The sequence below is a fragment of the Liolophura sinensis genome, chromosome 7 (assembly GCF_032854445.1).
Source record: "Liolophura sinensis isolate JHLJ2023 chromosome 7, CUHK_Ljap_v2, whole genome shotgun sequence".
In the NCBI taxonomy this organism is placed as follows: Eukaryota; Metazoa; Mollusca; class Polyplacophora; order Chitonida; family Chitonidae; genus Liolophura; species Liolophura sinensis.
In genome coordinates, this window is record NC_088301.1 from 908,967 (window position 1) to 1,031,042 (window position 122,076).

Sequence of the window (122,076 nt, forward strand, 5' to 3'; positions counted from 1 at the left end):
TATGGTCATATCATTTCCCTCACGTTACGGTCACACCATTTCCCTCACGTTATGGTCATACCATTTCCCTCACCTTATGGTCATACCATTTCCCTCACCTTATGGTCATGCCATTTCCCTCACGTTATGGTCATACCATTTCCCTCACGTCATTATAGGCTAATCTCGGCTACAATTTTGCTATCAATATGCTTAAGTCTAGGAGAAAAGATCACGTGGCCTTTTGACAGAGGCCAATCCCCTTAAATAAAGTAAGAGTTAAGTTAAATTAAGAATTAATTATCATGACTTAATGCCTATTCGTCAATATTGAAGCTATATCGTGGCGATCGTTAAATTAGTTCAATTCTTTTTGCATAAATTTGTTTAACGGAAAGATTATACTGAAATTTCCCGGTCCAATAAGCGATTTGACAACAAAGGTCAAAAGGCCATGGCATTGTATAAACCCAATTGGCTAATTGTTTAGCCCACGTGGTTTCCGAAGCTGTGATGTTGAGACAACAGGTCCCCGTATAACATACATTCGCCAACCAAATCTACACTGCCCAAATAATCATTCGCCATGCAATGGTTGAAAACTGTGAAAAATGAAATTCATGAAATGAAAATACAAGCTAATGCGCATCCCGCTATATATAGGCCTGTGTATAGGACACTTCCGTATATACGAACAGTATAGGGCACTTCCGTATATACGAACAGTGTAGGCTTAAATGTATGTGTACTGCCAAGACCACGCCTTTTTCTGTGATGTAAAGCTTTCACTTTTATCACATAAATCACATTGGAACATAAATATCCCATAAATATCGTAAATGAAGCTGTGGATATAATACGGTTAGTTATTTGTCATTCTGTCTTAGAACGTCTGTTCCAATAGCCCACTCACACTTGTCACTCCGAACACGTCACAGTCGTCTTGCCGCACCACATTCTCATACCCCACACGATCAAGGCTCATCTGACAACAAGAACGCCACTTTATTTCCAACTTTCAAGCCATATCAATTAATTCTTGTTACGGGCAAACGTTTCCAGTTACAAATATGGGTTTACTTCTCATCTCACCATTAATTCTTGTTACAAGCAAACGTTTCCAGTTACAAATCTGGATTTACTTCTCATCTCACAGGGAGGCGAGAGAGAGGGTCAGTCGTTCAACCATTCCCTCTTACGGTGCATGAGATTACAGTCTGATTACACTAAAATAAACACGAAACTTTGTCTTCTGACTTCAAAAAAAATCTGAAAAGAAAACTATAAACAGCATTTTTTTATTACTATTACTTATTTACTTATTTATTTTTCCAGCAACCTGCGGATGGTCGGGGGTTTCCCTCGAGTTCTGACCGGTTTATTAGTGAAATATTCTTCAGCACGGTGTAAAACACCAATGGAATAAATAACAAATAAACGTTATTTATTTGCTTTTGATCGTTCTGTAACGACATTACTCATACGATGTGACCTCGATATACGATATATATATATATATATATATATATATATATATATATATATATATATATATATATATATATATATATATATATATATATATATATATATATATAACAAGGATTAAGCCAGTCATTATCAAGGTCATACAATCTGCATCAACATAGCCGGCAGTTGGTGTGTCCCGAATGTGAAAGTAGCTCAGAAACACGTGCTGGTGATGGTACGGAAACGCCTGTCGACACCACTTTGTCACGAAAGGTCACAGTTGGTGGTTTATTCTACAACAAAGGTCGTGATTCGCTACTTTCTCCGGATCACTTCGCGCGAAATCGGAGAAGTTGGTTGGGCGAAGGTCAGTGTTCACCCACGTTGACAGTTTCCAAATGCTCCGTGCAGAGAGATTTGTACTTGTAAGTGTAGTACTTTGCTATTATCTTTATCACGACCCTCTTACTCTGTAAACATCTGATTTATGTTTTTGAAGATCATGTTGAGTTTTGTGAAGTTATACATGAAACATAAGGCCTACGTGAAAAATCTTAGGACTAGAATGTAAAATCGAGATGGTATGACGCTGGCATGTTTTATAACTTCGCATACATCTATAGCGCTCAGTTTACCTTTTTTATATACTGGTATTATTGTACCTATAATCATTTTTCATAATCATGCTTAATTGTAATGTTCTCAAAATAAAATATAAAAGCATTAATGTGTTGCATTTTTCCCTTTTATATCGGTCGTCAGAATTCTGTGCGCGAAGGTTTTAAACTAAATGATGCAAACGATATTTTGATGTTCGTAAAACTGTCCTAGTTTAGTATACCGATCACAAAATATCTGCTTACAAAATCATATTTTTATATTACATCAAAATGTACCACGTGACACTTCCAAAAGGGTCAAGAAAATAGGATAAACCTACGAACATCTTCGGGTATCAGCACATTTGTCAACGAGATAAATTTCAAAAGCCGCATTTCTAAGAAAGTATTTCTCTGATACCGAAAAACGTAAGGCGAGCTGAGGTAAACCATAGTGGTGACAACAGTGCGATATCAGGCATCACGTCAAACCAGTTCAATTTTGTTTTAATCCATCACGATCATACTTAACCTACGGAAATGAACGTACTCATCAACACCATGGTTGAAGTGAAACTTAGTGATTTCAAAGAAAATAGCAGAATAAACACACTTTTTCTTTCATATCGTCATACATGAAAGACATATCTGCATGAGTATAACGGCCGTATTGTTACAGTTATAAGTCAGGAGATTGTCGTAAGCACCGTGACCGCTTCGATGGGTTGTCGTGACCTTCCTATTTCTCAGTCTTGATGTAGACCCGCAAATATACCTACTCAGGCGCATGGCAGTTCTAATTTCCTTCTCATGCCATTCCTGTAATTCAAGTTAATTTCAATCCAGCTGACCTGTTCCTCTGTACCAGGATTCTACATACTGATACACTAACATGCAGATCTTGAGGAAAACACTTCGATTCGTCCAAATGCAGCTATAACCCGATTACCGGGAATCCAATCCAGCTGACCTGTTTGACTTTTTGGGGGTAAAATTACAAGCGATTTACTCGGAATTTATTAAATTTCTGGTTAAAACAATTTTAAAACGTTTATACACCAATAGTTTCCCTCACACATTGTTACAGGGCGTTAATGGAAGTCCTATATTTTTGGGAAAAAATTTATTTTTTTACAGTTACTTGTCTGAAGAACATGTCGGTTGTGATCAATGGTGCAGTCTACAGGAACGGACTGACGTATTTTTTGTAGGAACTGGTACATGTTGATTCGGAGACATCGTGGGCTACATGGAAGGCGCAAAACATACTATGTAGGGAGGCTGTTCATATTAATTATGGTTCAAAATTGTGTGTATCTGTAGAAGAAATTAACCAAAAATGCCAGGAAGCTGGGGTCGATTCCACAAAACCCTTTCTGACTTAAGCCAAAATAAAAAAGAAATCTGTACGATGTTTAATTTTCGGTACGGGATGTTGTAATTTGGACACATTTGTCTTAAGATAACATTGATGAGGTTACAAAATTTTCATTTCTAAAACACAAAAATAGGCTTTTACACCCCATTTTAAAGTTTACCTTAAGTGTTTATTTTCAAAGTGTTTATGCTATAAATTTATTTGGCTGAAACTGAAGATTCTTATCATAAGGACTGCTTCCAATTTAACATATTTAGAGCAGGTTTCGTCATCTTAAAAGAATCAAAAGAAAAATTGTTGTCTAATATTATATTGTACGATATAAAAGACTACAGCATAAGACGAGTACAAGCCGAGCAGTGACGACAGTGCGCTAGTTGACAAATGGTCAAATGGTGAAATAAGTGAAATCTTCCATCTTGTCATTTTACCTTAGTTAGGCTTTATTTCAACTCTTCATGTAAATGTTTAAATAGTAGAAACACTGAAAAAATAATCTGTTAAATTTAACATAAAGTCTGTTGTCCGAGTGATGCTAGAATGTATTCTGCTATTGCAGTAGATTGTTCTGTTAAATATAACACACGTAGTCAATAAGTGTAACATAAAGAATCTATCAAACTAACAGATTATACAGTTGAATATTACAGAATATTGTGTTGTAGCAACAGAATACGTTCAACCATCACTGACAACATATTTTTATTAGAATTAACAGATTGATTTTTGAGTGAACTTATACAACCTATAGCACCATGACTTAAGCAGTATTAAATAAACAAAAAATGCACTGAATTAATAACAATTCATTAGAAGTCACTGATCTAGAATTACTCAAAGTGTGACAAACGATAACATGAAAACAATGGAAGTGGACAAAGCCTAGGGGATGCTTTGTCCACCAGCATAATCCTAGGTTATGTAGGTATACAAAATACAACAATATAAAGATATGTCTCAAACAAAGTAGGTTATATTATGATAACACAGCACACGGTGGCTTTAACACGACATAGCGCCTGCTCCATCCATATTGTAAATGATGGCAGCAGATAACTTAACTTGTTCTTTTTAAGGTTTCTAAGACTGTATACATTTTGCTGTAAACTATACAGAGCTAAGAGGATGCCTTGTGTGTACAGTGTGAAGTTGTGACATGTGTTACATGTAAGTATATAGGCTGGGAGAATTAAGCCTTATTGCACCAGGCTGGCCCGACGGTTCTGGCCACAGTGGCTGTCCCGGCGGTGCTGTATGAGAGGCTGGCCAAGTCCAGAGTACCTCAACCAGTCAACGCGAAGAAATCGGTGGTCACATGACAGAGGGAGTCGACCAGTGCGGGGCCGGGTGGTCCCAAGCCGGCGGTTCATTGCTCCTAATCAGAACGGAGACGTTAATGACGTTTGAGATGTTTCGTCAGCTGAACATGCAGTGAACAGCCCTTCTGCGCATGCGGAGGTTCTGAGAAAATATCGTACGAAAATTAAAATACGATGTAAACGAGAGTTGCTGTGTTGAAAGGATTTGGATGCGAGTCTTCGTGGACGACGGACAGATTTGGAGTATAGGAGCACTGTTACCTATGAAAGTAGACCACTGTCTAGCGCTATATATACACGAAAAATAGACTACAGCCTAGTGCTGGATATGCACCAAAAGTAGACCAATACCTATAGTGCTGAATATCCACGAAAGGTAGACCACTTCCTAGTGCTGGATATCCACCAAAAGTAGACCACAACCTTGTGCTGGATATCCACCAAAAGTAGACCGCTACCTAGTGCTGGATATCCACCAAAAGTAGACTAATACCTAGTGCTGAATATCCTAGAAAAGTAGACCACTATCTAGTGCTGGATATCTACTGTTAAAGATCGAGGTAAGTGAATTTATTACATTTTTTCTGTGCATAACTAGGCAAAAGTGACATTCTTATTTTGGATTCCATTCATTATCTTTTTTCTAATTTTTATCTTTATATAACCTTTATAGACGGAAGTTTTTTTAAGAATTAAAGTGGAAGGGTCAGGAATGGATTATGGCGTTTTTACAATTCTGTTTTCATTAATGATCAGAGGGCATGAAGCATGAACAATGAAAAAACAGCCTTTTATGGTTTACTACAGCTATGTGAATGTCGGATTTGACGAACTAGATTACAAAGAAAGATATATAATAGACTAAGTTAAAGCTTTGTAGCTAATGCTTTTCCTTTATTTAAAACTCTGTACACCTTTACTGTCTAGCTGTATCTGTTATCTGTATATTCATTTATAAGTATTTAGGTTGTTTATTTCTCTTCGGCAATGATTATTTCAACATTCCCGTGGAGCGGGATGCTTATTTGGTGTAAAACGTAAAATTATTTGTGGACGAAGGTTAAATCCATTAGAAGGAATTGTATTTAAGGAATACAATTCCTTTAGGTATTAACAGTTTAAAGATCATAAATTTATGACTAAACCAACGTATATACTGAAGATTTGGCTTTTTTAGACCCTGTCAGATGCTCTTGACGAGTTTGCATTTTATATGATTATGCAGGTTATCGTGCACCAATGGTCGTAGGTCTGTGTCTAAAACCTGTGTCTAAAACTAGAGTGAGAGGTTAATACGAGTCTTAATACGAGAACACTGTGTGGTTGAGACGTTTAGTGCTAATAAGAGAACTCTGTGTAGCTGAGGCGTCAGTACTAATACGAGAACACCGTGTAGCTGAGACGTTAGTGCTCATACGAGAACACCGTGTAGCTGAGGCGTCAGTACTAATACGAGAACACCGTGTAGCTGAGACGTTAGTGCTCATACGAAAACACCGTGGAGCTGAGACGTTAGTGCTCATACGAGAACACCGTGTAGCTGAGACGAGAACACCGTGTAGCTGAGACGTTAGTGCTCATACGAGAACACCGTGTAGCTGAGACGTTAGTGCTCATACGAGAACACCGTGTAGCTGAGACGTTAGTGCTCATACGAGAACACTGTGTAGCTGAGACGTCATTGCTAATACGAGAACACTGTGTAGTTGAGACGTTTAGTGCTAATACGAAAACACTGTGCAGCTGAGACGTCATTGCTAATACGAGAACACTGTGTAGTTGAGACGTTTAGTGCTGAAAAGAGAGTATAACCGTAACGGGTCTTTCTAACATTAGGGCGTTTTTCTCTCATTAGCTCCCATCAATGGCTGCTGTTAGATCACGACAGAGTTGTAAACTATCGCCTAGCAATATTATGAGACGGAGTTACAGGGAAGATCGTTATCAGTGTGGAGATCTAGATGCTGGCAGCGGAGGGAGAGATGTACATGTACAGTGGGAGCCCAGCTTTCGGGTCTTGTCACCCCAGCCGTGTCACGCCGCCAGTTAATAACACACGATCTAACGTGGCAATGATGGAGCTGTTTTCACCATGTGAACAAGAACATTTTCGCATTTCTTAGTCAACTCTGTATTGGGCGTGGAAGTTTGTTTTAATGATAGAGGTGGTAATCGCAGGGGTAGGGGTCACTATTACCAGTCAGGTTGTCACTTTGCCCATGGATGACGGGGTGACGCACGAAACTCAGTTTTAAAATTTCTTTTCGCCTTAAAAGTTTGCCATTAAATTATTTAGATCTTGTCTTCTGCACTCGGGGCACCTGCTTCCAAACTGATACTTCGAGATAAAAATGTAACGCTTCGGGCTATACATACAGCGCTGGCCATACGCGCCATCGAGTATAGGATGACTTGTCCAACTTCCAAGAAAGTATTTTCAGTTCTGATGGACAAAGCAGGTACGTGAGATTCGGTGTGATATATTGTGCAATTTTGTGAAAAGACAGCCTCATTGTTTAGAGGAGAACACCGGAAAATTGTCTACTTCAGAATAAAACCTTTTTATATAGATCTGATTCAAGAGACACTCGTAACCACACAGGCACGTAACTACCATCCATGGCAACCATGCAGCTCTGGCGACATTACGTCACTGTGGAAGTTGTACGTGCTCGTAATGTTAAAACGACTGTCCATCATTAATTATAGTGCGCGTCATCTGAAAGACAATTTCATACAGATTCCAGATATGGTTTTGTATTTTTTTCATTATTATTACCGTACTATTTTTTTTTTTGGGGGGGGGGGCACATTTTGGACCATTTTTATATTAAATAGTACAGCATCTCTATCTGCGTTTAATGTGCAGATATGACAGGGTATGTTTGAAGACTGGAACGAATCTGTCAGGTCACTTTGATTCAGCCTGTTCAATATATGGTCCAAAAAGTGCACAGTACAAGCGCATGGACCGGGGCTGATTTTGGTCCTAATGATGCACTGTATGCACGATCCGTGTGGGTAGTCTGTGTATTCTCTGAACAGACTGGCCTGTATCTTTTGGTAGTTTCCCAGTTATCTATAAAACGGTTTAATCTGACCGTTAACGCACGTAATGCTGACGCCAGGCGATTGACGACGGGTCGTTTAAATTGCACTGTGTAATGTATCGTCATGAGATTGTAACTGTTGATGAAAGTTTACACCAAATAACATTTACTAATTGCCGTCACCACACCCCGGCGCGGTCAATCTAGGTAGACACTAAACACATGCTGGTGCCAACGCCGAGGCCAAAAGACGTACCCAATGTTTGCCAAAGAAGAAACAAACCCAACGCTAAAATATAAAGAAAGATGAACTATAAAGTTATCTCCTGTTTAAGGACTATTTACTTATCAGCGCTACAGCGGTGATCAGCCGGATATCATCGGCTTGTTGATAGCATCCAGGCGGTCTGATATGCCCAGTTTCGGCCAATCACAAGTTATCTTCGTCTAAATATCATCTGGTAATGCGTATAAACAATTACATGCCAGATAACCGAAATAATCCAGTAGGGTGATAACCCATCGCTGGAGAAGAGCACAGGAACCTGTAACGTAAGTAATATTCCTAACGTGTGTATAAGTAAGAATTCTAACCAATTTCTGCTTTTACGTTCAAGGAATTTCTGTTCATTACAGGTCGTCAGGTTTAACTCAATATGACAAAGGATACTTTTGGATATTTTTTTTCTTCGAAACAATAATCCGTTAATTTTAACAGAAAGTCTGTTGTCTGGGTGATGTTAGAATATATTCTGTTGTTGTAACATAAACTGTGTTATATTCAACGGAATATCCTGTTAGTCTAATAGAATCTTTATGTTGATTTAACAGAATATTTGTGGATTTAACAGAATAATTTGCTCAAATAACACAATACTTTCTGGCATCATTCAGACAACAGACTTTCTGTTAAATTTAGCAGATTTTTTTTGAGATACGCTTTCCATCGAGTATCATATTTATCCCATATAGAATGTGATACCAGGGATATATATGTATTATGTGATGTTTCTAAATAAATATCTTCAAAATAAAGGTGTAGATGGTGTGAGCTTGGTTATATAGATATTTATTTATTTATGTGATTGATTTTTAAACTATTCTCATTGCATGACATGCAGGCAATAATGAACAACAGTTTCACCTCATATCAACAAGAAACGAACATCGATTTTCACCACCTGCCAGTCACATGTTCCAAGTTAATGGACACACGTATGCAGACTCAGGAGAGTTGTTCACTTCCATTATATACACATAAACAACACTTATAAGGACAAATAGTCCCTTATTAAATTTGAAAATAAAACATGGACAGACTTTCTTTTAACAGATTAATTTTTTGAGTGTACTTGCACTCATGTGTCTACGTATAGCCTGTTTTAGACAGTCCCTTTCTCAGCTTAATGACATATATAATAGTTATGATTAAATTTTGAGTAAAAGAGCACTTAGGCAGAGCTGTCTTAGTAATGAACTGATTTCTGTATAGGAAAGGACGTTCGCGGCTATTTACCCTAGTCCTCAGCCACCTTACTCCCCACACGTCACTTAGCGACCGTGTCACTAACCTATGATGTGTTACACCACAGGTGCCCTTTGGCCTCTTAGAGATATTACTACTCACTTTCCCGCAGCCCCTTTCACTCATCTGTCCCTCCGCAGACACTTTAGCCGACGACTGAGTTTTATGTTTACGTCTTGCTGTCGTTACAACAGGTCAGGGCTATATTTTGGGACGATAGTTAAAACTCTACCGCTTGGTAAAGATAGACGCCTTCTTCTTCCGCCTTTCATCTTCTCATATGTGATATCGCTCATCTTTTCCCTTAAACAAACGTGTCAAATCCGCCATAACACACAGTACCCACACATCTCACCTCTCTCCCATGTTGTCTTACTTTTATACAGAGTTACCGTGCACTGGCGCTTGAAATTCTGATAAACTCATTGATGTTGTATCATTTTAAGGAAAGTCAATGAAAATGTTTCATTTAATTTTTCTGTCTAAAATCAAACAAAGCAATTAGTCCTCATTAAAGGTAAAGTCAATGGAAGAAATATGCATGATTGAAGCTAATTATCTCTGAGCAAGGCGATACACACGAAGGAAAAGAAAAACGGTAATTTCAACTATACTCGAGTCTCAAATTTTTGTGAATGTAGCATAAGGATGATATCTGAATTCCAATCAAATGCTTAATCAAAGCGGAATAAGTGCCCTCACATTTCAAGTGGCGGAAAGCTTTTCGGGTGTGTGTGTGTGGGGGGGGGGGGGGGGGAGGGGGCATTGCGTGATTACGAATGAGCTAAGGGGCGGAACTCTTCAGTGATCAAGGATAATCCACTCGCTTCGGACCACACACGGGAAACAGCCGCCCTGAGCCGTAATTTGGGAAATCGGTGGTCTGTGGTAAGCATCAAACAAGGCTTTACCCTAGACATGAACATGTCTCCTCAGCTCCTTCAGTCAGTTTTTATGTTTAAACATTAGTTAGACTTAATCACGACATTAAGCACTGATTAAGTCGTGAACAAAAATGTTATTTTAGAATCACTGCATAGAAAATGTAGTTTCTAGCTCTTGTTTCTATGTTATAACTAAATGTATTGTCCGTGGAAGGGCTGGAAAACAAAGATATTTTAGTTCGTGAATGTTTTCCAATACTAAAGGAACGATGGTAACGGTTTATACTGAGTCTGTGATGTTTCTATCTTGAAAGTAGCGTTATTGTATTATACATTCATCAATACAGGTAACAAAGTAAAAAATGTCAAATACTTAAAACAAAGCTTTCATATGAAAAGTTGTCTGGTCTGCAAGTCTGTTCAGATATGCTTTATCTTTCCTTACACATATCAAGATTGACCAACACTGAGTCATGCAGGTCTATGAAGGATTCATGCATGTTATAAAGCATTCATCCTTGTCTATGGAGGATTCATACATGTCTATAAAAGATTTATCCATGTCTGTAAATTATTTATCCATGTTTTTGAAGTATTCATCCATGTTAATAAATGATTTAACCATGTCTATAAGGGATTCATCTATCTCTATAAAGGATTTATCTATGTCTATAAAGGACTTATCCATGGCTATAAAGGACTTATCCATGACTATAAAGCATCTATCTGTGTCTGTAAAGGATTCATCTATATCTACAAATTATATACTCTGTACCAGTAGCATCCGCCCACTAGTGTTAAGACCATGCTTGCATATATGGCGATACAGGTATAGAAGTTTTTGTGTGATCTCTACTGTATGTGCTAAGTGAACGCATCATAATGCCACAGTGCTGTGCTAATTGAACGCATTTTAATGTCACAGTACTGTGCTAAGCAAACGCATGATAATGTCACAGTACTGTGCTAGGTGGACGCATTTTAATGTCACAGTACTGTGCTAAGCAAACGCATGATAATGACACAGTACTGTGCTGAGTGGACGCATGATAATGTCACAGAACTGTGCCGAGTGAACGCATGATAATGACAAGGTACTGTACTGAGTGACAGTATGATAATGTCACATTGCTGTGCTAAGTGCACGTATGATAATGTCGCAGTACTGTGCTAAATGAACGCATGCTGATTTCACAGTACTATGCTAAGGGAATCCATCGCAAATAAACATCCATGGCTTTCCAGTCTACATGAGCATAGAATTATCGGCTGTAATGTATTTAGCACCTCTCAGAACTCGATCCTCACAAACCGATTTTTGAAAGTCTTGAGTATAGATTACAAGCGATGTGCGTTTAGTTTGCTTCCTAAACTCCAGATCCAGTGAATGTTTGATCGTTTAAAAAACATGCTGACGCAACACTTTGGAGAGTTAAACTCGCGCTTTAAACAGAGACGCGTATTGTTCCTTAAAGTCGATGTAATTAGTCTTTCGGTGAATGAATTCTGCAGGGAGTAATTTGTTTTGAGTTGTCGTCGAGACAGTTGTCTCTTTGTGGCGAGAGCCTCTCTTTGATAAGTGACATGCGCAACAAGATGGTTAATTAGTCAATCACGGCGTGTCAGGAGGACGAAATGGAGAACCAGTTGACGTGAATGCACGCTTTTCATAAGCCCTTTAAAAATGGCCCAAAAAATCCCCATTTACGAGGAAGCAAAGTGTATATTTGTAATTGGGTTACGCAGTGTTCAGCGCTGTGATCCTTGGCTTGAAATGCTGTTTTTACACTCATAATTAAAGTCTTCTGAGACAGCTGTATGGTGAGTGTACATGTTGGTATGTGTAATAATTTATAGCAGTTCACCACGAGACTACTCCGTGTATCTGTGAGATTTAACCCACCATAGTATACTAGTTATTGTAAAAGACATTTTGTAATGAATTCCTCAAAATACTATGTTGTTTTGTATGACAGTTTGGGACAAAAGAAGTCATCCTTGTATTATTTTATATGTGTCTTTATACACATTTTTTTTTTCTCAAAAATTCAATATAGAATTGTGTAAAACCACAAAAGGCAGTCTCACTCAGCATAAGGTTCAGCGGCCAATCGAATGAGGTTCAACCAGTCTTGCTTCAGCTGAATCCACTTTATTCCAACAATAAAATAGCACCCTGCCTGATCGGAATAAAACGCCATGTACTACCCTAGGCCGTGTGTATTACATCACACTGGGCCGTGAATCACAGCACGTCTCCGAAAAACTTACAACATCATTTTTTATTTCCCCAAAACACTTGCCAATTTTTGAGCTATCTTTCATCGAGCTGAGGGTCATAAGGTATCGTTTAATTTGAGTAAACACGTAAGCGGAGCCCGTCAACATGGATGAGGAACGGACGGGCTGGGCTGGTGTTACAAACCAGCTCACTGTTTGAGGAGACTCATACTTTGATAGGGTCACCTTCTACCGTCATCTGTCACATCCTTCATCTTATCACGTCACTGCTCACGTGCTCGCTTAGAAACAAGTTTATGATTACCAGGGGACAGATTAACGAGTGGTGGGGTCCGTAAAACAGCTAATACATATAATAAAGTAGATAAACTATTTTAAAAACTATTTATGGGAGATGTATATGAACATGTATGGTTTTAATATGAGTCGGAGGAGACCGGTTACAGCCAGAAGAACATCCGAACACACCCGAGAACAACGATTTGAATAAACCGTCAGACCAAAACTGATCTTGAAAAGAGGATAAAACCTGCCACTAATATCACACAGCTTAAGAAAGACAAAAGTGAAGTGTGAAATTCTGTGTTTGATTAGATATATGACAATATTTGTAACATTTAGCTCATGACAGATTGGACATTTTTATTGGATGGCTGTCATGTAAATTAAAATTTTTGTGTTAGATTTTCTTACTTTAAGATGTTGACAGGCAGATTTAGGAATGTGGGATAGCTTATTATTGTGACTATAAATGTTGTCTGGTGGACTTTCATAGTTTGGTGAGAAGAGAGGTAGTTCAGTGAGTGGTGTGGTGGTTCAGTAAGAAGACAGGTAGTTCAGTGAGTGGTGTGGTGGTTCAGTAAGAAGAGAGGTAGGTCAGTGACGTGAGTGTCAGCTCAGTATGCAGAGTGGTGGTTCAGTGAGGGGAGTGGTAGTTCAGTAAGAAGACATGTAGTTCAGTGAGTGGTGTTGTGGTTCAGTAAGAACAGAGGTAGGTCAGTGACGTGAGTGTCAGCTCAGTATGCAGAGTGGTGGTTCAGTGAGGGGAGTGGTAGTTCAGTAAGAAGACATGTAGTTCAGTGAGTGGTGTTGTGGTTCAGTAAGAACAGAGGTAGTTTAGTGACGTGAGTGTCAGCTCAGTATGCAGAGTGGTGGTTCAATGAGGGGAGGCAGCTCAGTTTGAAGAGTGGTAGTTCAATGACGGGAGTGGCAGCTCATTGATGGGGGCGGTAGTTCAGTGAGAGGAATGGCAGTTCATGGAGAGGAGTGACAGATCAGTGAGTGGAGAGGTAGTTCCGTGAAAGGAGAGGCAGCTCAGTTTGAAGTGTGGTAGTTCAGTGAGGGGAGTGGTGGTTCAGTGAGAGGAATGGCAGTTCATGGGGAGGAGTGACAGATCAGTGAGAGGGGCCGCAGCTCAGTAAGAAAAATGGCAGCTCACTGAGGGAAGTGGTAGTTCAGTGAGAGGAATGGCAGTTTACACAGAGAAGTCCGTGGGTAGAAACACCTATTAGGTCTGGTTACTACCAGTCCTCGTGTAGGAATACTACCCAGTGAGTTTGGTTACAAGCAGCCAATGTTTAGGAACTCTACCCTCTGGATTTGGTTACCTTCTGTCTATGTGTAGGAATACTACCCACTGGGTTTGGTTACCGTCAGTCTGTGTGTATAAATACTACCACTGTGTTTGGTTACCATCAATCCGTGTGTAGAAATATTACCCACTGGGTTTGGTTACCATTAGTCCGTGTGTAGGAATACTGCCCACTGGATTTGGTTACCATCAGTCTGTGTGTAGGAATACTACCCACTGACTTTGTTTATCATCAGTCCGTGTGTATGAATACTACTGGGTTTGGTTACCATCACTCCGTGTGTAGGGATACTACCCACTGTAGTGGTAGTTTGGTTACCATGAGTCCTGTGTAGAAATACTACCCACTGCCTTTGTTTACCATCAGTCCGTGTGTAGAAATACTACCCACTGGGTTTGGTTACCAGCAGCCCGTGTGTAGGAACACTGCTCACTGTATTTGGTGACCATGAGTCCGTGTGTAGAAATACTACCCACTGGGTTTGGTTACCATCAGTCCGTGTGTAGGAATACTGCCCATTGGGTTTGGTTATCATTTGTCCATATGTAGAAATACTACCCACTTAGTTTGGTTACCATAAGTCTGTGTGTAGGAATACTGCCCATTGGGTTTGGTTATCATTTATCCATATGTAGAAATACTACCCACTTAGTTTGGTTACCATAAGTCTGTGTGTGGGAATACTACCCACTGGGTTTGGTTACCATCAGTCCGTGTGTAGGAATACTGCCCATTGGGTTTGGTTATCATTTGTCCATATGTAGAAATACTACCCACTTGGTTTGGTTACCATAAGTCTGTGTGTAGGAATAGTAACTCAATCCCGAGAAAACCATTTGACTGGTTACATTTGGCTTGTTTTGAAATTTTTGTCACTGTTTTTGGTTATCAGTAGTCTACATACGGATTTGGTTTGATTACCATCAATTTGTATGTAAGACTATATCTATCATTTTGGTTATCAAAAGTCTATAGTGGGGAATTCCTCTCTTTGGTTACTGTCATCATCAGTCTGTGTGCAAACGTTTGACCACTAGTACCACTAGTTTATACAATGTATACTGGCCTACTTTTCAGTGGGTTTTCATCATTCTGTATACAGCCTTTCAGCCACTGTTCTGCACCACTGGTATACATACAGGGGTGCTATAAAGCCATTGCGTTTAGTTTTTATCTGCCTTCATGATTTTGTTCCTTGTCCTGCTACTGATTGGTTATCACTAATCCTTATACAGGGGGCCTTGTCATCGATTTATCAGACACAACATTCATTTATGGGCGGATTAGGACGGTACAGCCTATAGCTATAACTCTTGTTTTCTAGCATAGTGGTGTACAAAAGCCCATAGCGGGAGCTGGATTTGATCGCGCGACGTCGTCCTTTTACATCACTCGTTGTAGCCTATATCCTTCAGTTTGGCTAAGAAAGGACCGTCTCACTATATTATGTGGTACAACGAACTCTAGACTGATACACACGTAAACGTCTACGTCTCAATCGATGTCTGTAACTTGCAGCACAAACATGTTTTTTCGTCAGTGTGTATTATGTTGCATTAGTTGCCATTTGCTAATCTCATCTTCCTCGCCGGAACAAGACCACCATTATGTGTTACATGATGAGTACTGTTTTTTCCCCTCCCTTTTCGTGGGTCACGTGACAAATCAGCGCGTGCGGCGCATCACAGTACACATGACACCCTTGCGAGCATTAATCGCATCAGACACGGACTGATATCAAGAGCCATTAGAAACTCATACAGTCAAGACAAAAGTGTTGTGTTTCCCAGGAGAAGTAAAGTAATGGTTTAGCCGTCTGATGTAAAGTCCATAAATATTTGACATCCAGTCCGCTTTACAACATGACCTTTCTTCATAGATTAACTAGGCATCGGCCTCTGTGTACTATTTACACGCACATGCAAGTAGATCGTTCAATTTTAGAACCAATGAAAGACAGTATCCACGAAATGTAACATAATTAGCCGAGAAATATATGAAGCATGGGCGATACGAATAGCATTAGTGAAATCACCGCCCCCAAACCGCTTCTTGGCTCACCCCGCCTCTGAGTGGGTGGGGCTTTTAGGGATGGAGAAAAAGACTTATAGCCCCATTTAAGCCACTTACGGACAAACAAGCATGGCTTTCTCCGGCACATCTCGTTTTTATAGCTGCTACTCCACATCCGATATCGGGTACACATTTTTTCTTCTTTGCTATGCAGAGTTTGTGTATACTAAAAATGCAATTTCAAACCAAGTGTTACGGTATATTACCTCAGTATAAACGGAATGGAGGATGTTTGAAGCTGAGGGTATAACCCCGTGTATTCGCGTCTATCTCCTGCTTACGTATACTGGATAAAAGAAAAAACACAAAAATGATTTATTGTGAAATGAAAATCTATGAAGTAATGTAATAACCATGCGTGCAGGACGGCCCAGATATCTCCAGGCAATCTTGGAGAACATTCAGTTCAGGCCTTATTTCGCTTTTAGGCATTGGATACACTACGATTAGAAAAATATTAGTCCAGTTTAGAAGCCTTTTCGAAATGAAGATAGCTCGGTGAAATTTCAGACTATCAAGGTATTTGTGTATACCTTTTCTTCTATTTAATTCTGAGGGCTTATTTTTCGTTTATTTACTGTTTGAAGTATATTTATCTATATCTTACGTAACTGTATATAGGCCTAGGAGAAAAGATAGAGTGGTTTGTTTAGCTGTTACGGCGAGTGTGACAAGATGAGGCATGTGGAAGTAATTTCTGATGTGTAGAAGCTATACTTGTATGTATATACGAGCTGTGAGGTCTCAAATTAATCTGCATCAAAGTCTCTATAAGGACGTAGAGATACGTATATAATATATAGACCTACAGGAGAATGAGAATTTCTTTATATTTCTATTCATTTGTGAAGGTGCCTGTGCTCTAGTTTTGCTGATGGAGTATTCGTAACATCTGGCAGCAAGTCAGTTTCCTATTCTTAACCCACTTATCTGCGAAAAGCAATTCTAACAGACGAATTCTGTTCGTCTGTCTGTCTGTCTGTCTGTCTGTTTGTAACTGTTTGTTCGTCCGTCAGTCTGTTCGTCTACCTGTCTGTCTGTCTGTTTGTGGCTGTCTATTCGTCTGTCCGTCCGTCAGTCTGTCCATCTGTCTCTGTGTAGGTCACTGTGTCTGTTCATTCGTCTTCTCATCTGTCAGTCAGTCTTGCTCTGTTTGTCCGTCCGTCAGTCTGTCGCCCTGTAGGTAGTTCTCTCTGTCCGCCCAGCAGTCTGTTCGTCTGCCCGTCAGTGTCTGTTCGTCTGTCTCTTTGTAGTTCGCTTTGTCTGTCCGTCCATCAGTCAGTTCGTCTGTCTCTCTGCAGATGGCTCTGTCTGTCCGTCCGTCAGTCTCCTCGTCTTTCCGTCTGTCAGTCTGTTCGTCTGTGCGTTCGTCGGTCTGATCGTCTGTCTCCCTGTACGTGGCTCTGTCTGTCCGTCTGTCAGTCTGTTCGTCTGTCCGTCCGTCAGTCTGTTCGACTGTCAGTCCCATATTTTAACATGTGCTGTCCACCTAAAGATTGCCCCCAGACAATTTTCTCAAAAAATGAAAATTGTATTCTTAAGGGAATTATTTTTACCGAAATGTTATTTTCAACGGTCAGAAATTCCGCCCAGATTTATCAACCCGTGACGTCTCGCGGGATAGATACTTTTTCTGCAGACTGTATACACCATTACATGGCTATTTCCATAAGAACGCTGTTCTTCCACATTCTCAAGAAAATTCCAGCGATCTCAACTCCTGCAATGACGAGTATCTAGATAGTGACAAGAACAATATAATTCTATCACATGAAAAATACACAGCCATACCAATTCGATCCTTATTCGTAGCTACCACGGCAGTCGTCATTAACGACAAGCAAAAAGGCAGCGGCGATCCGCGGAGAGGGTGGACATATCGTCAGGAAGAAATAAATTTCTGTTAGGGCTAATTTCAAAATTTGACCGGTTTCTCGGCATCTAGGTTCTCGTAAACTTATACACGGTCGGATCTTAAGCATGGTTGTCATAGAGCCGGTGGTTTCCCACTGGCGATCCAGGCCGGATGTATGAGAGGACGTCCACCGGTGATAATGAATCGCCTCTTTATTTTCCGGGATTCATCGATCCCCACCGCCCGGTCCAACCGGCTGTATGAGAACATGATCCACCGCTGGAACCAACCGGCTGTATGAGAACGTGATCCACCGCCGGATCCAAACGGCTGTATGAGAACTTGGTCCACCGCCGGATCCAATCGACTGTATGAGAACGTGGTCCACCGCTGGACCTAACGGGCTGCGTGAGGACATGGTCCACTGCCACATTCAACTGAATGTATGAGAACGTGGTTCACCGCTGGATCCAACCGGCTGTATGAGAACATGGTCCACCGCTGTACCAAACCGGTTGTATGAGAACATCGTCCACCGCTGGATCTAGCCGGCTGTATGAGAACATGTCCACCGCTGGGCCTAACGGGCTGGGTGAGGACATGGTCAATACAATCCAACTGATTGTATGAGAACTTGTTTCACCGCTGGAACCAACCGGCTGTATGAGAACGTGGTCCACCGCCGGACCGAACCGGCTGTTTCAGAACATGATCCACTGCCGGATGCAAGCGGATGTATGAGAACGTGGTCCACCGCCGGACCTAACCGGCTGTATGAGAACGTGGTCCACTGCAAGACCTAACCGGCTGTATGCAACGTCATGTGAACGTTTGAGTCGCAAGGCCACCGGGCACTGGTGGTCATCCGCCGTATGTGTGAGAACCAGGATTTACGAACACATCAAGACAATTAAGTGATGCATTTTAATTTATATGATAAACATGAGTTTGTATTGTAGACATTTTGTGACAACCGGTTGAGGGTGGCCATTACAACTAGATATTAAGTTCCTGAAACAATTATCATAGCGTGCTATGTGCATGTTTTGTGCACATTATGGTCAGGAATATTTTGTTTACACAAAGGTGGTCAGGAATATTTTGTTTACACAAAGGCGGTCAGGAATATTTTGTTTACATCATAGCAGTCAGGAATATTTTTTTTACACTAAGGCGGTCAAGAAAATTTTTTTTTTACACAAAGGCGGTCAGGAATATTTTGTTTACACAAAGGCGGTCAAGAATATTTTGTTTACACTAAGGCGGTCAGAAATATTTTGTTTACACAAAGGCGGTTAGGATATTTTGTTTACACAAAGGCGGTTAGGATATTTTGTTTACACAAAGACGGTCAGGAATATTTTGTTTACACTAAGGCGGTCAGGAATATTTTGTTTACACTAAGGCGGTCAGAAATACTTTGTTTACACTAAGGCGGTCAGGAATATTTTGTTTACACCATAGCAGTCACGAATATTTTTTTACACTAAGGCGGTCAAGAAAATTTTTTTTTACACAAAGGCGGTCAGGAATATTTTGTTTACACTAAGGCGGTCAGGAATATTTTGTTTACACTAAGGCGGTCAGGAATATTTTGCTTACACAAAGGCGGTCAGGAATATTTTGTTTACACTAAGGCGGTCAGAAATACTTTGTTTACACTAAGGCGGTCAGGAATATTTTGTTTACACCATAGCAGTCACGAATATTTTTTTACACTAAGGCGGTCAAGAAAATTTTTTTTACACAAAGGCGGTCAGGAATATTTTGTTTACACTAAGGCGGTCAGGAATATTTTGTTTACACTAAGGCGGTCAGAAATATTTTGTTTACACTAAGGCGGTCAGGCATATTTTGTTTACACAAAGACGGTCAGGAATATTTTGTTTACACAAAAACGGTCAGGAATATTTTGTTTACACTAAGGCGGTCAGGAATATTTTGTTTACACTAAGGCGGTCAGGAATATTTTGTTTACACTAAGGCGGTCAGGCATATTTTGTTTACACTAAGGCGGTCAGGCATATTTTGTTTACACAAAGGCGGTCAGGAATACTTTGTTTACACAAAAACGGTCAGGAATATTTTGTTTACACAAAGGCGGTCAGGAATATTTTGTTTACACAAAGGTGGTCAGGAATATTTTGTTTACACTAAGGCGGTCAAGAAAATTTTTTTTTACACAAAAACGGTCAGGAATATTTTGTTTACACTAAGGCGGTAAGGCCTTTGGGTTCAGAAATTCTAGTCTGGAGAACAACATCGCCCTTCGCTATAGGCATAGTATATACAGGACACCTGACACATCCCATGACGCAAAGCCACATGCCGACAAATTACCGAGACATCGGTTGACACGAGAGTGACGCTTAAGTCAATGAGCCAGTGGTTTTTCCTGTTTGTTTCAATGTTGTGTGCTGATCTGAATCACTCGGAAGTCCGTAACTAACGAACAGAAAATTCAAGGCATTGAAGCAGCTGATAAATGCATCTCTTTGTGTCCTGTTCTCGTAAAGCACATGACATCTGGACTTGTTTTTGTTGGATTGATGACGTATTTAAATATGTTGTCGGTATCAAGGTCAAGCATTGTATTTAAAGAGCCACCAATGAATACGTCGCCTATGATCGTCAACTCACCTGTATCCGGTTCTGCCGGAAAATGCCTGGATCAGGAGAGTCGGCGCGAGCGGTTCCGAATCGCTTTCGAGTGCCTCGCTCTAATATAATTTCGCCACACCCACAGTACATTCTCACAACACGCTGTGGTCGGACGAAACGGAAGTATCAGTGTTTAGGGACATAGTATAGAGGTCTTAAGTTGATTTCTCGAAGGTGGTATTTTCATTAATATAATATTTGCCACAAGTGCGTATAGAACATATATATATATATATATACTTGATTCGGAATAACCAAGTTCTTTGCCTGGATGTGCCAGTTGTTTGTAAGTACACATCTAGCTATTTCTTTGGGTTCTATATATGAGCGTGGCAGGAGACGGGAAGAAGGGGGTGGGCGACAGCTCCAACTAATACAAACAACGAACACCATACCGAGCTTATAATGATTTACATCCTGGGATAAAATGTTTGACTTTTTTCTCAGTTGTGAAGTTCTTTTTTCGTGTTGCTCATCAGAATTATAATGTTTTCGTTCTTTCATTTGCATGACATACCCAATTAAGTATGAACTGAGGCAAACCTTTCCTGGTTAACATAAAAAAAAACTCACCAAGAACAAGGCTGCCAACAAGACGTTCTATTTATTAACTGCTGTGACGTTTGGCATTATTTGACAATGTTTGGCCTCCTAGCGGTTTGCCTGGCTGTGACTATAAGTTGCCCATGGTTTGAAAATATCTGGACTATAGATAGTGTTACCGTATAAGCATCACGTTCCACATCATATGATTATTATATTGTGTTTGCTGATGTTTGAAATATTTTTATAATGTTTCAGGAGGCTTTGACTATAGTTATGATTAACATAACATCAATAGTTAAGTAATAGCTATTAATAGTTTGTGAACGTTTGCAAATACAGTTATAATTAACCGGTGCTCGACAGTTCTCATGATAGGTTCGGAAATATGTAAACTATAGTTACTCATGATTCACGTTGAAGGTTTACGTGTAGCAATACGTCAGAGAATGTCATAATTCAGTTTAGATTAAAAAGTGTTTAATTAAGTATGGAAATGCTTTAATCGCAATATGATTAATATAATGCTAAGACTGAAAGTTCTCCGCTATAGAGTTCGGAAACGTTTGACGATAAAATAATGGTTATATATGCCTTACCATATCGTTAAGTTTACATTTCTACATTATGTTCATTTTGCACGTGAGTAATTATAAATATACTAACTAATGTATTTTAATAAATGTAGAATTCAGATGGATTACCATCTAGATCTACTCCTAAATGTTAAAGTACAGTTAAGCACAATAAAAGTTTTAAAATACTGAGCTATGTTGTTGCATGGGGATGGCAAACATACTCATGCTCACAAAACCTTTGTGAATATTATCTTGAAACAGAGTTAGTCACTAGCCGTGGATATACTTTACTTCCCTCCTGTTCTTCATAGGGAAGTTTATTTTATGAGTTTTCAAGGAAAGATACGCCTACTGAATACAAATATCGCCATATATCGTCTGTTTCACATCAGGAATTTATATGACTCAGTTCTTTCTTTGAAACTTCCTGAATGAAATTCCGGGATTTTCAAGTTTATTCTTTATTCCTCATTATCTCAAAATTCCTTTTCTCAGGTTTGTCTGACAAAGGTGTTTCGAGGATGACCGCTGTGACGGATACACAGATGGAAAGACTGCCGCTTAAGTTGGAATCCAGATGTAGTGAGGAGAGTTATGAAGATGATGTGTTTCTGTCGAAACGCTCCATGGATGAACTTGCCGAAGGGTCGGACGACGACACACCAATTAGACCTATTGCTTTCCCCAAGCATGGAATGTTTTCAGATCTGACCGATAGGTCTTACGTCAGCGACACAGAAAGCGTAGATGGCGACGATTTATGCGATAACGTATTCATCGACACGCACACTGATGACGTCAGCTTACGCCATCAAGGTTACATCTGTCTCCAATCGACGTCAACATCACCGTCGCCACCGTCGTCGGCGTTTACGCTAGGAAGCACGTCATCTTACAACATGAATGTTATCAGTTTAACAAGAACATCAGCCGACAGCCAGAGCTCTCCTCTGGACCTGAGGCGTAAACAACTTCATCGTTCCCATGGCGAAGAAGTGATTGTCACTCACGGAAACCCTCTAAAAAAAGTGGCGCGGAGAATGTTCACAAATTGTCGCGAAAGATGGCGTCAACAAAATGTAAATGGTGCGTTTGCTGAGCTGCGGAAACTTGTTCCAACACATCCACCGGACAAGAAACTGAGCAAGAACGAAATCCTCAGACTGGCAATAAAATATATAAATTTGCTGTCGAACGTCGTAGACTTCCAGAAAAAGACATCTGGGTGTCTGTCAGAGGAAGAAGCCATGGACATGGGAGAGAGGTATCCACGCCCTGCATCTCACCTTCTCGTCAAGTCCCCGGATGTTAGTCGTACTTCTGGCAGCCATTCCCCGGGATCTAGTTTCTACGACGACAACAGTGGGGAAGAGTCAGTGTAGTGAGAAGTAAATAAACCCAGTGCTTGTTGACTGATCATGTCACCATTTGGAACAGGCTGAGAAGATGTCCGGGATATGAAATTTCTGCAAAAAACTATTGCCTTCATCACGTGACGAAGGCTGGTCTGACCAGTGTGAATCAAGTCTTCTCAATCATTAATATCTATTTTTCATTCAACAAAAGACTTAAACATGAGACTTTTTCTTCTACTAACGCTTATCATATTTATTTAAAAACTTATTTTCACACTCGCCTAAGAGAAAGAGAGTAGGCTAGAGTGAATATATGTATTTGACAAAGGGCGAGTACATGCCCATACATGCCCATATAGGACTATGTGTATTTGACAAAGGGCGAGTACATGCCCATACATGCCCATATAGGACTATGTGTATTTGACAAAGGGCGAGTACATGCCCATACATGCCCATATATGACTATGTTTTTCCTCACGATGGTAAAATATTCACGGAAGCCATGAACTCTCCGTTCAGTGATTCATCGCCATGATGGGTTGTCCCTTATTACAATTAGGCCTACACAATAATATTTTACCGTACTAAATACTGTGTAATTAACCAACAATGTTGATCTCACTTCCACATGTGCGTTCTGTCCTTCCATCACTACAGAGCTTATGTCTTGTTTCATCCTACTTTAGTTTGTCATCATTAATCATAATCCATGCATTTTAGGATTAACGCCAACGTTTTAACTGTGAATCATATGTCCATTAGGATTAACGCTAACGTTTTAACTGTGAATCATATGTCCATTAGGATTAACGCTAACGTTTTAACTGTGAATCATATGTCCATTAGGATTAACGCTAACGTTTTAACTGTGAATCATATGTCCATTAGGATTAACGCTAACGTTTTAACTGTGAATCATATGTCCATTAGGATTAACGCTAACGTTTTAACTGTGAATCATATGTCCATTAGGATTAACGCTAACGTTTTAACTGTGAATCATATGTCCATTAGGATTAACGCTAACGTTTTAACTGTGAATCATATGTCCATCATACGTTGTCCTTGTGAAGGGTTTCATCAGTACTTTTTTTCATCTCTGATGTAGCCTTTTTTCGATTCAAACATATCCAGAAAGATGCAAAAAATACTGTTCCAACTTCAAAATTGTAGTTGACTAACGAATAGAAAGGTGGAGACGTTTTCCCGCACTAATGACAATCATGGCTACCAAGCCGCATAAGGGGCTAGAGGGCGTGGTATTCAATTTGTTTTTCTCAATACATATACTGAGGTCTGGCTCATGCATAGTTTAATAAAATCAATTTTGTTAATCTAAGGGTTGAAAAGTAAAAATCCTTTCAGTCCATTCTTTCGGTGTGTTTGTTGGCCTGTTGGACACCACATCTCAATTAACATGGGCCATTCTCTTGACTAAAAGCCTGAGTGCAAGACCAAAACATTGGCGCTCTTCTTTTTTACGGGAGGTCGCAGCTTTAATGCGAATTTGAGCATGTTTGTTGAGTTGTTACTTGCAGAAAGCCACTATAACAGTTGCTAAGGTGCTCTATTTGGTCCATGAAAAACATTTGTTTCAACTCCCAAAACTCGAAGCTACCGCCAAAACTCGAGGCAACCCTGAGAACTCGATGCAACCCCAAAACTCGAAGAAACCCTAAAAGTGGAAGCAACCCCAAAACTCGAAGAAACCCTAAAAGTGGAAGCAACCCCAAAACTCGAGAAACCCTAAAAGTGGAAGCAACCCCAAAACTCGAAGAAACCCTAAAAGTGGAAGCAACCCCAAAACTCGAAGAAACCCTAAAAGTGGAAGCAACCCCAAAACTCGAGAAACCCTAAAAGTGGGAGCAACCCCAAAACTCGAAGAAACCCTAAAAGTGGGAGCAACCCCAAAACTCGAAGAAACCCTAAAAGGGGAAGCAACCCCAAAACTCGTAGCAACCCCAAATGTCCACAAAACTCGTAAAACGCCAAAATTTGATTCCATCGAATTTTGGAATAGATACAACATAATTAAGTCGAAATGAGAAGGTTGACGTCGAGGTGAGGTTGCATAGAGTTTTTGGTGATTTATATATTTGCTTATTTATTTATTGATCTATTTATTTATTTGATTGTTGTTTAACGCCATATTCAAGAATTTTTCATTTCATAGACTAAGCATTGCTGTGTAAAGTTCATTTGTAGTTGTACTGACAGGAGAAACAATGATTCGCCGCGCAATTCATAGACTAAGCATTGCTGTGTAAAGTTCAGGTGTAGTTGTACTAGGCAAACAAAGAGACATCACACACTTGCGTTGTTGTGAACACTGCGAGACTAAATTTTTACAAATTTAAGTACAAATCGCACTTACTGAACATAGTTTAAACTAACCGGGCGTGTGTAAGTTACAATCAAACAGATTCCCGGGAGCTTGATGGTTTGTGGTTTTGCGTAACCCCGGGAATTTTCTCCGTCAGGATGTTCACATCCCCCGGACGGGGGTCTGTGTCCGCTCTGTACAGTACAGTAGTAGAGTGGTAAGTGTGTTCAAACATACACTAAGGCTAGGTTGTAGTGAGACAGGTCATACACTGTCGTCATGCGCAAGGTATCCACAGAAAATTGCACCCACCGTCCATGGTGGAAGTTTCGTTCTTGACTTTATAACGTCACAATATTTCTTCCCCAGCAGAACCATAAAGTACAAATGCATACAATAAGATGTAATAAAGAATATGTTAGTAAGCATTTATATGATCATATACAAATAGTGAAAAGACTGTGAGGCGGGAATAAAGTAAAGGTGAACTTGAGTTAAACGTATACAATGTATAGGTAAAGAAAAGAAATGACGAGAATCAAACTGGTCAGGGAGTAAAAATAGCCAGAGCAAAAATATGCATTTATAGACCATTTGCCATTTGCTGCCAACGTCAAAGCACGAAACTCATCGTCAGTTGCCAAGCAACAACAAATCTTTTTCCCTATGGACGATGTGAAGGGCTAAACTCTGGACAGTCAAACTGAAAGAAAAGGTGGGTAAACTAACTCCAAAATCTGAGTAAAAAAACTGAATCATATGACCATGTTAAATGAGTCGTGCACGACTCCTGTGAGTTTTCCGACTAAGCATATGAGTCAAAATATAACCAGATGAGTCTCTTGACTCCGCTGATGAGGTGATATGACTCAGTTTTCTGAGTCGAATTAGCTCCATTGCATTACTCAGATTTTTGAGTTAGCTGACCCAAACTTTTTTATCAGTGCAGAATCACTTTAACCTAACTGTGAATACGGGTATACATAACATGGTCTGTTTACTTGTTTCAATGGTATTTTACAACGGTGGTCAGTATTATAGTGGGAGGAAACCGGACAGAGCCCGGGCGAAACCACGACCATCCGCAGGCTGCTGCCAGATTTCCCCAAGTAGAGGACTGAAGAGGAAGCAAGCAGGAGCTGGTGAGAGCTTCCTTGGTAATTTACTGAGCTAACATTCTTACCATTCGGCCACAAGGTCCTCATGGGTTATTATAATTTACATGAGTTTTGTATTGGTTATACACAACTTGTATACTGCACGAAGATCGAGTCTAGAAGATTTAATGTGTCTATTTATTCCTCTTAATCACCATTAACATACCATATTCAATCTCATACTGTTGAACCAGTATAAGGCAATCTTAACTGTAACTGTACAGTCAGGCCAGTTACACTGTTCTCAGCGTTAAAATCTTTTGGGGTTAATTATTCTTTGTAGCTAAGTAGGCGAGAATTTTAACCACTACAACATCCTAGCGTGGCTTCAGCTAGGCTGTGGCTTTACGTCAAGAGGATTGTCGAGTACAGTACCTTCCAGCAAAGAGGGTTGGTTTCCTCTTATCTCTATACAGTTTCCTCCATCTTACAACAGTAACAGCAATCAAACACAACATTATTTGAGGCAGAAGAAAAAATACCCGCAAATATAAGAGGCCTGGTCGAAATCGTAAAGACTTCCTTTCATGATGCAGTATATAAGGAAAGTCAAAAATCCAGTCTTGAGCGTTTTGCTGAGGCTGCAAGTCCGGAGGTTTGTCAGGTATACCTGGTGAGGGTTCGGAGGTTTGTCAAGTATATTTGGTGAGGGTCCGTAGGTTTGTCAAGTATACCTGGTGAGGGTTCGAAGGTTTGTCAGGTAAACCTGGTGAGGGTCTGGAGGTTTGTCAGGTACACCTGGTGAGCTCCGGAGGTTTGTCAGGTATACCTAGTGAGGGGCGCTTGCTGAGGCTGTAAGTCTGGAGGTTTGTCAGGTATACCTGGTGAGAGGTGCTAATTTACTACGAGCACTTCTCCACTTAATAACCGGACATCCGTCTTCAAAAATATGAACATTATCAAGTACTGTATTTCAACTTCAATCAGTCAAATATCAGATCATATTTGAAAGGCAAAGAAATCACTGAAATGAAGTATATATAAAATGAAAGGATACTAAATAATTTCCGGAAAAATAGTTTGATTTATTTCTTGAATTTATTTTGAATTTTTCCAACCAAACAAAGTAGTTATCAAACACCAGATTCTACGGTCGTCAGTAGTGACCCAGAAGGTATCAGTGGCGTCGCGTGCTCTATAATTCAGTTCTTCCAACAGTTTCCTTGATTGAAATAGTCCATTTTATCGGCTTTTTATAATTTCAGCCCTTCCTAAAACCTGTCGCAGTCTGCCAGTACGTATTCCATGTTAAATGTTCATATGATCTCAATCTGAGCGCACTGCTTGTTTCCTCGCAAATGACAAAATATCTGGGTGTAGATGTGGCCATATGGAGTTAACTATATGGACTAACGGGTTTGCCGTTTAACATAAATAAAATTACACTTTAATGTATTCCAAAGTACTGGTACACTAACCGATAAAAACAACCATACATACTTTAATCTTAAGAGGAAATATAGCAGCAGTCCCGTATGGCTGTATGTTTATAGCTGGGAAAAATTACACTGTATAGAGGGACAAGAAAAAGCGATTTCGGGGTCAGTAAAAATAAGCCTCTATTCTATCATTAAATATGTTAGACGAATAAACAAGGACCAAAAAGGGAAGCTCTGAACCAAAAATAATGTACAAATTATGCGCTAACAACATGAACCTGTGAAATGTGTAAAGTATGTAATCAATCCCCTTTCATGAAGTGGACAGATTAACACATAATTCACGAATAGTCAGATTAAAAAATAATGCTTTAATTTTTATCTGTCATAAACTCATTGCAATAGTATGAACCGTCTATCACTAATAGGGAAAAGAGCAATCCAGTTCAAGTCTTTATATCAGAGGAATAGCATTAACATTATGTAAAAAGCCCGGGTCCATAGCGTATTTGGCAAACCAGTCACATACAACCATCCGCCCCTCCCCATTAAGCGTATCCCTATCTCCACAAGAGCATCTTTCTCCTCAGCGTATCAACTAATTTCTCCTGGCTCACTGAAGCACATAGAGCACCCCATAAACCAATCAGCGGGCACAATGAAGCTTGACTGGCCGTTATCAGTCGCCAAACATCTGCCAGACTGAAACTCGTGCATATTCATGGCTATGCCAGGAAGCGGCCGAGGGAAAAAACGTCAGCCTGGGATTATGAGTGATTTCTGGTTTACATTTTTTCTCGCTGGATCACTGAAAACAAAGTATAACCGTAGAAGGCATCGTTTCGGTGAGGCGTGAAGGAAAAAGGGACACCCCACAAGAGAGGAAAAGAGAAACCAAGTGGTGTGATCGACTGCATTTAAAGAGGTTAAGCCGGAGATATGGGGTAACAAAAATCCATCAGCGCAAATTCAGTCGAAGATTAGCTATTATTTTAGATCAGCTGAAGTAAGTGCATTTTACAAAGTGTCGGCCTCTGGTATCCACGTTGCCGTTCAAAATCGGCAATAAAGTTCCTGAACTCCTCGAGCGGGTCGTACTATACCTTTAAAAACTTTAAAATCATTTGCACGCTATAAACAGTACAAGCGCGAGTCTTATATTTACTGAAAGGTGATAATTTGAATTATTTTCGGTAAATACGGAAGATTTCAGCTAATGGGGATATTTGGCCAAAAATCTTTAGAATAACTTGCTGAAGTTCAAAAAACGGTGTTGATGATCCTGACTTTTGCATGTTCGTTCCTTTGTCAGCCTTACCAAAAGCTTGAAATTGTCAACATAGTGTACACGTATCTCGTACTTTTGCTCAGTAAACTTGTGATATACATGCAGTGATTTACACCTTAACCAGTACATGTATTTATGTAGTTACTTATTTATTTTACTGGAGTTTTACGCCGCACTCAGAAATATTTCACTTATACGACGGCAGCCTGCATTACTGTGCAGAGCCCAGCGGAAATTCACGACCATCTGCAGTTTGCTGACAGACATTCCCACATAGGCCGGGAGAGGAAGCCTGCATGAGATGGACTTGAACTCACAGCCACCTTGATCAAAAGAGAAAAGACATAACAAGCTTCCATGAAGTGTGTGTGTGTGGGGGGGGGGGAGGGGGGGATGATGTTGGCTTTGCGCCACATTGGTAGTATTTCAGCCATATCGAAGACAGGACAGGTGGGAATCGGTCACTGACGAGCCTCTGGATTGCAGTGAACACTGATACAGTTACCATGGAGATACTCTTTATCTTCATCATGCGAAATTGGTTTCACTGGTGTTAACGTCGTCGTTAGCATCACTAAAGTAAATAATGTCACCTCACTAAAATACGGTTTGAAGACAAGACACCAGGTATTGTCCAGTCACAATACACCGTTTGCAACAACGCAAAACATTTAACAATTTAAAAAAACTACACTTCCACATAAAACCGTCATTTGTTATAACAACTTTTCAGCTTTATTTTCGTCCTTAGGTTTATATTAACATACTGTTAATGTGAAATGATAGACAACATGTAAGACGGCACAACAGTGATGGTTGGCTGTAGATATCAGAACGGAGGCATGATTGGATATCAAGTGTGGAGAAGCAGGATTAGCTGTCAGGTGCACAAGAGGTATAAAATGAGAACGCTGTGGTAGTTACGGACCACACCTGACAGGCGCAACTCGGCATGATTAACTCACAATGTGACAAACATTATTAATGATAATGGGGGGGTCTCATAAAACATGACACATATGTAAATGGTAATGCTTTTGATATAAAACTGTCAAAACTTGTTGCGATTAGTTGACAGTGACATCGCTTACTGACACGCCTGATATATTTGTACACTAGCATGGCATGATTCTCTCTCAATGGTTCCATACACATGCTGTCAGAAATGTCAACTGCCGCACAGACATGATTCTCTCTCACTGGTTCCATACACATGTTGTCAGAAATGTCAACTGCCGCACAGACATGATCCTCTCTCACTGGCTCCATACACCTGTTGTCAGAAATGTCAACTGCCGCACAGACATGATTCTCTCTCACTGGTTCCATACACATGCTGTCAGAAATGTCAACTGCCGCACAGACATGATTCTCTCTCACTGGCTCCATACACATGCTGTCAGAAATGTCAATTGCCGCACAGACATGATTCTCTCTCAATGGTTCCATACACATGCTGTAAGAAATGTCAACTGCCGCACAGACATGATTCTCTCGCACTGGTTCCATACACATGCTGTCAGAAATGTCAACAGCCGCACAGACATCACAACTCATGTCAGATTTCTCTACTAATCACGACAACAGTTCAATAATCAAGGGCTTTAAAAAATAAATGCAAACAGTCACTAACTCAGTTTAAAACTGTTCCAAAAACAAGCCGGCCCGATCAGGCACAAGAAATCAACAACAACAAAAAGGATAAATAGAAATATGATAAATATGATACATAAAATACATGAACAAATGGAACAAATAATAAGCTTATACTATTTTTGTCCCTCCACTCTGCCCCTCAGTACCCCCTCCCCCACTCTCTCACTCTCTCTCTCTCTGCCTCTCACACACAGCCACAACCAAACATACAATGTAGCTCACCATCAGTTCTCATGCTCTGTATTTAACTGAAGATACTGAAAGCTGGGAGGTAAACTGTTAGAAAACTGAGCTAATTAAGTCTTTAATTTCTGGCCGCTTGTATTCTCCTGAACAATAAATTAACCAAAAGTCAAAATTAAATCTCTTCAAACAACTGATCAACTAACATATGCTCATAACACAGAGTTCGTTTCTTTTTGTACCATACTTTAGCCTAATAGAGGGTAGACTCCTCTACAATCCACTGAGTTGTTCAGAACTGGTAGACCAATGTAGACCTAGATGTGACACGTCACCGAGAAGCTCAGATCAACAAACAAACACCTGTATCTGCTGTCTGATTAACTTTAACCTTCAACCTCAACAACATTCAACCTCCCCTCTTCCTTCCAAACATGCACTGCATTGTGCATGATTTGAAAAGTATCTCGCTGCCATTCAGCAAACTAGAAAGATGAATATAGGAATCACAGAATGGATATTTGGTGAAAGGATTGATTTACGTTTTAAATGAAAAATATGAGCTTAGTTGTACAAATGTTTTTATACTGATACAAATGTAAATTTTCATAAAAAAGGACAGGTATTGTACATCTACCTGTATATGACTTAACAATGGTGATAGTAAAGCTGACGGGGTGTGGGAAGATATAAAGACTTGGGCTAGGTGGGAGTGGTCACTCAAAGATACAGTGCCTCAGTAACTCCGTCTGTAGTGTCCCACACTCACCACAAGAAGATAAACAACTACAAAGTAGGATGGGATATATATGGCATATCAAAGGGAATGAAATAAATAATAAAATTTGTATTTACAAACAAATCAATACTTCATGTACCGATAAAGATGACACATGTAACTAACTGTGACAAAAAATGTATGATAGATCCACTTGGTCTCCCAATGACATCCAGCAGGTAAAAAATGAACACCTGTATGTCTTCTGTCACCATTCACTGTCAAGGTGAGTTCTCTGGTGAACTTAACAACTTGGTCTGAGAGTCCCTAGTCTCGAGTTATCTCCCTTGAAAATGCTCTTCAAGTAATTTACCCTACTCGCCTCACCTAATCCTGGTGAAGAGGTTGAGCACTGATTTTGATTCCTGTTAAAAAGAAAATACGTATTACAAACCAAATTACTGTAATTCCTAAACTTTTTCACAAGTGTGCAAGGTGATTATTCAAGCATATTCTGAAGGCATTATTCTGTGCAGACTGGTAAAAGAATGTCTCCAAAATTAAAATTAGAAGTGCATAAATTGCACTGAAAATCTCTCTTTCTTATGTGAGAAGGTTGAGGAATTTATCTATAGGGAACTCCACTTTATTTAACAAGGCATCAGAAAATCAACACAAATCTCCTAGTTTCTCAGTAAATGTGGTGCCTGTGTGATCTGACATTGTATATAAGTTATAGGATAGCAGAACTTAATATTTGAGGGGAGTGGCCAATCTCCCCGTCCCCAATACAACTTTCAACCTTGAGTGAAAGTGAAACCTGACTAAAGCATTAAGCAACCACGGACAAAAGTCCTTCTTGAGGTACTATGTAATTAACAAGAATTAAATCCGCTGAATTTACAACATTTTGCCTTTTTAGATGTTTTCAGTTGTATGCACAGTCTGGCAATAATTGGGCCAGTGACAAAAAAAGTTAACCTGACACATGGATGGAAAGGTAAGATGTTACATAACCTCCGTCAACCTCCTCCCAACACTGGCGAGAAAACGACCATTGACGAGGAAACAACTTCTGCCAAGAAGTGCCCTCATGTAACGAATCAGCCAGCCTGGTTTTACTGTTCTCAAGAAGCTAATACATACACATATATATATCTACTGGTGAGTAAAGAAAAGGCACAGGCATCTATAGAAATCTTTCTAGTCCATTTGTTATTGTTCCATGTTTACTCTTTGCTACGAACACATCTTATTTACTTCTTATCGGCAAATCATGATTAGTACACCTGTGGACGTACCTTTGTTGAGCGTGTCTTACTAAAGACATTCCAGAAGCGAAGTGTCTCATCCCCAGCCCCTGTGACAATAGCCTCTCCATCTGGTGACATCGCCTAAACAACACAACACTCACCATTAAAGCACAACATTCAACATTAAACCACCTATCTGAATTGGTATCATCTCACTGCTGATCAGGTGAATGTTAATAACACATATGAAGTATCTTATAATAATCACAAGACCAAGTCGTCAATACAATAACTAAGAGAATATCACAAGAACTCTGTCTTTGTAAAATGTGCAAGGTCAAGTTTACACATAATCTATACTTGATCTGTTTGTTTTCAAAAAGAATAAAGCAAACCATAAACCCTGATGAACTGTTTACACAGTCACCATGATACAGTACTTAATGAGAGCTAAGACCTACCAGGTATAATACCCTGAAAGAGTGGCCTGTCAGTTTGGCTATCTGAACAAGGGAGGGGTACTTCCACACAAGGATCTGGTTCTGAGAGTAGCCATGGGTGCTCACCTAACACAGGTAAAAGCATAAATACAATCAGATTCTGCAAGGTATGAGGGCTCAGATAAACAGTGTACAAATGCTTATGTTCCTGTTCTTATGTTGTAGTCTTTTTCCTCATGTTCATATGATAATTAAAAGTCTAATTCTATGCATATGTAATCATCCTAACAATTTAATAAATACAGAAGCACAATTGCTTCAACAATTTGCATCCTTGTCACATGGCAGATTGCATGCTGTGATTTAAAAAAAAAATGTTTTGACTGATTCAACTAAAAATATTTTTGAACCCATGAAACTTTTTCTATTAGGATATAAACTTGATGTTTATGAGCTAACACTGAGTTACATATTAAACATATCTTTTGTACTACTGGCCCTAGCCACAAACTTCATGCCCTTTCCAAAACCGTGCCAAAAACATCATCCTTAGTTGGCAGTATAACACTCCAAGTGCCAGGCATCACTCACCAGTTCATTGGAGTGCTTTGACCAGGCCAGGTTGCAGACCTGTGACCCTGTGTCTATACACTGTAGAGGCTGACCGGTCAGCGTGTTCCAGAAGCGGATGCATCGGTCAGCTGTGCCTCCCCCGCTGGCCAGTAGCCCATGCTGATGTGGGGACCAGGCGATGGCCTTGACTGCAGCCAGGTGCTCTGTGTACGTCTGGACAGGGTTCACACTGGTCATGTTCCACACATACAGTTTGTTGTCGTTACCCCCGGAGGCCAGGTGTTGGTGATCTGGAGACCACTTCAGTCCGCATACCTGCACAAGGCAATCCACATGTAACTCCTCACTTGATACAAACATCAGCTTAGAGCCCAACTTTTATTTACTATAGCTCATTTAATGACTGCTGTCAAATACTAAACTCGGGAATCTTTCCCATGTACAATGGCAATGAGTTTACAGGCCAATTCAAATAATCTTCCAAAGAACAACAATTTAGTTTAATAATTTGGTGTTTTGTGCTGTTATTTTGGATGTTTAATTTATACGAGACATAAAACAATAGAGGGATATAGGCACAGCTGTTAGACACAATGATTCAAGGGAGGCAACCCTGATGCACCCATTACACCTATCTGGCTGGATGCCTCAACAAGTGTTTATCTGCTAACATATGAGTACCTTAATTACAGGAGAGAGCGTGTTTGCTCAGAGAAAGCCTACCTCTTGTCTATGACCTGTCAGCTTTCTCTCTGGTACCACAGAAGGTGTACGAATATCCCGTTGTAATATCAGCCTGTCTCTACTGCCTGATGACAACATGTCAGCATTCCACGCCAGGGCACCTGCCAACACAACCGTGACATCAGAAATCCAAACATAATCAAGATTCTTTTCCCTATTATGGACAACTCAAAAATTCACACATCCACAAGTGACAAACTTTGGGTACTGTAAATGTTCAACCTTCAACCTCTGGAGCCCTTTGTTTCATTGGCATACAGTTCTTATGATAATGATGCTAAACACGATTTATTTGTGTCATTAAAGATACAAGCTTCATAAAACTGCGTGTTATTTCTCCACACCTCACAGTTCTCTCAGAACGTTTTAAAATATTGGTTGCAGAGGTGGATGAAAAGGTTGAAGAATTAGGGTAATCACTGAACAAAACCACAAAATCTGTGAACACTCGTAGGCTTATCAAAATTTCTTCCCAGTTATGCCAATACTTATACACACCTTAGTAATTATATATAATACAAGGCATTAGAAAAATAATGCATTCAACAAAATCTGGTAAATTTACTAAGGCCTACAAGAAACGTAAATACATGTGATATGTATGCATGCTATAACTTACCCTGAACATGTACATGTACAGTAGGACAAAATCCCTGGCAGGTTTTACATTTATTTATTTGATTGGTGTTTTACGCCGTATTCAAGAATATTTCACTTATACGATGGCGGCCAGCATTATGGTGGGCGGAAACCGCGCAGAGCCCGGGGGAAACCCACGACCATCTGCAGGTTGCTGGCAGACCTTCCCACCTACAGCCAGAGAGGAAGCCAGCATAAGCTGGACTTGAACTCACAGCGACCGTATTGGTGAGAGACTCCTGGGTCATTACGCTTCGCTAGCGCGCTAAACAAGTGGGCCACGGAGGCCCCAGCAGTTTTTAGAAGTGTCAGATATAACCGTGCACAGATGTTACTCACCTACTCTAGCACTATGCCCTTCTAATGTGTTAATTTTTTTGTTGGCAGTAACATCCCAAATCTGCACATAACCTTTGTGTGTTCCCACAGCAACCAGATGACCCTAAACACAAAGGAATCAAAATTAAATACTGCTAGTAAAACAAAAGAGAAATAATAGGAGTGCATCAGCTCTCAGTTTTATTTTTATAGTATTTATGTCTTCTTCGCCAAGCAAGATGTTACACCTGGCAATTTCATGAAAATCTTTTGAGCAAATGACAGATGTCAGGAAATGTCAGTCGTAATGATGGGGCAAATGGCAGTGCCCGGCCTTTGGCTACTTTCTGACGAACTTTGGTGGAAGACAAATGGTTAACATAAAATGATAGATATACATTGCTTCGTAAATGTGAGAACTCACCCTCTCTGCCCATGCTACAGATGTCACAGAGTCATCATCACTGGACAGATCACACAATCTCGTCACCTGTACAAACAGAGGAGTATCTCTTATAAACCTTGATATCATCAAATAAACAAACGTACCATAAGGCCAGCACTGAGATCACCATAATGCAGCTAAAGGCTGATCTGAAATGTTTATTAAATTAATCAGCCTAGATGCCTCCGCTGAGTTCATCCCCTGTTCAATTGATCTGATATGCCATGCTCAAGATTACAATATTTTCTGGTAACATGCTGATACTCCTGGTCATGGACAGACAACCTGAGGGAGGTTATTTCTCTATGTAACCCATGTGACATTTAGGTTACACATCTGAACTAGGGCAGTCCAAACTACAGCCAGTTATGGCTTTCTGGGGTTTATATCCTGGGGCCAGTTTCACAAAGATGTACATGTATGATAATCGACATATAGGACAATGGTACGATAATAGTGACGTGCAAAATATCGTACGACAAATGTACGAAACAAAATGTCGTACGCTGTATTGTGAAATTGGGCCCAGGTTTCTTTAAAGGTGCACATACAGTCAAAAATAATGTGTACCTAAAATACGATATAACACTGAACTATGTCTATAAATACTTTCCATTAATTTGTGTGTAGGGGGGGAAGGGGGGGGACATTTTTATATTTTCACCAAGAAATTCTATACAAGTAATTATTTGCTACGGTGGTATTTTGAGGTTTCTGACATCACTGTGAGTGCCTAAAAATTCAGTACAGTAGTCCTAAGGTAATTTATCCAAGAGGTGATGTCAGTTCACAGTTCACTTTATACGTCATCTGACAAGGCAACCCATTTGAGCTTACTAAAAATGTTCTTTCAGTCCAGTAGAAAGTCTTCAAAAAAAAAAAAAAAAATCACTGAAAATAGCCTTGGGGACATTTTTGAGCCTTGTTTTGAATGGCACTGATTTCATCACATCCTGTATGTTCACTTTAAATAATATGGTTTCAGGGATCACTGTATTTTTCACAGATAGGAACCAATACTTGAAGCCTTTGCAGCGTTTGATACAGAAAGTTATAGCCTTACCTGACTTGTGTAAGCACTCCACAGATACACACAGGTACCCAGACCAACACTGAGCACGTTCTGAGATGACCAGTCCACCAAGTTCAGGTAGAAGTCATCCTGAAGCTCAGGAGCATCTAACACTTTGAATGGGATTTTTGAGATTTTCCTCACAGCCTGATACATAAAAAAAATACAATGAAATTTAGCTTTAATACCATTTGTAATTGATCACAGTCAAAATGTCAGTGCCTCCCACAACTGCTTTTTCTTAGTCATTTTAACATTTTCATACTTTCCTTGAAATATGAGCACTGGTATACATGTAATTTCTCTTTGGATATGTGCAACCCTCCCAAATAAGCTCTGCTTATAACCTTCACCTCATATCATATGATACCATATATATGTTATGTATATGGTTATGATTCAACTGACCCAACACAACAAAGCTCTATACTGTTTATTACATTCATCTACAACACACACATACTAACGTTTCAATTCAAATCTACATGTACATAACAACAGCAGGATAAGAGTTCAACTGAATCATCTCTCCTGAGGTCACTCTCGAACAAATGTTTCTTGGAAAATGTAACAAACACTTGACTCATGAAATATGTTTACTGTTATTGTTTTATTATAAACAGATAATTATACTTTCAACACAAAACAGAAAATGAAGCCCATGAAGCTGACATACCTTTCTGGGTGACCGTAGTAACTTCTGACTCTTATTGCCAACAGGGGACAGGGAATAAGGGGAGGCATCGTTTATTTCCAGGCTCCTCCTTGGAACATGGAACTAGTCAAATATTTACCACTAGGTTAGTACAGTTTCAAAATACTCAAAAACAAAATCATACGAGATTCTGTAACCACATTATCATGTAAAATATCAAATTCAGATGTACTTTACCTTGCACCTGCATACAGTGACAGTTTTATGTGTTCTCGAAAATATGCCTTATATCTATTATTAGTTTGTGTGAAAGCTAAACTGCAATGGTTTGTATATACTATTCTTACCTTAAACAAGTTTTTACTTTCTCTGGGAACGAGTATTCTCCTTTCATCTGGTTGCTGATCCTGTCAAGTTCAAAACACAACACTGGTTTTAAAAACCAAACAAAATATCCATTACGCATTTTTACTCAAGCTCAGATATTTGAAAGCCTGTAAACTAATGATAGTACAATTCAATTGAAATATCTATTTCCAAAATGACTGCTGACAAAAAGAACAAATATGCATAAAAAATATTGTATGCTCTCATTCTAATTCAATTATACGTTTACCCAAAACATTCATAAATTTATTTATTTTCAGCTTGCCTATGTACAAAAAGTTCAAGATGATTCCATGTGTGTGATGACAATCAGTTCTCCAGATAATCACAGAAGGTATGGGGATAATGGGTGACCGTAGCTGATCACAGCGGGGTGGATGACAAGCTCACTCCAAGCACCATAAATACATGTGTGTATCTTGTTACCTTCAGGTCATCAATACCAGCTGACAGCAGTTCATTCCTCAACAGACAGTTGTAAGCCAGGCCATCTTTGCCACTGTCTGTGTTGGCCTCCTTGGGCTTCCTAGTTAGACTAGGGGACTGGGAAGCACTGTCCTGTTAAACAAATAAAATATTTACACATAATTAGATAACAGATTAATCTGGGCTCTGTCCTCTGCAGATAAGTGTTTCTAATCTGGATCAAGGGGTAGTAGTAGAATTTTCTTTATTGGTACAATGTGGACCTTGAGACTGGGGATATAATATGCATAACTAAACCCCTCTGTTGATCCCAAATTAAACATCCTCAGATACACGCAATTTTTCTGACAGATTACATAACTTAGATGTGAAGGCTTAACTCATTTCGGTTCCGTGGCTAATGGCTACATAATTTCATTATACTCCTGGCTTAATCTTGATCAGAATTGTAACAGTGAATTCTGAAGAAGCTATGCTCATACACCCTCACTGCCTTGGGTTATCATCAACTGACAGGGCTTTCATTATCTTTTTGAGCAGAAGGCTACCCTGAAAAAGTAGCCAGCAACAGAGAATCAAATGAAGTGAAATAGGAGCAATGGTCAAAGACGGCCACTACCTGCTCCATGTCCTACAGAAGTAACAGGCTGCAGGTAGCTGGTAACAGCCTTGTAGTGGATGCTGTTGGGGAAATGTGGCTCATGACTAATATAACTAATATGATTTGGGGCCACAAATGGCATTCATATAAATTTAAACCATCAAAAGCATGATAATTCAAACAGCATAGATTCTGTAGAATATTGCAGAACTGCAGCAATAATTTATTATACAGGTCAGTGGGGTTGATAACTGAATATAGAAAACCTTGTAAGCTCCCTGAGCTATTCCAAGTACAAAGAAATGACCAGTCACAAGATGAGAATCAATAGCTACAGCTGTTAATCAATACCCAGTACAGCTCAACGAGTGTGCCCCAGCAGTGAAAGCTGTTACTCTGATTACACAAGCATTACCTGTGTACCTGGGTGACGGTTCTATTGTGAGCAACACCAGGTGGCACCTAATTCATTGACACCACTGTCTGTTAAGTTGACCAGATCAAGGACCCACATTTAGTTTTAGTACCAGAAACCACAAAAGCAATTTCTCCCTAAGAAATCAGCTGGGGACAATAAAATTTAGTTGGCTGACTTCACAGTATTAATCGACTCCATGAAAGACTTTAAATTTTTTTTTTTATGATTTTGTAAGCATTCCCTTGTTCAAGTATGTAACTATTAACATAAGTGTTGAATACCATAAATTGAAGTCCTGCATGCCATAATCAATGGCCTCAAAACCCCCCTAAAAATTTGTCACTTGCATATGATTAACCTGCGTAATTATTGTTTACGTTTCACTTGTTTGACTGTAGCCAGGTTTTGAAGGATCCAGTTATTTAAAGCCAAACCAGCAACATCTGGATTCAAACCAACCAGACTTTCATTTATCAACATTTATTCCCTCAAGAGCTGACTTGTCCTACACTGTTACTGGTCTAAGGCATCATTTATCTCAACATCTCTTGCCTACAAGTGTAAATAAAAATTCGTCTAAAATCCGTCATTTCATGAAATGAGAACTACATACAAAGGATAGATTGTTTGTTCTTCATAAAATCTGCAATCTAGAACAATGACCATTAAGTTACGACCCATATAGTGATAGTGGCAATAAACACCACATCCAGCAATACAGTTCATGTAATACAAATAAAACTTCTTGTTGTGAAGCTTTTACCAAACATACGATATGAACACCAGTTTATCAGATAACAAGTAAATTGCGTCTAGTCTTGGCACAGAGACAAGGAGACACTTTCTTGCAATGCCATGCTGAGCTATCACCTCCATAAAACTTCACAGTCTGCACGGAGAATCAAAACTGGACATCTGCTCTAGGTCATAGAATGTGGGCAATTAAGAAAAAACAAAAGTAATGTACTTACTGGAATAGTGTTAAAGTTTATGTTCCAACATGCACCAGCACGACTTGGTATAAAGCGATCTCCATATTTGTCTTTACTTGGGGAGGCTACTGGACTGCTTCCACAACTTGGCTATAGCAAGATATATAGACAGAATAGGATATAAACAGGTATTCAAACCAACGCAAGAGTTGCTCATCAAAATTTGAACGTCAATTTCTGTAAACCACAACACTGCTTAAAAAGGAAATAGAGTGACATTAAAATCTTTGCCATGAAAAAAATTTTGGAAAATCATAGGGATAAAATATTACAACATCTTTCCATGATTCTTGAACATATATCTTACCGAGGAAAATGGAGAAGAGTAAGGGGACCCTTGGCCATTCTGCTGACGAAGGAGTCGCTTCTCATACTCTGGATCCATACTGAAGTAGTATGAGCACTTAACAATTCATTTACCCTGAAAGACAACGATACCTCTGTCAAATATTGAAAATGCAGGAGTGTTACTTGTGACATAGCAGGACTTTCAGCCTGGTCATGATTTAACCTTAGTCTGAAATTAACATAGATATCTACATTAATCCCAGGTTTAACCAACCATAGTTAAAATGAAAGCACACAATGAAATGTCAAACTTCAAGACACAAGTCACACATACGCCCAATCCATACCTACAAATTTAAATCATTATACCCCAAAACACATCCTTATAAAACGGCCGACGTTAATAACGAGCTACATATATACATTACTTTGGCGTGGGTTCTATGGCAACATTTACACACTAAACATTGATGACAGAAGGATGACTCCTTTGTTGTCAATCATTTAAATGTCATTCGCGTTGTTGTGATAAACAAAGGCTGTCGGATTTCCACAGCGTCAGCAGAACATTATGTTCATCCATTCACAGTTTTACTAATTGACGAATTTTGTCGTAAATTCAGAAGGATGCCCGCATTTGATAATAATGGGATCGAATAACGACAGTGACAACGTTGTCAAAATCAAATAATTTTCAACCAATGACAAGATAATGATAAACAACAGTGCAGCGGTATATCCCCATATTCGTTGACCCATTTACACAGTTTTTGCCATGAAATTGTTAATCATCTGTCAGATATCTCACCTGTAGACACTATGACATCCAGTGGATCTTTTGAAGCATATAAACCAAAATAAATAAAGCCGTTCAGATATGATACACGTACAAGTCAAAACTCATTTCCCCTTCCTCCCGTCCTTGACCTTTGAAAATGGCTTCACTTGAGCGATGCATTGTGGGAAATCATCCTCCAAACATTGAGAATTTTACAACGTTTCACTTTAACTTTTAATGCATTGGGCTAAGTAATATTTTATTTTACCTCGATACCTATCTGAGGTATAAAATAAATAAATAATAATAATAATTAAATCTAGGTACTGAGAATGGGTGTCATGGCAACCAGAGACGGCCATTCAAATAACTAGTGCCCACTGCTTTATCGCTCGTGTTGTAGACTTGTTCTTTGTAGTTAAGACCACGCAGGACCATGGCAGACACTAAAGCACGAGGCCCACAGAAAGATCCGACCAACTTTGTTCACCAGAATGCTATTTTATGTGAAACAATCACAAAAGAACTACGGCACAACAAGCTTTATTTACAGTACCACGTAAACCCCTTTCGAAAAAGTAAGTAGGCCGACAATGCGGTATGTTTCATTTTCTTAAAGTTGTTCTTTCCATCTTGAAGTTGAACGTGAATTATTGATTGACGATTGATTTCAAAGACAAAGTGTTGACACAGAGTATAGTGTACCGTGTAAGAGTGACAGTTTGTACTTAGTACAGTACAGAACAAACTAACAATGGTGTCAAACTAATCCTCAGTTTGCTAATGTTCTGTTAACCTGGTAACATCCTGACATTCACTTTGAATGGTTCAGTGTCACATCAAATATCAGAATTCAGAATAGCACACCAACTCCATCAAAATGTACTAATGCCGACCATAAATATTTAGTTATTGCAAATGTATTCATTTGTTTGATGTCTTACACCTTACTCAAGACATCGGCCAGCATTATGGTGGGAGGAAACCGAGCCTGGGGACTCGACCATAAATATAAAATACATAAAGATCATAAAAAAAAAGAGTAGTAAGGTTGTACCAACCATGAGGTTTTTTGAAAGTGTTAATGATGTTTTTTGTCTTGTTTCAGTACATACATTAACAGGGAAACCAAATTCAACACATGATTCAGAGGATGGCGAAGAAGATAGTAAGTCTGCCAAACATGATTACGTTTGCAAGAAAAAATATTAATGGAGTCATTTATAAGAACTACTTTCAGATATGTCCTCAGGTATTTAATCAGATTGTTTTATTTTACTCGGGACACTTTTAAGAGTCTGCGTAAGTGGAATTTGGGGGGGGGGGGGGGAGGGAAATGAGGTTGTGTGAGTTGTTAATCAGACAGTCAGTACCAGACTGTTGAGGTTTAAATTTATTTCACTTGAATGTGTCTTAAAAGTGCATTTTAATTTTATTTTTGATTTTTTTTTCCACAGCTCACTTTCTTAAAGTAATAAAAAGGGCCCATGAAGAACCAGTCAGAAAGTATGCTAATCCTCAAACAGAGGCTCAGGAAATAGGCTGGATCACAAGACCACTGGTATGTTTTGTGGAGGTGTTCTTACCCTCTATGATGTAATATGACAGTACAGTCAGCTTCCCAATGTCAGAAAGTGATGCACCTCTGTGGAAACATCTTTCATTTACATAAAGTTCTGTCATTGTAGTGAATTTGTCAGCGTTTTATCTTCAAAATTTAGAGCACAGCTGATTCATTGCAGCAGACAGCCATTCCTTGTGGCTGAACACAATCGATCAGTTGTTTTGTTTTCTTGTAGTTCTCACAGTAATAAGGAAATCATCTTTGGTGCATTTTTTGTTGTAGATTGATCAGGATAGAGGTGACAGACGGTTAGACTTCAGAAGGCAAAACACTCAGATAACAAAGTACATGGATGAAGCCTGGAGATTAAAAGAACAGACAGAAAACCTCAACTAAGAGCAAATGTGCATTAATTCCAAGTGTAAATCTGTGATAAATAGGGAGTCATCTAGTGGTTACTGTTAAACAGCTTTGTTATGAAAGTCATTACAGTTCTAGACAACTTCTATATCAAGTCTCTATACAAAACAGACTACATTTTGATACATTATCATTGATGGTCTTTAATTGATTAAGCAGAATTCTTTGTTTGCCTGTAAGATGGCAATTTAGCATCTTGTCCCAGTGAAGATTTTAGACCACTTGTATGGCTACAGTATCGCAATATGCACATCCATGGGCCTGCATTTGTATATATAAATCTGACTCATTTGTTTTATTAAATGTCTTTTATACATACTAATATCATTGTATATCTGTCTCTCTTGTTATTCTGTGAATCCAACAGTTATTGTGTCAGATGGATTTATTTTTTCTTTTGATTGTGAACTCCTTTAATTCCATATCCACGACTTTTCCACCTGTTGTACAGTGGCATTTAAAGCACTGACCTTTGAGAAGCTGCTGACTTGACACTATATTGGTGGAAGACACGTAATCTTTATCGAATATTAATCTGGGCAACAGCCAGACAGCAAACAACCATCTATTGTCACCAAGGCCCATGAACATTGAGAGTGGCCCTGGGAAAATATAGAAATTCCCTGGTCACAGCTGGGTTTGAACCTGCCTCTGGTGTGTCATAGCAATTCAAAGGCAAACACATTAACCACATGCTCACCCAGATGGGTTTAAATATAAAGCTAACATGGACAGTGCCTGAAATTATGGTTATATCTATTTACGGTAAATAGATGCCCTTTTTTCCTGAATAAGTCAGAAAACCCTCCTCCTCACTCTCCGTTGCACTTAACAGCTTCTGTCGTGGTACTTTTGTTAGTTGGATTGACACCTTCTGGTATAGCACAAATGTTAGTGCTGGAAATAGTGTAATAACACTGAGTTTTGAACCAGCAACATCCGAGTCAGACTCCCTGTTTACCAGCAGTATATATCGGTCTACAGCAAGTGCCAAAACTATATGCAAACAAGACCTCCCAGAAAATGTTGGCAGAACCTGCATTTATGAACTCCTGATGAACCCGGTGTAACTTGAACTCTCACATATATAGGTACCTGATCACCAGAAGTTTGATCAAATGGCGGCCAACTGACACACATGTAGCTGACCAGTTCACTTAACTCAAAACATCTATTACCTGTCTAACGTGATAACAAAGGAAACGGGCGTAAAGCGGAACTTAACAGGACGGTGTATGTCATTTAGGAAGTGGTCTCCTCAATTTACCATGATTGGGGATAAGCACACCTTCTAGAGTAAGAAACTGCCTGACACCAGTGCTTTCATGAATACGTTTCATTTGTACCACACCCAATCTAGCCAGAGATCAATGAATAGCTGTCAAATATCATTTACCTCATGTTGTGAGCATGCTGGTTTTTCACATGGTTGTAGACATTCTTTTGGTCACATCACAATGATTTTCAGCATCAGGTGGAATATATTCTGTGCTGCTAAAGAAGTGTGTTATAATAAAGCATGTCATTTCACAAAGACTTTAAGTTCCTGCACCATATACATAAGACCACTGTGATGGAAGAAACGGAAGAGTGCCCACAGGAAATCAAGGCACCTCGGACAAGTGCAAAGTACTTAACAACCCTCAAAATTGTTTCCCACACATTTGTTTCCAGCAGCTATTAGCTGCCAACTGTATATCTATCACAGCATGAACAAACAGAGGCCCAAATCAAATTTTGCCACCAGGAGTTATCCACAACAAGCATTTTTAACTGAGGCATGCTTGATTTTAGGACTGTTAAAAAAACAAGAACAGAAGTGTTTTGTACAGTTACTATATACAGTGTATTTATTCTGAACAAGTGAACTATACAATATGTACAACAAGTTCAAGATACTGAAAGTTATCTCTTCCAATTTTTCATCGTCTTCCGTCTGCTTTTGCCAGGTCTCTTCTTGTTTCTATTCTGAAATGTCCAAAGATAATCCCACCATCATACATAATACAAATATTATACTCTAACAACATCAAGTTTTGCCATCCTATTATACATTTATTTTACTTATTCATTTGATTGTTTTTTAACTCAAGAATCTTTCACTTATGACAGCAGTCTGTTTTACGGGTAGTGGAAACCGGAGTGCCTGGTGTAAACTACAGACCTGTAGCAAGTTACAGATAAACTTTCTCGTGTGGGAGAGTGATGTACAAATATGCACAGCACATTGGTGGATCGAACACACAAGCGCTGTCGACTGATTATTGTCACAAAGGTCCCACAAGCTGCAAGACCAAGCAGGATTTAACCTCTAACCACTATACTATAGCACAATCCCATCCTACTGAAATGAAACTAGCAAGCAGATCATGTGAAAATCTCCTTTCATACTTTGGAAAGGAAAGGACAGCGATTGTTGTTTTAAGTGGTGGATCTGTGATGCATACATCATTTGTTCTTATGGTTTCACAGTTACTCTGCAGCAATAGAATATGTCCTATATTCACACAACAGTAACTCTGTAGCACTACAATCTGTTCAATATTCACACAATTACTCTGCAGCACTACAATCTGTCCTATATTCACACAACAATTACTGTGTAGCACTAGAATCTGTCCTATATTCACACAACAGTTACTCTTTGGCACTAGACTTTGTCCTATATTCACACAACAGTAACTCTGTAGCACTAGAATCTGTCCAATATTCACACAATTACTCTGTAGCACTACAATCTGTCCTATATTCACACAACAGTTACCCTGTAGCACTACAATCTGTCCTACATTCACACAACAGTAACTCTGTAGCACTAGAATCTGTCCAATATTCACACAATTACTCTGTAGCACTACAATCTGTCCTATATTCACACAACAGTTACCCTGTAGCACTACAATCTGTCCTATATTCACACACCAGTAACCCTGTAGCACTACAATCTGTCCTATATTCACACAACAGTTACTCTGTAGCACTACAATCTGTCCTATATTCACACAACAGTTACTCTGTAACACTACAATCTGTCCTATATTCACACAACAGTTACTCTGTAACACTACAATCTGTCCTGTATCAAGTGTGATCCTAATAACTATAATACTGTTAGTTACTCTGTCAAAGTCTCCTATTAAAAAGACAACAGGTGCATATTCCTGTTGTGATAAAGGCCAAACTGAACAATAAACAATGAACTTTCCTGCATTAAAATCATCTCCAATCATACCAATGGTTTTTAGGAAATTCCAAAGTAAGTTTGTGTTGTCAGTTTTTTTGTGGACATGAATCCATCTTCTACCTGAGTGTATGATTATGTTACTTACCAGCAATTTCCTGCCTTTACCAGGTTTAGAGAAACTGGCCTTTCTGTTGACGCCAGACATATCAGAAGTGCTCTGGGCTGTGTTCGATTTGGACCGTTTCTTCTGACCTCCAAAACCAAATTTGGAATTCTTATAGTCTCGTTTCTTGTTAGTTCTGTAACAAACAAAACAACACATTGCATCCTTTTTCAATTCAGTGAAGTTTAATCCAGGGCATGAAGCTTGTTATTCACTTCATACCAGGGTAACATCAAATTCCATACATCACCAGCTGGTTTCACAGACCAGGGTAACATCAAATTCCATACACCACCAGCTGGTTTCAAAGACCAGGGTAACATCAAATTCCATACACCACCAGCTGGTTTCAAAGACCAGGGTAACATCAAATTCCATACACCACCAGCTGGTTTCACAGACCAGGGTAACATCAAATTCCATACACCACCAGCTGGTTTCAAAGACCAGGGTAACATCAAATTCCATACACCACCAGCTGGTTTCACAGACCAAGGTAACATCAAATTCCATACACCACCAGCTGGTTTCACAGACCAGGGTAACATCAAATTCCATACACCACCAGCTGGTTTCAAAGACCAGGGTTACATCAAATTCCATACACCACCAGCTGGTTTCAAAGACCAGGGTAACATCAAATTCCATACACCACCAGCTGGTTTCACAGACCAGGGTTACATCAAATTCCATACACCACCAGCTGGTTTCACATACCAGGGTAACATCAAATTTCATACATCACCAGCTGGTTTCACATACCAGGGTAACATCAAATTCCATACATCACCAGCTGGTTTCACAGACCAGGGTAACATCAAATTCCATACACCACCAGCTGGTTTCACATACCAGGGTAACATCAAATTCCATACATCACCAGCTGGTTTCACAGACCAGGGTAACATCAAATTCCATACACCACCAGCTGGTTTCAAAGACCAGGGCAACATCAAATTCCATACACCACCAGCTGGTTTCACAGACCAGGGTAACATCAAATTCCATACACCACCAGCTGGTTTCAAAGACCAGGGTAACATCAAATTCCATACACCACCAGCTGGTTTCAAAGACCAGGGTAACATCAAATTCCATACACCACCAGCTGGTTTCACCGACCAGGGCAACATCAAATTCCATACACCACCAGCTGGTTTCACAGACCAGGGTAACATCAAATTCCATACACCACCAGCTGGTTTCACAGACCAGGGTAACATCACATTCCATACATCACCAGCTGGTTTCAAAGACCAGGGTTACATCAAATTCCATACATGACCAGCTGGTTTCACAGACCAGGGTAACATCAAATTCCATACACCACCAGCTGGTTTCACAGACCAGGGTAACATCACATTCCATACATCACCAGCTGGTTTCAAAGACCAGGGTAACATCAAATTCCATACATGACCAGCTGGTTTCACAGACCAGGGTAACATCAAATTCCATACACCACCAGCTGGTTTCAAAGACCAGGGTTACATCAAATTCCATACACCACCAGCTGGTTTCAAAGACCAGGGTAACATCAAATTTCATACATCACCAGCTGGTTTCACAGACCAGGGTAACATCAAATTCCATACATCACCAGCTGGTTTCACAGACCAGGGTAACATCAAATTCCATACATCACCAGCTGGTTTCACAGACCAGGGTAACATCAAATTCCATACATCACCAGCTGGTTTCAAAGACCAGGGTAACATGAAATTCCATACACCACCAGCTGGTTTCACATACCAGGGTAACATCAAATTCCATACATCACCACTTGGTTTCACATACCAGGGTAACATCAAATTTCATACATCACCAGCTGGTTTCACAGACCAAGGTAACATCAAATTCCATACACCACCAGCTGGTTTCACAGACCAGGGTAACATCAAATTCCATACACCACCAGCTGGTTTCACAGACCAGGGTAACATCAAATTCCATACATCACCAGCTGGTTTCACATACCAGGGTAACATCAAATTTCATACATCACCAGCTGGTTTCACAGACCAGGGTAACATCAAATTCCATACATCACCAGCTGGTTTCACAGACCAAGGCAACATCAAATTCCATACATCACCAGCTGGTTTCACATACCAGGGTAACATCAAATTTCATACATCACCAGCTGGTTTCACAGACCAGGGTAACATCAAATTCCATACATCACCAGCTGGTTTCACAGACCAGGGTAACATCAAATTCCATACATCACCAGCTGGTTTCAAAGACCAGGGTAACATCAAATTCCATACACCACCAGCTGGTTTCACAGACCAGGGCAACATCAAATTCCATACATCACCAGCTGGTTTCACATACCAGGGTAACATCAAATTCCATACATCACCAGCTGGTTTCACAGACCAGGGTAACATCAAATTCCATACATCACCAGCTGGTTTCAAAGACCAGGGTAACATCAAATTCCATACACCACCAGCTGGTTTCACAGACCAGGGCAACATCAAATTCCATACATCACCAGCTGGTTTCACATACCAGGGTAACATCAAATTCCATACATCACCACTTGGTTTCACAGACCAGGGTAACATCAAATTCCATACATCACCAGCTGGTTTCACAGACCAGGGTAACATCAAATTCCATACATCACCAGCTGGTTTCAAAGACCAGGGTAACATCAAATTCCATACACCACCAGCTGGTTTCACAGACCAGGGCAACATCAAATTCCATACATCACCAGCTGGTTTCACATACCAGGGTAACATCAAATTTCATACATCACCAGCTGGTTTCACAGACCAGGGTAACATCAAATTCCATACATCACCAGCTGGTTTCACAGACCAGGGCAACATCAAATTCCATACATCACCAGCTGGTTTCACAGACCAGGGTAACATCAAATTCCATACACCACCAGCTGGTTTCACAGACCAGGGTAACATCAAATTCCATACATCACCAGCTGGTTTCAAAGACCAGGGTAACATCAAATTCCATACACCACCAGCTGGTTTCACAGACCAGGGCAACATCAAATTCCATACACCACCAGCTGGTTTCAAAGACCAGGGTAACATCAAATTCCATACACCACCAGCTGGTTTCAAAGACCAGGGTAACATCAAATTCCATACACCACCAGCTGGTTTCACGTACCAATGTAACATCAAATTCCATACATCAACAACAGCTGGTTTCACATACCAGGGTAACATCAAATTCCATACATCACCACTTGGTTTCACAGGCCATGGACACTTTGGTTATAGAGTCTAGTGGTTTTAATAACATTTACAAACCAGACAAGCTATATTGATAAATGCACTTTATACTATCCATTTGTACTTGGCTTAAAATTATCATAGGGAATTTGCAGTTCCTGCTCACTGTGTTATGAATTTTCTTTTTACTTTATGTTGGTCCATTATTGTAGCGTCACACAAGAAAACATTGTATACATGTACAAGTACTTAGAAAAGTGTTCGTACCGGTGAAAAAAAGATGCTGAATTTGGATGTACAACTTCATTGTGAGAGTTCACCACCTGTACAGGTTCCATATACAGGTTGTCTGAAACAATCTTATTCAATTATCAATTTATTTCATCAAGATCAAGTGATGAACTCACCCTTGAGTTTGGGACTTTTTCTGTCGCTTACTGGGAGGACCTTCTTCTTTTTCCAGAAAATCCAACTTGTTTTTCTTACCTTAAAAAAAAAAAGAAGCACAAAGGTGTGTAATACTTTATAACTATTTAGCTGTTCTTGAATCAATGTATCTGCAGCAGTAACATGTTTGAATATAACATAAATACCCTTTAAGTTGGAATGCTGTAGGAAACTGGTGGTCAACTGGAACAACCAACAACTAATGATGTTGAAGAAAACAACTGAAGTGACTAGTCTCGTGAATGTCAAGTTTGGATGCCTTTCAGCCTTGCAATTCATCTGATTGACTGCATCACATTTGTATTTCTTGTCTTTCAGTCAAAATGATTTTTGATAGCCCAGCATGCCAATATAATATAAACTTCCTGCCATGTTGGACCGGCCCGGATAGCACAGTTGGTAGAGCGTCCGCTTCGGGACCGGTAGATCCAGGATCAATCCTTGGTCGAGTCACACCTAAGACTTTAAAAGAGGAAGTTGTAACTTCCTCGCTTGGCGTTCAGCATGAAGGGGATAGTGCAACGACTGGTTGACCCGTATCAGTATAATGGCTCGGGCGGGGCGGCTTACTTGCCTTCGGTAAGTCGTCTCAAGTGATGCAGCACTAAATAAAAGAGCGGTGGAAATCCGTCCTGCAACAAGGAGGCACATTACACGTGCATGCACCCTAATGATTCCTTCGTCGTCATATGACTGAAAAATTGTTGAGTACGACGTTAAACCCCAAGCACTCACTCACAACATTGCCCATGGTTACACAGTTCTGTCGCTGACAACATTGCCCATGGTTACACACCTCTGTCGCTGACAAAATTGCCCATGGTTACACAATCCTGTCGCTGACCACAATGCCCATCGTTACTCAGCTCAGTCGCTGACAACATTTCCCGTAGTTACACAGCTCAGTCGTTGACAATACTGCCCATGGTTACACAGCTCAGTCGCTGACAACACTGCCCATGGTTACACAGCTCAGTCGCTGACAATGTTGCCCGTAGTTACACAGCTCAGTCACAGACAACATTGCCCATGGTTACACAGTTCAGTTGCTGACAACACTGCCCATGGTTACACAGTTTCCTTTCGCCATTTTGGCTAAACTGGTCAGAAATTTTTTAGCCATTTTGACAATCATATTCACAATAAGCGAACAGAAACTCAAAACAAATCAGTGAATCAATCAAGAAGTGAATTGTCGCGCGACTTTCAAAAGTGCGGTCGCCGCAAGTTCCTCAAACTAAGACCCACTTCCTCTCTGGTCGCCGGCCTGCAGATGGCCTTGGGCTTCCCCCACCATAATGCAAGCTGCCGTCATATAAATGAAATCGTCTTGAGTTCAGTGTGAAACATCAATCAAATAAATAATTAATAAAATGAAGCTAATACAGTCCTCTTCCTACCTCCCCTTCTCCCAAAGAGATGACTGATAATACTTCATTAGGACCACATAGATAACTTTTCCCGCTCAAGGATTTATATGTGGTGGCACTGATGTAAAGGGGAACAATTCACATATTCATGCAAAAACGCAAACAGACCGAAAGCTTTTCCTATATGTAGGTTATTTCCCCTGAATGAGAAGTGCATGTGTACACAAGTACAGATTGAAGTTCTGAAAACTTCGTTTTGATGATGGACTGGTCCTAGTGTGGACACAATATTGAATAAACAGGAAAATGCCTCTGAAACAAAATGTTCTTGTAACACGATAGGATGATATTGTTTCACCAAGAAGGCGACACTACCGGAAAATAATTCAGCCAAACTGAAATTGTGTTCGCAAAATGCGACAATGGTGATCAGTAGCGCCAGCACAGCAAGATTTCAGTTTTGTTGATGGATATACAGTATTACAGTAATGAAAACAAACTTACCAGTCCTGTATTTTTTCACAGCATCCATCATTTCTTTCTTTTCTTTTTGTCGTTTCTGTAAAACATCTTGTTGTACCTGAAAATAACCATGTATAGATAAGAACATCTTAAAACGAAACCACCTTTCAATACATTCGACACAATTTTGTCCAAAAAAGCAAGAGGGTTATTATACCTCTACTGATACATGCAGCATTAGTCTTCCTTTTATACCGCGACTGATACACGTAGTATTAGTCTTCCATTTATACCTCCACTGATACACGTAGTATTAGTCTTCCATTTATACCTCCACTGATACACGTAGTATTAGTCTTCCATTTATACCGCGAATGATACACGTAGTATTAGTCTTCCATTTATACCTCGACTGATACACATAGTATTAGTCTTCCATTTATACCTCCACTGATACACGTAGTATTAGTCTTCCTCGACTGATACACGCAGTATTAGTCTTCCATTTATACCTCGACTGATACACGTAGTATGTCTTCCATTTATAACGCGACTGATACACGTAGTATTAGTCTTCCATTTATACCGCGACTGATACACGTAGTATTAGTCTTCCATTTATACCGCGACTGATACACGTAGTATTAGTCTTCCATTTATACCTCGACTGATACACGTAGTATTAGTCTTCCTTTTATACCGCGACTGATACACGTAGTATTAGTCTTCCATTAATACTGCAACTGATACACGCAGTATTAGTCTTCCATTTATACCGCGACTGATACACATAGTATTAGTCTTCCATTTATAGCTCAACTCATACACATAGTATTAGTCTTCCATTTATACCTCCACTGATACACGTAGTATTAGTCTTCCATTTATACCTCACATAGTATTAGTCTTCCATTAATACTGCGACTGATACATGTAGTATTAGTCTTCCATTAATACTGCAACTGATACACGCAGTATTAGTCTTCCATTTATACCGCGACTGATACACGTAGTATTAGTCTTCCATTTATAGCTCAACTCATACACATAGTATTAGTCTTCCATTTATACCTCCACTGATACATGTAGTATTAGTCTTCCATTTATACCTCACGTAGTATTAGTCTTCCATTAATACTGCGACTGATACACGTAGTATTAGTCTTCCATTAATACTGCAACTGATACACGCAGTATTAGTCTTCCATTTATACCGCGACTGATACACGTAGTATTAGTCTTCCATTTATAGCTCAACTCATACACATAGTATTAGTCTTCCATTTATACCTCCACTGATACATGTAGTATTAGTCTTCCATTTATACCTCACGTAGTATTAGTCTTCCATTAATACTGCGACTGATACACGTAGTATTAGTCTTCCATTAATACTGCAACTGATACACGCAGTATTAGTCTTCCATTTATACCGCGACTGATACACGTAGTATTAGTCTTCCATTTATAGCTCAACTCATACACATAGTATTAGTCTTCCATTTATACCTCCACTGATACACGTAGTATTAGTCTTCCATTTATACTGCGACTGATATACATAGTATTAGTCTTCCATTAATACCTCGACTGATACACGTAGTATTAGTCTTCCATTTATACCTCACGTAGTATTTGTCTTCCATTTATGCCTCGACTGATACAAGTTCTATTAGTCTTTTCTTTAAGCCTCGACTGATACACGTAGTATTAGTCTTCCATTTATACCTCGACTGATACACGTAGTATTAGTCTTCCTTTTATACCGCGACTGATACACGTAGTATTAGTCTTCCATTAATACTGCAACTGATACACGCAGTATTAGTCTTCCATTTATACCGCGACTGATACACATAGTATTAGTCTTCCATTTATAGCTCAACTCATACACATAGTATTAGTCTTCCATTTATACCTCCACTGATACACGTAGTATTAGTCTTCCATTTATACCTCACATAGTATTAGTCTTCCATTAATACTGCGACTGATACACGTAGTATTAGTCTTCCATTAATACTGCAACTGATACACGCAGTATTAGTCTTCCATTTATACCGCGACTGATACACGTAGTATTAGTCTTCCATTTATAGCTCAACTCATACACATAGTATTAGTCTTCCATTTATACCTCCACTGATACATGTAGTATTAGTCTTCCATTTATACCTCACGTAGTATTAGTCTTCCATTAATACTGCGACTGATACACGTAGTATTAGTCTTCCATTAATACTGCAACTGATCCACGCAGTATTAGTCTTCCATTTATACCGCGACTGATACACGTAGTATTAGTCTTCCATTTATAGCTCAACTCATACACATAGTATTAGTCTTCCATTTATACCTCCACTGATACACGTAGTATTAGTCTTCCATTTATACTGCGACTGATATACATAGTATTAGTCTTCCATTAATACCTCGACTGATACACGTAGTATTAGTCTTCCATTTATACCTCACGTAGTATTTGTCTTCCATTTATGCCTCGACTGATACAAGTTCTATTAGTCTTTTCTTTAAGCCTCGACTGATACACGTAGTATTAGTCTTCCATTTATACCTCGACTGATACACGTAGTATTAGTCTTCCATTTATACCTCGACTGATACACGTAGTATTAGTCTTCCATTTATACCTCCACTGATACACGTAGTATTAGTCTTCCATTTATACCTCACGTAGTATTTGTCTTCCATTTATGCCTCGACTTATACATGTAGTATTAGTCTTCCATTTATGCCTCGACTGATACACGTAGTATTAGTCTTCCATTTATGCCTCGACTGATGCACGTAGTATTAGTCTTCCATTTATACCTCGATTGATACACGCAGTATTAGTCTTCCATTTGTACCTCGACTAATACACGTTGTATCAGTCAAACATTTATACCTCGACTGATAAACGCAGTATTAGTCTTCCATTTGTACCTCGACTAATACACGTTGTATCAGTCAAACATTTATACCGCGACTGATACACGTAGTATTAGTCTTCCATTTATACCTCGACTGATACACGTATTAGGCTTCCATTTATACCTCCACTGATACACGTAGTATTAGTCTTCCTTTTATACCTCGACTGATACACATAGTATTAGGCTTCCATTTATACCTCGACTGATACACGGAGTATTAGTCTTCCATTTATACCTCGACTGATACACGCAGTATTAGTCTTCCATTTATACCTCGACTGCTACATGTAGTATTAGTCAAACATTTGACGACATGTACATGCATAAAAAAATAACATAAAAGAAACTAATTTTAACTCATCATCAACAGAAATGTGAAAATTCAAAGTCACAATACCAGTAATCACATCTTCAAAATCAATTTCTTTGGAGTTACTCTGTTCATTATTATTCTAATCTGCTCACAGGGTTCATACAGGTATAGGAAAATGAAATTCAAGGAGTTTTCCAGGAGTTTTTTTATCATTTTCAAGGCTAGTTTAAAAATACCGTGGTGCAAATTATAGACTATATTTTAAGTCTGAATTATTGATGCTTTAATTTGCATGCATGTATATTGAATATTTTGCAAGAAATATCTGCCCTTCACCTCTGTACTGCGACACATTCTTTGACCCAGCCTTGGCTCAGTAAAAAAAATGAACACCATATATCACTATGCAGGGCTTCCTCTGGGTCATTTATTTTTTTAGTCAGCCACTCATCGGATTTTGAAGTAAATACTATTTTTCTTCCTAAGTGGCCATGACTCTTCTAGGTCTCCTTCTGTAATTCGTTTTTATCTGCCTTGGTGTAGCTGCTAGAATCAGTCTGGTCTCTTCCAGCTATATCTTGGAATATATCAGCTATGTTACATTTAGAACAAAAAAAATCAATCCTTTTTTCAACCCATCTGTAGGATCCTAGTAAAAAGTAATTTCCTCTATCAGAAAAAATAGTAACAAAATTGATTCATAAATTCAGTTATTTAAATGCAACACTGCAGTAACACGGTCTGACAGGAGAAAACCAGGCGGCGTACACATTTATGTAACAGCACATATTCTGAAATATTTAATTTACTTCAGATCCTAAGAAAATAGTTTATTAAGTGGAAAAACTTTAAATTTTTCATGGAAGGTAACTTCATAAACAGGTGAAACTCTACCTTGATTTATTTCACTTGATAATTTTTGTTTTTTTTACAACTGGCGATGAAAGACATTCCCCAAAATGCAATGATTCTCATTCGTTATTTAATAAAAATGATTTCAAGCAAATCAACTTGCAACAATGTTGAACCCCCTTTGTACATTTCTTTCAAGTAATCACCATACAACGGTGTTGTTGTTGTTTTGCCGAGATGAGGCCGTTTGAAATGAAAGTAAGTGGATTATTTTTATAAGAAAAATTGCGAAAATCTGCTAAAAACCACAGAAAACTCTCATGGCAGATTTTGTATGTTTGTATTTTTTCCTGAAGTAAATAAATCTGTTGCCAAAAATATTCGCATTTTATCAAATTTTATTGCCATTTCCAAAAACTGTTCTAATTTTGCGACAATGGCTAGTGCCAGCAGAAGCCCTGATTGTGGGAGAATTATCAGCAAGCTCCCGATATACAGACTGGGCAGTCAGCAGACAATATTTAAGTTCAGGACAAACAAAGATTTTCAAGGAGTTTCCAGGAGTACTTGTCTTTGTTAAAGACTTTCAAGTACTTGAATATAAAATTGTATTTTTCAAGCACTTTCAAGGAGTTTCAAGGACTGTGCGCACCCTGGTTCAGTAGATAACCATGATCATTCATTTAATATTTACTTATTTATGTACTTATACATGTATGTATTTCAGAGATGTTTAATTCTGTACAGAAGAGATTTACAGTTCCATATAGGACGCCCAGTTTTATGGCTATATGATGCCTAAGTGCCCAGTATTAACCATGGTTTTCGTCAAGTTTCCAACCCCTCCCCCTTCCCCCTTTTGACACACCCACTGTGCAAGTTTCATAATAAAATACCCTATAACGCAGGTCTCTTTTACTAGGCTATTACTACCCATAGTTCTTTACCTTTTTACCATATTTCCTCAGGTCTCGCAGTTTCTTTGCCTTTTCTGACCTCTCCATACCAATCTGTTTGGCCAAGAGTTTCTCGCGGACCTGAAAGAAAGTCAATAAGAGTGTAAAATAAAACACGGAGACTGAGGAATCATCAAAATATCAGCATCCAAACATAAATAAATATTAAGTAGGGACAAACTGCTGAAAGAAAGGAATAAAAAAAAACAAGCGATTATGTAACAGAAATTGGGAGAAACAACTAAAGACACAGACGCATGGAAACATCCAAACCAGCCACAGCTGTCAGGCCTTTGTTTTTGTAATTCTTTACCAGAATCTAAACAGATTCCCTTAGTTTGCTTTGCGGGAATCCACCAGAATCTAGGTCAAATCTAGAATTGCTAAGCATGCCGTTACTCCAAGTGAAAGTCACAATATGTGGTTTATCAAACCTAGACAGTATTGGGGATTCTGGGTGACTTAAATATCACTATATCTTAATATTTATTTGTTATTTTATTTTGTCATTTCCAAACTCTGACTAGTCCACAGTTTATTTAGACCTCTGTTCGCCAGTATAGAGGGTCTAGTGATTGTATGTTTTAAAAGTTATCTTGGCAAACAACAACAACGCCCAGCGAACAAAATGCGCATTATGGCTATGTTTACGTTCATACATCTACTTGTTGAGAGGAAGAATAGTTATGCTCCGGAAATTTGAGAACAAATGGTCCTTTTGGAAATTATTTTCGTGATTTTCTTAGGGGAATCTGCTTGCACCATAAAAACCACACCACTCCTCACCACAAAAAAAAACACCACCACTCCTCCCCACAAAACAACGCACAACTGCTCACCATAAACAACACACACCTGCTCACCATAAACAACGCACAAACGCTCACCATAAACAACACACCACTCCACACCATAAACAACACACCAATCGCGAACTGTATTTGGCAATCCATGTACTATGGGAGGCAATTGCAACCACGTGAATAGCTGAGCAAAATGTTGAGTTGTAAGTAAAAGACTTCCTTCTTTGATATGCAAATCGCTACCAATGACTGGCTATCTGTGCACTATGGGTGGCCACTGTTACCCTATGACTGGCCAAAAACCTTCATTCAAACAGAACACCGAGATCGCCACGGACAGCCTCTGATCCCTGTCTCACAATACCTCTCCTTATGTTTGAATGCTGAGCCTCAACCCACCCGTTTCATGTGATCATCTGACTTGGCCATCTGTGCAAAGTAATCCTCGGGTCTTTTAGTTAGCACTCCAAGTTTATGAAGTTTGGGAATGGCATCCAGTACTGTAGCCTGGGCTTGTCGGTAACTGCAAATCATAAAGCACTGGCATTTTTCAGTTCCGAATAGATTAGATAAAAACATGCATCATCATTTTCCATCATCTGTTGAAGACATACTTTTTTTCAATGTTATTTTTTCCCCACAATAAAATACAGCTTAGAGTTCAACAAAGCCCCTTACAATTTCAACTCCCTCTGGAAATCATTGTTCACATCATCCTCTTCCTCGTCAACGAACGTTCCCGGTACTGCCGGCGCTGGGTCGTTCGTCATGTCCATCCGCTCTATCCAATCAAGTGGCAGTCGTAACTCCTCCATTTTTTGTCGGAGTCCTTCCTGCATGTACATATATAAAACGTATGAGATGTCTACCCTATAAAAACATGACACATTTAATGTAGCTAGGATAACATTTGTGTTAGACTATTTACCTTTAAGAGCTCTAAAGTGCTAAAATTTTCATCAGTCATTCTTCCCAGATTCCCAACGAACAGCAGTGCACTACGATCAAACTCACCATGTTATTTTTCATTTATTTTCATTTACCTGATTTATTTGATTGGTGTTTTACGCAGTACTCAAGAAAATTCACTTGTAGGATGGTGGCCAGCTTTATGGTCCGTGTTATTTTACACCAGTTTGTGTGGATGGAGCCACTTCCACATCAGGCCACTCGGCCTTCAGCATCAAACTTACCTTGTTTATCCACTTGGGTGGAGGAGCCACTTCCACATCAGGCCACTCAGCCTTCAGCATCAAACTTACCTTGTTGTTTATCCACTTGGGTGGAAGGGCCACTTCCACATCAGGCCACTCGGCCTTCAGCATCAAACTTACCTTGTTGTTTATCCACTTGGGTGGAGGAGCCACTTCCACATTCAGTCCACCCTTCAGTTCACCTCTTTTAAATGCTTTCTGAAGCTAAAAGGCACCAGACAAAAAATATTTAAGTAAATTCAAGTGTTCTGTTAAATTCAGAAAAAATGTGAACTTACAACCTTTAAGATACAACATTGGAACAAATCAGCTTGGTCCATGGCTGCAGCCTCTATCACCCTCAATACTGCTTACTCCCTGGTTGCTTACTCAAATAAATCTGGTGTGCAGACGTTGTGCAACATAGCTGCTCTACTACAGCCGAGAGTACAGACCTTAGCTTGCCATTCAAGTTGTTCTCACCACATTGCTCAAATGGCCATCACCTTAGCTTGCCATTCGAGTTGTTCTCACCACATTGCTCAAATGGCCATCACCTTAACTTGCCATTCAAGTTGTTCTCACCACATTGCTCAAATGGCCATCACTTTAGCTTGCCATTCGAGTTGTTCTCACCACATTGCCCAACTGGCCATCACCTTAGCTTGCCATTCGAGTTGTTCTCACCACATTGCCCAACTGGCCATCACCTTAGCTTGCCATTCGAGTTGTTCTCACCACATTGCCCAACTGGCCATCAATTTAGCTTGCCATTCGAGTTGTTCTCACCACATTGCCCAACTGGCAATCATTCTAAATAATTGCTAAAGTTTTGTTATTGACACTGTGCTCAACTCGTGGCATACGATTCATGGTATATGATGTAGCTTTCCATAATGTTGTCAGAATGACAAATGGGGATTGTGGATAGGCTTCAAAATGTTGATGACGAGAAAGACGGAGACTGAAGCAACATGCCAAGACCTTTGGGTAAGCAAACCACCTAAGTTACTGTCTGAGCAGGTGTGTTAAGTGAGTGAGTGAGTGCTTGGGGTTTAACGTCGTACTCAACAATTTTTCAGTCATATGACGACGAAGGAATCATTAGGGCGCATGTACGTGTAATGTGCCTTCTTGTTGCAGGACGGATTTCCACCGCTCTTTTATTTAGTGCTGCTTCACTGAGACGACTTACCGAAGGCAAGTAAGCCGCCCCGCCCGAGCCATTATACTGATACGGGTCAACCAGTCGTTGCACTATCCCCTTCATGCTGAACGCCAAGCGAGGAAGTTACAACTTCCTCTTTTAAAGTCTTAGGTGTGACTCGATCAAGGATTGATCCTGGATCTACCAGTCCCGACAGGTGTGTTAAACAATATCTGCACACGGAATTTATCACAAATAAGCACTCAGGGAGGAAACTGACGGACGTGGCCAGTTGGCTCATGGTTACTGTCGAGGAAAGAGCCAGCACCCATAATGACTCCAGCCCAATATAGCAAGTTGTTACAAATGCACAGTGTCTAATCATACAGCAGACAACATATTTACATTGAGGACACCAAACTGGCACTCAAGCAATATAAAGTCAGTAACTGTTTGCAGATAGGGCTGTAGAGATTAAAGTATTCTCTAAATTTTAGTATCCGTCTTCCCAAATCTGGAAGCTTTGGAATCCACCACAATCTGACTACATGGACATCAATTAAACATGAACCTATCCACAGTGTACAAGATTACTTTATCTCTGCTAACCTTCATGGCCTTTCAGACACTAGGCAAGAATTTGGCTCTGAACTTTTAATATTAGAAGAGGTCTAATTCACAGCTGAGATATCTGCAGAAAAATTTGTGTACTATAGCAGAACCTTCCAATGAGCAAGTCATCAGGACTGAACTACCTGTCAAGACTTCTGTGTAACGGCCAACAGTTTGGTAAACTACATTCAGTCGGTTTTGTAGTCCTGACAGTACGCAGCATATACTAGTGGTAATCCCAAGATTTCTAGTTTTTGTGCCCTTCTCACAAATGTCACGTCAGAGACAAATGAAAAACTCTTGTTTTTGCGCTCTCTGCATGTGCATACTGAACTGACCATTTTTTATTAGGATCTAAGCATACATCACATATGCTAGCTCTATGTGTCTGTTCCCTTTTTGGAATTTGGACTGGTGCCCGCACAGTCATGGTTTGCTGCCATTCACACAGTAGGATACTTCATAAAGCTTTGGAAAAAGTGGAATACTAACCTTCTCCAGTTGTCCAGATACTCCTTTACAATACTTAGGGTCCTGGACTACCACACTGACAACATCCAAAGCTGTCAACTATCCATCCATCCATCCATACCTCATGAAGTTCAACCTCTCCATTCATTTCAAGCTCCAAAAATGTCTGCTGTATTCTGTCTGTTACACTGCTGCATATGTGGTTATCCTGGTTCTTGGTCCTCGCGACTGCAGGAATGCACGGCCCAGAAATAAGCATGGTGTATAAGATGGGCAGCCATTTTTGTGAACTTCAAGCGAGTGGAGAACTTGAATTTGAATTTGATGATGTATGGATGGATATTTACCTTTGAGATTTGTGGTTTTGGACCGAAAGCATTGTAAAGGAGTAACTGAACAGTCCGGGGAATTTCGTAATATAAAGGGGTGAATGGAAACAAGCCATTACTATGCGAGAGCCAATCCCACAAAAAAAATTCGAATGCATGGTTAACAGGGAACTTTACTGACAGGGTGCACAAACACTTATACAATATGGTGATCCGGTGCTCAAGTCGTTCGGGCTAAGGATGGTCAGCGGCCTCCGTGTATCAGTAAATAAGAGTCATCCTCAGATCCAATTTCTGGACTCGGTCCTTGGGGTGAAAAATATAACATTAGGTTGTTGTTGTACATCTCAATGCCCACGAGATGAGACGCACATGATTTGAACCTTCCACAGTTCATTATTTTATGAATAATTACCTCAACATCTGAGTCTTCACTGTCGGAAAAACTGACCTCGTCATCTGACATTTGGATTAATTTCTTAATAAAAACGGTAATAAATTTTGGTTTGAGGTAGACAATTATGTTTTTCCCCAACCACACGTGTTTCTGACGGAAACTGGACTGGGGGACAATGTCGTAAACTTCATATTCGAGTCAGTATTATCTGACTTACCTCCCCTTGACCGATCATTTCACAAGTTGCCTCACGCTGTTTGCCTACCTGAAGTGACTAAATCGTACCGGTATCAAACGGCGAAGCGAATGGCCATAACCTGTATACTTACACACCAGACGCGCCACGGACATGTAGCATATAGGCCTGTATAGCAATTTAGTAACCATGACCCCTGATGTCAACAATCAAATAGAACTGCACTGCAGGCAGAATACAACGATGTAGAAATCTGAGGTTTCCTTTTTTTCGTTTTAACCTGTTCTGCACCTTAGAACGTTCAATATTTTAAATATATAGGAAAAGCATACATACATTACCTTGTTAAGTAGCTGTTCTGTACATATCAGCCAGTTGAAAACACGTACCGATATTGCATGTTGGACTATCCCTTGTAGCTTTCGTTCACCAGTGAATTAGCGTGTTCGTTGACCACTCATGTACCGTTTTCGTTGACCAGTGGTGGAGTGTGTTCAGTCGTTGATCAGTGATGTTTTGTGTTTTTTCACCAGTGATGTAGTTGACTAGTGATGTAGGGCGTTTGCAAACTAGTGATGTGGTGTGGTCGCTGACCAGTGATGTGGTGTGTTCGTTGACCAGTGATGTGGTGTTGTCATTGACCAGTGATGTGGTGTTGTCATTGACCAGTGATGTGGTGTGTTCGTTGACCAGTGATGTGGTTGTGTCGTTGACCTGTGGTGTGGTGTGGTCGTTGACAAGTGATGTGGTGTGTTCATTGACCAGTGATGTGGTGTTGTCGTTGACCAGTGATGTGGTGTGTTCGTTGACCAGTGATGTGGTTGTGTCGTTGACCAGTGGTGTGGTGTGGTCGTTGACCAGTGATGTGGTGTGTTCATTGACCAGTGATGTGGTTATGTCGTTGACCAGTGATGTGGTGTGTTCGTTGACCAGTGATGTGGTTGTGTCGTTGACCAGTGATGTGGTGTGTTCGTTGACCAGTGATGTGGTTGTGTCGTTGACCAGTGGTGTGGTGTGGTCGTTGACAAGTGATGTGGTGTGTTCATTGACCAGTGATGTGGTGTTGTCGTTGACCAGTGATGTGGTGTGTTCGTTGACCAGTGATGTGGTGTGGTCGTTGACCAGTGGTGTGGTGTGGTCGTTGACAAGTGATGTGGTGTGGACCAGTGGTGTGGTGTGGTCGTTGACCAGTGATGTGGTGTGGTCGTTAACCAGTGATGTGGTGTGGTCGTTAACCAGTGATGTAGTGTGTTCGTTGACCAGTGATGTGGTGTGTTTTTGACCAGTGATGTGGTGTGGTCGTTAACCAGAGATTTGGTGTGTTCATTGACCACTGATGTGGTGTGGTCGTTGACCAGTGATGTGGTGTGGTCGTTGACCAGTGATGTGGTGTGTTCATTGACCAGTGATGTGGTGTGTTTTTGACCAGTGATGTGGTGTGGTCGTTGACCAGTGATGTGGTGTGTTCATTGACCACTGATGTGGTGTGGTCGTTGACAGTGATGTGGTGTGCTCGTTGACCAGTGATGTGGTGTGGTCGTTGACCAGTGATGTGGTGTAGTCGTTGACCAGTGAATTGGTGTTGTTGTTGACAGTGATATCGTGTGTTAATTGACCAGTGATGTGGTGTGTTCATTGACTTGTGATGTGGTGTGTTCAAGGATTGGCCGTTGCTGTATGTATCCAACTCCCCTGGGTCGGCTGCAGAGTTAGATTGCGATGTTTTCCAGGTTTGCAGGGTATAAATGCATATAGTTCGTGTTAGCCCCGCCTGGTATGCCGATTCTCTCCCCATTAAGATGACTGTCCGCAGTATATGCCGCAGGTTCATTAGGTATTATAGGTTTAGCCGCGATGTTGACATTGCTATCTTTTCTTAGATAGCAGTATAAGGAAGGACCTTACATGTGAGGTGTACATAACTTTTGTTAGATCCAGTGTGTTGTATGAATGTCACAAGTTATTTCTACAAAGACTAAACTAAGTGTGTCAAAGATGTTTCCTCAAACTTCTTCACTAAAAAATTCTTAAATTCTTAAAGTCCCATTCTGTTTAAGTAAATACATGTACATATGTCTAGATAATGTACATATATGTCTAGATAATATACAGGTATGTCCAGATATGTACATATATGTCTAGATAATGTACATATATGTCTAGATAATATACAGGTATGTCTAGATAATGTACATATATGTCTAGATAATGTACATATATGTCTAGATAATATACAGGTATGTCTAGATAATGTACATGTATGTCTAGATAATGTACATGTATGTCTATATAATGGCCAGAACCTGTGGTGTTCTCCTCCAAACTTGTAACGACATATCGGATATATAAACAGTTGCAGTCAAAGTGCATTTGTGATTATCCACAACTTTTACATCATACCCTGTCGTCGATACACAGTGATTGAATTTAAGCGCCTCGAACATTTCTTGTGCCTTTTCGGCATGGCTGAAAACTGCTTGTTGTCTGCCCCCTTTATGTTAGTCCGACCTAATTTCTTTCTATGTCCTCTCTTGGTTCTTTCACCGATTAAGTATATCCAGTTGCCAGCTATCACACTGTCGTCACTTCTCTGGTTTTATCCTCTGTACTGTAGCCGTATTTCACCGGTTTCGTATGACCATTAGACAGCTATAACACTGTCGTCACTGCTCTGGTTTTATCCTCTGTACTGTAGCCGTATTTCACCGGTTTCGTATGACCATTTGCCAGCTATAACACTGTCGTCACTGCTCTGGTTTTACTCTCTATGGTGTAGCTGTATTTTACCGGTTTCGTATGACAATTTGCCAGCTATCACACTGTCGTCGCTGCTCTGCTTTGTTTATTTATTTATTTATTTTATTAGCGTTTTACGCTGTACTCAACAATATTTCACTTATACGATTGCGACTAGCATTATGGTAGAAGAAAATCGGGAAGAGCCCGGGGGTAACACACGACCGCCCGTAGGTTGCTGCAGACGTTCCCACGTACATACAGAGAGGAAGCCAGCATGGGTTGCGTCATTGAGAGGCGCTGACACGCGTCGCTGCTTTGGTTTCACATGCTGCATACGGCTTTAATTATAGTTTGATGGTTTGTGTTGAACGTTGTTTCGAAAACTGATCTAGCCATTCCCGGCAAAACTCATCGCAAGAGGATTCCAGAACAGAATCTCGGCATCAGTAGACCAATAGAATTTACAGGTCAAAAGTCGCAAGACCAATTTCCAAACAACGTTCAAAAAAAAAACTCAAAGAAGTAAGAAATAAGAGCGGATTCATGTAAAGAGAAGCAGTCAAAATTTCCGACGAAGTCGAAATGATATATTCTAGGAACTTAAATTTAATTTGCCTATCACTTCTTGTGTAAAGGATATACATTTGCATATGCCGTAAAAATTCCCCCCAATTTTTTTTAAGAATCAAATAAAGGTCATCAAATATAAATTTTTCCACCAGGGTATTTTCCAATCTTCCCTACAATACTCAAAACACCTTTCCCAGATCATTAGAACTCTAAGAACTAAGTAAAATGAGAAACTTAGTCATTTACAGTATATAAGTTTTTATGGATCAGAATAGGTGTCTTAGTGTAGTTTTCATTGCAGCTGCTCACAAATCCAATATGGCGATTTTATTCAACATTAAAACCTATTGTACTCACACCGACCGCATTGGTGAGAAGCCTAGTGCGCTAACCTACTGAGCCACGAAAGGAAGTTGAAGTGCACTCATTGTAAGATTTAAGAAACTTAGAGTGAGGCGTTTTATGGCACATTATTGTAAAACTAGTTGCGACGTTGACTGAAATTAAATGAGTCAGAGTGGAAATTATCTCTTATTGTATTCGGTTAATTTCATTTCATTTCAGGATCTGCCTATAATCCATAGCCATGAGTAGTTCAAAGCTGTTGAACATATTCCTCTTATTACGCTGTCGATCGACACCGGAAAAAAATTCTATTACAGCAGTAACTCCTCCCATCGTGACGTCATCACTGGACTGAGACAGTCGTGACGTCATCACTGAGACATTCATTGATCGTTTATGGTGTTTAGCGGCCATATTGCTACGGTGTGGTGTGATACAGTGCAGCTTCACTGAATCATAGACAGAAAGACCCCAGGTTATATGACAACTTGATACTCAGTCACGCCCCCGTGGTCGACGTGATTAGCGTACCAGGGCGGCGAAATGACAATGGAGCCTCCCACCAATTTGGTCATCCTGAGTTGAAATCCAGCTCGTGCTTACTTCCTCTCCGGCCGTACGTGGGAAGGTTTGTCAGCCACCTGCCGATGGTCGTGGGTTTCACCCAGGTTCTGCCTGGTTTTCTTCCACCATAATGCTGGCCGCCGTCGTATAAGAGAAATATTGTTGAGCAGCGAGTAAAACACCAATCAAACAAATAAATATACATAGTCGCAGTGTCTACGCTCACATTTGCCTGCATGGTTCGTGAGTTTTGCCCGAACATCATCGGGAACCTAAAGCAATGTGTTTGAGTGGGAATAGGCTACTATTTAAGATGGGAAATCTAATCTAAGATGCACTACATGACTGTTCTTCTTAGCACACCACGGACGACAAGGAATATTTTGTTATATGAAGTTTTATTTGATGATATACAGACGTATAAAAACTACACCATGAAAATAATATACAGGTTTGGTAAACCAGCTACCAATACTGGACATACTTTATACAAAAGATTAACATTAGTTCCCCGTATTTCGTGGAAGTGAAGACATCCAGGCGGTCATCACAGTTCTGTATCAAACAAGGAACTTTTCACGCCATTGGTGAGACCCATACTTTTAAATGGTTCTCAATATTTTAAATATAAATGAATAAAACCATTCTTTCTTTCATCAGCACCTATAACCGATTCGTGATCTGACCAAATGCTTAGTGGTATAGATTAACGTTGGGCTATGCTTGTGATTTCGAAGAAGTTCTTAGAATAATCCTAAATCGTTTGCCGGTGTTGGAACTACAATGTGGACAGCTTTACTATGTAGGTGCAACTCGCCAAAATAGAAACACATCAATAAATATACACTGAAAAACTTGCCAGAATACTACTGCTGCCAGAAACTAGCGAGGCCATTTGCTGCCGATCTTTAGCAGATAAAAACAAACTCTGAAAGCAGCTATAAAGGGTCATTAAACACAGTAATCGTTCGCTGGGGGCAATGTAAGGAGTATTTGTATGGGGTCAGTATATATTATTGTCAAAAAATATTTAGTAGCATGTGAGACATAATATATATATATGTTTTCTCATTCTGGGGTGAAAACTTATGATATGTGTGAAATAGAAACAACCGTAAAGTCATGTCTACCAGAGGAACTAGGGACGGTACAACTACTACAGCAATAATACACCCAATATAAGCACATATGTATAAATACAAACAACTGGATTTCTAACTAATCAGACGAAAACTCGGGCGATTTAAACTTACACATGAAGAGAACTAAACCAGCTCTGATCAGCTTCTCTGTCCGTAATGTTGCTCCATGTGGACGTAATATCGATTATGTTTACCCAAGCTTTATCAACAAGCTTCTATCAGGTAGGATAATTCATTGTTGCGAGTCATGATCGCAGGTATGACTTTATGAAGTGCATGTATGGACTGAAGTACCGCGTGGACCGAAGTATTACCTGTTTATACGAATTCATGGAGGAAAGGGCTGAAGTGTATATAGAGGATGAAGCGTAAATAGGCAGAATGAGGTTCAAGCGTAAATAGGTAGGATGAGGTTTAAGTGTAGATAGGTAGAATGGGATTTAAGAGTAGATAGGTAGGATGAGGTTTAAGTGTAGATAGGTAGAATGGGATTTAAGAGTAGATAGGTAGGATGAGGTTTAAGTGTAGATAGGTAGAATGGGATTTAAGAGTAGATAGGTAGGATGAGGTTTAAGTGTAGATAGTTAGGATGACGTGTAAGTGTACATGGGGTAGGGTTAGGTTTAAGTGAACATTGGTAGGATGAGGTTTAAAATTCATCCAATTCTAGATGATAGTGAAACTTCATCTAAGTGTAGACAAGAGGTTTAAGATTTATCCAGGGGGTGATCATTGCTTAGTAAAGCACAGTAGTGTACGGATCCTTCCAAGCGTAGCGGGTGATCAAGTGTAGCGGGTGATCCTTGCGTGTAGTGTAGCTCAGTAGTGTACGGATCCTTCCAAGTGTAGCGGGTGATCCTTGTGTGTAGTGTAGCTCAGTAGTACGGATCCTTGTATACTATGGCTCAATAGTGCATGGATCCAGTCCTGTTGTATTTCTCCTGGGGCTCTGTAGGGTTCCCATCGACGTATCCTTTGTTGTTGAAGCCATTCGCGCCTCCCTTCTCTACGTGGTCCTGATTAAACAATAAAAAAACGATGATTTAATTGGTTCTGCTTCAACAACGACAAAGCCGGGATTTAATTGGCCCTGCTTAAAGAACGAGAAAGCAAGGATTTAACTAACCCTGCTTAAACAACGAGAAAGCTCGGATTGAACTTACCCTGCTTCAGCAACGAGAAAGCTGGGATTTAATTGGTCCTGCTTAAACAACGAGAATGCCCTGATTTAAATGGCACTGCTTAAACAACGAGAAAGCCCGGATTTAATTGGCACTGCCTAAACAACGAGAAAGCCTAGATTTAAGCCCTGCTTAAAGAATGAGAAAACCGGGATTTAATTGGCACTGCTTCAACAACGAGAAAGCAAGGATTTAACTGACCCTACTTAAACAAAAAGAAAGTCGGGATTTAATTGGCCCTGCTTCAACAACCAGAAGCCAGGATTTAATTGACCATGCTTAAACAATGAGAAAACCGGGATTTAAATGACCCTGCTTAATTAAAAAACGAGAAAGCCAGGATTTAGTTGGTCCTGCTTAAACAACGAGAATGCCAGGATTTAATTGGCCCTACTTCAACAACGAGAAAGCCAGGATTTAATTGGCCCTGCTTCAACAACGAGAAAGCAAGGATTTAACTGACCCTGCTTAAGCAACGAGAAAACCGTGATTTAATTGGCCCTGTTTAAACAACGAGAAAGCCCGGATTTAATTGACCCTGCTTAATTAAACAACGAGAAAGCCAGGATTTAATTGGCCCTGCTTAAACATCAAGAAAGCTCAGATTTAACTGACCCTGCTTAAACAACGAGAAAGCCCGGATTTAATTGGCACTGCTTAAATAACGAGAAAGCCGGGATTTAATTGGCCCTGGTTAAACAACGAGAAAGGGACGATATAACTGGCACTGCTTAAAGAATGAGAAAGCCGGGGTTTAATTGGTCCTGCTTAAAGAACGAGAAAGTCGGGATTTATCTGGCCCTGCTTAAACAACGAGAAAGCCACGATATAATTGACACTGCTTGAACAACGAGAAAAAAAGCGATAATTTAATTAGGTAAGTTGCAGACACCTAAGTTTCATTCCCATGAGAACAGCGATGCAAACTTCCTAACAAGACCCTCCAGGATGTCAACTTGTAAAGTTTTTTTAATGTTCATAGGACTTTATAGCCATTTTCAACATCTGCTATTTAAGACCAAGTTAAGTATTAACTCTGAAGAAGCGAGGCGCTCCCTTGGAAATATATGTGATATTGTTTAATGTTGCATATAGGCTGTCTTATCTATTTTCCATTGGTGACATAAGTGCGGTAAATATAGGTGTGATTGGTAGGCTAAACTATAAACGTTCCCCGTCACGCAGTGACGCAATAAAAGCTACCTCTTGCAAACAACTTGAGGATGTTCAATAGACCAAATGATAGGCCTGTGCCTGAACATCTGATGTTTCCTTCACTCTTTCGCGAAAACATTTTCTAACTAACCTGGTGTCCAACAGGCGCCTTGCCGGAGTTACCACATCCCCCGCCCGTTCGGAATTTCATGAAAGCCACAATGGCGGCTACAGCCACCGCAATGACAACAAGGGCGATGATGATGATGAGCGTCTCGTGCAAAGCTGATTGAAAGAAACAAAACGATGTGTCACTGATTTTACTGGTTATTTCTGTAAGGTGTCACACTGTCTTTTACTCGTGCAGTATTATGATCTTGAGGAGGGTTTAATATGATTTAGCCTACGCCTAAGAATGTAGGCACAGTTTTGCTGGTGTGTGCTCGGGCGATGTCAGTTAAACTTGGTTCAAAACCCTTAATTTTCTCAAAGCCGTGGGCTCACAAAATTAGAGTTTAGCAGTTGGTAATGTCTTTTCACGTTGTAAGGTGTCAAATAACAGTCAAATGATTGTGTACTACCAAGCTAGAATATCCCACGCATTCAGTGAAAAGTTCAGTTCAGAAACGTCATGGAAAGGATTGTTATTTTTAGCAAATTATTCCTCTTGAACTTGAGAGATCTAGAAAAAGCTGCTTTATAAGCCTAATTCGGGGGTGGGGGTGGTGCAGTGTGGGGTGGGGGGTGGTGCAGTGTGGGGTGGGGGGTGGTGCAGTGTGGGGTGGGGGGTGGTGCAGTGTGGGGTGGTGAGAGTTGCACACATGTAGCCTATGGGTTAATTAGTTTGTTTGCTTTTGTGAAAACTTTATGGCTTGTTAAGATTTTCAATTCATGTATGTCGATTATCTGTACAGCTATAAGGATGCAATTAAAAGTTCGATTTATTAATATCAACAATAACAAAATTATTCAACCAGAAACAACATCAAAACAAGCATACCTGGGTCAGGTGTTATACAGATGCGGTTGACACTTCGAGTTGGATCTCCGGCGTGCCGGATCGGATTTCCATTGCTATATTGTCCGATGCCAACAAACAAGTAAGGGCAGTCGTCATCCGTGAAGGTGAAGTCATTGCGGGAGTCCCCGGTGTTTTTCTGTCGGTTAAACTTGATTACTAGCCTGTTGTCGTGGTATGTCACTGACGCTCCTCTTAAGTCTTGCTGAGAGTCCTCGCTAGGCGTGAAGTGACCACTGGCCCACCTGGAACACAGCATGATAACAAACACATTGACTCATTGATTTATTGATTTGCTGATTAGGGGTCAATAATTTACAGATCAGTCACACATAGAGACTTAAACTTGGATCTAATACCCAGTTTACAAATCTTACTTGTTTGGTCTATAGTGCTTCGTAGGCTATATTTGTGGTTTGCCGTAATGTTCGGGTAGGCCTACTATTTGAGTCTTTTACACTGGTCATTTTCCTTTCAAATTACAACTAGGCCTAATTAAGCAGGGTTCAGTCAATTCTCCCTTCCGATTCGGGATCTAGCAAACACGATTCAGTCACGTTCCCACTTCTCAACCGGGATCTATCAAACAAAGTTCAGTAACGTTTCCATTTCACAACCGGGATCTATCAAAAGGTTCAGTCAATTCCCACTTCCCAATCGGGATCTGTCAAAAGGTTCAGTCATGTTCCCACTTCATACATGAAATGTATCAAATAAGGTTCAGTTATTTTTCTACTTTCCACTCAGGATCTGTCAAACAAAGTTTGGTAACGTTCCCACTTCACACACGGGATCTATCAAACAAAGTTCTGTAACTTTCCCACTGTACACACAGGATCTCTCTAACAAAGTTCAGTAACGTTCCCACTTAACACATGGGATCTATCAAACAAAGTTCAGTAACGTTCCCACTTAACACATGAGATCTATCAAACAAAGTTCAGTAACGTTACCACTTCACACACAGGATGTCTCTAACAAAGTTCAGTAACGTTACCACTTAACACACGGGATCTATCAAACAAAGTTCAGTAACGTTCCCACTTCACACACGGGATATTTCTAACAAAGTTCAGTAACGTTCCCACTTCACACACGGGATCTATCAAACAAAATTCAGTAACGTTCCCACTTCACACACGGGATCTCTCTAACAAAGTTCAATAACGTTCCCACTCCACAACCGGGATCTATCAAATATGGTTAAGTCACGTTCAGCCATCTATTAAACAGATCATATGAAAACATATGTCAACGTATGTCATGTTTTCATACTTTACAGTTGAAATATACACTGGTGTGCTCTCATGTTCTGATACTTTACAGCTGAAATCTATACTGGTGTGCTGTCATGTTTTCATACTTTACAGCTGAAATCTATACTGGTGTGCTCTCATGTTCTTATACTTTACAGCTGAAATATATACTGGTGTGCCCTCATGTTCTCATACTTTACAGCTGAAATCTACACTGGTGTGCTCTCATGTTCTCATACTTTACAGCTGAAACATATACTGGTGTGCTCTCATGTTCTCATACTTTACAGCTGAAACATATACTGGTGTGCTGTCATGCTCTCATACTTTACAGCTGAAATATATACTGGTGTGCTCTCATGTTCTCATACTTTACAGCTGAAATATATACTGATGTGCTCTCATATTCTCATACTTTACAGCTGAAACATATACTGGTGTGTTCTCATGTTCTCATGAGGAGAAGGCCCCCAATGCATATCTTATTTAGGGCGCTCCACTGACGAGGACAATCTTTCCATCAATACGCTCAGCTTACCTGTCGGTTACATCAAAGCCTCCTGAGGTCTTTGGCATCACCATTACCATATCAGAGTTGGACTGAAGATAAAGAAAATAAGTCCTGTTTTAATACGTGTTCTTTGATGTTTCATCTGCATATATAATGATATTTACGGTTTATTCAACTGTATTGGACCTACATCTGCAATGTTCTTGAAGGAGTGAACAAACTTAGTTACATAATTTTGATATTAAGGTCGAGAGAAATACACCTAAAATGCACATTACGATTATGTTGACATTAGTTCACACTAGGTTTATTTAGTTTTGTTTTACATTGTACTACAATGTGATGACGGCGATCTTGTGGACGGGTGGAGAGAATAGGCCACGACCTGGAGGAAACCTCACGCTTAACCAGGTAAAGAAATATCCTAACTTAAGGCTAGCGATAGCAGGATTTGAACATGCGACGTCATTGGTCACGGTCTAATGGCTTAAAAACACATATACATTTGGCAGTGCCTATTTGCGTTAACATCTGGTCTTACCCTGTTCTATATCCCAGACTGCGTTAGCATCTGGTCTTACTCTGACTGTATATCCCAGATTGCGTTAGCTTCTGATCTTACTCTGACTGTATATCCCAGACTGCGTTAGCATCTGGTCTTACTCTGACTGTACATCACAGACTGCGTTAGCATCCGGTCTTACTCTGACTCTATATCCCAGACTGTGTTAGCATCTGGTCTTACTCTGACTGTATATCCCAGATTGCGTTAGCTTCTGGTCTTACCCTGGCTCTATATCCCAGACTGCGTTAGCATGTGGTCTCACCTTGACTCTATGCCCCAGACTGCGTTAGCATCTGGTCTTACCCTGATTCTATGCCCCAGACTGGGTTAGCATCTGGTCTTACTTTGACTCTATATCCCAGACTGTGTTAGCATCTGGTTTTACTCTGACTCCATATCCCAGATTGCGTTAGCATCTGGTCTTACTCTACCTGTATATCCCAGATTGTGTTAGCTTCTGGTCTTACTCTGAATGTATGTCCCAGATGGCGTTAGCTTCTGGTCTTACCCTGACTGTATATCCCAGACTGCGTTAACATCTGGTTTTACTCTGACTGTATATCCCAGACTGCGTTAGCATCTGGTCTTACCCTGACTCTATATCCCAGATTGCGTTAGCATCTGATCTTACTCTGACTCTACATCCCAGAGTGCATTAGCATCTGGTCTTCCTCTGATTGTATATCCCAGACTGCGTTAGCATCTGGTCTTACTCTATATCCCAGACTGCGTTAGCTTCTGGTCTTACCCTGACTGTATATTCCAGATTGCGTTAGCTTCTGGTCTTATTCTGACTGTATATCCCAGATTGCGTTAGCTTCTGGTCTTAGTCTGACTGTATATCCCAGGCTGCCTTAGCATCTGGTCTTACCCTGACTGTATATCGCAGAGTGCGTTAGCATGTGGTCTTACCCTGACTCTATGCCCCAGACTGCGTTAGCTTCTGGTCTTAGTCTGACTGTATATCCCAGGCTGCCTTAGCATCTGGTCTCACCCTGACTCTACATCCCACAGTGCGTTAGCATGTGGTCTTACCCTGATTCTATGCCCCAGACTGCGTAAGCATCTGGTCTTACACTGACTCTATATCCCAGACTGCATTAGCATCTGGTCTTAGTCTGACTGTATATCTCAGACTGCGTTAGCATGTGGTCTTACCCTGACTGTATATCCCAGACTGCATTAGCATCTGATCTCACCCTGACTCTACATCCCAAAGTGCGTTAGCATATGGTCTTACCCTGACTCTATGCCCCAGACTGCGTTAGCGTCTGGTCTTACCCTGACTGTATATCCCAGACTGCGTTAGCTTCTGGTCTTACCCTGACTGTATATCCTAGACTGCGTTAGCTTGTGGTCACACCTTGACTCTACATCCCAGACTGCATTAGCATCTGGTCTCACCCTGACTCTATATCCCAGACTGCGTTAGCATCTGGTCTTACCCTGACACTATATCCCAGACTGCGTTAGCTTCTGATCTTACCCTGGCTCTATATCCCAGACTGCGTTAGCATGTGGTCTCACCATAACTCTACATCCCAGACTGCATTAGCATCTGGTCTTACTCTGACTCTATGCCCCAGACTGTGTTAGCATCTGGTCTTACTCTGACTCTATCTCCCAGACTGTGTTAGCATCTGGTCTTACTCTGACTCTATATCCCAGATTGCGTTAGCTTCTGGTCTTACCCTGGCTCTATATCCCAGACTGCGTTAGCTTTTGGACTTACCCTGACTGTATATCCCAGATTGCGTTTGCTTCTGGTCTTACTCTGACTGTATATCCCAGATTGCGTTAGCTTCTGGTCTCACCCTGACTGTATATACCAGAATGCGTTAGCTTCTGGTCTTAGTCTGACTGTATATCCCAGGTTGCCTTAGCATCTGGTCTTACCCTAACTGTATATCGCAGACTGCGTTAGCATCTGGTCTCACCCTGACTCTACATCCCAGAGTGCGTTAGCATGTGGTCTTACCCTGACTCTATGCTCCAGACTGCGTTAGAATCTGGTCTTACTCTGACTCTATATCCCAGACTGCATTAGCATATGGTCTCACCCTGACTCTACATCCCAGAGTGCGTTAGCATATGGTCTTACCCTGACTCTATGTCCCAGACTGCGTTAGCTTCTGGTCTTACCCTGACTCTATATCCCAGATTGCGTTAGCATGTGGTCTTACCCTGACTCTATATCCCAGACTCCGTTAACATCTGGTCTTACCTTGACTCTATATCCCAGACTGCGTTAGCATCTGGTCTTACTCTGAGTGTTTATCCCAGACTGCGTTAGCATCTGGTCTCACCCTGACTCTACATTCCAGAGTGCGTTAGTATCTGGTCTTACCCTGACTCTATGCCCTAGAGTGCGTTAGAATCTGGCCTTACTCTGACTCTATGCCCCAGACTGCCTTAGCATCTGATCTTACTCTGACTCTATATCCCAGACTGCGTTAGCTTCTGCTCTTACCCTGACTGTATATCCCAGACTGCGTTAGCATGAGGTCTCACCTTGACTCTACATCCCACACTGCATTAGCATCTGGTCTCACCCTGACTCTATATCCCAGACTGCGTTAGCATCTGGTCTTACCTAAACTCTATATCCCAGACTGCGTTAGCTTCTGGTCTTACCCTGGCTCTAAATCCTAGACTGTGTAAGCATGTGGTCTAACCTTGACTCTACATCCCAGACTCCACTAGCATCTGGTCTTACCCTGGCTCTATATCCCAGACTGCGTTAGCTTCTGGTCTTACCCTGACTTATATCCCAGACTGCGTTAGCATGTGGTCTCACCTTGACTCTACATCCCAGACTGCATTAGCATCTGGTCTTACTCTGACTCTATGCCCCAGACTGCGTTAGAATTTGGTCTTACTCTGACTCTACATCCCAGATTGCGTTAGCTTCTGGTCTTACCCTGGCTCTATATCCCAGACTGCGTTAGCTTCTGGTCTTACCCTGACTGTATATCCCATACTGCGTTAGCATGTGGTCTCACCTTGACTCTACATCCCAGACTGCATTAGCATCTGGTCTCACCCTGACTCTATATCCCAGACTGCGTTAGCATCTGGTTTTACTCTGACTGTATATCCCAGACTGCATTAGCATTTGGTCTTAACCTGACTGTACATCACAGACTGCGTTAGCATCTGGTCTTACTCTGACTCTATATCCCAGACTGTGTTAGCATCTGGTCTTACTCTGACTGTATATCCCAGATTGCGTTAGCTTCTGGTCTTACCCTGGCTCTATATCCCTGACTGCGTTAGCATGTGGTCTCACCTTGACTCTATGCCCCAGACTGCGTTAGCATCTGGTCTTACCCTGACTCTATATCCCAGACTGCGTTAGCATCTGGTCTTACTCTGAATCTATATCCCAGACTGCGTTAGCATCTGGTCTTACCCTGGCTCAATATCCCAGACTGCATTAGCACGTAATCTCACCTTGACTCTATATCCCAGAGTGCGTTAGCATATGGTCTTACCCTGACACTATGTCCCAGACCGCGTTAGCATCTGGTCTTACCTTGACTCTATATCCCAGACTGCGTTAGCATCTGGTCTTACTCTGAGTGTTTATCCCAGACTGTGTTAGCATCTGGTCTCACCCTGACTCTACATTCCAGAGTGCGTTAGCATATGGTCTTACCCTGACTCTATGCCCCAGAGTGCGTTAGCATCTGGTCTTACCCTGGCCCTATGCCCCAGACTGCGTTAGCATCTGGTCTTACTCTGACTCTATATCCCAGACTGTGTTAGCTTCTGGTCTTACCCTGACTGTATATCCCAGACTGCGTTAACATGGGGTCTCACCTTGACTCTGCATTCCAGACTGCATTAGCATCTGGTCTCACTCTAATTCTATATCCCAGACTGCGTTAGCATCTGATCTCACCCTGACTCTACATCCCAGAGTGCGTTAGCATATGGTCTTAACATGATTCTATGCCGCAGAGTGCGTTAGCATCTGGTCTTACCCTGACTGTATATCCCAGACTGCGTTAGCATCTGGTCTTACCCTGACTCTATATACCAGACTCGTTAGCATCTGGTCTTACTCTGACTGTTTATCTCAGACTGCGTTAGCGTCTGGTCTTACCCTGACTGTATATCCCAGACTGCATTAGCATATGGTCTCACCCTTACTCTACATCCCAGAGTGCGTTAGCATAAGGCTTTACACTGTCTCTATGTCCCAGACTGCGTTAGCTTCTGGTCTTACCCTGACTCTATATCCCAGATTGCGTTAGCATCTGGTCTCACCCTGACTCTATATCCCAGACTGCGTTAGCATCTGGTCTTACCTTGACTCTATATCCCAGACTGCGTTAGCATCTGGTCTTACTCTGACTGTTTATCCCAGACTGCGTTAGCACCTGGTCTCACCCTGACTCTACATTCCAGAGTGCGTTAGCATATGGTCTTACCCTGACTCTATGACCCAGAGTGCGTTAGAATCTGGTCTTACTCTGACTATATATCCCAGACTGCGTTAGCTTCTGGTCTTACCCTGACTGTATATCCCAGACTGCATTAGCATGTGGTCTCACCTTGACTCTACATCCAGACTGCATTAGCATCTGGTCTCACCCTGACTCTATATCCCAGACTGCGTTAGCATCTGGTCTTCCCCTGACTCTATATCCCAGACTGCGTTAGATTCTGGTCTTACCCTGACTTATATCCCAGACTGCGTTAGCATGTGGTCTCACCTTGACTCTACATCCCAGACTGCCTTAGCATCTGGTCTCACCCTGACTCTATATCCCAGACTGCGTTAGCATCTGGTCTTACCCTGACTGTATATCCCAGACTACGTTAGCATTTGGTCTTAACCCAGACTGTGTTAGCATCTGGTCTTACCCTGACTGTATATTCCAGATTGCGTTAGCTTCTGGTCTTACCCTCACTCTATATCCCAGACTGCGTTATCATCTGTTCTTACCCTGACTGTATATCCCAGAATGCGTTAGCATTTGGTCTTAACCGGACTGTACATCACAGACTGCGTTAGCATCTGGTCTTACTCTGACTCTATATCCCAGACTGTGTTAGCATCTGGTCTTACTCTGACTGTATATTCTAGATTGCGTTAGCTTCTAGTCTTACCCTGGCTCTATATCCCAGACTGCGTTAGCATGTGGTCTCACCTTGACTCTTTGCCCCAGACTGCGTTAGCATCTGGTCTTACCCTGACTCTATGCCCCAGACTGCGTTAGCATATGATCTTACTCTGACTGTATATCCCAGACTGTGTTAGCATCTGGTTTTACTCTGACTCTATATCCCAGACTGCGTTAGCATCTGGTCTTATTCTGACTGTATATCCCAGATTGTGTTAGCTTCTGGTCTTACTCTGACTGTATATCCCAGATTGCGTTAGCATATGGTCTTACCCTGGCTCTATAACCCAGATTGCGTTACCATCTGGTCTTACTCTGACTCTACATCCCAGAGTGCATTAGCATATGTTCTTACTCTGACTGTATATCCCAGACTGCGTTAGTATCTGGTCTTACCCTTATTCTATATCCCAGACTGCGTTAGCATCTGGTCTTACTCTGACTCTACATCCCAGAGTGCGTTAGCATATGGTCTTACTTTGACTGTATATCCCAGATTGCGTTAGCATCTGGTCTTACTTTGACTGTATATCACAGATTGCGTTAGCTTCTGGTCTTACTCTGACTGTATATCCCAGATTGTGTTAGCTTCTGGTCTTACTCGGACTGTGTATCCCAGATTGCGTTAGCTTCTGGTCTTACCCTGACTGTATATCTTAGACTGCGTTAGCATGTGGTCTTACCCTGACTGTATATCCCAGACTGCATTAACATCTGATCTCACCCTGACTCTACATCCCAAAGTGTGTTAGCATATGGTCTTACCTTGACTCTATGCCCCAGACTGCGTTAGCATCTGGTCTTACCATTATTCTATATCCCAGACTGCGTTAGCATATGGTCTTACCCTGACTCTATGCCCCAGAGTGCGTTAGCATCTGGTCTTACCCTGACTGTATATCCCAGACTGCGTTTAGCATATGGTCTTACCCTGACTCTATATCCCAGACTCGTTAGCATCTGGTCTTAGTCTGACTTGTATATCTCCGACTGCGCTACCATGTGGTCTAACCCTGACTGTATATCCCAGACTGCATTAACATCTGATCTCTCCCTGACTCTATATCCCAAAGTGCGTTAGCATATGGTCTTACCCTGACTGTATATCCCAGACTCGTTAGCATCTGGTCAAACTCTGACTGTATATCTCAGACTGCGTTAGCATGTGGTCTTACCCTGACTCTATATCCCAGACTGCATTAACATCTGATCTCACCCTGACTCTACATCCCAAAATATCCCAGACTCGTTAGCATCTGGTGTTACTCTGACTGTATATCTCAGACTGCGTTAGCGTCTGGTCTTACCCTGACTCTATATCCCAGACTGCGTTAGCATCTGGTCTAACCTTGACTCTACATCCCATAGTGCGTTAGCATATGGTCTTACCCTGACTCTACATCCCAGAGTGCGTTAGCATGTGGCTCTACTCTGACTCTATGCCCCAGACTGCGTGAGCATCTGGTCTTACTCTGACTCTATATGCCAGACTGCATTAGCATCTGGTCTTAGTCTGACTGTATATCTTAGGACTGCGTTAGCATGTGGTCTTACCCTGACTGTGTATCCCAGACTGCATTAACATCTGATCTCACCCTGACTCTACATCCCAAAGTGCTTTAGCATATGGTCTTACCCTGACTCTATGCCCCAGACTGCGTTAGCATCTGGGTCTTACCCTGATTCTATATCCCAGACTGCGTTAGCATCTGGTCTTACCCTGACTCTTCATCCCAGAGTGCGTTAGCATATGGTCTTACCCTGACTCTATGCCCCAGAGTGCGTTAGCATCTGGTCTTACCCTGATTGTATATCCTAGACTGCGTTAGAATCTGGTCTTACCCTGACTGTATATCCCAGACTGCGTTAGCATCTGGTCTCACCTAGACTCTACATCCCAGAGTGCGTTAGCATATGGTCTCACCCTGACTCTATGTCCCAGATTGCGTTAGCACCTGGTCTTACCCTGACTCTATATCCCAGACTGCGTTAGCTTCTGGTCTTACCCTGACTATATCCCAGACTGCGTTAGCATCTGGTCTTACCTTGACTCTATATCCAAGACCGCGTTAGCATCTGGTCTTACTTTGACTGTTTATCCCAGACTGCGTTAGCATGTGGTTTTTACCCTGACTCTATATCCCAGACTGCATTAACATCTGATCTCACCCTGACTCTACATCCCAAAATATCCCAGACTCGTTAGCATCTGGTGTTACTCTGACTGTATATCTCAGACTGCGTTAGCGTCTGGTCTTACCCTGACTCTATATCCCAGACTGCGTTAGCATCTGGTCTAACCTTGACTCTACATCCCATAGTGCGTTAGCATATGGTCTTACCCTGACTCTACATCCCAGAGTGCGTTAGCATGTGGCTCTACTCTGACTCTATGCCCCAGACTGCGTGAGCATCTGGTCTTACTCTGACTCTATATGCCAGACTGCATTAGCATCTGGTCTTAGTCTGACTGTATATCTTAGACTGCGTTAGCATGTGGTCTTACCCTGACTGTGTATCCCAGACTGCATTAACATCTGATCTCACCCTGACTCTACATCCCAAAGTGCTTTAGCATATGGACTTACCCTGACTCTATGCCCCAGACTGCGTTAGCATCTGGTCTTACCCTGATTCTATATCCCAGACTGCGTTAGCATCTGGTCTTACCCTGACTCTTCATCCCAGAGTGCGTTAGCATATGGTCTTACCCTGATTGTATATCCTAGACTGCGTTAGCATCTGGTCTTACCCTGACTGTATATCCCAGACTGCGTTAGCATCTGGTCTTACCCTGACTGTATATCCCAGACTGCATTAACATCTGATCTCACCCTGACTCTACATCCCAAAGTGCGTTAGCATATGGTCTTACCCTGACTCTATGCCCCAGAGTGCGTTAGCATCTGGTCTTACCCTGACTGTATATCCCAGACTGCGTTAGCATCTGGTCTTACCCTGACTCTATATCCCAGACTCGTTAGCATCTGGTCTTAGTCTGACTGTATATCTCCGACTGCGCTAGCATGTGGTGTTACCCTGACTGTATATCCCAGACTGCATTAACATCTGATCTCACCCTGACTCTACATCCCAAAGTGCGTTAGCATATGGTCTTACCCTGACTGTATATCCCAGACTGCATTAACATCTGATCTCACCCTGATTCTACATCCCAAAGTGCGTTAGCATATGGTCTTACCCTGACTCTATATCCCAGACTCGTTAGCGTCTGGTCTTACTCTGACTGTATATCTCAGACTGCGTTAGCATGTGGTTTTACCCTCACTGTATATCCCAGACTGCATTAACATCTGATCTCACCCTGACTACATCCCAAAATATCCCAGACTCGTTAGCATCTGGTGTTACTCTGACTGTATATCTCAGACTGGGTTAGCGTCTGGTCTTACCCTGACTGTATATCCCAGACTGCGTTAGCATCTGGTCTAACCTTGACTCTACATCCCATAGTGCGTTAGCATATGGTCTTACCCTGACTCTACATCCCAGAGTGCGTTAGCATGTGGCTCTACTCTGATTCTATGCCCCAGACTGCGTGAGCATCTGGTCTTACTCTGACTCTATATGCCAGACTGCATTAGCATCTGGTCTTAGTCTGACTGTATATCTCAGACTGCGTTAGCATGTGGTCTTACCCTGACTGTGTATCCCAGACTGCATTAACATCTGATCTCACCCTGACTCTACATCCCAAAGTGCTTTAGCATATGGTCTTACCCTGACTCTATGCCCCAGACTGCGTTAGCATCTGGTCTTACCCTGATTCTATATCCCAGATTGCGTTAGTTTCTGGTCTTAACCTGGCTCTATATCCCAGACTGCGTTAGCATGTGGTCTCATCTTGACTCTATGCCCCAGACTGCGTTAGCATCTGGTCTTACCCTGACTCTATGCCCCAGACTGCGTTAGCATCTGGTCTTACTCTGACTCTATATCCCAGACTGCGTTAGCATCTGGTCTTACCCTGGCTCAATATCCCAGACTGCATTAGCACGTGGTCTCACCTTGACTCTATATCCCAGAATGTGTTAGTATCTGGTCTTACTCTGACTCTATGCCCCAGACTGCGTTAGTATCTGGTCTTACTCTGACTCTATGCCCCAGACTGCGTTAGCATCTGATCTTACTCTGACTCTATATCCCAGACTGCGTTAGCATCTGGTCTCACCTTGACTGTATATTCCAGACTGCGTTAGCATGTGGTCTCACCTTGACTGTATATCCTAGAATGTGTTAGTATCTGGTCTCACCTGGACTGTATATCCTAGAATGTGTTAGCATATGGTCTTACCCTGACTGCGTTAGTATCTAAACGTAAGCTCAAGTTGTATATACCTTACTCTTTGTTGATTTTTTTGGCGCTCGGGTATGTTCTAATACAACAGAAGGATGAGGCTAAATAAGGCGTACGCTCAGATCCGCTACAAACACCACAGTTTCACTTACCATACTTTTATCATCAGAAAAGCCGACGGCAAACCAGCGCTGTGGGGCGTTTACAATCGTCATACTCAGCTCGAAATCCACCTCCTCTGTCTTCATGTAGACGGTCCAGTCGAGGGAGAAGTCTACCTGTGCTCCGTTTATGTCACGCACCTGACTCTGCCATATGGACGTCACCGTGTCTTCAGGACCTGCGAAGTCCACAGTCCAAAAAAAAAAAACGTATTGTATTCCATCAGAGCTCTGGTAGGCCCACTGAGCCCTATAAGGTGACACTTTCTTTTCTTAAATTTAGCTTTGCGTGCTCTTTTAAAAGATTTTCACACATAAAAAAATTACCTCATATAACGCAAGGTGACATCTTAATCCCCCACCGTAAGTCTAGAACTATACATATATACACACAGATATCGAACATAAAAAAGTCCCGTCCGAGACCGGGATAGAGCCAAGATCCCGTGTCCGAGTAATTGATAGAGATCGCTCAAAGCCGCACGCCCACAAGCCGGCTGTTCATACCTCTGAAGAAGTTGAGATAGCCAAATCCGCGCTGCGGTCTATCCCCGTGGTATTTGAGCTCGTCTTTACGGTAGAAATTCGGGTCGCTATGGTTTCCGTTCTCAATGCCGGATTCCGGGATGTGGACGTAGCCACCAGGAAGTTGACCTATAGCCCAGATCACGTGCATGTTACTGTCGGTGAAACTGACGTCCGTGCTCTCATTGGCTGGGAAAAAAGAAGAAAATAACATCTGACATGAAACACGCCATGAGAAACTTTTCAAAAGCAAAACACGATCGCCTTTTTCATTTCAAGAAGTCTTGAAGTTCGTAAAACCTATAAAGCCTATCGATCTATAACGTTTTCAAAATTTAAAATCAGTTGACTGCTATAAATATTACAGCTAGAAGTCTGATACTTCTTTTGAAGTTATTTTGAGAGGCAATTATTTCCGTTATGCTCGGTAAATAGAAATAAATCAGTTCAGTTCTAGGGCCATAACTTAGTTCACTTCTAGGGCCACTTAGTTCAATTCTAGGACGGTAACTTAGTTCAGTTTCACGGCCGTAACTTAGTTCAGTTCTTGGGCCATTACTTAGTTCAGTTCTAGGGCCATAACTTAGTTCAGTTCTAGGACCGTAACTTAGTTCAGTTCTAGGGCCATAACTTAGTTCAGTTCTATGGCCACAACCCTTTAGTTCAATTCTAGGATCATAAATTAGTTCAGTTCTATTGCCATGGTTGCTCACCTCTTAGCCTCTTTCTGAACAGAAGGGTAGTGATTCCGCCTGCCTCGTAGGCTGCTGCCCCCACCAAGGATTCCGTGCCCCCAAAGAAGCTGTCGTATCTGGGAGTGGATCTATCCCTGGTGTAGTAATCCGCCACCCTGCCCAGATCGCCTCGGGCCGAGCCAATCACCAGGTCGGTACAGTCCATGGCATGGACCCCTATATGAACGACATTGTCCGTATACACACGTATATTTTTTTTATTCACATGTTTGACACTGTAGTGAATAGTATTTTACTCAACAATGTGAAAGATACTTCTCCCGGATCTTCCCGGGTTTTCGCGGTACCATACCGCTGGGCGCGGTCGTACAGGTGACATATTCTTGAAAACGGCATAAAACACCAATTGAATCAATAAATCATCTCAACGAGACAAGAATTTGATCGTTTAAGTGCGCCAAACTCTTTGGAGACTAAGTCGCTAAAGGTCAGTCGTAGTTTTCATGTTGAAAGCGCGCAGTACAGTAAAAAGTACAAATGGACAACTTAATGAAACTACGATAAAAATTAGCGCATTGCCCACTCAGGGGAGATAACCAATATAGACTTTACTTACCACCCACAGGTTCAGCTTCAGGCTCACCCTCAGGTTCACCTTCAGGTTCTCCTTCAGGTTCACCCTCCGGTTCGCTTTCAGGCTCCGATAAAGGTTCTGCATGGGGCTCCCCCTCGGGCTCCCCCTCGGGCTCCCCCTCTGGTTCCCCTTCGGGCTCTCCTTCTGGCACTGGTTTCATACCCGCTGATGCGGGAAAGTTTTGACAGGCTCTTGTCGTGCCTGAAAGCACGACATCCACGTGTTGTTATAACGGTTGTTATCGGACAAAATACATAAATGGACAGATGTCATTTGACTAGGAATAAAGTGTCGTCATAGAATTTGAAATTAAAGTAACCATACTATTTTATACGGCCAACGTTAACCGTTTGTTTAATAAAGTTTGTGAGGTTGGCGATTTCTCATATTTGATGTAAACATACTGGAGTGCTGCTTGTTTTTTCCCGGCAAATCCTTAACGAAAGCTACATATGTCGCCAGGTACTTGATATATTTGGGCTGATGAGGAAAACAGAGGAAGGGATGGGGCACGATTGCCAAAGGCAGCCGAACTTGCGAAAGTGCGAATCCACTTTAATCCACGACAGACAACAATTTTCACGTGGCGAGAACGAACCAAGCGGCTAGACGGAGAAGACAACTATCACTTAAGGGAGGAATCCTCACCTCCTGCTCGGAAGCCAATCCCGACCCATGTAACGGTGTTTGCCTTGATGACGAAATCGATCTCATCCTGCAAGTCATACAAATATCACAACCAGTGAACTACATGTACTTTATTACCAATCGCATTTATATCATCGCAAACATAAGTAAATTCTTCGACATGCTGTTATTAAATTACACACGATAAATACACAGTGCTCCCATTTCCGTGACGTCCAAGATCTCTTACATACACAGGAACAGGTATTACAAAACGAAAAGTATGGTTTTAGCGAAAATGAAGTAAGATAAGTAGAAAAAAAACTTTCAATTTTGAGGCATATTTTATATTTTTTAAGAACTCCTCTATTTTAGACACATATTCCGTTCGCAACCTCTGAAAAATGCTCTTACTGTCGAGCTCATGCTGGCTTCCTCTCCGGCCGTACGAGGAGAGATCTATCAGCAACCTGCGGATGGTGGTGGGTTTCCCCAGGATTGTGCCCGGTTCCTCGTACCATTTACTCTGACCGCCGTCATATAAGTGAAATATTATTGAGTACGGCGTACAACACCATCCAAATAAATAAATAACTAGTTTCCGTTATATATTCGGAAATGAGGTCATCGATGATCATGCTGGGAACGTGAGACCAGCTTAGCTCCCCGAGGTTCAGGGTGTTGTTTTGACAGCTGTCACCGTTGACGTCTCCGCAGCAGGCTACTTAATTTGTGGATCTCAGGAAAATTTTAGTTTAAAGTCATTTTTACGCCTCTGGAAGAAAGCTGACAAGTTTTTTTTTTGTATTTTTCCTGTGTTTTTGTCACATCATGTACTCCGTATTAAGAAATAAAAACCAAACGTTCCATGTATCCTTTGCAAAGTTATACTCTTTTCTGGTACCATACTTTTGCGAGTTTCTATGACATAGTTTCACCCGGGGTCTCGCAGACATGGTTTCACCCTGGGTCTCGCAGACATGGTTTCACCCTGGGTCTCGCAGACATGGTTTCACCCTGGGTCTCGCAGACATGGTTTCACCCTGGGTCTCGCAGACATGGTTTCACCCTGGGTCTCGCAGACATGGTTTCACCCTGGGTCTCGCAGACATGGTTTCACCCTGGGTCTCCCAGACATGGTTTCACCCTGGGTCTCGCAGACATGGTTTCACCCTGGGTCTCGCAGACATGGTTTCACCCTGGGTCTCGCAGACATGGTTTCACCCTGGGTCTCGCAGACATGGTTTCACCCTGGGTCTCGCAGACATGGTTTTACCCTGGGTCTCGCAGACATGGTTTCACCCTGGGTCTCGCAGACATGGTTTCACCCTGGGTCTCGCAGACATGGTTTCACCCTGGGTCTCGCAGACATGGTACGCTGCCCATTTATCGGGTGTGTTGACCAATACCAATGAAGGATCTGAACCAATCAATAAAGATTTTTGTCGCTAGCTTTGGGGTTCGTCCAAACCGGTAACTGAACCCGGTTCCAATCAGAGAGTGCATATGCTTTTAAGCTGAGCGAACACTCTGTTTGAAGCTAAAAGTACACTTTGTTCCGCTGCGGGTACAGTTTGTCCAAAGCAGAGAGTACACCTTTCCGCTCTGAGAATACACTATTTAGGAGCTAACATATGTAGTACGGTTACACCACAGAGGAGACAATCGTTCATTACAATGTACACTACAGTTAAAACTCCGTACCAAACTGAACTGTACATTTTTGTGAATGTATTATTTGTGAATGTGACAACATTTTGGAATTCCTTGCTATAATTGTTAGAATGAATGATTGTGTGAATGGATGAATGTATGAATGAATAAATGAATGCAAGTATGAATGCATGAATGATTGACATAAATTTGCTTACCCCCATTATCTTATGATACATGGTCACCTTTCTGTTCCATGGTGTCCGTATATAGGAACTTAAGTCTCCATCTTTCTCCGTGATTGCTGACTCTATACAGAAGAAATAAATAATTGATTAATGATGGTGTTAATTGGTTGGTAGTGATCGCCAACTATTGCACAGATTTAACCGTAAGACAATGGTTCTTCATTAAAATAATAATTAAGTCCTGTATCATCACATAGCCAACGTATTAGTCATTGTGAAAAAGTGCATTCGCTGAAAATCAATTTCATTCGATGCTGATTTTTTTGGCAGACATACTGAGTAAAACTCTTCATGTTTAGGAAAAAGGAGCCAAATAAGTTCAGGGGTCAGGGCATATCTTACAATATGGCGAAGTCATATAGATTTACTTATTTCATCGGCATTTGGAGCCATGTTTCTCTTACATGACAGTAGTCAGGTTTATGGGTGAAGGAAACCGAAGAACCCGGAATAGAACTTCCGACTCCTGACTTAAAGCTTCCACTGAAAGAGTTCTATAGAAATGACCAAATGTTCAGAGGAATTCGTCATATGTAAAAATTAGTGTTTGATAGTGTGAAAAAAAATTTAAACTCCGAACATTGCTTAATTCCCTTGTCTGACCAAACTAGCCCATATAGGACAATAGCCAACTTACTTAATTCACGTCTGACCAAACTAGCCCAAAGAGAATAGTAACAGACTAACTTAATTCCCATGTCTGACCAAACTAGCCCATATAGGACAATAGCCAACTTACTTAATTTACGTCTGACCAAACTAGCCCAAAGAGAATAGTAACAGACTAACTTAATTCCCATGTCTGACCAAACTAGCCCATATAGGACAAAAGCCAACTTACTTAATTCCCATGTCTGACCAAACTAGCCCATATAGGACAATAGCCAACTTACTTAATTCACGTCTGGTCAAACTAGCCCAAAGAGAACAGTAACAGACTGACTTAATTCCCATGTCTGACCAAACTAGCCCATATAGGACAATAGCAGAGTAGCTTAATTCCCATGTCTGATCAAACTAGCCCATATAGGACAACAGCACACTTACTTAATTCGCACGTCTGACCAAACTAGCCCATATAGGACAATAGCAGACTTACTTAATTCGCACGCCTGACCAAACTAGCCCGTATAGGACAATAGACAACTTACTTAATTTCACATATCTGACCAAACTAGCCCATATAGGACAATAGCAGAGTAGCTTAATTCCCATATCTGACCAAACTAGCCCATATAGGACAATAGCACACTTACTTAATTCGCACGTCTGACCAAACTAGCCCATATAGGAAAATAGCAGACTTACTTAATTCGCACGTCTGACCGAACCAACCGATGGGACAATAGCAGACTTTCTTGGGGTAGGATGTGGCATCAATGTCAATACATTCTCCTCCATTGCTGCAGTCGCTGTCGGTCAAACAGATGTCTGAAAACGTAAGAAAAACGACACGTAGCAATTATAACATACAATAGTCGGGACGCAGAGCAATCGCGGGTGACAGCCAGTGCAAAGGACAGCAATCATGACGTAAAAGCATTTGCGACGGACAGCAGTCACGGTGTATAGCATCCACAACGCACATCAATCATGGCGCTAGAAAATTACTACATACAGCAGGAATGACGTATGGCAGCTTTAACGTACATTAATCCTAAAGCAATAATAACATAAGACAACCACGACGTATAAGTGTCCAGACAAACAAGATGAACAACTAGTCACACATAGAGCAAACACGATGCACAACTATCCAGACATACAGCAAACACGACACACAACTATCCAGACATACAGCAAACACGACGCACAACTATCCAGACATACAGCAAACACGACGCACAACTATCCAGACATACAGCAAACACACGACGCACAGCTATCCAGACATACAGCAAACACGACGCACAACTATCCAGGCATACAGCAAACACGACGCACAGCTATCCAGGCATACAGCAAACACGACGCACAGCTATCCAGACATACAACAAACACGACACACATCTATCCAGACATACAGCAAACACGACGTCCAGCTCATGTTGGCTTCCTCTCCGGCCGTAAGTGGGAAGGTCTGCCAGCAACCTGAGGATGGTCATCGGTTTCCGCCGGACACTGTCCGGTTTCCTCCCACCATGATGCTAGCCGCCGTCGTATAAGTGAAATATTGTTGAGTACGGCGTAAAACATCAATTAAATCCAATAAATCATCGTACGTCCTTCATCTATGTACCTTTGAATTGACACCGATCCCCGTCGTACGTTCTGTTGCAAATGCATTTTCCACCTTCAAACCGGCCATGGCCAGAACAGTCCTGAGTGAAATCCGCTGGAAAAAAATTTAAAAACCCAGTTAAATGTGATTCATTTTATTTAAAAATTTATCGAAAGACATTCCATTTTACTTTATTTTCATTCATTGTATCGAGGTGAGGTCGTGGAGGGTTATGAAGCATTTGTGACTTAAGCACAGTGTCCGCCAGGCGTTATAGCTGTTTGATGAGAACGATATTAACTATGTAGTACGGGAGGGGGGGCGTGGCTCAGTTGGTTAGCCCGCTAGCGCAGCGTAATGACCCAGGAGTCTCTCACCAATGCGGTCGCTGTGAGTCCAGCTCATGCTGGCTTCCTCTCCGGCCGTAAGTCGGAAGGTCTGTCTGCACAGCTGCGGATGGTCGTGGGTTTCCTCCGGGCTCTGCCCGGTTCCCTCCCTCCATAATACTGGCCGCCGTCGCATAAGTGAAATATTCTTGATTACGGCGTAAAACACCAAATAAATACCGCCAGACAGTACCGTGCAGCAGTCACACAGTGCCATGCGACAGCCTCACATTGCCGTGCAGTAGTCACACAGTGCTGTCCAGCAGCCTCACAGTGCCGTGCAGCAGTCACACATTGCCGCACAGCAGCCTCACAATGCCGTGCAGCTGTCACACAGCGCCATGCAGCAGCCTCACAGTGCCATGCAGCAGCCTCACAGTGCCATGCAGCAGCCTCACAGCGCCATGCAGCAGCCTCACAGTGCCATGCAGCAGCCTCACAGTGCCATGCAGCAGCCTCACAGTGCCATGCAGCAGCCTCACAGTGCCATGCAGCAGCCTCACAGTGCCATGCAGCAGCCTCACAGCGCCATGCAGCAGCCTCACAGTGCCACGCAGCAGCCTCACAGTCCCATGCAGCAGCCTCACAGCGCCATGCAGCAGCCTCACAGCGCCATGCAGCAGCCTCACAGCGCCATGCAGCAGCCGCACAGTGCCATGCAGCAGCCTCACAGTGCCATGCAGCAGCCTCACAGCGCCATGCAGCAGCCTCACAGTGCCATGCAGCAGCCTCACAGTGCCATGCAGCAGCCTCACAGTGCCATGCAGCAGCCTCACAGTGCCGTGCAGCAGCCTCACAGCGCCATGCAGCAGCCTCACAGTGCCATGCAGCAGCCTCACAGTGCCATGCAGCAGCTTCACAGCGCCATGCAGCAGCCTCACAGTGCCATGCAGCAGCCTCACAGCGCCATGCAGCAGCCTCACAGTGCCATGCAGCAGCCTCACAGTGCCATGCAGCAGCCTCACAGCGCCATGCAGCAGCCTCACAGTGCCATGCAGCAGCCTCACAGCGCCATGCAGCAGCCTCACAGTGCCATGCAGCAGCCTCACAGTGCCATGCAGCAGCCTCACAGTGCCGTGCAGCAGCCACATAGTACCGTGCAGCAGCCTCACAGCGCCATGCAGCAGCCTCACAGTGCCATGCAGCAGCCTCACAGTGCCATGCAGCAGCCTCACAGTGCCATGCAGCAGCCACACATTGCCGCGCAGCAGCCTCACAGTGCCATGCAGCAGCCACATAGTACCGTGCAGCAGCCTCACAGTGCCGTGCAGCTGTCACACATTGCCGTGCAGCAGCCTCACAGTGCCATGCAGCAGCCCTCACAGCGCCATGCAGCAGCCTCACAGCGCCGTGCAGCAGCCTCACAGTGCCGTGCAGCAGCCACATAGTACCGTGCAGCAGCCACATAGTACCGGGCAGCAGCCACATAGTACCGTGCAGCAGCCACACAGTACCGTGCGGCAGCCTCACTGTGCCGTGTAGCAGCCTGTTAGTACCGTCCAGCGGCCACACAGTATCGCGTAGCAGCCGCACAGTGCCGTGCAGCAGCCTCACAGTATCGTACAGCAGCCGTACAGTACCGTGCACAGCCTCACAGTATCGTACAGCAGCCGTACAGTACCGTGCACAGCCTCACAGTATCGTGCAGTAGCCGCACAGTACAGTCAGGGGTCACACAGTATATACTGCACGCTTAAAGTGCAGTACCGTGCTCCTACTTTGCGGTACCAACTGCATGTGTGGTACATTTACTAGCGGGGGGGTGGGGGGTGGGGGAGAACAATACCGAGTTGTAACCGAACAGTATCTTGTGGTGAAGTTTTTCTATGTAATGGAAAGTGTCATTTAGTAATGAAGGGGCCTCCATGGCTCAGTTGGTTAGTGCGCTAGCGCAGCTTAATGATCCAGGAGCCTTTCACCAATGCTGTGGATGTGAGTTCAAGTCCAGCACATGCTGGCTTCCTCTCGGCCGTAAGTGGGAAGGTCTGGCAGCAATCTGCGGATGTTCGTGGGTTTCTGCCGGCACTGCCATAATGCTGGCCGCCGTCGTATAAGTGTAATATTCGTGAGTACGGCGTAAAACGCCAATCAAATAAATAAATAAATTTAGTGATAACCATAAAAAACCAAAAGCTTTGTGAGAACTTTACAGTGCCGTGTGACAACTGCTCGGTGTATTCTGCGATTATAGTGAGCCGTTTCTATTCAGTACAGTATGATGAAGTTTTTCATAATGTAGATTTATGTGCATGAATACTTGCGGACAGGAATACAGGAGTTCTCCTTACTTTTCTTGATGTTGACATCTGCGCATGACCAAAAACTGTAGTTCCTACCCCATTCTGAAGCTTGTCTCAGCAGACGGATAGAGCAGTTCATACACTCGATGTCGGGAAGCTGAACTTCCTCAAATTGGCTTCTGTTAAAACAAAAATGAAAATGTCTTTTAAAATGTAGTCAATGATGCTACAGTTGCAGCCATCCAGCGTTTATTCAGGGGAATGGGTTTAGAACATGTATAAATACGTCAAAAACTGTTGGTCGATGTCAGCTTGAAGTCTTGATTGAAACACCTCATGTATTTATTTGTTTGTTTGTTTATGAGGAAAGATTAAACGTATCAAAATTTGAACTTGTATTAATGTTTGAACCAATAATACATTATACTAATAATATACACCTTTAAATTCTCAATTCGTGAATTCTACCCATAATCTGAGTTCAGAAGTAATATTGTTGCTTTTTGAAACAAATTTGAGACAATAGTAACTGCCTCAGACTACCTAACGAAGGTTTCTGAAGTTGGTTCCACTTGTCAAAGTACATGTCTGTATTAAACTTAAACGGGACTCATGGTTACTATGCCTACTGGAGGGCTGACTTCCGGTTTGCCATCTTGAACGGGTGATCTTCAGCCGTCTAACGTGCTTTGCTTGATTGCCGTCACCAGCCGATGACCAGTGAGATCACTTGACAGACATCTTTGGTCACATAGAGCGAGGGTTCGGATGCGGCTATGTTCGGCATCTACATCGTGGTGTTCTCTGGCTCTACCCGGTTTCCTCCAGACTTCAGCGAAATACTCTGCCATAAGGCTTAAGTGGGTTTTCAGAGTGGCCACGATTGAAACATCTAAATACATGGCTCGGCAAGTGCTCGGTTAGAGTTCGGTCAGGGCTCGGTCAGAACTCGGCCAGGGCTCGGTCGGGGTTCGGTCGGGGCTCGGTCAGAGGTCAGCAACTGCTGCCATAGCAGTTATGTGGTCGTCAGGTTAAGTGGAATTCTCGCAAGTGGTCCCGTGGTTTTTTTGTAAAGTGTAAGAACCATTTTATCTATGCCACGATCTCACGACAATCTGAATCACGGAGTCTGCAGTCACATATAATCCTACCTGTCCACGACATCCGTGAAAGCCTACCTGATATTGAATGCTCTACCAGAAAAGGGATACAACGGAGTGATAGTAATATAAATATTACTAGTATAAGAAATGGTCATATAAACTACAAAGTATTACGTGGTATCAGCGTCGTCAAACTCTCCGGTCCGAGGTGCCAGTCTAATAACTGCTGTCAAGTTCTCATCTTCACCGAGTATTTCCAGCCTATAACCACCCTGTAACACAAATAAATTGTCAGGTTTACATCTTTACCGAGTATTTCCAGCCTATAACCACCCTGTAACACAAATAAATTGACAGTCGTTTATCAGTCTGGCTCACACTCTGTAAAGTCATGCAGTATTTATGCATCTTATAGGATTTAGGTATCTTATAGGAACCTGTGGTATTTAGTCCTCAAAGTTCCGTATATACATGTACTCTATGTGCAAAAATACCAGAAGCTACAAACTGGAGATAAAAATACAATTATATATGTGGCCATTATCATTGCTGTAACGGGAGTGTGATATTTCAAGGAACAAAACCAGCGCGTGTTCGCTTTTCTCAATTGTTTGAGAAAAAATAAGAAAACATCTTTGTGGCTCAACGTCGCTTTCAACATTAGTTCATTATTTGCATAATTTGTGTATGTATTTTTAACACCGAGTTGATCATTACTTCACCGGTGTCTGTAGCAGTTTAGCAATGTCTTTTAATGTCATAATTCTATGATGTTATGTATACTTCCATGATGATAGTGTGAATGACATGAACGGTGCACAAGTACTCACGATCACATGCTCAGTGCACAGGTAGTCACGATCACATGGCCGGTGCATAAGTTGTCAATATCACATGGCAGATGTATAAGCAGTCACGATCACATGTTCAGTGCATAAGTAGCCAAGATCACATGGCCAGTACATCAGTAGTCACAATCACATGGCCGGTGCACAAGTACTCACGATCATATGGCCAGTGCATAAGTAGTCACGACCACATGGTCAGTGCATAAGTTATCACGATCACATGACCAGTGCATGCGTACTCACGATCATATGGCCAGTGCATAAGTAGTCATGATCACATGCCCGGTCCATAAGTACTCACGATCACATGGCCAGTGCATAAGTAGTCACGACCACATGGTCAGTGCATAAGTTATCACGATCACTTGTTCAGTGCATACGTACTCACGACCACATGACCAGTGCATGCGTACTCACGATCACATGGCCAGTGCATAAGTTATCACGATCACATGACCAGTGCATAAGTAGTCACCATCACATGGCCAGTGTATAAGTAGTCACGATCACATGACCAGTGCATAAGTAGTCACCATCACATGGCCAGTGCATAAGTAGTCACGATCACATGCCCGGTCCATAAGTACTCACGATCACATGGCCAGTGCATAAGTAGTCACGACCACATGGTCAGTGCATAAGTTATCACGATCACATGACCAGTGCATGCGTACTCACGATCATATGGCCAGTGCATAAGTAGTCACAATCACAGGGCCAGTGCATAAGTTATCACGATCACATGCCCGGTCCATAAGTACTCACGATCACATGGCCAGTGTATAAGTAGTCACGACCACATGGTCAGTGCATAAGTTATCACGATCACTTGTTCAGTGCAAACGTACTCACGACCACATGACTAGTGTATAAGTAGTCACGATCACATTGCCAGTACATCAGTAGTCACGATCATATGGCCGGTGCATAAGTAGTCACAATCACAGGGCCAGTGCATAAGTTATCACGATCACATGGCCAGTGCATGAGTAGTCAAGATCACATGGCCAGTACCGAATTAATTTTGGCTGAACGATGAAAATCTCAAAAAATATGTGAAAGGAGAAGAAAACATAAAAGACATGCCAAAAGTGGATGAAAGAGCTTGAAACCTTATTTGCAAATATGGTCCTTGAGATTTTTTATTTTTTCTTCTAGGAAAAAATGGTATTTGAAAATATTTTTTATGGTGGGTGTTTGGGACCACAATTTGATTTATATCGTCTTTGCTTGATAATGTTCTAAATAAGGATCTGATGCATTTATAATAAATTTATTTGAATGTAAATTTGCTGTTTCTATCCAAACGCATGCCTTTAATCTGGATTATGGTTATATTTATGATTATATTAAAAATATGAATATGATCAAAATCCAGGCTGAACACATCATTTAGCTGAAAATACCAAATTCTAGTGCCAATATATTTATTAAACATATGCTACAACATTATCTATAACATTATAAAACAAAGACAAAATGTACAAAGAGGTGGCCTCAAATAACCAAAATATCTTTTTCTCTTTACAGAAAAATCGAAAAAAATATTGAAGACCATATTTACAACAACTTTTTGCACGCTTTCATCTGAAATTTATATAATTTTTTTGTTTTCTCCTTCTTCAACTCGAAAAACTGTTTAAAACATCAAGATTTACACGTTGTCTAGACACTTTCACCTTAGGATTGCGAGCCTGCGATCATATTTTCGTTGTGGCGTATAGTTTTCATGCAATTAGCAACAGAAGAATTCAAAACTGCTTTTCAAAAGTGCACAATGTGCTTAACGTCTCCGTTGGAGTGATCTTACCACTGCTAAAAAGCTTAATTAGAAACGCTGGCTGTAATCTTAACGCGCAGTTTTTTTGTTTTTTGTTTTGTTTTGTATTATTTTGTGTTCGGAGTACACGTTAGTTGTTCAGTTTATCTCCTGACCAACACTTGAGCGTGACATGGGGAGAGGGAAGCGGTGGAGGTGGTCTGGTCATGGGAAGAGGGGGGAGAATGGTCACCATTGATGTATTACTGTCACAACAGTCAGTGTCAGCAGCTTGAGTTTCAGAGACATGAGTTTCAGAGACAGACATTAATTTCATACACAGTGTTAATTTTCAATGCGGTCGCTGTGAGTTCAAGTCCAGCTAATGCTGACTTCCTCCGGCCGTACGTGGGAAGGTCTGCCAGCAACCTGTGGATGGTTGTGGGTTTCCCCCGGGCTCTGCCCGGTTTCCTCCCGCCATAATGCTGGCCGCCGCCATATAAGATAAATATTCGGCGTAAAACACCAATCAAATAAATAAATAAATAATTTTTGCGCTTATAGCCTAACGTTTTATAAATAGAATGTTATCCTACAATCTAAACAAACTTTAAAATATCCTTCTAGGATGATCAGAACTCTCAGAATCAGGTAAAATGGATAGCTTAGTCCTTGTCTTCGTTCTGTTTGACAGTTCCACTTACATCAAAGGATATAGCCAAGTGCAGCCTCACTGTAATACTATTAGATTTTATCGTACCCTATATCTGTACTATCACGCTGTACGCAGGGGCTGGTCAGTCAAGTGTCCGTAGATAAACTCAACTTTAGAAATCGAGTGTCACCCACAGCATAGCTTTAACTGAAGCAGCACTGTAGATGACTGAAAAGGTGTCAAAACGTAACCTGATTTATTTAGGTATGGGGGTGAAAACAGACCTAAACGGTTACCAACATTTTTCTGACAGGCTGGCTAACGCTATAAATCACGTTAATTCTTACACGGTCATGAGGTGAGCCATGTTAAAACAACCGGAAACACGATATCACGGCACTCGTACCCCACATGCATATTGTCAAAAGGCAAAGCAGGGTTCGGGTGATATGAGCGGGAACAAGTGCGCCGCGGGTTATAGAAACGCCTGGTTCGCTAAAACTTATTACATGAAGGGCGCTTTCGATTGTCTCAAGGTGCTCAATTTTATTTAATTTGAACAGCGATATCTCGGTTGTGCAATATCACAAAAAAGTTATGCTTTCTAAACTTTCTGTGTGATATTTTATTGATGCGTATATAATCATTTGGTCTGGTGTTGTCTTTTCTGTAAAAGGGTTGACAAACTTATTCCAAATATAAACCTGAAATTCCATAAAACGGAAGTCAAAAGTGAAGGAAAAACCCAATGCACCTCATCACTGTGAGTTTAATTATGTTCCTGTCATACAAATGAAAGTTAATAGCGTATAGTTGATGTGGAGTTGTGCCGGTTATTACCGGGCACAATGAGACAGGTGATATGGAGTAGTGTGGTAATTACCGGGCACAATGGAACAGGTGATGTGGAGTTGTGCCGGTAATTACGGGGCACAGTGGAACAGGTGATGTGGAGTTGTGCCGGTAATTGCCGGGCACAACGGAACAGGTGATGTGGAGCTGTGCCGGTAATTACGGGGCACAGTGGAACAGGTGATGTGGAGTTGTGCCGGTTATTACCGGGCACAATGGGACCGGTGATATGGAGTAGTGTGGTAATTACCGGGCACAATGGAACAGGTGATGTGGAGTTGTGCCGGTAATTACGGGGCACAGTGGAACAGGTGATGTGGAGTTGTGCCGGTAATTGCCGGGCACAACGGAACAGGTGATGTGGAGCTGTGCCGGTAATTACGGGGCACAGTGGAACAGGTGATGTGGAGTTGTGTCGGTAATTACTGGGCACAGTGGAACAGGTGATGTGGAGTTGTGCCGGTAATTGCCGGGCACAACGGAACAGGAGATGTGGAGCTGTGCCGGTAATTAGGGGCACAATGGAACAGGTGATGTGGAGTTGTGTCGGTAATTACTGGGCACAGTGGAACAGGTGATGTGGAGTTGTTTTTCTCTTTCGCCTTTGGTGCCGCCATTTTGCCCAGGTAACGTGCCTTAAGAGAGTCACGTTATTTCTACACGCCCGCTGATTGTCTACTTTTACTCAACTTGACTCAACTTGTTGACAAAAAATACACATGCACATTTCCGATTCAACAATGTCGGATGGTGGTGAGTGTTGTTGAAAAATAATTTTTGTACGAAGTTGAGGAACCCGGCCAGACTACTCAACACCACACAACTTACTGACTCTACTTCAAGTTTGCTCTTGTTGGGTGAACATAACCTACGTGTATTTGACAAAGTCAAGGCCATTCAAAGTGTCATGCAAAAAAAAAGCTTTCATTTCTTTGATTGCAATTTTTGCTGCTCCATAAAAAGCATTTGGATTAGCATAAAAGATGGTGGCCTTTTGGAAACACAATTCGAAAATAGTTATTTTTCTGTGCATACATATGTGATAAACTATTTTAAACCCTGTTTTCTGTTATCTTCCATTTGAGGTAAACATAAGTGGGATTTTACGTACACTCTAATACAGACGTTCTGTAAACATAGAAGCTTATATGATAATCAGACTACTATACTTTACGCACCTAAGATACAGAGTGCAGATTTTCTGAGAATTGTTATAGCTGAAAAATAATTCTGCGTGTACGACAATCCATACCGGAAATTATTAATCAAGCAGTGAGCTGATGACGCACGTTGTCAAAGATAATTAATTATATAGACTGTTTTTTATGACGTTAAGTCGGTCAAAGTACTGCATAGAGAGCACCTGGAGCAAAGTCACTTTAAAATGGGGGGGGGGGGGGGGGATTCCAAGTGATAATGGTGATACCACCCCAAAAATGCAATACACACACACACACATAGGGGCCTACATACATACATACATACAGACATACTAGACAGGGGTTATATGGCAGAAGACGCAAACTCTTTCCGGGTTGGATGCACATGACCCGTGTCTTTTTTCCGGTACATTAAATTCTCTGGGTATGGACAGGAAGTGGCTGGAGGACACCAAGAACCTGTTTCTCACATTCTGTAAGACGGATAGGACGCTAGAGACCACGTGATCGCCTTAGTAAAAAACGGCGTGGGTGAAGAAAACGGCCCTCCCAACGTTATTGCATAGGAAAATGCCTATTTTTGAATCGCTGTTAGCGTTGAATTTGTATAATTTTCAGCTTTTCAGATAGTCTGAGTATTTCTGCAGAACTGTCTTGACGTTATTTTGTACAACTTACTGGTCGCTAGCGCAGTGGCAAAATGTGACCTTTTCTCCAATGTTTTAACACTGGGCGGCTATTTTGTTTTAGACACGAAAGGGTGGTCACGTGACCCCAATTTCCAAGCCCTCTTACAGAATTAAGCACAAGTATTTAGAGTTACATCTTCATTTGTTCTACATGAATGTTCTACATGAATGTTCTACATGAATGTTCTACATGAATGAAAGCATTCGCCAGGTATTTTTCGCTTTAGCCTCCAGTCGTGGGGCTACGTTTCCGCTTCGTCATACTACTACTTTTTATTTTGTACCTCACAGATGCTTGGTAGAGGCTTCCATACTCTCTAACCCTCTGTCTGGCGACCATAAACAGCGACCTGTACATACAGGTATATCTACATGCACAGTCCAGTGACTCTTCATAACGTGCATTCAGCGTCAGTAATAAAACTATATCTACCACATAAACAAACATTACCCGAGATAATATAAGCATTTTCTTAGGAGCCTTGATCGTAGATCCACCACATCTGACTAACAAAACAGTGATATACAGGCTTTTGTAAAAGTCTTATTCACGTCAAAATGCAACACACCTTAATTTAACTGGATGTTTTACTGGAGTGAGTGAGTGAGTGCTTGGGGTTTAACGTCGTACTCAACAATTTTTCAGTCATATGACGACGAAGGAATCATTAGGGTGCATGTACGTGTAATGTGTCTCCTTGTTGCGGGACGGATTTCCACCGCGCTTTTATTTAGTGCTGCTTCACTGAGACGACTTACCGAAGGCAAGCAAGCCGCCCCGCCCGAGCCATTATACTGATACGGGTCAACCAGCCGTTGTACTATCCCCTTCATGCTGAACGCCAAGCGAGGAAGTTACAACTTCCTCTTTTAAAGTCTTAAGTGTGACTCGATCAAGGATTGATCCTGGATCTACCGGTGCCGAAGTTTTACTGGATGCACCCTTTGTGAACTGGCAAAACACAGATTTTCTCAATACGCACTTGATTATTGTGTACATTCAGGTTTCAAATTAAAAAGGCAATTTTCCCCAGTTGTACATTATTCACCACCTGTGATGTTTAACTGTTCAGGTACAGAGGTTGCATGAATGGAAATCTGGAAATTATAAAGGTTTTGTCAAAATGAACGATGTTAGCATCTGGAGACTAGGTAGCAGGTAACTAGAAAAATATGTAATAGCTTGCAACACCGATGTAACAACTCGCAGCACCGATGTTTCCCAGTGCATGTATAACACATATAATGCACGTATGTTCCGGGGTGTTCCCGGAGAGGGACTTGGATGGCCACGTGATAAGAGCGGACAGCTAAAACTTAGTATAAAATTAGTATAATCGTGCAAAGGGGACATATATATACACAAGGGTGATTGGATAATATACTTTGAACGTTTGGCTGATATACCATGAATGGTTGGGGGTACAGCGGTGAACGGTCAGGGGATATAGTGTGAGCGATTAGGGATATGTTGTGAGCAACAGGGTATATTTTGTGATCAGTTGGGTAATACAATTTGAGCTCTTGAAGGATATTCTGTGAGCGGTTGGGGAACATATAATATGAGCGGTTGGGGGACATATAATGTGAGCGGATGGAGGACATATACTGTGAGCGGTTACAGGACATAAACAGTGAGCGGATGGAGGACATATACTGTGAGCGGTTTGGGGGATATATACTGTGAGCAGTTGAGGGATATATACAGGGCGCGGTTGGGGGATATATAATGTGAGCGGTTACAGGACATATACTGTGAGCGGATGGAGGACATATTCTGTGAGCGGTTTGGGGGATATATACTGTGAGCGGTTAAGGGATATAATATGAGCGGTTGGAAAATATGTCAACGATTATGGGATATAATACTAGTGTGTATAATGTGAGCGGTAGAGATGTATATTGTAAGACTTTGGGGATAATGTGATTAGTTTAAGGATATACTGTGAGACGTTCGAGATATACAGTGTGCGGCCGGAGATATACTGTGAGCGGTTGGAGACATAGTGTGAGCGGCTGGATGTTCCAGTGAGGTAGCACTATATTCATTCACAAACAAACAATGAGTATGATTGAGTGAAATGACATAATGTGTTATATTACGCGCCTGAAACATTCGGACAGACATTCGGACAGATATACAGTGTGCGGCTGGAGATATACTGTGAGCGGTTGGAGACATAGTGTGAGCGGCTGGATGTTCCAGTGAGGTAGCACTATATTCATTCACAAACAAACAATGAGTATGATTGAATAAAATGACATAATGTGTTATATTACGCGCCTGAAACATTCGGACAGACATTCGGACAGACATACAGTGTGCGGCTGGAGATATACTGTGAGCGGTTGGAGACATAGTGTGAGCGGCTGGATGTTCCAGTGAGGTAGCACTATATTCATTCACAAACAAACAATGAGTATGATTGAATAAAATGACATAATGTGTTATATTACGCGCCTGAAACATTCGGACAGACATTCGGTTCTTCAAATGATATTTAACACATCCAGGTAAACACAGAAGCACAGGTTTAAATGAAGTTACATGTAGAGTTCTACATTGAACAAGAGCCGGTGATGGGCGTGCCTGGGACCTCGGTCATGAAGATGTTAATGTCACACGCAATTCAGGATGGATATCGGGTCACATTAGCCCAAAACGCAACCTCTGCCACGTTAAGAAGGTCAAATAAACCTTAGCAGCACTTAACAGTCCAAACAGATAGCTAAAACTAATTAATCGGCCTTTAAAAGAAACAAAGTAGAAAACAAGTGAAAACCACCCTAAACATAACTCAGCGAGACGTTTGGTTACCTCAACTGATTGATCGACTGCCTCAAACTCTTTAATTGCGACCTTCTTCGGCAAGTGGCTTGGATATGTACATGTTATGTGATGATGGCGGGGTAGATGCATTGAAAGGCATTTTCTTTTCTTGTCGTCATATTTTCTTAAGGTTTTACATAGGAGTCTCATACATTTGTGAGGAGATGATTTGTAATGAATAGGTTAAGTACAGGTTTTCGCCCATGCTGACACATACACTTGCTGATGGTTCACCCCGACTGCTCCTCTAACCTGAATGAAAAACTTACCCTAACAATAAAGGGCAAATGTGACGGTGCATGGGGACGGGCGTGTTGAGTCAAGGAAATTCCGCTGTGTCATGCGTTGGCAGCAAAACCCACTCAGCTATGAACGATCAACCTATACATACCTGGCCTTTCTATTGATAGAGCACCAGAGATTTATGCCAGTTCAGAAATCGACAATGCTCTGTGCGCATGTGTTAAGCTATTCACTGCAACCACACCAGTTAGCGTCAAGCTTAGTTCCCGCTGAAATATGGGCCATTAACGTATTGGCGAGTTTTCGATCGGATACGGTGAGTGGCAAACAGTCAGCCCCAGGTACTTTTTTTATACCAGGTAGCTCTCTCACAAACACAAGTCGGCCAAACACAGTTTAATAGAAAGTTCTTTTATGACTTGTGATAGATCTTGTCGTAGATATTCGTTAATCTATGAAGGCGCTATTGTAAATCGCACAAAACCTACATATCTACGACTCTCATACGTTCACCCTTAACAAATCCTTTCCTAGACTAAAATCCGATGTTCCTTTCGACGATCAACTGCAAAGACTTCCATGGGTATCTTTTCTGTAGCTATTGGAACCAACTGCTTTATATCACAATTTATCGTTTTCCTGCTAGCTCAATCTACACACTCTGTTAAGTACGACGTTAAACCCCAAGTCCACATACATACATACACACTCCACCATGGAACACACATATTTGACAATAACGTTATCAAGAAGTGCAGGTTGTTTACTGCACCTCAGAACGTGGTTGCAGGCAAAGGTTTCTATTAATACCACATATGATATAGGTACAAAATACCACCTGCGCCTTCCTCAAAATACAACACATGCTTACTGCAAAAGACCACACGTGCTTCCTGTAAAATACAACATTAGCTTCCTGTAAAATACAACACGTGCTTCCTGTAAAATACAGCCCGTGCCTGCTGTAAAATACAACACGTGCTTGCTGTAAGATACCACATGTGCTTAGTGTCGATTAGTTTCTATTGTTGCAGAGACAATCTAATTCCTGAAACTTATATGTGTTGAAATGTACGTGTACCGTGTTGGTCTTGCGTATACTGTACAACAGCTTCACGTCGTCTTGGTACCACGTGAAGCCGTAAAGTATCGTCGTGGTATAGCGTACTGTAGGTACAGTAGAATTGCGTACAGAATGCAAGACTTGGCGTTACTTGTACACAGAGCATATATAATGGTTCACAGCATTATCGTTAGCTGAGGTGAACTCAACGACCTGTTACGTTTCAGGGCATCTAAGTTTCACGTGTACTTTTTCTTTACTGTCACATGATCTTCTGTTTGTCAAGCCAAAAAATATTGTACTTCCCGGTTAACGGTGATTGGTCGAGTTACTGATTACGTCAACGGTTGTATTCGCTTAACCGACAACCCTGAATCAATAAAAGCCTGAATGTTAGAAATAACTCTTGTCCTCGTGAATGGTAAAGGGCATTCCATTCATGGCAATTCAATAATATGCCAAAAAAAATTAAAACGCATGTACATTTTTTTTTACGAAAAGGTTAAATAAACTTGAAAGAAATAAAATTACACGGACGAAATCATCAAAGACAAACTGTGTCGACTTTTTATAACATCCAATTTAAGAGCATTTTAAAATAAATCATATGCACAAACAAACCGGTGTTCATGCATAACCAAGGTTTTACATGAAGGTTATATACTACAGGCGGATCGCTAATTAATTTTTCCCTAAATAAATGACTTCAAAATAAAACTTTTTTTGATAAACCTCTTTTGTTACCAAAATGAAGTCAGAAGACGAAGATAGTGAACTGACTCGGCAATATTTTAGCCATATCATGACAACTAAAATATTTAATAGAGACACATTTGCTTCAGGGTTCTATGCATACAGTGAGAATCAGTGAGTTTAAAAACGAGAATCCGAATATATGGGACATCAATAACTATGTATGAATGATATATGTATTTTGAGAGTTTTCGAGTGTCCGTTTACCAGTACAATTAATTGATTTGATTGGCGATTTGCGCCATACTTAAGAATATTTCACCTGCACGATGGCTATTATTATGGTGGGAGGAAACCGACAGAACCCCTGGGAAACCCACGACCATCCGGGGGTTGTTGAAAAACCTTCCCGTGCAGGAGCAGGTCTTGAATTCACACCGGCGGCATTAGTGAGAGGCTTCACCAATACAACCACAAGAAACTAACGCAGTTCTGTTAGGTTTATGGTTTGCAAGAATGTAAGTATATACATGAAACTGTATGTAAAACAGAATCCATGAAATAAATACTCTGATAGTCGGTAATTTGTCTGTCCGCTGCTCGATATACATTGGCAGAATGTGGCGGGGAAATGTACCGGAAGCTCCATGGCGATATAAAGGAATTCCTGGTTAAACGACAGTTATTATATTAATATTAATGAGACTGAGATGATGGTGATGATTATGATGATGATGGTGGTGGTGGTGATGATGATGATGGTGACGACGACGATGATGGTCATGGTGGTGATGGTGATGATGGTGATAGTGATGATGATGATGAGTGTGATGTGATGATGATGATGATGATGATGATGATGATGATGATGATGATGACGACGATGATGGTGACGACGACGACGACGACGACGACGATGATGATGATGATGATGATGATGGTGGTGGTGGTGGTTGTGATGATGATGAGGATGAGGATGAGGATGAGGATGATGACTGACTGACTGACTGACTGACTGACCTGATGAGGGTACGCCAAATGCCACGTGATGTTAAGTAGTGAGTTTGCCTTTAGGTCTGTGGCCATAGAACCTGAAACAGTAAAACAATTAGCCTTAACAAAGCTGGATTATAACCGCAGTGTCAGAAATTCACATCCTCAGCCTATACCACCCTAAGTTACATGCGTTAACTCACAATGAGTTTGTGATCCATTTATTGATAAATTTACTGATATATTTCATTGGTGTTTTACTCAAGAGCATTTGACAGTGGTCAGTCTTATAACATAATCAAACCCTGACTGAGGTAAATTGGCAAGAGGCCTTATTTCACCGGTTGCGTGTTACCGTTTGCCAGATGTCACACTGTCGTCGCTGCTCTGGTCTTCTACTCTCTATGCTGCATGTCTTTAATTATATTGTACTCCTGCGTAAACTAGGATGTTGCTGGTGGACTAAGCATCCCCAAGGCCCGGTCCATTCGCATTGTTTTAATGTGATTGAATGTTAAATGTGATGACAACACAGCATTTTCAGTAATTCTAGACCAGTGACGTCTAATAAATTGCAATTAATATCACTGCATTTGTTTTTAAATAATTCTTCTTGAACAATGGTGCTAGGGGACGTGTAGGTTGCTACTGTTTATGCATTTACTTGAACAGTTAGAATAAAACCCTGACTGAGGTAAACTGACAAGAGCCCGTATTTCACCGATTATGTGTGACCACTTGCCAGCTATCACATTGTTGTCGATGCTTTGGTTTTACTCTATATGCTGTACGTCTGTAATTATATTATAAAAGACTAACTGATAAACATAGAGACTTAAAGGCGCATGCAGACAAATCAGCATAAGTTTCCAGTTATTGATAGATCGATGACATATAATGGGCAATATTATACAATCCACTTAAAACCTAGAACGAGTGGTGTTAAGCCATAACCATTAATTTATCATTTTAAATCGTTTGGAGTGATTAAACCATGAACCATCAACGCGAGGAGAGATGTACCATTCATGTGAGACGTGAGTAATCATGAAGCCGCATATGGGTCATTTGTCGGTTGATCTGTTGGTTTCTTATTATCTCTGAAGATATTCGTGAGGTAAATGTAAATTTGACAATAATGTATTTCTGTATTGGCTTGTAGCACTGAAAGTTGTTAAATGGTATTGGATTACAATTGAGGATATGACGTCACAAAAAACCACACTTTATAGCCTGTTGACACTGGACTGATCAGAAACCTAATCGATCTGTCCCTAGCTTATTTTGAGTAGGCCTAAGTTTCAACATTATCCCTTTTTAAATCATTTATACTGCGAAATAATTGTGTCCCAGCGGGTCTTTTTTGTAGATGATGTAGACAGTGAAATGCTTGATGCGGGTCAATACTGGAACCTTGCGGTCACATCACTTTGCGGAACAGTGTGGTTCCCTTGTGTCACATCAGTTTGCGGAACAGTGCGGTCCTCTTGTGTCACATCAGTTTGCGGAACAGTACGGTTCTCTTGTGTCACATCAGTTTGTGGAACAGTGCGGTTCTCTTGTGTCACATCAGTTTGTGGAACAGTACGGTTCTCTTGTTTCACTTCAGTTTGCGGGAAGAGTGCGGTTCTCTCGTGTGACATCAGTTTGAGCCTGATTACATAAATTATACTAAGCAGGCATAAGCATGAAATATATGCATGGATGAATTGTTATGTAGTGAAGTATTTCCCACGGGTTAGAATAATCTTGTACGTTGATCAGTGCATCGCTCACGTCATGTTTCCTGCTGTGTCCTTGCAGCATTATGCATACAGATAATTATCAGCAAGATGTGCAGTTATGCCCAGGCATGTAAAGCCATCAAAGCCGTACATGTACATTTCACATTGAGGTTTTAAGGGTTTCCTTTTCCTTCAGTAGATAAGTAGATGCAAAATATGAATAAATATGTTGAACATTACAAAAAGAGGTCGATGTTACCATTCTACAGCGCAACATTTTTTTGTTCGAAACATTTAAACTTTGACGTCGTTTAAAAAGTGCCTTTTAAGACACTCCTGAAGATTTGTAAAGGGGCGTCAATGGAATTCACAATACAGTATTTGGAAGTACATTTTTGTTTGTCAACGGTGTCTTTTATACCCCTACATGTATCTATACACTATCTGCAATAAGCATTCGCTGTAGGTCGAACACAATAGTAATGTTCTGACATGTTTTAATCAATACGACAGTTGTCAAGATACGTGAAAAGTATCAAGTCTGTGAGTGATCAATGTGCTAAACAGTAGTTGACGGTAGACCTGGTGGAGAATTTTATCATTCTAGCACCTTTACGTCCGTATGTATGTAGACCGGGCGCATTTCTCAACTACATGTGTGCCTACACTATCAGCATACATCAGGTAAACAAAAGAGGTTGATCAATACCAGGTAAGCGTGTGTTTGAAGTAAATAGAAAGAGTAGTCAGAAGTTCTGGAAAACATAGAAGAAATATGTGTAAATATAACTCTCCATGCCACTGAACCGACACTGTCATCTCGTCACACTGACTTGAACAATGCGTACAGACTTAATCTGGATTAAACTAAAAACAAAAAGGTGAAAATAAAAAAAATGACACGACGAACCAGGCCACTGTCAAACCACAAACTCTTCATTTCCAGTAGACAAAAGAGAATATTGCTGAGCGTTTAATATGTTTATCCCTCACGATCTACAGTTGGAGAGAGATAAAAAGTACACACACTCGACTGTAGGTGGGGATTTAGAATTAATAACATCACTCCATGAACTGGGTTTTTTTGTTGTTGTTGTTCTTTTTCTTAACCCGAAAGCTCGTGTGGCGAATGTGCGGAAATCAGAGATAAATATCAGCTTCCGTAGAACACAGTAGGATAGGCCGCAGTCACTGGCACTGGTCATCAGTAGAAACAATCATGTCAGTTGTGCACTCACGATAGCATCGGGTCAGAACGTATATACTGTACTGTGTAAATTGTCGTGAGTCATGTCAGTTGTGCACTCACGATAGCATCGGGTCAGAACGTATATACTGTACTGTGTAAATTGTCGTGAGACATTATCCATGTACCACCCAATGGCAAAAGACGATGTAAAGTCATACCAACAGACAATGCTGAGTGAATCACACCTTGACCATGACAAGACAGAATAACCTACATGAGTTAACAATATAAGTTACCTTCGTATGCTAACGTACATGCGTACCACATGAGTTCCAATCCCTCATACCAACTGAAAATTCTAACTCCGATTTTATACCCTGTCATAAACTATAGTCATGGAACTCCAAATGCCAGGTTGTAATGTCTGCTAACGTATGTTTCCAATACTAGTTCAGACTATATACTCTATGACATCCCATGTTTCCAATACTAGTTCAGACTATATACTCTATGACATCCCATGTTTCCAATACTAGTTCAGACTATATACTCTGTGACATCCCATGTTTCCAATACTAATTCAGACTATATACTCTATGACATCCCATGTTTCCAATACTAGTTCAGACTATATACCCTATGACATCCCGTGTTGCCAATACTAGTTCAGACTATATACTCTATGACATCCCATGTTTCCAATACTAGTTCAGACTATACACCCTAGGACATCCCATGTTGCCAATACCAGTTCAGACTATATACTTTATGACATTCCATGTTCCCAATACTAGTTCAGACTATATACTCCATGACATCCCATGTTTCCAATACCAGTTCAGACTATATACCCTAGGACATCCCATGTTGCCAATACCAGTTCAGACTATATACTTTATGACATCCCATGTTCCCAATACCAGTTCAGACTATATACCCTATGACATCCCATGTTTCCAATACTAGTTCAGACTATATACCCTATGACATCTCATGTTGCCAATACTAGTTCAGACTATATACCCTAGGACATCCCATGCTGCCAATACCAGTTCAGACTATATACTTTATGACATCCCATGTTCCCAATACTAGTTCAGACTATATACTGTATGACATCCCATGTTTCCAATACTAGTTCAGACTATATACCCTAGGACATCCCATGTTGCCAATACCAGTTCAGACTATATACCCTAGGACATCCCATGTTGTCAATACTAGTTCAGACTATATACTCTATGACATCTCATGTTTCCAATACTAGTTCAGACTATATACTCTATGACATCCCATGTTTCCAATACTAGCTCAGACTATATACTCTATGACATCCCATGTTGTCAATAACGGTTCAGACTATATACCCAATGACATCCCATGTTGCCAATACTAGTTCAGACTATATACTCTATGACATCCCATGTTTCCAATACTAGTTCAGACTATATACTCTATGACATCCCATGTTTCCAATACTAGTTCAGACTATATACCCAATGACATCCCATGTTGCCAATACTAGTTCAGACTATATACTCTATGACATCCCATGTTTCCAATACTAGTTCAGACTATATACCTTAGGACATCCCATGTTGCCAATACCAGTTCAGACTATATACTTTATGACATCCCATGTTCCTAATACCAGTTCAGACTATATACCCTATGACATCCCATGTTTCCAATACTAGTTCAGACTATATACCTTATGACATCCCATGTTTCCAATACTAGTTCAGACTATATACTCTGTGACATCCCATGTTTCCAATACCAGTTCAGACTATATACCCTATGACATCCCATGTTGCCAATACCAGTTCAGTCTATATACTCTATGACATCCCATGTTGCCAATACTAATTCAGACTATATACTCTGTGACATCCCATGTTTCCAATACTAGTTCAGACTATATACTCTATGACATCCCATGTTGCCAATAACGGTTCAGACTATATACTCTATGACATCCCAGGTTCCCAATACTAGTTCAGACTATATACTCTATGATATTCCATGTTTCCAATACTAGTTCAGACTATATACCCTAGGACATCCCATGTTGCCAATACTAGTTCAGACTATATACCCTATGACATCCCATGTTGCCAATACTAGTTCAGACTATATACTCTATGACATCCCATGTTTCCAATACCAGTTCAGACTATATACTCTATGACATCCCATGTTGCCAATACTAGTTCAGACTATATACTCTGTGACATCCCATGTTTCCAATACTAGTTCAGACTATATACTCTATGATATTCCATGTTTCCAATACTAGTTCAGATTATACCCTATGACATCCCATGTTGCCAATACTAGTTCAGACTATATACTCTATGACATCCCATGTTGCCAATACTAGTTCAGACTATATACTCTGTGACATCCCATGTTGCCAATACTAGTTCAGACTATATACCCTATGACATTCCATGTTTCCAATACTAGTTCAGACTATATACCCTATGACATCCCATGTTTCCAATACTAGTTCAGACTATATACTCTATGATATTCCATGTTTCCAATACTAGTTCAGATTATACCCTATGACATCCCATGTTGCCAATACTAGTTCAGACTATATACCCTATGACATCCCATGTTTCCAATACTAGTTCAGACTATATACCCTGTGACATTCCATGTTGCCAATACTAGTTCAGACTATATACTCTATGACATCCCATGTTTCCAATACTAGTTCAGACTATATACCCTATGACATCCCATGTTTCCAATACTAGTTGAGGCTATACACCCAATGTCATCCCATGTTGCCAATACTAGTTCAGACCATATACTCTATGACATCCCATGTTTCCAATACTAGTTCAGACTATATACTCTATGACATCCCATGTTGCTAATACTAGTTCAGACTATATACCCTATGACATCCCATGTTTCCAATACTAGTTGAGGCTATACACCCAATGTCATCCCATGTTGCCAATACCAGTTCAGACTATATACCCTATAGCATAACTTATATACTGGCCATATGTCGTACATTACAATGTTGCGTGATCAACTCATGGGACTCATTGGAACTCATTGTAATTTAGCCATACCACATAGTGATCATGGCTGACCAGAACATTACAGAAACACAAAACCGATATGTAGACTGCACTGTCCTCCGTGTGCAATCATAAATGTTGACAGATCAATGGTACAGTGTGAACTGATTCACACGCACATAGGCCTACTATAAAATTACCCCGCGCATTCCATAAAGGTGCGATTGATTCGCTCAGCACATCAAAATCACGCGTTTAAGTGCGTGAATAAGTAAACAGAATATTCATGCCGTCCTTTTATCTCCCATGCTTGATAACCATATAGATGACAGGTGTTGTCATATTACCTGACAGCAGGCCTTGAGCCTATGACCATGTTGCTGACACATGCAGCAGTTGGGAGAAGCCACAGTTTCTTTTGCCCTGTTCGCAAATTACCTGTACATGTATATGACACAATATACTTCATACAGGTTATGGAAAATTAGAACTTCTGTCTTCAGGCAAGGATGAAAACCTCGAGAGAAGAAAAACCGGATAGGGAATGGGGGAAATAGAGACTTGAGGGCTATAAGTTACAACGTAGGGTATATGAAATGAAACTGACAGGAAAAAAGACTCCCAAGGTCGTTATATTTCTGTCTGTATTTTTACGACAAGGTGTTTGACAAAAAGATGTGTGGCAATGACATGTAGGCTAGTGATGTTTGTTGATGCTATACACTGGTAACAGTTGAGCAATCAGAACCATACTACAGAGGTTTTTAACACCTCTATATACAGATTGATTATGGATGAGTAACACAAAGCAAGTCGGGATTCTCACATGCATGCCATGCTTGCATGAGTGGACAAGACAAATTTTGTGTACAGTCCAACCATGATGAGACGCACACACACACACACACACACACACACACACACACACACATATATAGTCAGCGTGATATTGAGCAAGACACACGGAAATTGCTCTTCCTCAAACACAAACCAGCTCTCCTTCACCCATAGGTCTCACCCCCTGGCACATGAGAACAGTGTTGGGTGTTGGGTATACGGCCTAAAACACCAACCAAGTACATAAATACAATACCGAGAAAAATCAATCGATCGACTATCATTCTTCACAAAAATATGCGGATAATTTCAAACTTCGTCACACCCGTGAGTCACAAAGGGAAGGGTGCGCTTTTCTTCTTTCAAGATTCCGCAAAATATTGATCTATCATTGTGCAGTGAAGTGCCAAAGCGTGGAAAGTGTTATTATTTGTTTTATTGTTCATTAAATAATTTCCTACAAATATGCCTTGGGTTTGGGGGAATAGCTTCTGAGTTGTAAGACATTCTGCCCTTCCGTTTTTCAGTCGTTACTAGAGGCGAGATGTTGGTTCAGTCCCAGCCTCGCCATACATCCGGTTTCCAGCGATATATCTTTGTATGCATACTTTTGGTTTTAAGTTGTGCTTAACAATTTGTCTGTCATGTGACGACGAAGAGTCATTAGTTGTGAGTACATATACTGTGTCTTCTTGTAGCTTTATCACGGACTTGGTAACGGCCCTCGTAAGGCCACCTAATTGAAAACGGCATACTAAAGAAAGTTGGTCTGTTATTTGCCAAAGAAAATTGGTTACTCCGGGCTCTCTGCCTACATTTATTTATGTATATTTACATAATTTAAGTTGTAAACTTTTACAGCAGTGTAAGAGAAACAAACAAACTTGTGACGTAATTCAGTGACGTAACCGGATACTTTGATCGGCAATATCATATCCGTGATCCAAAATAAACTACAGCGGTTACCTGAGACCAACTGAACATTATTATAATACGGCATAATATGAACAAGGGATAATCGTGACAACCAGTGCAATTCATACCCGGATCTACGTAAACATATCCTATGTCAATGTTCTGTATGACGTTCGTCATTGTACAGCAGCGTGACAAGTCGTCTACTGGCTCTACATGTGAACGAGCCCTTGCGATATTGTTTGGGTGTCTACACACACAAAAGATAATGTCGGTATTTGAAGTATGTCTTCACAAGAAAACAACATGGTAAGATCGTATACCTGTAAGAATTGTACACCTCCCCCCCAAGCTTCTTCACCGATTTCCATGCGTGTATGCACAAGTGCGACTTAACATAGGAGATATACTCTGTTCGGCAAAAACGGGCTCGGACCCCAACACTGTAACACACACACCGACGCCCAAACCTGTTCTCATATTTAGACTTTGGCATCTCCTCACATATGGCTTATTAAAATCACAATACATAATTACAAAGTGCAACAAAATTAAAAATTATTTTGCTAAAGATCCATCATGGCCACAAGTGGTAGGCATCTGTTCATCACAATAACATCACAACTTCCTACAGATACCCTCAGGTAGTAAGCAATGGTATGCCTTCATTACAACATGGAGAGCTCAGCTGCAATCATGTGCATTTATACAGTTGAATCGAATACAGTCCAAAAATTAATCTGTTAAGTTTAACAGAAAGACTTTTGTCTGAGTGATGCTAGAATGCATTCTGTTATTATAACATAACATTCTGTAATAGATGTCAGTATTGAAAGCTAGGCTGCGACAATGTGCATTTGTTCCATTAACTCGAGCATTGCACGGTCACAATTGTGGTAATGTACCGCCACATTTCACTCTCATAATATCACACAGATACGCTATACGATCGCGAGCTGATTCACACCTTTGCCACAATAGTTTGAAATGAGGTGCGCTAGTTAGTGACGATAAAATTTTAATTCCGCTTTGTTTCATCACTCTTTTAACTAACCATTCATCTCAACATTGTATTCCTGTAACACCCCAAGGGCACAGGCTATAACACAAGAGGACGTTACAACTGGATCACAAGAGGTGTACGATGTTGCGCCACAGTTGCTTAAGCTTACAAGGATGTGGTAGTGAACTTACGCACTGCCTGATAATCATTTATGGTGGTACATAGCGTCTGTATAGCTCCCCATGACTGTCACGTAGTTGACTTAAGGACTGAATACAAATTTCCCTTTTTCATCGACTTCCGATTTTTGGGTATATTTTTTTAGCCACAGAGAAAAAACTGGTACAATTAAAATCTTAATGAGTCTTACACTAAACCATGCGGAACAAAAATTAATCAAAATGAAAAGAAAGATAACCAAAAACAATACATTTACATATTTGTTTGTGATAACAATGCGGGACATGATACAATTGCCTGCCCACCATTAATACAGTCATTTAAGTGGCTGGGAAATCGCGACAAGCCCGTCAGACGTTTCGACGGACGTACATGGCCGATAAATATTCGTTTATTTTGTACGTGGTGAATGTAGGTCGGTTTAATTGCTTCCTTGAAAGCTTCTATATAAATTTTCTTCTGACCACAGAAGTGATAACGCAGAATTTTAAACTAGATGATTTGTAGAAAGGCAAGTTGAAAGGCCCAAACATCGCATGACTCAAAGCTGCGGTTTGAAACGCCAGAGTTTCATGAGTAACCGCTCCCACAGGTAAACCAGAGAGAAGGATGCGGGTCAGTCAGGTGTAACATACTGCACGCGTGATTGCGTGGGTTCAGGTGTAACATACTGCACGCGTGATTGCGTGAGTTCAGGTATCTACACACATTTATGCACACACTATCAAGGTGTGGTAAACGTGCATTTTTGCAGTTTCGCAAGTCTCTGTATTTCATAAGTAATATCATTTTCAGTTTTTTTTTAACTGCCTAAATATTAATCACATGACTACATACAACAATCGGTCAGTAAAATAAATTATTAATGAAATATGTCAAAAGTTAAGGGTAATTTTCATTTCCATAAAGCCTGCAAAATGTGCGATTTTTTACAAAGATTAACGTGATTAATTTCTCGGCTTATAATGCGTTCAGGACCACATCTCTGATTTTCATTTGTCGTGTACAACTCAAGATAATTATCAATCCAAAAAATATCATTTATGTGATTTTGCTTCTGGTTTCGCATATCAATTTATTTATCTATTAATGTACCTGAATACAATGTGTGTTCCTGCCTTTGTGGCTATTATGACAATATGTCTGAATGCGTGTCTCAGTTTGTCCTTCAGCGAGGCTCAGTCAAACAACGCATTTGTGTTACTACATGTATGACTTCGGATAAGCTTTTACACAGCAGACTTGTTCACGTGACTGGACTGGCAGGTCTTTGTAGTTTTTACAAAGAGTACTCTTAAATAATGTTTTTGTTGTCGTGGGTTGGATGTTTTTTTCTACTTCATATTTATGTAAATATCAATCGTAAGTATGAGATAGAATTTGTTGCGTAAATTAAGGCGATATCACAAGGAATGTACATTGTACTTATAGGATTGAACTTTGAATAGCATGGGAGATTCGCCGATGTGCGAGCAAGTTCTGCATCTGTCTTTTTGACATTCAATGATTTTGTCTCAACGTAAGGTAATTCTGGAAGCATTTCAAGAAAATATTTTAATACTTTACTTGTGTTAAAGCTTTGCTTCATGATTGCGGTGAAATCTATGTCTACGGAGAAATAAATCAGTCCAGGTCCAGATCAGACTTGTACTGAAAAATCTAATTTGCATTCCAAACTCTGGACTGCAGGACCTCTCCTCTGCTTTGTTTTGCTGATCTGAGTTATATTGTAGGAAATTTGTTCTGTGATGATGAGTTGAAGACATTTATTGCGTGTCCTATACTTTGTCCTAGTTGTAGTCCTATACTTTGTGTTGACAACATTTGCTCTCTGTTGCAGATGTTTTCCTTTGTGTTAAAATATGTCTTTTCTGTATTGCAGACCTCAGTCTTAAAAGCATGTGACCTGTGTAGATCTTTAAGAGATTTGTTCTGAAGATCTCGGTTCCGTGTTACGTTCTGCTTCATTCTTGCCAGCTAAGCTTCCAGAAATAACGTGGAAACAGCGCAGTGAACAGAACGACAAATCTCAGAACAACCAATCTCAGAACAACCGATATCAGAACAACCGATATAAGAACAACGGTTTATAATGAGCCTTAATGCGGTATTCTTATTTTAGTACAGCGGTATGTTTTATGATGAAAAATTTTGCTGTATTTCTGATTTTTTCACTATCTTTGTCACAGTTTTGTAATCACCACCATATATAATACGCAAACGCGCCGTTTCACTGCATTCACGCTGAAAGTCTACTTAAAGTGTTATTTTTGGAAGATATGTTTCACTTGTTTTCCCGAGATAAGTCGGATACCCAGGAGAGCCTGGAGGGGTAAGGGCATGGGTTCAACTTTTCGAACTAGCCAGTGGCTTTCAACTTGTCAACTTGTCAAGCTCTCAAGGTCAGCTGAAAGGTCAAACACAGTGATCCATAATATCCATTGGTCATACATTATACAATGCGATTGCTGAGGTCATAGGAAGTGGGGTATGATTTCCATGCTTATGGGTGGTGGTGCTTACCTTAAAGTGAATTATAGTTTCATGGTTTTATGAAGTGGTGTACCACTCCCATGGTTATGAGAAATGTATCGCTGTTTCCATGGTTTTATGAAGTGGTGTACCTCTCCCATTCGACACATTCGTTTTTAAGATTCAAGGATGATTAACTGTAGAGGTTTTTGTACAGATGTGGGCTGGTTTGTTATCGTCCCTCTACATTCACTGTTCAGGTTTCTGTACAGATATAGACTGGTTTGTTATCGTCCCTCTACATTCACTGTACAGGTTTCTGTACAGATATGGACGGGTTTGTTATCGTCCCTCTACATTCACTGTACAGGTTTCTGTACAGATATGGACGGGTTTGTTATCGTCCCTCTACATTCACTGTACAGGTTTCTGTACAGATATGGACGGGTTTGTTATCGTCCCTCTACATTCACTGTACAGGTTTCTGTACAGATATAGACTGGTTTGTTATCGTCCCTCTACATTCACTGTACAGGTTTCTGTACAGATATGGACGGGTTTGTTATCGTCCCTCTACATTCACTGTACAGGTTTCTGTACAGATATGGACGGGTTTGTTATCGTCCCTCTACATTCACTGTTCAGGTTTCTGTACAGATATAGACTGGTTTGTTATCGTCCCTCTACATTCACTGTACAGGTTTCTGTACAGATATGGACGGGTTTGTTATCGTCCCTCTACATTCACTGTACAGGTTTCTGTACAGATATAGACTGGTTTGTTATCGTCCCTCTACATTCACTGTACAGGTTTCTGTACAGATATAGACGGGTTTGTTATCGCCCCTCTACATTCACTGTACAGGTTTCTGTACAGATATGGACGGGTTTGTTATCGTCCCTCTACATTCACTGTACAGGTTTCTGTACAGATATAGACTGGTTTGTTATCGTCCCTCTACATTCACTGTACAGGTTTCTGTACAGATATGGACTGGTTTGTTATCGTCCCTCTACATTCACTGTACAGGTTTCTGTACAGATATGGACGGGTTTGTTATCGTTCCTCTACATTCACTGTACAGGTTTCTGTACAGATATGGACGGGTTTGTTATCGTCCCTCTACATTCACTGTACAGGTTTCTGTACAGATATGGACGGGTTTGTTATCGTCCCTCTACATTCACTGTAGAGATTTTTGTACAGATACGGACTGCTTTATTACCGTCCCTCTACATTCCCTGCAGAGGTTTTTGTACAGATACAAAAAATATTTATTATTTTGTTTGGTGTTTTAAGCCATACTCAAGAATATTTCACTTACACGACAGCGACCGCCGTTATGAAGGGAGGAATACAAAAATTTCAGCGCATGAAGACTGCATATACATCTTAGAATAACCCAGTTCGGGAGACCTATTTATTGCGATAGGATCAGGATGGTTTAATATAGAAGCGTCGTATGAAATTTGGCTCTCTCCTTAAAAATCAGTGCGACCGAAGCCACTGATCGAGATATCTATATGCGATATGCAAATGAGGCTATAGTAGTTTATAACATGTAGAAACAGCAGGTTATATATCTAATACTTAAACCTATAATTTATCTGTGTTCATATTCAGAATCATCGAAGGCCGTCAATTGTTTCTGTCTTCCATGCATTTGATTCAATGGCCCAATTTTATACTTCATCGCAAAAGCAGAGATGTAATGGGTTTTTTTTTTTTCGTTAAGAAACTTGAAACTAAATATTTGAATATGCAGCGTATGATTAAGACATTTGTCACGCCTATAAAAAGAAAGTTTATTCAATAAAAACGCTAAATGATAATATGAGGGAACGTATCAGCAGTTGGCAATCAATCTGGTCGAAATTGTCACGTGATTATTAGCCATGAAATGCCGTATTAGGTTTCACTGTTAGACTGAGTGTACAGGATACAGGTGCAGCAATCAATACTGTTCTAGGAAACATACTGCACACCTATACATGTACATAGACGATTGTATATGACTGTTGTGGAGTGAGTGTATGATAGGTATTCCTGATAACACACTATACAACATAAGGCCTTTACATGCTGGTTCCAGTGCAGTTTTACCTGGTTGCACCTGCATGTTTTATGCATGACAACCTGTCTGTATAGTCACATCTCATGCATGTAATCATTGACTTGAGGTCATTTTAATAAACTGACGGGATTCAGCGTTACCTTATCTCAGAATTTGTTTACTTTTGTCAAGTAACTGGTGAGGGTATTTTGCGTTTTTCTTTATTGGTTGTGGATGAAATGGGTGGTAGTAGGGTGATCTCGTTATGTAAAGTCATACCTTCTACGTGAAGTGCAAGATGAAATAGCTTTGGTCTCATTAAGTCCTTAGCTGATATGCAGACTGGTTAACTGTGTATCTGTTATTTTACTATCATGAATTTTATCTGTACAGAAACTATAGCCCAATATAATGTGACGCTATCTTCTCTGTTACGTTAATGACGTTTATCAAATCAGTCGTCTGGAATGCGGTCTGGTAACTTGTAAATATATAAGCGCAAAACTGATTTGAAAGACTATTTATATAGTTACATTTGCGATATCCTACAAGAAAAAAAAACCCTTTGTATGATTATTTCGACTGCTATTTTACAACGTTTCTTCTCCTCTTTTAAAGCTGACTCGGGCTGATTTGATAATTACGTATTTCTGTCATTCTACAAGCGACGTGTTTCGCTCTGGCATCCATGGACAATATATATGTGACATTGTATAATCTGAGAGCAAATGAACAACAATTTGTAATCCGACAACTTTAGTTGGCCTCCTATAATTCAAGTTTTTTTTATTCGTTTGTTTTTCAAGCTGACGTATATGACGTTTCGTACGTTGACGTTGTGTATTTGACATTTTCTCACGAAGGTACATCTACATGCTACATTCACTTCATCACCTACATGTAGCTAAATATGTATTGCCGTGCGTCTGCATAATCTGACAACGTTAGCGAGACATTCCGTCATATAACATTTTATCTGAGAGACCAAAACAAACGCACGTGTAAGGCCGTGTTACACATGCATAATCCAAGGAGCATTCAATTTATCCTGCATGTCCACAGGTGTGTATATGTAAAGTATTAGTGCACTCCACGAGTCATTCACTCACCTTTTGGCATCCCACAAGGTCCAATCGTCCTCAAATTGTCCAGGAAGTCCAGATCGTATCTCCGTGCTGGTGGGAAAGTTAAGGCGACGTGAGCCTCTGAAATGGCCAGTAGTCCTAAGACAAACGCTACCCCGAGAAGGCACAGGCTTGTGCCCTGTTGAAACATGGCTGTAATATTCCCCACTTGGTGATCTTGTCACACCTGTCTCCTTAAAATTCTCGTCCTTTAATCTTTCGTTACACAGCTCTGATTGCCAATATAACAGTTTCTGGAAGCGGCGTGAAGACGTCCGTGTCTACACTGTTCAACGGTTGTACGTGCGACTGATAGGGCTCTCGCGCTCTCGCTGACAGCTTAAACTCGTGTTGCGTGTTGGTAAATGCTTCACTGGCTGTCATAGGGGGGTCACTCATCCGTGGAGGTCGGCCTTCTGGTCCAATCTATTCACGGGAACTGAGGGAGAGAGGACACCCGATAGATCTGATGTCTCCATACAATACACACTCATGAATATATATGTACGTTTTTGTGTGAACCGTGAAGAAAGCTGTAGACGCCAAAAGGTTTTGCTGTGTCACTGGTAGAATCCTCAGGACATGATATCAGCATGTCATTGCTAAGACTCCTTTAGTCAGACCAGAGCTACCACCTTAAATCATATATACTCTCTTCTTTTTATGACTGGTACATCTGCAAAAAAAAAAAAAACAAATAGGGTTTCTTCTTTCATACTGAAACAAAAGGTGATACAGAACAACGGTAAATCAATAACAAAGGTCTCGGTTGGGCTGGGTTAATTAATTGCATAATAACTCGGCATTGTAAGAGTATTTAAAAGTTATGATCAACAGGTGCTTAATTACCTGCCCGAAATTATTTAATTAAGTAGGCTTAATGTGAATGAATACGTGGCTTTAAGAGACCAAACACATTTTCATATGGGAATGTAATTATGAAGAATAATGACAGTTAAACACTCCTTACGTAAAGGTGTATTTGTGTCATTGGCCAATTTTAATTATATTTTCTCAGTTTATACACAAGTAATATAACTATGTCTTATCCTAATTATAACTTAACGTATAATTGTTCTCAAATTAGATTAGTTGCAATCTGGTACAAATGATCCTTGTAATAGGATGAGAACAGTGAAGGCGACACTTATTTTCTTTTGATGACAGAGAGAACTACTTCCTTGTTCCTTGTCTGTGGTTTTTTTTCTCAGTCGTTGCTTTAAGTGCGTATACAATGGCACGAATACCCGTCCTTTAAGCAATAGCAATGTTTCCATTCAAAGTATTTTGTGGCATTATGTTTATCAGTGAGTTCGTTTGCATGCTCCTACATCTGTATGTACATGCATTAAAGACACTGGAGCATTCTTAGCGTGCCCATGGTAATGCAATGTGGGATCAAATTTATCCTTTGCTGGGAGAATAATATACATGCAGTTCGTTCTTACCTTCCATTACGAATCGATTTATTGTTCCTACCTCCAGCACTCACATTCTATTAATCAATTATTTCTGATATTTATGAGCCTTTGCCAGCGATACATGTATTTTAGCTTTGTATCTAACCCACTGTATTTACCTAGTGACCTCAGCACTGGCAAATCTGTCTTTTACTGAACAGCGTCACCGAGTTCTGTTTCTGTGGCACGTTGTAACAAGCATACAAGACAATTTACTACCTGTCCATGTGTGTGTAGGCCTATACTTAGTCCAGTGTCCCGGAATTCCATGTGTGTGTAGGCCTATACTTAGTCCAGTGTCCCGGAATTCCATGTGTGTGTAGGCCTATACTTAGTCCTGTGTCCCCGAATTCCATGTATGTGTAGGCCTATACTTAGTCCTGTGTCCCGGAATTCCATGTGTGTGTAGGCCTATACTTAGTCCTGTGTCCCGGA

The 122,076-nt window shown here is 41.0% G+C and overlaps 5 protein-coding genes across 7 annotated transcripts; 2 read left to right on the plus strand and 3 right to left on the minus strand.

Annotated features, from left to right (window-relative positions):
- The first annotated feature begins 5,025 nt into the window (after positions 1 to 5,025).
- LOC135471260 (uncharacterized) lies at positions 5,026 to 24,587 on the plus strand. 3 transcript variants are annotated; one of them, XM_064750420.1, is made up of 2 exons: positions 5,026 to 5,305; positions 22,243 to 24,587. In XM_064750420.1, exon 2 carries the CDS (start codon positions 22,269 to 22,271, stop codon positions 23,127 to 23,129), a length of 861 nt encoding a protein of 286 aa, XP_064606490.1. In that variant the 5' UTR covers positions 5,026 to 5,305; positions 22,243 to 22,268; the 3' UTR covers positions 23,130 to 24,587. The 3 variants fall into 3 exon arrangements, with proteins under 3 accessions (XP_064606490.1, XP_064606491.1, XP_064606489.1); XM_064750421.1 differs by lacking the exon at positions 5,026 to 5,305 and adding an exon at positions 10,115 to 10,208; XM_064750419.1 differs by lacking the exon at positions 5,026 to 5,305 and adding an exon at positions 20,746 to 20,912.
- Positions 24,588 to 29,980: 5,393 nt separating this feature from the next.
- Positions 29,981 to 41,984, minus strand: LOC135470003 (fizzy-related protein homolog). The gene is made up of 14 exons (XM_064748683.1): positions 41,869 to 41,984; positions 41,080 to 41,193; positions 40,752 to 40,862; positions 38,762 to 38,893; positions 38,296 to 38,355; positions 37,970 to 38,071; positions 37,285 to 37,440; positions 36,201 to 36,266; positions 35,798 to 35,900; positions 34,799 to 34,920; positions 34,094 to 34,390; positions 33,524 to 33,628; positions 33,111 to 33,203; positions 29,981 to 32,234 (listed from the first exon to the last, which is right to left on the minus strand). Exons 2-14 carry the CDS (start codon positions 41,155 to 41,157, stop codon positions 32,193 to 32,195), a joined length of 1,467 nt encoding a protein of 488 aa, XP_064604753.1. The 5' UTR covers positions 41,158 to 41,193; positions 41,869 to 41,984; the 3' UTR covers positions 29,981 to 32,192.
- A 209-nt stretch (positions 41,985 to 42,193) lies between these two features.
- On the plus strand, positions 42,194 to 44,154 carry LOC135471715 (cilia- and flagella-associated protein 144-like). The gene is made up of 4 exons (XM_064751035.1): positions 42,194 to 42,416; positions 42,947 to 43,006; positions 43,296 to 43,399; positions 43,685 to 44,154. Exons 1-4 carry the CDS (start codon positions 42,275 to 42,277, stop codon positions 43,796 to 43,798), a joined length of 420 nt encoding a protein of 139 aa, XP_064607105.1. The 5' UTR covers positions 42,194 to 42,274; the 3' UTR covers positions 43,799 to 44,154.
- Positions 44,155 to 45,653: 1,499 nt separating this feature from the next.
- On the minus strand, positions 45,654 to 62,816 carry LOC135471930 (probable rRNA-processing protein EBP2). Its single transcript, XM_064751371.1, has 9 exons — positions 62,688 to 62,816; positions 59,855 to 59,938; positions 59,199 to 59,353; positions 58,920 to 59,043; positions 57,709 to 57,798; positions 52,703 to 52,778; positions 50,789 to 50,867; positions 47,152 to 47,305; positions 45,654 to 45,790 (listed from the first exon to the last, which is right to left on the minus strand). The coding sequence occupies exons 1-9, from the start codon at positions 62,736 to 62,738 to the stop codon at positions 45,728 to 45,730; spliced, it is 876 nt and encodes a 291-aa protein (XP_064607441.1). The 5' UTR covers positions 62,739 to 62,816; the 3' UTR covers positions 45,654 to 45,727.
- Positions 62,817 to 67,462: 4,646 nt separating this feature from the next.
- Positions 67,463 to 120,523, minus strand: LOC135471929 (uncharacterized). Its single transcript, XM_064751370.1, has 15 exons — positions 120,167 to 120,523; positions 105,667 to 105,737; positions 92,800 to 94,126; positions 90,144 to 90,239; positions 89,213 to 89,335; positions 87,875 to 87,966; positions 86,025 to 86,091; positions 85,359 to 85,577; positions 84,761 to 84,958; positions 84,030 to 84,236; positions 83,514 to 83,701; positions 73,374 to 73,435; positions 71,562 to 71,824; positions 70,713 to 70,846; positions 67,463 to 69,241 (listed from the first exon to the last, which is right to left on the minus strand). Exons 3-15 carry the CDS (start codon positions 92,888 to 92,890, stop codon positions 69,131 to 69,133), a joined length of 1,851 nt encoding a protein of 616 aa, XP_064607440.1. The 5' UTR covers positions 92,891 to 94,126; positions 105,667 to 105,737; positions 120,167 to 120,523; the 3' UTR covers positions 67,463 to 69,130.
- Between the last annotated feature and the right edge of the window lie 1,553 nt (positions 120,524 to 122,076).

What these genes read in the sequence shown, in the direction of transcription:
- LOC135471260 (XM_064750420.1), top strand. Translation starts at nt 22,269, where the DNA reads ATGACCGCTGTGACGGATACACAGATGGAAAGACTGCCGCTTAAGTTG.
- LOC135470003 (XM_064748683.1), bottom strand. Translation starts at nt 41,157, where the DNA reads ATGGATCCAGAGTATGAGAAGCGACTCCTTCGTCAGCAGAATGGCCAA. An exon ending in CAAAGCACTCCAATGAACTG is followed by an intron (nt 33,629 to 34,093) that starts GTGAGTGATGCC and finishes TACCTGTGTTAG; the next exon opens with GTGAGCACCCATGGCTACTC. An exon ending in CTTTCAGGGTATTATACCTG is followed by an intron (nt 33,204 to 33,523) that starts GTAGGTCTTAGC and finishes TGTGTTGTTTAG; the next exon opens with GCGATGTCACCAGATGGAGA.
- LOC135471715 (XM_064751035.1), top strand. Translation starts at nt 42,275, where the DNA reads ATGGCAGACACTAAAGCACGAGGCCCACAGAAAGATCCGACCAACTTT. An exon ending in AGAGGATGGCGAAGAAGATA is followed by an intron (nt 43,007 to 43,295) that starts GTAAGTCTGCCA and finishes TTTTTTCCACAG; the next exon opens with CTCACTTTCTTAAAGTAATA. An exon ending in GCTGGATCACAAGACCACTG is followed by an intron (nt 43,400 to 43,684) that starts GTATGTTTTGTG and finishes TTTTTGTTGTAG; the next exon opens with ATTGATCAGGATAGAGGTGA.
- LOC135471930 (XM_064751371.1), bottom strand. Translation starts at nt 62,738, where the DNA reads ATGTCAGATGACGAGGTCAGTTTTTCCGACAGTGAAGACTCAGATGTT. An exon ending in GTGAAGACTCAGATGTTGAG is followed by an intron (nt 59,939 to 62,687) that starts GTAATTATTCAT and finishes GGTGCCTTTTAG; the next exon opens with CTTCAGAAAGCATTTAAAAG. An exon ending in CAGATGATCACATGAAACGG is followed by an intron (nt 57,799 to 58,919) that starts GTGGGTTGAGGC and finishes ACTTTCTTTCAG; the next exon opens with GTCCGCGAGAAACTCTTGGC.
- LOC135471929 (XM_064751370.1), bottom strand. Translation starts at nt 92,890, where the DNA reads ATGAACTGCTCTATCCGTCTGCTGAGACAAGCTTCAGAATGGGGTAGG. An exon ending in TGAAGCTGAACCTGTGGGTG is followed by an intron (nt 84,959 to 85,358) that starts GTAAGTAAAGTC and finishes TCGTTCATATAG; the next exon opens with GGGTCCATGCCATGGACTGT. An exon ending in GGCTTTGATGTAACCGACAG is followed by an intron (nt 71,825 to 73,373) that starts GTAAGCTGAGCG and finishes GCTGTGTTCCAG; the next exon opens with GTGGGCCAGTGGTCACTTCA.